The sequence below is a fragment of the Plutella xylostella genome, chromosome 26, assembly GCF_932276165.1.
Source record: "Plutella xylostella chromosome 26, ilPluXylo3.1, whole genome shotgun sequence".
In the NCBI taxonomy this organism is placed as follows: Eukaryota; Metazoa; Arthropoda; class Insecta; order Lepidoptera; family Plutellidae; genus Plutella; species Plutella xylostella.
In genome coordinates, this window is record NC_064006.1 from 3,682,923 (window position 1) to 3,810,681 (window position 127,759).

The window sequence follows — 127,759 nt, forward strand, 5'->3', positions numbered from 1 at the left end:
GGGACCACACCATAGACAAATCCTAATTTAAAAAATGATTTCAATAGATGGCGTGATTTTATGTTGGGTAACTCAGAATAAGAAGTGATGATATCTCAGAATAATAATGGTTAATGGTGCTATTCCGCTGAGCATCGAAACCGGTGGGACGCTAATGAAAAGTGGTCATGGAAATGCACCAGGGTAGACCCTGCTCCTAGAACAAGGCATGAGTTTGTGATTTGTGTGCGTGAAAAGCGAGGATGGAAACTTTGAATATTTTCTTGATTTTTTTTACTATTGATGCAATAACATTTAATTAGTATTATTCTGAGTTACCCAACGAAGTCACCCCGTGGCAGGTTGACTAGATAGGTACTTTTGCAAATCACACCATATATCGTTGTTTTTATTAGTGGCTACTGTCTATAGAAGAAATTCCGTCATTGACAATTTTACGTTACGAATGAATTTAGTAAACCCAGTAAACCTAACTAATCCAGAGGAAACCTAAAATATCTTTCTCCCTCTCTTTGAAAAACATACTTAATAGCCCAAACTCGATTCTATTCTATTCTCTGTGGGGGTGTAAGTACCTGCACCTGGCTCTCTCGAGTGGAACCTTTGTGCATATCCCCAAGGTCTAAACTGCCTTCCTAAGCTTGAACCATTTCCCACCACGCTGGTCCACTGCGGGTTTTCCTTCACCGTTAGAGCGATGGTATACATTGTACTTAAGTTAAAAGAACTCATTGGTACATGTCAGCGCCGTGATTCGAACCCGCATCTCTTGCGTGAGAAGCGGGCGCTTACCCGACTGAGCTACCACCGCGCCCAAACTCGATGCTTTTAGCTATTAAATCTTTGAAATAAAATTCAGTCACCTCCGTGTTACTGCCCTCATCAGATCCTCACGAGACCATGCCTCAACCAGCACCATGAGACTGTGTTTTTGAATCCTAACCTAATCTTCCTACGTATTGTCATCACTAAGATCCATTCACTATATTCCTGCTCCTCATCCCAGGGCCGTGGGGACCGGAGGCACGTCAGCTTTTTAAAGACATCAGCAGCAGACTAATAGAAGTCTCAAGGGACCCTAGGGCTGGCACTTACCGGCTTGGCGTCTTGGGTACCCTACCCGACAGTGGCAGCGATCTGGCCAGCATCTTCTTTTTAGTTTAATTTTAATTTTATATTAGTTAGTTTTAGTTAGGCATTAATAATTATAATTTAATCAAGAAGTACCATGGACTTACGAGTAACTAATAAAAAACATTATCATTTAATTTATTGAATATAGTATAAGAATTATGCTTCCTCAATTTCAAATCAAATTATGTTGGTGTCATAAAAGTTGAAAAAGTGCAATGACAACCAATGTGCAGTGATTTTGTGTCTGTACACAATTAGATCGCGAGCTGTCAGTGCCGCCTAAACCGACGTGACCCTTCTTTGGAGGCCACCGGCCGACTGAGTCAAACGTCGCTTGTGTTTATGATTTTATAACACAGAAAGCCGCCATAGATATTTGTATGCAGATTTGAGGGAAAAAAATTGCTCAAGTTTGGGATTAATTTACACAAAATAGGTGTGTGTTTATTAAAAAACAAGGTATTTAGCGCCTAGTCCAAGCATTTATCTTTATAATTTGATAAGAATCATATGAAAATTCTTGATAATTACGACACAGTTGTTACAATACGGGAGTGTGATTTACTGGTTTTTCGTAATTAATTTACAGTTATCCATAAGCATTTACTTAAATTCGAATGATTCAGCACCTAGCTAGACTCTTCGGCTACCTGTGTGATTTTTTTCAAGGCTGTAGAGCATCATTTACTACATAATTCTATGACAATGCCAACCCTCGATTGCCTATTGCCGACCCTTAATATGTTACAATTGAATTTCAGTGCATATCTAACCATAAATCAATGAAAATAATAGTAAGCAGAAACTTTCATCTTATTGGAGGGCAGTAAATAATGTAATTTACCGAACCTAAGGGATCTGTTGGTAGGTACACATGTCCCAGAATTGCCACGCAAGAATATTTTGGACATAGTATTTATTACTTTACTTAAAATAATTGATTTGGATACAGTCTGCTGTGTGCATCATAGGTTGTAGTGGTGGAGCTAAAGAGTTAAAGTTAAACTGAAGAAAAACGTTATGTATATTTCTGAACATTATAATAAATCACGCATTTTTCTGTAACTTTTAACTACCTATTTGGTGAAACGTATTAGAAATGTGTATATTTTCTATCTGTGTTATTCGAATTAATTACGTTGTATTGTTCTATCGGGATTCTATAAACATGATTTTGTGGATGTTAGGGGATCTAATACGACTATTTGGTTCGGAGCCAAACGTATCCAGAAAGGGAGGAAATACGAATTGAATGGGTATTGCTTCACAATAAGAGAATCTCTTTGAATTCCCTCGTTATTAGAAGGAGACGCTTTTATCGATTATTTCACTTTAATCCAAGTAGAATGTTGTATTTCGTACGCTGGATAAATTAAGTGTAGGTACGACTGTGTTTTAAAACAAAAAATCGAAAAATATAAATCAATTATCATCATCTACTTCTAGGATTTATATATATATATAATAATCGTCATCAGCCAGTAGTCGTCCACAGCTGGATACCGCAGTAGGAGGTTTGTAGGAGAGCAACAAAACCTCGGTTCTCGGCCGTCCTCATCTAGCCACTTCCTATCTAAAGTCATCGGTCCAAAGTGATGGCTTCTAAAGGTAAGCGTCCACGGTCCACGGTATCGTACGTATCGCACTAAACGGATTGTCATAATCATCATGAATGGAGAAACGGCGTCGGCAATGCTGATGAAGTGGTCACATTTGGTTGAATTTCTATACAAAGAATACTGAGTGTGATGCGTCCATTGCGTAAGATACCAATAGGCGGACGTTTAACTTTACGCTACAAAAAAACAAAAAAAAAACACGCACTCACGCCTTCATCACTCACTTCACTCATTCACCCACTTTTCGCCAGAGTGTTATGTTAGTCCCAATGTAATAGGGGGCGGGCCTATTGCCCTTTTACGGGCACATCCAAGACCCGAGAACAAATATCTGTGTTTAAATTATATTTCGACGGGCCTATTATATTTCGACGACTGTAAGCTTGCCTGTTCGTTGTCTCCACTTGTGTACTCGTTTACTCCACTGGTCCAGTTTTTCGGCATACGTGTCACACTGCTACTTCAGCTTGCAGATTTTAAGACTATTCTGTCGGTTCCTTTAGTTCTCCTACTTACGAAGTTACCGTATTTCTGATACCTCAATAATAATGATAATGATAATAATAATGTCCTCCTAGCCGAATTTCGACCACGGCGGCCAATCTCAATTGAGATCAGCCATCTACGCAGGAGTAGATTATAGTGCCCAAGTGTGTGCGCAGTACACAGGAGCACTCTCTGTTCTAGCTCTCTCCAGTCGTGTCGGTCAATCCGTCCCATTGGGTTATGAGAGTGATGGAACAGATACCTCAAAGATACTAACCCAAGCATATCCCTTTAAAGAGTCCGTAATTTTCTGCCCTTAATCGTATACTTAAGCTGCGTACAGACCGCGCCAACGAACGCCCAACGAACGCCCGACGGTGGATATTTATCATACCTACATAATATAGGGCAGATTGCAGCAACGATGCTCAACGAAACCCGTTCGTTGGCGTTCGTTGGCCCGGTCTGTACGCAGCTTTACAGGTAGTTGCAAAAGTGGTATACCTACAAGTAGGTAGTAAGTTTACTAAGCCAAAAGAAAAGGAGTTGACTTAGAACCAAAGATGTGTGCAGGTAGCCGCCCTGAGCAGCCCGCTTTCCTCTTAGCATACCAATTTTGCAACAGATTTTGCCTGTAGATTTAGATAAAATAACGAACTTGCAAACATAGGTAAGTCCGTACCCATTGTAAGCACCTATAACCCCTTTCCTCCAGTCACCCGGGTGACTATAATTGTCTCGTGATCCTTATGTTTTATTCAGCATCCGTTTCCTGCACAAACGACAAACAACGTACTCTTTATACGAGCTGAATGTACAAGTATTAGGTAATAGAGGCTGATCATTTTACTCCCACCCGATTGAAGAGGTAGACCTTTGGGGGACGTTTTGATGGGAAATTGAGAAGGGTGGGACTTCGTATCATCAGCTAGCCAAATCACAATACATGTCGCTTAGGTTTCACTAGGTAAAATATGTAGAATAGAATGAAAAATTTTATTACAAAATGACAACTTTTATACATTAAATAGTACAAAAGGCAACCTTATTGCTTAAAGCAATCTCAATTAGAAAACCTGTGGACGCAAGTTTAGGTAATAAGTATGTACTTTATTGGTTAAAAAACCAGTATACATACCTACACGTTAAGTATAAGCACATACACTGTCTGAAACTATGATTATTATCGTATGGCAAACTAAGAATAAGAACATTAACTGATTTGATTCTAAAGAAACTAAATTTAAATTATCTTATTTGAAATTACTAACATTGATGCGTTACTTTTTTGGTTTATATTTATAGGCAATAAATTTAAATGTGGATGCCTAGAATCTCTCCCATCGAATGACCTATTTTATCAGTATTTTTTCTTAGAGACTTTGTTTCATAATATTATTATGCAAATGCGTGTTCAGGATTACGTACCAAAATTGAATCACGCAACATTTCTTTTAAGGAATCGCTTTGGCGTACGAGATATACGGAATTCTTAGAACACAGGAAGATGTGGGAGAATTGAAACTGAAGTCTAAAGGTCGGCCGACTGGTGTAGTGGTCAGTGACCCTGACTGCTGAGCCGAAGGGGGGTTCGATTCCCGGCTGGGGCAGATATTTGTTTAAATACAAATATTAATATGTATCTATCTATGTATTTGTGTACATATATCAGCTGTCCGATACCCATAACACAGGCTCTGCCTAGCTTGGGGTCGGATGGCCGTGTGTAAGATGTCACCACATATTAAAATAATAAAAAATAAAAAGGTAAGCCTCCAGCTATCAGTATCAAACGCAACAGACGCATCGCGTTGAGTATTCTTTGCATAGAAATTCACACAAGTGCGTCCACTTCATCGACATTGCCAACGCCGTGCCGTTGCTCGATCCTAACTTCCTAACTAATATTATAAATGCGAAAGTAACTGTGTCTGTCTGTCTGTCTGTTACTCTTTCACGCCAAAACTACTGAACGGATTTGAATGAAATTTGGTATACATATGATCTAGACCTTGGGAAAGAAAATAGGCTACTTTTTATCCCGGAATTCCCACGGGAAAACTTTTTAAGGCGAAGCGAAGCGCGCGGGAACTGCTAGTATATATTTATGTATTGTATACATTTATGACAATACCAATAGGTGGACGCTTACAGAATGTGTTGATTCCCATTAATAAAAAATTACAAAGTAATAATATGATTTTACAAGTCATTAAATTTGTTTCCGCGTCTGTTTTTATTTTAACATCTGTGTATATATAGTTTTGAATACTTTCGGCCATAATATCTACTTGTAAACAATACAAAATCCTTTCGTATGGGTCCAAAATAGCTTCGCTTCGTCAGGCTACGTAACCTAAGCAGGCACACAACAGAAAAAAAACATAATATCTCAGGCTGATGGACAGCAAATACTTACAGAAACAGCTATTTTAAATTACACTTCTTCTGATTTTCATATTCTAAGAATGCCTGCTTTGGAATTATCATACAATTTTGGGTAAAAGAATTTCAGTGTTCCTTAATATTAATGTTTTTTTTGGTATGTTGTATTTGATGCAGTTATACGACAGGGTATTTTAATATATTTTATAAAAGAAAATACTTAAGTTCACGTTGTACTTACTTGTAATGTATGACTTGATGAGTGTTCTTTCAAAATGTGAAATGAATAAATATCTACCTCATTAAAATTCTCATTCGAAGAAATAATTCGTTCGGTGTAGGTATTATTCCTATATTTGACTTAATATCCTTGTCAAAATCTTCAGCCCATGAACATACTTACATAATGATGTGGTTCAATCTGGCTTGGCTGGAAGAAAGTGCTCTTTGGCAATAAGACCGCCTTTGTATGCAAATTGTTTATGTTTCTGAAACCTGTGTTGTAAACAAAAAGTTTGTTACTTGTGTGTAAAGCGTAAGTACCTACATGTTGGGTAGTTTGTACGTACTTACTTTTCTGAAATAAGCAACGTTCAATACAAAAAGTCAAGGGTAATAACCGTTTCTGCTAAACTGCAAAAGATTCGTGAAAGGAAAATAACATAAAACTCTGTTCTCTGGTACAAAACTCTCTCATGCGATTCCGAGCACTTGAACATGCAACTGACATGCGACTGAGGTGGTTGCCTTCTTGCTACTTTTGTAGCATGACTGAGTTTCGTTTATTAGTGCGCGCGGAACTAGCTGGCCGCGCCTTAGGTATGTGAGCGGTGGGACGGGGAGGCGGGGGCGCTTGGACTTAGTAGTAACTGACATTGACAACAAGCGCCCCCGCCTCCCCGTCTCACCGCTCACATACCTAAGGCGCGGCCAGTTAGTTCCGCGCGCACTATAGTGCCAATTTCTCCATTGTCGGTTATCTAACCGACAGGGATTGATTTATAAATTAAACGTCATCTCCATATAAAATTCATGACAGATGTGTCAAAAGTTAACCACTACCCCCCGTTATGCTCTAAACGAGAATGGATAAATTGGCACTTAGTTCTCTAGCTGTTATCCGCGAGCTTTGCTTTAGCAGGATTTCCCGTGAAAAACTCATGTCCCACAGTGGTTTTATGTCGCTGGCTGCCAAATGAATGCTGTAGAAATACCTACAGAGGAACAAGTTGTGACGGTGCGAAACGCCATGTCGTCCGCTACCAATTTGCACCCTTAGGCAGTATCCTGACACATGTATACCTAGCACGGGCCGCAAGACGCGCAAAACAAGAAGTGACAAAAGTTTTGCGTCACGCTTGCTCTGTCGCGAATCATTAAACTATTTATATGAGTAAACGCGAATATCTGAACTGTTAATAACCGTGATTAGTACAAACATACTAATCACGGTGACGAACTGAATATGGGATATATCATAAACATAATAGTTACTTAATATCACGCACACGTGATGACCGATGAGTCTAATAACCTGATCGTCTGAATGTCCAGGATAATCCTGATGTTCTTTGGGGTTTCACCCCAGTGGCCTCCAACCTCCCCTATAGCCACCCCGTGCCTCGCTAGCAGGGTTGTTCCCTGGGACTGATCACATGGGATTGTTTCCCTAGCTTCTTACACTGATCACATGGGATTGTTTCCCTAGCTTCTTACACTGATCACATGGGATTGTTTCCCTAGCTTCTTACACTGATCACATGGGATTGTTTCCCCTGGCGCACTGAATATCTAATCTATCTATTATCACACGGTACGGGTACGGTATGTACTCGTACCTCCTTTAAACCTTACATTACCTCCTTAGTTTTCTTACTCATTATAAACACAATTGGTACATCAAGAAATCAAGTGTATAACTTATCAATCATAAACGAGAGATAAACGGTAAGTAGAAAGGTCACTTAGCTGCGCACTTGCTGTAACTGGCTGTTGTCTGAACCGGGCCATCACGCCCGCCTCGGCTCCCCGAGCCTGGGCGCCTCGGCTCCGCTCCGCCGGGTCCTCTCACGCACCCAAGACACTGATAACTCCCTCACTCTCCGTCTGCTCACCGTGGCTGCTCACAAAAAGTGAAAAGCGCTCCCGCGCTGCTCGCTTACGTGGATATTATCCTACCCTCAACTCGCCGATATTAATATTAAGGCTCGTCTACACTCAGAATAATTATCTTGATTATTCTGTGAGTCGAAATCGGTACAATTCCCGATAATTCGGGACATGCTCTCAAGGCGATGTGAGAGATCGCGGCACAAGATTTTTGTCACGTCTTGTTTAGCGCGTTTTAAGCCGAGGTTATATTAGAGCCACGCAACGTGTCGCAACGCGTAGGGCTGCAATCGGTTACATACATTTAAGGCACAACTCGGTGACACGCGGGGTGAGCTAAATGTAACCACGTTCATACGACACGCGCCGTGGCTCTAATACATTGGTACTCAACCTTTTTTATATAAGGGCCACAAACACGTTTAAGTCATGGTGTCGCGGGCCGCAAGCATTTTTTTTTAACTATTATAAACTATCGAATAATAATATAAAAACACACATGCATAATTATACTACTCTGTGTAAAAAGTATCGGGATTAGATCAATAAAAAAAATGATTGTTATTCATCCAAATTTATTTTATCACCTTCCAAGTACGCTCCTTCAGAAACGATACACATACGCCAACGAATTAGCATCACAAAATTTTTTTAAACGCTGTTTCCAGAGTTGTGTTTAGTACTGCGAATTTTTTCCTTTTTGTCTTCTATCGATTGTTAGTTAAAGTCATGTTGACTGTTTTCTTTGACTATCGTGGTGTTGTGCACTCGGAATTCTTGCCAGAAAGTCAAACGGCAGGAAAATAACATTATTTACGGGTTATGTAGAATTTAATACAGCAAATTCGACGAAGGCCAGATTTGTGGAAAAAAATCGAGAAAAGATTTTGCTCCACGATTCGCGCCTTTCGCACAAGGATCATCATTTTGAATTGGCATCCACCATATTAACCAGATATGGCTGCAGCTCACGACTCTAGCTTCTTTTTTCCTAAACTCAAATTATCACTTCGTGGCACTATTTTCAATCGATAGAAGACAATAAGAAAAAATCGCCGCGAGTTTTTAACAACTCTGAAAACATCGTTTAAAAAAATGTTGTGATGATTGGATAATTCGTTGGCGTATGTGTATGGTTTCTGAAGAAGCAAACTTTGAAGGTGATAAAATAAATTTGGATGAATAACAATCATTTTTTGTTTTAAGGATATAATCCCGATACTTTTTACATAGAATGTATAATTCTCTATTATCTCTCATGGCACGCGGGCCACTGATAAAGGCCCGGCGGGCCACATGCGGCCCGCGGGCCGCAATTTGAGTATAGCTGCTCTAATATATACAGGGTGTTGCAAAAAGGGAGTGTGTAGTATAGTATGGAAAATTATAAAAAAAACGCGAATTTTGAAATTCTGATTTCATTTTCAGGCTTAGATATACTATGCTGCATACATGTAGGTTTCGGCTTAGTATACCCTTTTTGCAACACCCTGTATAACCCTGGCTTTAGCCCCCGACCCCGTGCTACGTATGCAGACTGCTGCCGTTGCTCTGTTAACGTAGGCGTAGCGTGGTGGAAGTAAACTGTCCTCCATAAAGAGCAATTGTTGTCATTAAAGTAATTTGTAAAAAACTTACAATCTCTGACCCTCTTTGGTAGCGGCAGAAAAAATAATTAGCTTTTTGTTAAGAAAAATATGTAAGCACTTAAGTTATTAAGCAATTTGTGATCTTAATTGCGTAAAATCGATTTTTTATTCAAAATTAGGTTCGGCATAGCAATAAAAATGCCGATTTATTTAGGTTTTGTAAATGTTTATTCGTTATTGGTTGGTAAACAGAATTAATTACTTAAAATATGTGTGTAGGTTTTCAGTTATAAATATTACAGTAAGAATGTTTAAATATATTAGTATTTTTAGTATAAGTTATAGTCATAGGCATTAAACAATTAATATTATGTGAAGTTTGTAACTTTCCTTATATTTTTCCAATCTTTTAACAAAACATATGTTGGGGTTGATTGATGCCCACAACAACGGGGTTGATAGTTAATGATAATTGATAGTTTGATAGGGTGAGTGCCGAACCGCCGCGTGACGTATGATAATGAAAAGACGTCGTATTGTGTGAACGGTATATTGAACACTGAAATATGATTATGTAGGTACAATTGTCGCTAAGTCTAAGTAGGTCGCACGTTTAAGTAAATGCAAACTAATGCTTAGATGTTAACTCTAACATCTTCCCCACTCAGAGAAGAGAGAAAATGATATTAAAACGAAATGATCTGAAATTGATACATTTCTTAAATAGAAGTTATTCCAAAAATTATAATATTTAATAGAATGAATCTAAAATTAACAGAATGTAAATAGAATCTAATGATATTTAGAAAATGATTTTGTCCAATCACATTGATCGATTGTACTTATTTTTACGCGCACATACTACTGGTATTTTATGACCACTATCACTGCACTCATAAGAGAGATTTTGCAATCGAATGTTGTCACTACACAACACACTGGAGTGGCCCACCAGGACCGGAGAGCCCGGGCGGGGGGCCGCTGGGCGGGCTGCCGGGGCCGCCGGCGCCCGGGCGCGCTGCCTGCCGCCGCACGCTCGCCGCCACGCCACCGCCGCGCCGACGATCGCCAGGGTCGCTACTATCCTGTACACCGCCACGTAGTGATGAATGTCATGATTGCTCATACTGCTTGATACCAGAGGCACTCTCTGCTTCATGTCATCCAGTTGTCTCTGAACTTCTGATAATTGTTGCTGGTGCTCTTGGTCTGATATTGATCCCGTAGTGATATTCTCTAATGGCAGCGTTATATTAAACATGTGATTAATAGCAGCCATTTTTGGTAGTTCTATTTCTGAGTGCAGTACTAATTTGTTGGATTTCTGATTGTGTGAATATAATGTAAACTCTTTTGATTTTATAGCACAATCGGTTCCGACAGCAAACATGCCAGCTGATTGTAATTGTAATGATGTAATCTGATCTGGGCATAATAATTTAATCGGGCATTTATCGCAACAGAAATAAAAGTATGTATTTATTTGACTCAGCTCTATCCATTCATTGTCGCATAGCTGGACAGCTGTTTTACATAGACTTGACCCATTTTTCTTCTGACACACATCTTCATCACTTTTGATTGAATATACTGGAGACCTTAAGTTGCAAATGATTGATGACTGATCCCTCTCCATACATAACTGTAATTCATTTTGAGACACTCGAATCATCGTATCCTTTCTTAGGTTGATAGCAATGTAATTTGATACTGGAACTATGCTGACTTTATGATTTTGTATTTGATGGGGAATTGGTATTATTTTTAAAATCTCGTAGTAGTCTCTGGTGACTAAGGGTATGGTTATTTCAATGATGATATAGTTTTTTGATAGTTTTGCTCTAGTTTTTAATAGATGATAAATTTTCGCTAAGTTTGAGTCTTCACCCGGCAGTGTAAGGTCCTTGGTAAGATGAGATGAGATGATATTGAGCTCGTGTTGTAGTTGTTCAGGTGTTATTAGATGTAAGTTTATTTTCCCGTGATAGATGTTGGTAATGGTATCGAGTAGGTCATTTTGCATAGATTTGATTTGAGAAATTAGATTACTGGTTATAGCAGCAGACATCGTGAAGTCATTGATTAATGATATGCTGTTCAAGTCTTTCTGAATATTATTCTGATTCTGTTCTAAATTTAACAGTCTCTTGTTGATCGCCTTATGATGTTTATCCATAATATCCTCAGATCTTTTGATAAAGTTAAACTCTGCTTCAACTATCGATGTCTGGTTTTTCCACAACATAGCAAAATGATTTTGATTTTGCTTGATGAGGTTGATGTCATTCTCATATTTTTCTGCAAACTGGCTGTCTAGTACACCAAATAAGGTATTAGCTACGTTTCCCACGAGGTTGACTAAGCCTCGTCTGCGCCGGCGCCTCACCGTCTGTTGATTTGATAGTACACCATCGTAGTGCTTTATTTCTCCGAACTCGTGTCGAAGTTGTAACATGATCTCTTCACAGTGTGACTGACTTCTTATCTTGGTACATACTTTGTTTATGTAATATAAGTACTCTGTAATTGTCGACAAGCCGTCTCGGTATGGGTTCATGTCATAATAAACGATAAGCCGCCACTCATCTCTTATTAATTGTGCGTTTGATATTTTGTCAAAATAGACTGATTGATTGTTTTTGAACGTTGTATAGTTGTAGGCACATTCGGAGTTTGATATTAGGCTGAAGAAGAACAATAATGCTGATACGAGTAATGATAGGTTGAATGGTTTCTTCTTTTTAATTGTTCTTTTTGGCCTTTTGTTTTGTTCAGTGGGAGGCAAGTTGCGTTGAGCGTTTGATGAGTCATCGTTTTCTGCTGCTTGGTTGTTGATAGTTTGATAATTTTGCTCTACAGGCAGTATTGATAATTTAACGATAGGACGTTTTATTATGCCGTTTTTCGTTTTGACAGTTACCACCCTCACGTATCCGTCCTTTTCCGGATGGACCTCTAAGATTCGGCCCATTGGCCACTTCCCAGCCGGCAAATTCGCGTCATTTATGATAACTATATCTCCGACCTTGAAGTTTGGTTGAGGGCTACGCCATTTACCCTTGATGGATAACTGCGTGAGATATTCATTTCTCCATCGCCTCCAGATGTCGTTGAATATTTTTTGAGTATGATACCATCTACTTCTATGATCTTCTTCCGTTTCAATCACGTTTAGAGAAGGACCGCTTGCCAAAAAGTGCGAAGGTGTTAAACAATCTAGCTCATTCGGGTCTTCTGTGATTGGGCACAGGGGCCTACTGTTCAAACAGGCTTCTAGCTGAGCGAGTAACGTGGAGTACTCCTCAAATGTCAGTTTTTGATCGCCGACAACCCTCTTTAGGTGATGTTTCAGTTGTTTGACCTGACTCTCCCACAAACCTCCTGCTGACGGCCATGATGGTCCTTGGAAATGCCATTCGATATTCATATCAGCTATCTCGCTCATGAACTCTGTACCGAATGTTTCTTTGATCTGTTCGTATTCTTCTTTCAGTTTTCGGTCAGCGCCAATGAAGCAGGATCCAAAATCGCTGTACAGGTGCCCAGGTGTCCCTCTTTTTGCTGATAGGCGTTTTAGGGCTGCGAGCATCGCTGATGTTGATAAATCCGAAACTAATTCGAGATGCACGGCTTTTGTGACCATACATACAAATACCGCAACATATCCTTTTGATGTTTTGGTGCCTCGACCTTTACTAGCTTTGACATAAAGATGGCCGGTGTAATCGACACCTGTATGATAAAACGGTCGAGCGGTGTTGATTCTTGGCTCCGGTAGGTCGCCCATTAGTTGTTGATGTTTTGATGGTGAGTGCTTTCTGCACTTAACACACAATCTTATTTGCTTTTTTACAACACGGTAACCACCAATAATCCAGTACTTTTGTCTGATTACTCCTGTAGTCATTTTAGGTCCACCGTGGAATGTGAGTTTATGTGTTTGATCTATGATAAGTTCCGATAATCTGCACTTTTCTGGTATGATGATCGGGTGCTTCATATCGGGGTGCATGTTAGCGTGTTTCAATCTACCCCCTACCCTGAGGATACCTTCCTCGTCTAAAAGGGGCGTAAGACACAGCAGTTTGCTCTTTCCGCTGATACTCTGGCCTGATTGTAATTTATCTATCTCCTTGCCATACTCAGCCTGCTGTGTGTGTTTTATTATTATGATTTTGCTGATTCTGAGTTCGCTGATGGACAGATAAGGTTTCCAAATTTGCTGTTTTTTGTGATGTTTGTTTGATAAATATTGCACGAAACGCTTCAACCATGCGATTGACCGTACAACTTTTTTCAGGGAGCTGAAATGCTTGATGACCTTATTGATGACGTCATTGTTGTCTTGCTGCGTCACGTTTACTTGTTTTATCTTTTTGATTTCTTGATCGGTTTGATATGTTTCCTTTTGAGCGGTTGTTTTTTCGAACTCTCGAAGCCATTCCGGCCCGCACCACCAGAGGGCGTTGTTCTTGAGTTCTGTGGCTGATTGTCCTCGGCTAGCACAGTCTGCCGGATTATCTGCTGATGCCACATATCTCCATGAGTCTGATGGGATGGTCTTCACCACCTTTGATACTCTATTGGCCACGAAAGTTTTCCAACGTGCTGGCTCACCCTGCAGCCATCCTAGCACTATTTTACTATCGCACCATCCGTAAACTGATATTTTATAGTCTTCTGATAGACATTGTATGACTTTCTCCATAACAACTGATAGTAGAAGAGAGCCACATAGCTCTAATCTAGGTAATGATACCTTTTCTTCTTTGGTGCTGCTAGCTGGAACTAGTCTTGCCTTTCCAGTTACTTGGTTGATTGATACATGGTCTCCTCTCTTGATTTTACAGTAGATGACGCACGCATAAGCTTTCAGAGACGCGTCGCAGAAGCCGTGCAACTCAATCTCGTCGCCGTTTACAGTGCCAAGCCATCGTTGTATTTGATAATAGTTTATATTTATGATGTCCTCTCTAAGCACCATCCATTCTGTGGTTAAATCTTTTGGTAGTTGATCGTCCCATCCAATCTGTGACATGAATACTTGCTGGAACATAATTTTTAATTTTGTAGTTAGTGGGGAGAGCCATCCGATGGGATCGAAGATCTTCGAAAGGTCTGATAGGAATGATCTCTTTGTCACCACTTCTGATGATATTTCAATTTTTGATTGGAATGTGAAACAGTCTTGAATGGGGTTCCAACTTAACCCTAAAGTTTTTGATGTTTCTGCTTGCTTAAAGTCAAATTCTGTTTGTTCTGATTCTGATGTGGTTGATATAGGTAAGTGATTTGATTTCCACTTGCGCAGGTTAAATCCTCCACTCTGGAGCACCGACATAAGGTTTTCTTTCAGTTCTTCAGCTTCTTCTGCTGTATGACAGCCATGCACGAGATCGTCCATGTAAAAGCAGGACTCAATGACATCTGCTGCAATGCTGTTTGGGTTGATTTCTTTTTCATCTGCCGCTAGTCTCCGCAGTGTCATCATCGCAAGGAACGGTGATGAGCGGAGTCCATAGGTGACACATCTTAGTTGATATTCCTGGAGTACATGCTCTGGTGAATCTCTCCATATGATCTTTTGAAGGTTCTGATCTTCTTCATGCACCCAGATTTGCCTATACATTTTTTCTATGTCGGCTGTGAACGCGATTTGATATTGCCTCCATTTAATGATAAGCGTTTGAAGGTCTTGTTGAAGATTGGGCCCGCATTCCATAAGGTCATTAAGGCTATGTCCTGTTGAGGTAGGTGCTGACCCATTAAATACTACTCTAGTCTTAGTAGTTGTTGATTCTTCGCGTGTGACACAATGATGCGGCAAAAAGAAGGTAGGTTTCATATTGCCGTCATATGTTGATAGTTTCATGTGACCGAGCGATAGGTACTCATGAATGAATGCTTTGTAATCAGATTCCATTTGTTTATTTTTGCAGAATTTTCGCTCTAATTGACGGAATTGAGCAACAGCTTTATTTTTGGAGGTCCCGAGTTTGTCCTCGAAGTTTTCCTTCATTGGTATCCTCACTGAATACCTGCCGTCCTCTAATCTCCGGGTTGTTTTTTGATAAAAATTGATAACTTGCTCTTCTGATGATGATAGTTGCGATTTGTCGGTGATATCTTCTATTTCCCAAAACCTTTTTATTTCGTCAATATCGCATAATGTTACGTTGCATTGTAATGTTTTAACATGACCACACAAAATCCAACCCAGCTGTGTTTGCTGGGCTATAGGTACGTTCTCATGTTGCTTGCATATTCCTTCCAACAAAATGATAGAGTATATATCAGCGCCGAGCAGTAAATCGACTGGCCGACTTATATAAAACTGTGGATCAGCAAGTTTGATATTGTTTAAAAATGACCATTCTGGTTCATTAAATGAGACACTGGGTAAATTTTTGATAAGAGATTTCATGATAAGCACCTCGGTCTCGAATTGATAATTGTTGTCCATTGATGAGCAACAGATTTTGGTGATACCTTTACAAGTACTTTCCTTAGTACCTACTCCTGATATGATACCGTGGAATTTGCTTCTCGATAGTCTCAATGCCTGCGCTGCCTTTTCTGTGATTAATGATGTTTGTGATCCTTGATCTATAAGTGCCCTTAATGTATGATATGTACCATCCGCTGATTTTACTTTTAGCATAGCTGTGGCCAACAGTACTTCGGGTGGAACATCACGTTGTAGTGACACGTGAGTATTTTTATTCCTATTTGGCTCAAACTTGATGTTCGATGATGGCGGTCGCGATGCTGTTTGGCCATATTGATGGCCTTGCGAAAATGCGTCATGTAAGATGGTGTTATGATCTGAATTGCATTTTTGACAGCGTTTTTCTGATATACACGGCTTTCCAAAGTGACAATACAGACAATTTTTGCATAACTCATGCTTATTGATGATGTTTAATTTTGATTTATTGTCCATTTCTAAGAATTGAGGGCAATAGAATAACGCGTGTTCGAATGTGTCGCAAATCGGGCATCTTTTTGCGAAGTTGTTGTTTTTATTGTAGACCGGACGTGCGCTACTTTTATTCAATGACGTAAATGATTGCTGGTAATTTTTGTTGAAATTTTTTGGCTTGATAAATGATATTTTAGATTTTTGTGGGGTGATATTTTCCTCGATCTTAGTTTTTCCGGAGGCTGACTCCATTTTCCTGAATTTGCCTTCCAGAAATGATAAAAATTCCGCAAGGGTGGGTAACTCAAACGGTTTTTGGAGAGAATCGATGTATGCCTCATTTGTACTCGCATCTAGCTTTTGCGACAAAATGTGGACTAGTAATGGGTCCCAAGTGGCAGTGTCGATTCCTAGATTTTTGACTGCGTTCAGGCACTCGATGGTGACGTCATGAAGTCGCTTGATCTGGTTGATAGAAGCTTGATTTTGCATCGATGGTAGATTTAACATGATATTGATATGAGCTGAGAAGATGAGCTTCCGGTTATTATATCTATTGTTAAGTATTTCCCAGCACGCTCCGTAGTTATCGCTGCTTACTTTGAGGTGTTGTATAAGGCGCTCCGCCTCACCTTTAACTTTAGATTTCAGGAACTGCATCTTCTGCGCATTAGAGAGCGATGAGTTGTTATGTATGGCCTCCATGAAGAGATCTTTGAATGAGGTCCATAAGTGATAATTTCCGTGGAATTGAGGAATGTCCAGAACTGGTGTAGACTTCTCCCGATGCTGCGTGCTCCACATTTTCTTATTGATAGCTCTTTTCATCTCATTGTAACACTGCTCGTACTCAGAAAATGCTTCTTCATACTCCAGATTCTGGCCGTTCAATTCTCCATCCAACTCCCAATGAAGAGAATCAATAGCTCGCCACCTGATTTGCAGCGTTTTAAGACAATCTTCCAATTCCCATCTCTCTGATAAATCGTCTAAATTAATGCTTGATAATGTTCTGTTTAAAGCTCGAAAATTGCTATTTTGTTTGATAAGTTTCTCAGAGCATCTCTCAGGCTGCATCTGTTCTGAGGGATCGTCATCGGCGTCGTGTGAACTAGTCTTCACTTTGAATTTGATAGGTGCCGGGGTCAATGTTGAAGTGTCTCGAGGTACGGCTCCTGACTCTTTCATGTTCATGCTGTCAACAGGTACCGAATCCGTCGCCCGACTAGTTCCAGGTGCTGCTGAGGCCGGCTGCTGCATCCTTGACGCCTCATCGACGTGCTCAAGCTGTTGTGCTGTTCCCGTTCCCAATTTTAGGACGGGTGGTTTCATAAAAGGTGCTGATAATGATGATTTTGATTCCTTAATTTGATTCATGATATATTCGTAACGAACGCGTACTGCCTCAAAGACGTTGTTGACGAAATATTCGTGCGATTTGTCGTCAAATCCACATAATTTAATATGATTACTTTGAAATTCGCCCCAATAACTATTGAGCACATCTTATTTCCGCTTGAAATAATCAGTTTTTGATTTACGATCCTTGGGGTCTTTTTTAAAGTTGATATAGAGACTTTCCATAGCATCAATGATTTGCTGTTGCGTAGCTAGGATGTCTTCCATCTTGACTTCCATTTTTTAAGTTGAGAGCAAGCAAAAAAAAGGAAAGATCTTACTTGATAAAGCTGGCTGAAGATGATAGTTTGATGGTTCCCTGACTCCACAGGTCTCCAAATGATAAATCCTTGCAAAACAATAGGTAAACCACTCGCGAAGCACAAATGCTAAGATTCACGACACTCGCGACTGATCCCGCCTGTTCCGAAGGCTCGAAGGACCAAAACGATGTTGGGGTTGATTGATGCCCACAACAACGGGGTTGATAGTTATTGATAATTGATAGTTTGATAGGTTGAGTGCCGAACCGCCGCGTGACGTATGATAATGAAAAGACGTCGTAATGTGTGAACGGTATATTGAACACTGAAATATGATTATGTAGGTACAATTGTCGCTAAGTCTAAGTAGGTCGCACGTTTAAGTAAAATGCAAACTAATGCCTAGATGTTAACTCTAACAACATACTCGAACAATACTTAAGTTAGGTACTAACAATTTTTTAAATTGTAAAATATAACACATAAAAATTATATACTATCGTAAATGCATGAAATTAAAGATAATTCCAATATAAGAATTCTAACAAGTCTCTTTAGTAATTACCTCAGCACATGAATAATGCTATGTTACACACACATTCATTCATATAAATGTCAAACTTAAGTATAAAAAGAGCTTAAAATCCACGAATCTCTTTTAGAGATTGTATTTATTTGGCTCAAAGCCAATCGCACCGATATTATAATGTAAGAAACTTGGTGGTTTAAGGTCTACCTACCGGTATCGTACTTATCAACGCAAACGGATTGTCATAAATCTATGGAGAAACGACGCCGGCTATGCCGATGGATGAAGTGGATGTACTTGTGTGAATTTCTATACAAAGAATACTGAATGCGATGCGTCCGTTGCATACGATGCCGAAAGGTGGACGTTTACCTTTAAGGAAGCCGATTGGAAGTCGTTCAAACATTCTGAGCATCTTATGTGTCTCCAGTGAGGATCATCCCCAAGTGGTCTACACAGGTACATATTTATATAGGGTGGGATTTAATCAGAGACTTTGTTGTTGTTGATCTCATATAGTGCAAGAAATTTTAATTATGAATTCAATTGCCTGGGAGTATCACTGATAAAATTCTATTCTGTATACATCCGGTAAACTGGAATATGAACCACTTTAAAATGCAGGTTGTATGATAGTATCCGATGCCAATACTTAGTATTTTGGTTATCACTTTGAAAGAAAATGTAAAAATTACAGCATATTATGTAAAAAAAAACACTTCTAAAATAATACTATCACTGACAGTCATTAAAACATAATGAAGAAAGGAACCGACTAGTATGATTTCCTGTATTATAATTAATTAGATGTAAGTTTTTTTTATTAATTAAATTAAATTAAGTAAGTACGTAACTGTAGTTAAAAGTTATTGGTAACTTAAATATGTAGTTTCTTTGGGTAAATAACGAAAATTAAAAAAGGATATAAGACAAGTACTTACCTACGTTAAATTTTATGTCAACATTCTAAATATTACTTATAGACTCTCTTACAAACTTATCACAAATGGTTACATGTTGATTGATAAGTAAATTACACAAAACTTTCCTTACTTTTAAAGTCGTATACAAATATATTTTTACTTTCCTTGTCTGTGACAGGGACACATACAAATCTATTCTTACCTTCGCTATTTTCACTTACATCTAACGTTATAGAATATACATTATTTGTTTTAACATCTAAGTTCAATATTTGTATTTGTTTATTGTTCTCAGTGGCAGTGTCTGTTTCTTCATTATTTTCACTTAAAACTACTTCGTCATGTTGGCAGTGGTTGTCATGGACATCTACTTCTATAGGTACATCGAAATTATCGTCTATAGCTGATATAAACTTCATACTATTACGTCTAGTGTTTTCAACATTTACAATTTCACCTACTTTTATTTTTTGCACCAGCGGTTCGATGAGAGCTTCCTTTACTTTCTTGCCGTCTTTGTTCAAGACTATTTTTTGTGAGCTCGTTCTATTGCTGTACCGTCTCCAGAACGACTCTGAAGTATTCTGACTGCTCGAGAACCCAGTGGAAGTTGTCGTATTAAACGTGTCTCGTCTTTGCATATTCTCTCTCAAGGTCCTACTGCACCTCATCAGCTTATTTATCCTGAGTAGCTTCACAAACCCCTCCCTAAACTTGGACGACATCAAATTATACAGAATCGGATTGACTGCCGAATTCAAATACAACATCACCCTACAAAAATACAACAGTATATAATAACCATCTATACCTAACGACATTATTGTCTCTGGCGGGAACACTATGATCCACAGCGTGAGTGCCTTGAACGGCAGCAAGCAAACGAAAAACGACAGAACCACCGTCCCAAGCATTAGGATCACCTGTTTCCTATACCTAAGAACATTTCCTCCATTGGCGGTGCTTTTGGTGTTTTGGGAGATGATGACGGGGTTCTCCATGAGGTTCTTGGCGATGATGCTGTACAGCACGAGCAGGATGCCGAGCGGGATGATGAAGAAGACGGCGATGGTGAGGATGAAGAAGAGGGCGGACCAGAAGGTGTCGGCCTGCGTGAGGCAGACGGGCGCGAGGCTGCCGTCGTCGTACTCTTCGTAGGAGAAGTGAGCGACGCCGAGGATGGGGCTGTGGATGGAAACAATGAATTAGAAGATAAAGGACAACTGTTTCATTGATAGAGATCTCTTGGAAATACATACTTTAGAAATCGCTATTTAAGATCAAATAAAATTTTGCGAACTTAGTTCATAACAAACCTTGCAGGGTTGGCTCAGGTAAAGGAAAAATATTGATAAACGATTAAACATAGATGGAAAAGCCACAGCAAGCCATCGGTTAACAGCAGACACCGTCGCAAGTCTTGTCTGTAGTAGCCTTCACTGCTGTATTCAGAGACATTCACTAGCAAAAAAAACACTTATGTCAATACAAATTTAATAAGACCTCAGTTAAAATTTATGAAAATTTACGTAAAGTTTCGGATAAGGCTTAAAAAGAATAGAAATACCTTCCTCTATATACCTACATCGACTTACAAATCACCCTGTATAACTATAGATACCTACATAGCCGTAAACACGTACCGCAAATCATATCCCATCTATCAATTTGCAGATAGAACTTCAACAATCGAAGACTCATTGTGAATTCCCGGATATTCCGCTAACAATTTAAATCGTCGACTGAATGTGCTCTGGGAGACAATGTTGACGGTAAATGCGAGTGCAAGCTTGTGCCTAGGCTTTCTAGGTCCTATCGGGGAATTTGCCAGAGATCTAACTTTAAGCCTAGATCCGTTTATTGTGAAAGATATTGTGTTGAAAGCGGGACAGCATGGATTTCCTCAATGGGGTATATAGAGACATGGTTGAATCATTACGGACAAGTGAAAGAGAAATAGTAAGGTTCTTATTTCCCTTTGATTAGGATTGTAAATGGTCGAAGTTATTTCCATATGGCAAGTTTGCATCAATCATAGAAAATGTGGGGTTGATGTGATGATAGACAAATTAAAGCAACAACCTATTAAAGCTTGATCTTAACACTAAGGGTGGGTTGCACCATTTAACTTTAACTATTACAAACGTCAAATCCCTTGACGAGAGAGATCAATCTTCAAGAGATTTGACGTTTGTAATAGTTAAAGTTAAATGGTGCAACTCACTCTAAGCCTTGTCGCTGCTATTTTACCTTGTTTTTGCATTTCTTCGAAGTCTTGTCACCCGGCGGATATTATGAAGCGTGAACCATGCATGGAATCAGAAAGTCCCAACCACAATACTAGTAGGTTACCTAGTTACTACCATAAAACATACTTACTTCGACTGATCGAGATCCTCGTGCCTACAACTTACCTACATAATAATATATAGTTGTAAGATCTATGCATTTTCGCAACAATGTCCAAACTACTATTCATTGCTATAACTTGCTACCTTAGATTAACAATATACGAATAAGATGGTGCGTGTCACATACAAAAAACTGTATGCATTCTGTTTACTATGAAATAGTTTTCATAATTATCATCATTTTCAGCCCGTATCTGCCCACTGCTGGGTATAAGCCTCGTTTTAAGTTCAACCTAACGACAACCATTGTACCAAAGAATAAGGTCACAAATCTTCTTACCGAACTAATTAAAAATAAGAACTGACAATGGTAGAAGTGAGGTGTTATTTATCGACATGTTTCTCTTGCCCCGACACTCCATCTGGTTCATATATTTTTAATCTAAGTACACTACGTAACCTGCATTGTCCAGGTAAGAATAGATTGGAAACCGTCGCAAAAACAAAAGAATAACAGATGAGTAGAGTCAGACAGCGGCCCATTCTGAGGCATCGGTTATTGATGAAAAGGGACATAAAATAAAAGGTTATTAATGGAATTATCGAAAAGAACGCTTGCATTCTTTGAATATATGTCTTAGTAGGGTAAAACTGCCAGTTATTGGCCATCGTTAGTTACTGGCCACTATAAACTTAAAACTCATAAAATAAGGAATGAGGCATCACCTGCCATCTGTGTTTTTTAATAGAACTTTGTTATCTAACTGACTTTGATTTTAGTACAATTTTTTGCCACTATGAAAAAAAGCGCCATACTATGCCGCATTTTTCTGACAGTTGGCGGTCGGACTTCCGCGTGTACGCTTCAGAGTAACGTATTTCTTAACGAAACACATTTCTTCAAAATTGACATTATTGGTGATTGAAAGCAATTTAAGTGATTTCTTTAGCATATTTATATGGTGTTCATGGTAAGTTTTATTAATATATGATAGTTTCATGCAATTACCTTTGGGAAGGTGAGTTTATGGAGGTGGCCAATAATTGAATCAATATATTGCAAATTTTCTGTTACTGGCCCCCTATGCCAATAACTAAATAAAAATGCAAGTACTCTATTTAGATGAAAATCGACTGTTTTCACAATATTTATAAGTTGTAGTATCGTGTGGCAAAATTTCACGCACTTTTATCAATTAAATTCAGTTACTGGCATAGGTGGCCAGTATTTAACGGTGAAGTGGCCAATATCCGACCGATGTATTTTGTTACAGTGCGCAAACCATCAGCAACGGGATGCCACCTAAACGAAGACAGGTGACTTAAATAAAGCCTTCAAATTCATAAAAGACAAGACAAGACATAGACAATAGAAAATAGTTTTCAGAAATTCAACAATATTGTATTGAAGGATATCGATCGACGAACCGTCTTGCCCAAAAGCTCGACGAGTTTCAGCCCCCAGAGCAAGCTTGGTTTCGAAAAGACTTTAGTACAATAGATCTACATAGTAAGGCAGATTGTACAGAAGACCGAAGAGTAATCAGTCTCTGTGTCTAGCCTTTGAGGACTATGAGAAAGCCTTCGTCTCCATTGAGACGGGCAGTTTTGGACTCCTTGGAGTGATGCTAAATCGACTGTCGCTATATCGGGGTGTTGAGGTGTCTATACAATGCTGCTACTATGACTGTCCAAGTACAGGACCACAAGAAAAAGACCTATACAAAGGCAACGAGGAATGAGACAGGGAAATGTGATTACTCAGAAACTGAAGACCGATGCATTAGAAGATGTCTTTAAGACGTTGGACTGGAACGGGCACATGTCACACCTCCGCTGCACAGACGACATCGTCAATATGGCAGAATGTCTCCCGGAACTCAACTGGATGCTAAGTGGCCTAAATGCTGCTTCCCAACCTGTAGGCATCCCTCAAAGCCTGAAGACAAAAGTCTAGTCAACCACTGCATCCTGCACAGTGATAACGTATGGTGCAGACTGGTGCACCGATTTAAAGTGTGCAGAGAGCTATATGCTTGGGGTTGCTCTGATAGATCGTATCAGAAATAGGGTTATCTGTCAAAGAACTAAGGTTACCGACATATAGCTGTCAAAATGTGCTTAAATAAAATGGCAGTCATATCTCCCGATTCTGCCGAAGAACCGATAACCGTTGGGTTAGACGAGCTCTCGTATAGAGACCACGAACAGGCAAAAGCAAAGTGGGACGCCCTCCTGCCCGCTGGACCGACGATCTTAGGCGGGTAGCTGGTAGTGGCTGGATGAGGAAGGCCGAGGACGAGGACCGAGTGTGATGTTTGGGAGAGGCCTATGTCCAGCAGTGGATGAGTATTGGCTGATGATGATTCTATGACGATGAATAAAATACGCACGTACAGCGTCGGTAGATCTTTGCTTGATTGGTTGTATGTAAAGTACGCAGGAACGGTGTTTATTAAGTAATTATATAATTATGTATACAAAAAACATGTAATTGTAAATGTTATATTCCTCGTTTTTTATTCTTAGAAAGTTGATTGTTTTTTTTGTTTTTGAAGTTTAGCCGTGGTTAATATTATTCTGCAACTGATTTTAATAAAGTTTTTATTAAAGGAGACAACTTTTTAGAGGTTTAAAGCTTTTTTATAAAATTATTTTCTGTGGCCAATAACCAGCCTATAGATGGCCGGTAAGTGATTTTTTTGGCCAATAACTGCAATTTTACACAGATTTGCAATAACATATATTTTTTTATCGGTTACAGTTTTCTAAATAAATTATTGATTTACTGCGAGGCAAAAGTAGCTTTTCTAGATTACATTCATACACCATCTGTCAATTTTGGTTTAATCTGTATGAAATAATTCAGCTATGAAGTGGCCAATCCGCTTAGTTGGCCAATAACTGGCAGTTTTACCCTATATGTACCTATGTATTTTTTGAAGATCATAACTTAATAAATGGGGCATTTATCCAACATTGAACGATTGTTGTCTGATTATTTCATCTATAAATAATACTGCGTAAGTAAATTTTGTCATAATATATTTTTTTCGATGAATATTGACCTGTAAATGGCTACCTCACTGATAAATTCCACCCTGTTCATAGTAGCCATGGCCCATAGCGTATATGAAAGACCGTAGAGTCGCAGTAATCATCCAAAGCCGATAAAGCAAATGTGAAGAAAAAACTTTTCCCCTTTCCGTAGAGACAAATAGGCCGACAGTTGGTACTACAAGATATTTTATGGAAACATCACGAGGGGCAAATGCGTAAATTATGCAACAATCATATCCCTTATTATTACGATCATATTTTCGTGTCATTCCCAGTTGGGATGCGGACATGAGATGAGTTCGGAAAATTTCCACTAGATTTGGCTTATTCATAAACCTATTCTGTATACTATTCGAATACGTATTTTATTGTTAAAGAATATTAAGTATTCAATTTGTTATAGACAAAAAGGCCTTTGGTCATTTAAAAGTATTTCAACAACCAAATCACCAACAAAAAAGAGATTCTATAAAAGACTTACTTTAAGAAGGTAGTGCGGCTCTAAAGTGAGTGAAAATGTAGCGGCATCAAGAATCACCATATTATTATATTATTATTGACCTATACAGTTGATGTATTAGTAACGCAATTTTCCGTCACCGCTAAAATCTTTATATAGCTTAGGTACTTACCCATCTTTTTTTGATAATTATAAGTATTTGAAGGGCATCATTTTTGGAATAATTTTGGTTGGGAATGTTGGGATACTAACATAGATAACAACCGAACCGCGAGCCCTTCAAACTTATTTACCTTCACCTACTAATTACCTATCCGGGTAACTTTCCTGTCAATTTAAGTTTACACGAGGATGGTACGTCCTTGCCCGTTTTGTGAGTCCCGTGGGGCTGGTCGTTTCTGCCCTAGGGCGGTTACAACATGGTTCACCTCTCCGGAAGGTCCAAGGTCGTAAACCATTCAGATAATTGGTACTTTAGCAATGAAGCAGATCGAAAAAAAAGTGCAAGCAAATTTTAAATCTTAATATTGAAAAAAATATGTAATGTAAGTGATATTAATCAAAGTACATAATATTTTGTAATATAAGTATTTCCAGAATCTTTGAAAGTTTTGATAAAGGGTTAGTTTTAAATATACAGGTTGTTGCAAAAAGGGTATACTAAGCCGAAAGCTACATGTTCATCATTGTATATCTAAGCCCGAAACTGATATCAGAATTTCAAAATTCATGAAAATAAATATTCATTTTACATAGAAACTTAGTTGGTCACGTGACTTTTTACTATGGCGAATGAATATTTTTTCTCGTGAATTTTAAAATTCTGATTTCAGTTTTGGGCTTAGATATACCATGCTGCACATGCTGGTTTCGGCTTAGTATACCCTTTTTGCAACACCCTGTATATTATTTTTACAATATAGATACAAATCACCAAATACAAATCGTTTAAGTATTATATTTATAATATATAAAGCTTTTTATTATATATCTATACAACAAAGTCGTGGTGGGCGCCGTAAAGCCTTATTTAGGTATTGAAATTAGGAGCAAGGAATGCTTTATATTAGAAACAAATTGTATATTTATGAAACGGTCCCTTCACCGAATAGTTCCAAAAATATATGTAGCGGGATCGGACCAGTTTTATTATATATCTTCTGAAAAAAATATTACCCTTAGTGGCTAGAAGATGCATTTTCCTAAATAAATATCATCGTATACGGGATTTATATAAAGGGTTTGTCCTAAATATTTACTTTTTCCTCTGGAATTTTCATATTGTGAAACTAAGTAACTGTTAAGGCTGTAAGTACTCAGAATAGTTTTTGGTATTATTATTAAGTATTTTTTCTTTGTATTTTATGATGCCTAAAAAGGAAAGGTTAAATAAATATACAAATTTCAATTCTAAATATATTTAACTCTGCATTATATTATCTTAACATGTAAATAAGTTTTTTTTAATATAATAACGTTACAATAACAAGTTTAAATATCTATACAGTTATTTAAATATCAACATTCTTGAACACTGTCAACCTGTAAGGTACAAGGCATTATCACTTTTACACAGTTACAGTTAAACATGGTGTAGGTACTAGTATGAACTGATAATTTTTTTTAATAATATATTTTTTAAATAATTTACGTAATTATTGGTCTAATCTTCATCGTCTATTTTTACTTTAGGCGGGTCCCGGCCTCGACTTACGGAATCAAAGTTAACGGCGTCACAGAGTACGTCTAAGATAATAATAATAACCATTATCATTTCTTTAAGGCGTCAAATAATTATTTACAGGGTATCAGAGGACAATCCCAAAAACTTATAAAATAAGTAAGTAGGTACCTTAAATACTTATTGTGGATCTTAATTTTAAAAACTTAAAAACAAATTAAATTGATGACATAGTTGTTTGTCTGACATGAACACGTTAAATAATTTTTTTTATGTAATTTTACTGGACCGTCGGAAATGTTATTTTGTGATAACATCGAATAGTTTTTGATCATCTGCGATTGAATTTCATGGTGTATATTCCCACACTTATAACTACAAAAAGACGTACCTTAGGTAGGTACGTATTGTCCATTTATCAAACAAAACTCTCCGGAAAATGGTACTGCTCCACGCTCCTTCCCTTAAACGCTATAATACGATCTACGCTAAGTTTTTGGTACGTAACATGCTTCTTACTCTCATCCATACTTTTAGCCTTAGCACTATTTACAAGGATGCTCCTTCGCAACGAACCACTATTTCGGGGTAAATCAATGTCAATATCTGAACTCTTATTTTCGGAATGTCGTAAAAATCTCTGTGAATCTGAGCTGGTCGGCTGGTCCACATAGGCGGGCACTTCGAACACATCTCCCTCGGAGTGCATGCGGCTTATTTTATTAGTCAACTTGGTACTCGAGCAGACGGGAGCTGACTGCTGACGAATGAACTTGTTCTTCACGAAACGGTTAAAGAAGCCACTATTGGCCGCGTCTTCTGTCCTCACGTTGGTCTCAACGGAGTCTACCTCACTTCTCGTGGCGGTTCGGTCGAGACTGCTTCTGTGGAACAGCTTCTTCAAGCTATTAGTGGTTCTGGAGAAGCTGCTACTAGTCGTTGAAGCGTTCGTGATAGTATTTGCCCGACCCGTGCTCGTGCTCTGGACACCTTCGAAAGAGTTCTTGTAGCAATCGCAAATCTTACAGAAACCGATCCGGAATTTTGACGACATCAAGTTGTAGAGTATCGGGTTGATGGCCGAGTTGATGTACAGCATGATTCTGGAGAAGTAGAGCAAGTTGTACCACTTCTCCGGACTCATGTCCTCAACGAACTCAGAGGGAGTGACGATTATCAACAAGGCGAGGATCCTGTAAGGCATGAGACAGAGAAAGAAACACAAAACCACGGTCCCGAGCATCAAGATGACCTGCTTCCTAGCTCTAACATTATACGGGTCGACAGTTTTGTTCATGACGACTTTAGAGGCGGCCGAGATGAGGTTTTTGGCGATGACACTGTAGAGGACGATGAGGATGATGAGCGGGAGCACGTAGAGGAGGATGATGACCATGACGAAGAAGGCGATCTGCCAGAAGGTGGCGGCCTGCGTGAGGCACTGCGGGTAGTAGGTGCCGTCCTCGCGACCGGACATCCGGTGTTCTGCGATGGCCAGGACGGGGCTGCAAAAGAAAAAAACGGGTGAGACATAGAGGTTGAAGTAAGCGTTCGTCTAACACTTAACATGCAACTGTTGGAAATGTCTTAACGTGGTATGTGAATTCACGTTTCAAGTGATGTTTATGTTGAATTTATTGCATTTTATGGTAATTAAGTAAGTACGTAATTTAAAGTATTTAGATAAACATTGAAAAGTCACGTTAAGACACTTAGATATGTGTATAAAGATAAAGAAAAATACAGATTGTGATAAATTTCTATGTGCTAGGCCGAATACGAAAACAATCTTATTTAGATTAAATATAATTATTTAGGTAAGTATTTTGCTAACAGTGAGAAATTTTGTGTAACTGCTAAGTATATTATAAACATTTAAAAATATTTTTACTAAGTAATACGATAATTTTCATGCAAGTAAGTGACATTTACTTAAACATAAATTCAATGTGGATTTTAAAATAAAAATAACTGAAAAACCTATAATTTATAAATAACATAAACTATTCACAAAATAACGAGAGATCGCATAATTTGACATAATTAAACGAAACTAAATTCAGAGTGCAATTTTATCAATGTCATTATCCTCAACACTTTAATGCACCCGAAATTACTGAACTACTTTCATTAGGGGACCAAATATGTTTATCCGATCTCTGACAAAGACACTGAAATGCGAGAACTTTATCGCCATTTTTATAAGACATCCTGTATTGCTGGAAAGGCTCTCACAAGGCTGTGACAAGGGCTAAAATAGCGCCAATTGAAATAAATCTTCTTTTCAAGGGTTTTCCTAAAAAAAGTGATGAGACAATCCAATTCGATTCCAGTGTTTTTATCGATTATAAAATTAACAACTAAAATAGGAGTCTAAAAAACTATCAAGTATAATTTAGTGTGGAGTACTATGGAGACATAAAAAAATATGTACGAATATATATTATACATATATACAATTTGTTTAACACTTATACAGACAGACAGACAACATCAAAAGCTATGTGCTATGTAGCTGACACATTCATAACTTTATAAAGCATTTTTTCCACGAACCTTGTTTTTTGAAGGTTTTCGTTTTCACAATATATTTTGAAGTATTTTTCTGACGTGTTTCTTCGTATCATTGGCCTTGGTACCACAGCATAAAATTTTGAAAAACGCATTATATTATAAAAATATGGTTATTGACAACTATAGCTCAAAAATATGATAATATACACTTCTATCTATTAATTACAATAACTGTAAAGAGTATTATATGAAGAATAGCATATATTTTGACGCATTATTAAGTGACAAGTAAAATAACACCCTATAGTTAGTAAAAGGAAATTAATAGATAATTTAAGAAATTTCATAGTTAAATGGCCTTCTTTTGATCTATTGATAGCAGAAAAAAAACAGAACGATTGAAAAAGCCTCCAATTCATTAACTTGTTGAACTTCATTTGATTAAATTTGGGCTTTCAAATAGAATAATATTTTACCACATAGATTTATTAAGAACTGTTTAAAGACGATATATTTATACCCATGCAACAGTATGGTTTTTTAAAAAGGAGAAATTTATGGTGCCTACATGGTATTTAAAGGGTTCGTTTCTACTTATACCGACGTAATCGGACGATCTGAGGGGTTACTCTAATTTTACAAAAAAAAGAACGAGCTCGATGCAATCGGTACCTGCATGCAATAGGATAGAGTTAGAGGTTACCGCATCAGCGTGCTTTGAAACTTATTTTTGTTTTAAAGAAATACACAATTTATTTGACACACTGAGACAGAATAATAAGACAGAAAAAGAAACAACAACAAAATAAAGAGAATACTTAATACATTATACAGAACAAACAGATAAAGGTGGCTGTCCATAGTGTCAAAACGTAACATATTTTTCGTAAGCTAGAGTGATCTCCCCGAAACTGCGCAGTAAAGAGTCACAATCACTGTGCCTCCACAATTGTATCTGATCTCCAATTTAAAGTTTATAATATTCTTTAGCCCAAAAGAGTGCCGATTGTAACCAAATAAAGGTGCTCCTTACAATAATAAGGCCACCGAAAGCGTCAGTTTTGTTTGTTTATTATATTTTACTGAATAACCAAGAGTTGGTAGCTTCAGTAGCCAATATATAACGTATTTTTTGGTCCTTTGTACATGGTAGAATGTTATCAGTCTACTTCCTTAAGGCAGTTCGATGTATAATAATATTAATAATGTATATCAAACATTGTATGGGAGTAGATCCATGATAAAGTTTATTTCCAACGGTATGTTTCTAGTGAAAATTTATATCACTTTGACCTTCATCTTAACTATTATTGTGGCTTAATTTATTGAGAGCATTCATGATAAATTTAACACCCTGTAAATTTCACAAAGAAAACAACGGTGTCCATTGTGGATCCTAACATACAACGTCTATAATTTGAAGCTAAACCAATAAAGGGTTGACGATGCGAACGACTTTTATATATTGCGTTTCTTTAGAAAACTGCGCTTTTCATAGAGGAGTTAAGGAATTTTATTTTATACGCTCTCTCTATTGTGCTAAGCCGACAATATGGCGGTATATTGAACATATTTGTCTTCAGTTTACTGTCCATGGACCGGGAGACAATTCTGGACCACACGCCATTATTCAAGTCGATAATAGTGCCCACGCATTTAATTTAGTATTCCTTTTCAGGAAAGATTGTGATAAATACATAACAAGTCAAAATTCACAAATTCTCAGGGGTTGTTCAGAAGGGCTAGTACGGGGCGCACATAAGACGTGACAAAAGTTCTGCGTCTCGCTCGCTCTTGAAGCTGCGCGATGTGAGTGAGCGCGATGCAAACTTTTGTCTTAAATGCGCCCCGTGCTACTAGCCCAGAATGACCCCCTGTATAATAACAATCATACTATTTCAGTAAAAAAACACGATGTTTTAATACTTACATAATTATTTACTTTTACGGTAAATTTAATAAAATCCTAGCATCTGTTTGAATTAATTCTTCTCGCTTCAACTTCCAGCGGCCGCGCTACAAGAGGGCAATATTTTTACTTTCGAAGGAAACTTTATATCAAAAATTCAATTTCCGTCCGTAACTTAACTTCATGAATGCGATGTTTAACTTTTGATTAATGGCCACTGAAAATTATAAATGATTTCGCGCAGAATTGTAACAACTTTCGACGCAACAAATTACATGAGTAACAAACAAAATTGCCAAATTAAAAATAAATATTTACTTTCTCTTCTTGTACAACGGAGATAAGTACCACCCCGAACCATAGACTTAGTATATACTAGCGTATAGACGAACTGACAGCTCGATAAAACGTGACCAATTTTGATTTTTCAGTGTGTGCATTAGCTAGTGATGTACCTTTCTTTACTTTGGAGGACCATCGATAAGTTATTGAAGTTCGATGTTCGACCCTTGGAGAGTTGTTCCATAGACTGTTGTTGTCCAAATTATAATTTTGACATAGTGTAAAAAAATGCATAAATAAAAATAAAAACACTTTTTTCATCGCTCCTTATTTTATTGACTTTTAAACAGAACAATCTTAGATATATCAGCTGTCTGACTCATATTACAGGCTCTGCCTCGGATGGCCGTGTCTGAGATGTTCCCACATATTTATTTATTTAAATGGTTCATTACAGTTTCGTTTCCTAAATTATGAAGTTTACTTTCATTCTTAAGTCGAATTGCTGCAAATGGTAGAGTTCTTCTTTGGATTCCAACCAACGCGTCCAACTTATTTCATACACTTTCGGCTTATTATAATATCTATAGAGGGAATCTGTTGGACAAATTATAGAAAATAATTAGTTTATGTATTTGTTAAAAGATGTGCCTTGCCCTGACTTATTTTTATAGCTAACATTCAAGATAAAATATCGATAATGATATCGATTAATTTGAGTCAATCCCTAGCGTACATGTAAAATAAATTGATGAAAAATATATCCACTAAAATCTTGTAAATTATTAACAAATGGACTTCCACATACACAAAATATGAAAGTAAACAACAGCATTGGCATTATTTTATATTTAATACAGGATAAAAGACAAGTTTTAACCAAAAATATACGCATCATAGCAGTGATGACGATTTTGGTATTTACCTGTGAAATGTGCAATTTTCAGGATTATTTCTATGATTAACGCCACAATCACTCGCAGAAGATGTTACCATTGTTGAATACAATTAGATTTACTGAAAATAAACCACGATGTACGCAAAAAATCCAAAATACTAAGGTGTTGATTTTCCGCGTGCTGAATTGTGACGCTCTGTCATTCAAAACCAGTCACAGTTTCATTGGATTCGCTATCCTTTTCTATCTTGCCAAATTTCCGTAAGGGATTTTCTTCTCCCTCGCTCGCTTTGTTCGTCTATACGCTAGTATATACTAAGTCTATGACCCCGAACATTAGCAATGCTTGTCTCACAAATCCGACGTAAGCTGTATGGATCTGTCAAATTATCGTTTATTGAAAATGTTGACTACTTAAAGTGCTGATAATTGGGTCTATCACCCTACCTCTCTGATGTTGTGACTCTAGTCGCAAAACCGAACCTACAAACTAGTACTAAAAATAAACATCAAAGGCTATGATTTCATGATGCTCTCCTCTCATAAAATGCACCATATTTTGCATCGACGACTACTACAATAACATACCTATAATAATATAAGTACTTAATAATATTTCGTAGTGAATGAACGAGCCAGACAAGCGCGTGGGCGAGGCCACATCCCTGCTAGGAGGGTTACTCTATAGTCTCTATACTGACAAAAAACGAATGAACGAGAGCTGTCGTGCAATCAGCACGTTTTACATAACGAAATAGAGTCGTGGCTCGCGCAGCAGCGCTCTGAAACTTAGATTTTCGTCTTAGAGAGTGCCCCCACTTATACTTTTGAATTTTCATTCATGTTTGCATCTACTCGTATAAATGGAATTTGCAGCCGCCAGCCAACCCCCTTTACCACAAATAATAGGAACTTGTATTTTCCGTCTTCGTTATGACGCCCTTTGAAACGGGATATTATTATTACTGGAAAGATAATTTATTTTTAAATCAATAGAATTTTGGATGATAAAATGTTCAATAATCTCATGTTTAGGGGACTAACTAAACGAATATTATTATATCCGTTTATTTAACTTTCATACTTCAAATGCAATAATAATAATTATATAAATGTATGTAGTTACTGTATTTAAACTATTTTCTGAAATTATAGACACTATGATTTTCCAGCTAGGACAATGACTGTACTATATATTTATACATATACGGATTGATTGCTAAGTCAATATATTCCTTTAAATGGGTGAAGCCCGATTGAATATAGGGTTCCATCGACTGGAAATACCTTCCTCTACAACCCATTTAAAGCTATACATCGACTTACCAATCACCCTGTATACTGCTTCAGTTTTAACCTAATACTAAATAGCAATATTGTTTATCTAATCCAGACCTGGTTCAAGAGAGTACTCTTTAAGTGTCTACCATTAGCCTTTATCATGAGCTTCGTATACAATCTTCAAAGAAAACGAGGCACCTTAGTGTACTGATTGAATATAATAATTTGTATCACTTAACCTACATTATATGTATAGTACGGTTTTCGAGATTGAACATCCATGGAGTAGTTTATTTTATAAAAAATATCGTATAATGTATAGTATAGTCTTATCCCAGACTTTCGACATTAATGTTCTGACATTAAGATTTGTCGAATGAGCCTACGATGATTTATGGACAATCATCACCAATTTATAAAAGTGGAGATGTTTAATAAATAAATTCTCATAGTTTTTTCAATATTAAGTATGTACTCAGTCACTTTTTTCATCCTTACATAATGGTTTAAGAACCAATTTATCCATAGTCGGTTAGAGCATAACCAGGTATTAGTGGTTGACTTTTGACACATCTGTCAAGAAATTTATATGACGACGAGATGACGTATAATTAATGAACTAATCCCAGTCGGTTAGATAACTGACTATGGAGAAATTGGCACTAAATATGTTACAGGATATCAGCAGTGGGGAAGCCATTTCCCTTTTCTCAATTTCCCGATCACTGTGAATGTGACAAAAGCTGACATTTCTAAAGAGTGTTGGAATTTATTTGACAGCTGCTGTCAGAAAGGCTCTCACCGGATGTTTTTGTAACTTTGATAAACAATGTACAACAAACTAGATGGAGTGTCAGTGCAATAAAGAATCTAGACAAAAATCACCTAATTTTCCAAGTGAATATTTTGAATTAGTTGGGTTTAGAAGATTTGGTACATTATTCATTGGTGCAATGGTTGTCATAAGGTTGAACTTTAAAAAAATATTTCGGTTTGAAAGTAAACAAAAAGCGGACATCATTTAGCTTTGTTTTGTATGTGACACTACATCTTGATCGTATATTGTTTGTCAAAGTTGTGTACAGTAAAAGTTTAGATGAATATGTACAGACATCTTCAGAAATAGCTCTAAACTGTCAAACTCACGACACGCTTAGCTCCAATTTCACAATAGTCGGTTAAATCGTAACCAGGGAAAGGTTGATCAATTATACGTCATCTCCATATTAAATTCTTGACAGATGTGTCAAAAGTCAAGCAATAATCCCTGGTTATGCTCTAAGGGCTCTAACCCACTATGGAGGAATTAGCACTACAGTCATTGATCATTAACGATTGGTTAGTTTGACAAGGTACAAAACTATGATCGTGTGGTGTGTTTGTGATTTGAGTGTGACCGTACCTATTTTTATGTTATGGACAGATATATTTGATGTAATAAGTAAAATTAAGCATAGCAATTCGCACTTAGGGCATTCCAAATGTAAGGTTAGAAAATAAGGTTAGAATTTGTTGGATACCACATTCGATTATGCATCACATAAAATATATAAGACTATAATGATTTCCTTATTTTAATAAGTGTTTTTAAAACATAGTCCATGCATACGTACTTCTGATCTAAGTAAAATACAACGATTAGGTATAAGTACATATATGAAGTGTTTCGTACTATTATACGTAACATTAAAAGCCCAGTTAGTGATGCTCAGTTGTTTCGTTGTTCTTCTGTTGTTTAAAAATACAACTTTAACGTTATGTTTTTTTCGTAAAAGTGGACCGAGACTTGTCATAACATCAATTCCTTTCGTAGAAAACAGCTATTTCTCTTTTGTTCTCGCCATGCGGCATAAGTCATACACCCTCCAGTCTTCAGGAGGATAACATCCAACGGCGGATGCCACAAGCTGTTATAACTAGATATCGCAACGGAATTTAACGCAATTTAGCAACTGAGCAAGTTGAGGTGTAGGGTAACGTAACGTACCTAGGGACATTTTCGACTACCCCAACTTTGAATGAAGCTATCGCAGCGTACAACTAAGATATTAATGTGAAATTTTCTTTATTCGGTAGGATATATAATCTATTATCACTAGTATTTGTGCTGGAGCTTTGGTGTGGCCAGATTTTATTAAATTAAGATAAAAGTAAAAATGCTTGTTTTGACCCAAGGTACGTTACACGTTTGTACCTTGGGACACTGTTTCCTATGGCTTTGTACTATGGAAAATGCAAACTTCTAAATAACGCCTTATATCTCTGTTCTTATTGACTGACTGCATCTCTCTTCTGTCCAGTTTCACTCTGCCACTAATAAAAAGTAATAAGAACAGAGATATAAGGCGTTATTTAGAAGTTTGCATTTTCCATAGTATAAAGCCATAGGAAACAGTGTCCCAAGGTACAAATTTAATCGTGTCCCAAGGTACAAAAAAGCAATATTTAACCAAAATTTAAATATCTTTATTTTTAATTTAGAAATCTTTTAGATAATTGCCATGTCATAAAATTAAATAACTGAAAATTTATACGTGACATCCATGTCTCTATTTTGAGTATGCCTCAATGAGATTACGCAACTCAAAAAACTATACAAAAGCTACTTTTGACTCCAAAATACTTCATATTGTCTTCACCACACACTCGATGCTGGTATGATCACGAGACTCACTAGTTTTGCCAAGCGAGTAAAATACTATGCCTAGGGTAGAATTTTAATGTGTTTATTCAGCCGGTTTTTAAAATACAATCAATGTCCCGAGGTACAAGCGTCCCAAGGTACGTTACGTTACCCTACGGGTAATTAGATTCAGTTTCATAGAAATGAAATAACAAAATCGCTCTAGAACGATTTCCGTATCGCTTTTCCCTTCAGCCTTCAGCGTTCGTAATGAAAGTTTCATAAGTATTAAAAAAACATTGTATCTTGCCCAAATGAACCTTACGCGGGTCACTCCATACCGCGGACCTAAAAACTGTCTTCCGCACATTGTACAAGATACCAGACTTATACCAACCATCATCATCATCAGCGTAAAGCCATCCACTGCTGGACGTAGGCCTCTCCCAAACCATATCACTGGATGCGATCTATAGCGTTTCCATACCGCTGTTGTTACAGTCCTATGGCAACCCGGAGGTGCAGAGGGTCTCCACTAAGGTTCGCCACTTCCGCCTATCTTCGGCTGTACTTTTGACCTTGCTCCAGCCTAGTCTAGCGGCTCGCAGCTCGTTTTCGACGCTTCGGCGACATGTTTGGACAGGGAGTCCACCGGAGCGCTTGCCATTTTCCATTGCCATACTGCTGTTACCTGACCTCATTGTTTTCTTCTCACCTGGTAAACAAAGCAGCGAAGAACCAGGCGAGCGCGCAGATGAGGGTGGCCCGCGTCTTGGTGCACACGTAGCCGGCGCGCAGCGGCTCGCAGATGGCGTAGTAGCGCTCGAAGCTGATGGCCAGGATGGTGAGGACCGACGCGTGCGCCACGGTTAGCTCGACGAAGGGCACTGCTAGACCTGGGGAAGGGTAGGGAAAGTTAAATGGTTTAATCATCATAAAAATGCAAAAAATATATATGACATGGTCAACGTAATATACGCACGGGAAATGAAAAACTTCCAGTCGCATATGGAACGTCAACAGCAGGTGGAACCTTTTCATTGCTCGTGAAAGTATTTTACAAACTCTCTCTTCGTAAAGGGACCTTTGTCTTATCTTATGAGATAAATATATACCTATGTATAAGTATTTAGAAGTACCTATTTCTATACAAAAACTAGAAACAATTCATATAACTAATTAACTAACTTTTATAACATCCTATGTAAATATCATTTATCACAATAATAATAAAAACGAGTTAAATAAATGGCTATCTTATCTTTATATAAAACTATACAGCAGTGGGAGAGTGCTTGATATTTATGGGGTGAAATACGTTTAAAACCGTAATCTTAATCAACTTTGATTAAAAATTAAATGACTATACTTCTATAACCAACCCTCAAATTCAACATTCCATTAAAAGTTGAGATTCGAATTGCGGAAATTCCCCCAAGTTCCCTGATGTAAAGTTGAATTTTCCCGACTCGGTTTAAATCTGACACTGCCCACTCAGTACATACAACTTAGCACACCGATCTTACTGCCCCTTAGGGAGGGAAAACTGGGACAAAATGGCGGCTAAATGTGAAAATATATACCGTCTTGTACAGTTTTTATTTTCGCCAGTCCCCTTCGTTCTAAAGTTGCTTAAATTATGATCTGGATAGGTATTTGCTTTTTATAACTTCATGACTGTTAGAGAGTGCACGAAAAAAGCCTACACCGCGCAACGCCTTTCTGATACAGGTAAGTATGTTTGACAGCGACTGCCGCTAATCTGACTGGCCAATTCTATCACCAGCCACGGCGGAAATACCTATAGCTCTCGTATTTATCACCGACATGATAATTATCATCAAGCCTTAAAACACAATTTAAGAGAACATGTTGTATTGTACTTATTTTCCTATACCTGTCACCACCAGTGGATATTCTTTATTTGAGTAGGTGTATAGCGGAAGAAAATAATAATGATTAAACTAGGTTTATCTCAGCAGATACAGTTTCCACCCACGCAGGCTGCAGCTAAGAAGAATGTTTATAAATGTACTTGGATTTAAGTCACGGAGAGTAAATAAAAACAAAGTTTTCTTGATGTGCGTGGGAGGAAACAGGGTAAAGTTACTTTGATAATAAAATGCAAAATAGTAGAGAATATTCCCTGTTGTACAAATGTGCAAGTTTGAAAGTTATGATTAGTTTAAAATTTCAAGAAAATACATTTAATTTTAAAGCTTTATCCGAGGGAACTGAGAATATAAACTTATTACGTACATGTAAGTATACGAGTTGTATACGAATGTAAATCTTCGATTGAACGATGTTTAACTTATTTCTATGAATACAATAAAAAACACACTTTGTCAATTTTAATAAAGTTGAACATTGGCAGGAATAGGAGGACAGCTAAATTTAGAACGTTGCAAAAACTTTACTAATAACAATTTCTACATTGTTATTAGTAAAGAAAAGAAAGTAAACGTACGGTGGCCTGCGCCTAAAAGTATACAGGCGGAGTTTTTAAAATAGATCCCTGATGATGATGGGACCAGCTACATCTGTTATAAAACCGGGGACGTGTTGTGTGTGATGTATGTAGCAGTGGTGTTTATGTGGATGTGCTTGAGCAGCATGTGAGCTTGAGATCGCTATTTTAAAAACTCCGCCTGTATACTTTTAGGCGCAGGCCACCGTACATAATTATATAAAAGTATATACAAATTACCCCGATGAAAAATATCCTTCGATTCCACTAACTGATAACCTTGCTCCCAAAAACAACTGTAGCAATAGCAACAAACAAACAGTGTAATTACAATACGCCTTTAATCAATGTCAATTAGTAGAAAGGAGCCCATTTTTAACACGGTCACCAGTCTAAAATACGATTAGGTTAGTAGTTAAAGTCGTAATTTCTGCCCGCATTATAACGACTGTTATTTCGAAAAAAACGATGTTTAATTGTTTACACCTACGCAGCATACGTACAACAATAAATGTATTGGAGGTGTGTTATGTTAGGTATGTAGCACTTTACATTATGTATAACTTTCGTCATCTACGAGTGAAGCCATGGAATCTTTGAAATATGTTTATATTATAACTGATACACCAATTTCGAAATAAGAAATCTTAGATTAACAATATGCAAAGAAGATGGTGTGTCACATACAAAAACAAAACAAAAAACAACTGTCTGCGTTTTGTTTACTGTCGATCTGTTTTAAGTTCAACCTTATGACAACCATTGTAAGAAATAATAAGGTCACAGAATCAGAAGATTTCTTCTGACCGCACTAATTCAAAATAAGATTTATTATTATTAAATTCTTTATTGCAATAAGTAAATTGGTACAAAGGCGAACTTAATGCTAGCAGCATTTTCTACCAGTTAACCTTTGGTGATGTTGATAAAGTGATTGGTAGTGCTTAAGGCTTTGAAGAAAGAAGATTTGTTCGTATATTGTTAATCTAAGTGAAAACTCTTTGATTCCGGTAATTTACAAAGCATTTGTAAGTACCTACTACGATGAGGGGTTTATAGTCATCAGCAACAGATAACCCGTCTTGTCGTGGATGGGTGATCGCTCGAGCATCCATCAAGGGCTCATCAGGCAACTCAAGCCACGGTAATCCGATCATCCTGGCTGTTTTAAAAGATTATCGCCTTTTAGCTTTTAAGCAGCACAAAAATGTAGAATGGGAACATACCTAGTTGTATTTTTCTTTTGAAGGATCCTTCTTCAATGAATACGTCCTTCAACCTATTTCTATTTTTCAGAAATTAAGTTTAATAGTCGTTGATACCCACTTGGTATACAGTCATAAAAGTGCTTTGACAAGGTACAGGATAGAGCCGTGGTTCACGCAGCGTTTCGAAGCTTCAGAAAAAGAAAAATGCAGCTTTAATTCTCGTTTGATCGTTCGTCGATTTAGATAGTGACCTTGACCCCCAAAATTGTGTATTACGTGTCTCTATAAGAGATGAGATGACTGTTATGTAGCCACCTGAACGTATTCCGTCACCAATATCGGCAATTATCACACAGCTTTCACTACAACCACGCAAACAATCAGGGTCATTAAGCTTCACCATTCATTAAGCTGAGAGGACCACTGACCCGAAACAATAGTCGCACAACATTTATCCAAATTAGTTTCCTTAAGCCCTGTAAGGGATAGAATGGGGATAAACGTATTCGAATGCGGTTATTTTTTGGCCGATGGTATAAATAGGTATATAACTGTAACTGAACACTAGAATCCTAACTAATATTATAAATGCGAAAGTAACTGTGTCTGTCTGTCTGTCTGTCTGTCTGTCTGTCTGTCTGTCTGTCTGTTACTCTTTCACGCCAAAACTACTGAACGGATTTGAATGAAATTTGGTATACATACGGTCTAGACCCTGGGAAAGAACATAGGCTACTTTTTATCCCGGAATTCCCACGGGAAAACTTTTTAAGGCGAAGCGAAGCTCGCGGGAACAGCTAGTACCATATAATAAAGGATTCTATCCACCTGTGCACAGGGGTGTAAGTTTACTAAAAAATCAAATTCTAAATCAAGATAAATTCTTGACCATTATTTTTTTAAATGCGTCATTTGGTGATGACGTTTTATAAGTGGAACTATTTAATTGCTCATGAGTGTAATTTAATTAATAATTATAGTAAGTAACTGATTCTTCCTTCATTGGAAGGAGACCCGTGCCTCAGCAGTAGGGACGTGGTGATATGATGTGATGAATTGGTTTTTACATTTAGGTAAATACGTATTGTCGATGGCACCAAACTCATTCACCGTCCATAAACTCGCCAACCAAATATCAATACTGAAAGTTGTATGAAAGCATCGCTACATACGATTATATTAAAATTTAATATCCTAGCCGTCATTACAGTGATATGTGGGTCCAATATGGAGGAAACCATTGGAAAATAGACTCTGAAGAGGCACGTTTAGGTTGCATTTGCAACGTAAATTGGATAGCGCCAGCTGTTTCTAACGATACCGCAGATAGCAAGTTTATTAATTTTCCGGAACCGGATGTGAACACTTTTCTTACATTACTATGTACTTATTATTGCTTATGTACAGGCTGTTAAAAGAGGGTGACTCGTTGGTCGCTCTACAAATTTTCAAAATGGAAAAAAGCTGTAAATAGGTAATTTATTTGAAAACAAGTTGTTATATTTTCTATATATGGGTATACGTTTTGTTTTAGAGAAATTATAAAAATATTGATAACGTCACGATTTAGGCCCGATGCTCTATTTTATTTCGTACTAGATGTTCCCGCGCGCTTCGCTTCGCCTTAAAAAGTTTTCCCGTGGGAATTCCGGGATAAAAAGTAGCCTATGTTCTTTCCCAGGGTCTAGACCGTATGTATACCAAATTTCATTCAAATCCGTTCGGTAGTTTTGGCGTGAAAGAGTAACAGACAGACAGACAGACAGACAGACAGACAGACAGACAGACAGACAGACACAGTTACTTTCGCATTTATAATATTAGTTAGGAAGTTAGGATAAGTATAAAAAAAACAACCCTGCCCTGCTGTAATATTTTTCCTATTTTTGATGTAAGCATCTATTTTCGAAACGGATGAACCGCTTTTGATACAGTTTTTATTGTTTGGAAGAAACCGTTAGAGTCGAGAGTGATTTTACATTTTGAATTTGATTGTATCCTAATGAAATTTATTGATTACATTACTTCTTATAATTTAGTTATCTGCAGTGTTTAAACTTCTTTAGTTCGGTTGTTATTTTTAGCCAATCCTATCATATAATCAGCTCACGAATTAACAAAATAAATAAAACAAGTAACTTTGAATAAAAGGAAAACTTTTTAAATACACTTACGAATTCCTCCACAAAGAAATAACCAGCTTTTTATAACTTTATTACGACTGCTAGAGTTATTTTTATTACAAAGTAGGTATTTGCTTGCAAGGCAAAAAATGCTATGAACAGATTTATTTGGTTTAAAATATGTAGGCTTAGGTATGGCGATACGGCACGTAACATAACGCAATATTCCATGTTTCAACAAGGTTCCCTTCATATCCTATAATAGTTTTGGATTGAACAACTGAAGAAATGAGAGACATGAAGAAACTACAAGGGTTCCGTTTTCGATATTCTGCTATGGAACCCTAAAACCTGATAAATGTGCCAAGGGCGTCATCATTTCCCTTTTATCTAATGAAAGCCCTCAAATCTTTACCATTTCTTCAGGGTGCAGGGGCCACTCTTTATATCTCATTTGGACGGTTTTTTTCTTTCTTAAAAGCACATCCTCGCGATTAGTAGTATTATTTACACCAGCTCCAAAAAATACAGCCAAGCAACTCTAAACCAAAGGAGAGAGATCCCGATTTATATCTGGCTCCAAATATATCGCTGAGTGACTAAACCGCCATTTAAAAAACCGGCCAAGTGCGAGTCGGGCTCGCGCACAAAGGGTTCCGTAGCAGCAAATATAATAACCAAAATTACAGTTAAATCAACCTATCTCAAAAACTATAAGAGATACTTTGATCAAACCAAAAATCGTTGAAAGAGTTAATTAGCATGCATCACCTCTATTTTTTTTAGAATTTTATACCCCGTAGTTATAAAAATAGAGGGGGGGGGACATACTTTTTACGACTTTGAGAGCTGATATCTCAAAAACCGTTCACTTTAAGAAAAATGTTTTTTAGAAAACTTTATATCATTTTAAAAGACCTTTCCATTGATACCCCACACGGGTATGTACATCGAAAAAAAAAAATTCATCCCTCAGTTACATGTATGGGGGGCCCCACCCCCAATTCTTTTTTTTACTATTTAGTGTCATATTTTTGTAGCGGTTCATACAACACATATTCCCATCAAATTTCATCACTGTAGTACTTATAGTTTCCGAGTAAATCGGCTGTGACAGACGGACAGACGGACAGACGGACATGACGAAACTATAAGGGTTCCGTTTTTGCCATTTTGGCTACGGAACCCTAAAAAGCATTAGGACATTGTTAATTGAGCCTTTTCGTTTTAAATGTTAATGCAGAACCATAAATATTGAATTTCAACATTTTTGATTTTAGGAAGGTGCGTGGTTTTTTAGCATGTAGGCATAATTCTATACACAATATTTATGTTATTTATGTATTTTTGGTTTAGAATTTATTGAAGTTACATCTGAAGGTTTGACAAACAAGTATTATTATGAGTTTTATTTCGTCATAATATAAAGTTCAGCGTTTCAATTCTTTGTGCGTTTCAAATATTTTTATTTATTTATTATACAATAAGTTTTTCATAGAAGTGAGCTACGATACAATAGGTTAAAGCTTGAATGCTAAATTTTTAATGTCTTTACTCATATACTAACATGATGTAATGATACCAAGTACCAATGATCCAAGTACACCATATTAGTATATGCACTTACTTAAAGGTACTAATTCAACATTTAACTCCATTATAAATCGTACACACCTCTGTAATTTTGCAGTATTCGAATCGTTGTTTTTTAAAGCAAAATGGCGTCATACTCATAACGCGGTAATGGCCAGTAACATTTGTCGAAATTATTCGAACGCAAATTGTTAAGCTGGCAAATTGATATAAAAAGAACATTTCGACTCATCATTATCATAAGAGTTGAACTTTAAAATGCAGTGAGTATAATATTATGAGTATTAAGTATTATGGTTTGTGCTTTCGTATTGGAGGAATGAGGTAAGGCTGGGGTGAATGGACCCTCCGTTTGTGAGTTCAAGCACACAGTCCCAATAAAATACAGAACTGTTTAGGAGTCAACGGCAGTATCTATTCTTCTGACATATATTAGCTGTGGATAGATGCTTGTAGCTTTACTGTTTCAGTTGGAAATACTTTGTGCTTTACCTGTCTCCGTAAATGTATAAATTGATATTGATCGATCCAATTGATATTCTATGACTTAAAATAAACCGTAACTGGGTATTTGAGTCATGGCCCCCTGTGAATGGTTCTCTAATTTTGACCATGGATCAATCGGGATACGTACGTAGGTTCTAAGTTCATAGGCTCGATGAAAGCTGGCTGAAATTATTTTTCCACTGCTTTATAGGTTCAAAAGCTCATAGGCATATTTGTTAGTTCGAAAAAAAATATCACTTCCTAATAGACTCAATGGCCAAAGTACTTCGAACCTACCTACCTACGTATCCCAAAACAATAATTTTAATCAATCTATTTCTATATATTTCAGATTGTGAATAATATACGTTTATACTTACATAGTTCTTTCCCCAGCACCCAGGTCTCCGGCTTCGAGTTGACCTCCACCAGCACCGTCGGAGTGCACACAAGCAACACCATCAGATCAGCAATGCTCAAGTTAACTAGAAAAATATTCGTAGAGTTCCGCATATCCTTCGTTTTGAGGATCACAATTGGCACCATAACATTCCCAATGACTCCCAAACACATGATGACGATGCAAAAAGTCATCGAAGTAGCTTTTATGTAATACGGTATCTCTGCGTATTCTGTAAACGAGTCGTTGGTAAGCGACATTTGGAGTGACGCGTTCGAAAAATTCGTATCATCGAACGTTGCATTTGAATTTTGAAATTCGTCGGTGTCGAAGGGCAGACCGTTGGGCGCATCGGTGATGTCTGCCGCGCTTTCTGTGTCATTTTTGAAAAAGGAACTGTTTATTTGGCTGCTTAAATATGTCGGCTGCGTAGTTATTAGGCTGGTTGTTAGAGACAACATGTGATTTTGCGTCTGTACGTTCACATTGTAGTCAATTTGGCTGATCCAGTTTTGGCACTAGGTTCGTTGTTTCAGGTTCGGTCACGCGGTCGCCATTTTGAATCGAGTTGATGCTCGAGTTACCTGCAAACAAAGAAAGCTGATTTGAATATTTTAAGACTTCGTGTTTATTGTGGGTTTCTTTGTTTCATTAATATGTATTTTTGTCAGGTATAAATAATTCAAAAAAGGTTCTGGTTCTGTATTTTTTGTCATCTAATTTAAAATTAAGTATTTCCAGAAACGAAAAAACTAAAATCTGTCATTGCCTGCCAAGAAATACGATGGTCGATGAATGGTTCATAAACTTTTCCTATAATCATTATCATCAACACATCGTGTTCCAGCTGAAAATACAATAAAATCCTAAATGTACAAATTTATTTTACTATCAAACTAAAGCGTAATTAAATACAGATCAAACACCTGCCCCGCTATTCACGGGTTATTAGGAATATTCCAGATTGATTGAAATTTTATCGCAACGGCCATCAACTAGCCATCAGTCTTCATTTCCCATTATTCAAAGTAAATTAACTTTACACTCCATCTATTTTCCCGCCAAAATTACGAACGCTTCCGCGGAATTATCGGTGAAGCGCGAGGAATTTTGATAGTTTCCTGTGAGAATCAAGATGCGTACAGCATCCATATTAAATGTTATTTGAAAAACGTATTATAGTGATTTGATTTATGGTAATATTTGTAATTAAATAATAACTTGCTAGTTATTTTTGTTGTGATACACTCTAGACTCTGTCGACTACATGTTGCCCCTATACTTTAGAAACCTAGGTTAGTTTCACTCACTGACTGGATACAGGGTGGATTATTTAAAGTGTACGTACGTAAACACAATTCATGTATAGTTAGTTAATACATAATTCCAATAGTAGGTTTTTTTGATGTACCTAAGGCATATTTTTAAAGCGTAAAAGGAGCTACAAAATCAAATTATTTTTGGCTTACCACCAATCTATATAGTTGGCAAAACTTTGTATAGTTTAACCAAAACTCGTTAAGTTCCCTCTGATTAGTGGCGCTAGTGTCGACGTGTTAGTTCATGAGCTTGACGCGAGCACAAGATTTATTTGTTTACCGCAAGGATGCGCGACAGGGGAACTGACTCAGCACATTTACACACATCTTCATAATACGAGTATACCTCTAGTACGATATATTGGTGTGTCTGTGTGTGTTTCTCATTCGGTTATAATAATATCGCCCTGAACTCTGAACAAATCAAAGATAATCGTGTGATAAAAAACACGAGGGTAACATTACGGATCGGTAAATAACCGTAATCTTGTCAGTAAATGTAAGATTATAAGTTACTCCTACATACTTATATTTTTCCCAATGGAAAAATTAGAATAACAAGAGTAGATGGTATTAAAGAAGCATTATTTCCTTTGTTTCTGATTTTTAACCGTTTGTGAGGTTTATGTTTTGGATTGGTTAAATATTCCTAATAACTTTTCAATTCCAACGGATTCAAACGATGCAACTGTTCTTCTTCTTCTTTCGTGTCAGTGAACATGCGAATTTTTATATTTGTCCAGACCAAAAAGAAGCAATTTTGATAGCATTCTGGTTGGCCTGGAGTAAGTCTTCCCGAGTGCAGGTGGAAGGGCACAGGGGACAGGAGAGTAAATGCTCCATAGTCTGGGGGGCGGTACCACAGTCGCATAGGTTGGTACCAACGGTATAGCCGGTATATATAATCGGTATGTATCGATAAAACCCAGATTAATTATAAAATAAAAATAAAAAAAGATAAAAAAATTCTCCCTGTAGAATATATATCCTATCGCCCAACATTCCACAACTAATTTGCCATGATTATCTCCTGCATAACGCCGTCAAAGGTTTTATATTATCCAGCGCCAAATACCGTCCCCAGCCAATCTATGAAGTCAATTAGAAGGATGGACGGCAATTTATTACAGAGGGAGGGTGTTAAATAAGAGTGACCCAGCTGGCCTGTCCTGAATCCTAGTTTGAACGAAGTTCCTTGTGATCCGTCTGTAATTCAATATATTTTCCCGCGAGCTTTGTTTAGCCTTAAAAGGCTTTTTTTGGCGTGAAAAAATAAGTTACGTAAAAATTAGTTTTTAATGAGATTTTTTTTCAAGCTGCCTTTATGCATTTTCACAAGATTTAGTTTCTACCGTAGTCAGGGTGGCCGTAACCGTTTTTCGTACGTTGAGTAGGTATATTAAATTAGTGGTCGTCTTATATGACCAATGTTTCATTGCTACCTGTTGCTATTGGCCTCGGTCTGTTTTTTCTAACACCCTCTATAATAATGTAGGTAAATTATACATTTAATAATAATAAATATCCGGCATGAAAACCACAATCAAAGTTTACTTCACGAAAATTTCAAACTTTTTGTGGTGTTTTTCTGGTCACCGCTTTGCCCCAGATAGTTAGAAAAGTTAGATTGGACGTACATAATTATGTAACTTTTTATACTTCTATTATTTCAGAAAACAGGTGAGGTTTAGTAGCGCTACAAATAGGTACTTCTTCATCATGCTACATCACCATAGGACATGTATATATACGAAATGAAATCCTGATAAGGGTGCACACTACGGCCAATCGGTGACCGTGTTTTTTCTTTATCTGTCCTACAAAAAATCGTTCCTCTGCGTGCACCCTAGTTAAAAATCACCCCCATTATGTAGATAAATATTGTTTTAAACGCAGCACACACCGGACTGTGGTATTTTAATGAAATATCCCGATGGAAAATGGCGGCGTGAACGTATGGAGGCAGAGAGATGGAATGTTTTCAATTACCCCGAGCCTAGCGCGTGAGGGTCACTTTAGCTATACAAAAACAAAAGAATGAGAGGTGTAATGCTATCGGCATGTTAAATGCAACGAGATAGGGTGGTGGTGGTTTGCGCTGCAGCGGTCTGAAAATTCGTATTTCGTAAGCTACAGTGACCTCTCTGGGTGGTTACTACCAAAGTCGAAAAAACAAACGAACGAGACCTTATAGACGCGATATGGTCGTGGTTAGCGCTGTGCTCCGAAGCTTAGCAACAACAAAACTGCTGCGGAAACTACGATTTTATCCCATTGCATTAACCGTATTGATTGCGTGACAATTCTGTTTCGTTTTTTCGTTGATTTAGAGAGTGACTCCGCTTTGCCTAGCTAGCGCCTAGGCAGTAGAGGAACACAGACTATGGGGAACTTGGGGAAGGTAAACTATTTTTGTTAATTAGAACATAGTGACTGTGTTCTAAATTATGTGAATTTCTAGAGAAGTATTTACAAATTCATTAACATAAGGTTGTTTTAGTTAGGTAAGGGGTACAGGGTACTAAAACATCAACAGGTAAAAGGTTTATTCAGACTTCGTGGCTGGCGTAGCATTGCTGCGAAAATTAGTTTTTCGATAGCTGCAGTGACTCCCCTGCTGACCTCGGTCTTTCTTACCTAGCCAATCAATCCGGATGCCTGTCTAACTTCGTGTGTTTGGTACCTATATTTATTAATTATTCTCACTATTTCTATTTTAAACAGCGGGCCCCGCACTAGTAAAAATGTATCACCGGCACCCAGAATACGTGTACGTTTATACAAGTGTACGTTTATACAAACTGAAAACTACCTACTAGACATGAAAACATAAATATGTTATTGTTAGTATGAAGTACGTTTTTTGTTTCATTTGTGTGTGTGTCTAATCGAATCTTACCTAAGGGTACCAAATATCTAGGTACTACATTAAAAATGCTCTAGAATTTCATACAAATCTCTCGTGACACTGATCCCCCAGCTCTCATATTAAATCATACGGAACCCACTCTAATTTCTGACGATACGGCGGGACATCAATTTGATATTATAACCCAAATACCACATGATTATAAAAAGATGAATCTGAAATTGGATCTGGCGTTGAAAATGGGTGCAGCCAACATCAAACGACAAGTTTTTATAAGATTTAATTTTTAAGATTTTATTGTGAAATTTGTGAGACAAAGCATAAGAGTTGTTTATTTTTATAATTTTGAGGAATTCATGGTAAAGTTTACTATTGATCGTATATCTCATATAAAGTTGAAAAAGAACTGTATCATTTGTCCTTTTCATGCATTTTGTTTCATTGGAAAAATAAGTGAATAGAAAGATAAAGCTGAATCTACAACAACTAGATTTCAAAAGCTTTCAAAAACAATAACGGAATACAAGTCAATGTCGAACATTTTGCACTACGTTTCTGTAAAAATATTGCTGTAATGCGAACTGGCCATAACACTCAATCAACACTCCAACAAAACACATATCTGCTGGATGTTCTACGATAAAACAATGTTATATTCTCGGCTACTGATTCTGAGAGACAAAATGCAGTTTCAATACTTAAATTAAAGATTTTTAATAATTTCAAAATGATTGTGTTTTCAGTTTGTTATTAACTTATAAGGTCATAAGTGCCGCTGTATTTTCGTTCACTATCTTTCGAAAAAGACAGCGACTTGATAACTTTAAGGAAAACCTGAATGATTTTAGAGCTGAACCCTTAGCATGAATTTTCATCGTGAACGTGAAGTAGAATTATGAACAGCGCCCCTGGCGGTCAGTAGCAGAACTAAAATTTTCCTACAACATTCATCGAGTAAATTTACTTCACGTTCTCGATGAAAATTCATGCTAAGGGGTCTGGACTAGTGTTTTTCACCGTGGTGAAAGGTATTTATTTATTTATTTATTAAGGTTTATTCACAGATAGTGTATCAGTTACATTCACACATACTTTTAAATAATAGGGCTAGGTAGTTATTAGATAGAAGTAGATATTTTGTGTTATCTGACTATCTAAGGTGCGTCGGATGTACCTATATACTCGAGGAGGCTCCTTTCTTACACCCCATTTACTTAGCTATATGACACCTCGGATTCCTTTGGAAAACAACTTCAGGTGGCCCAGTTCAAAGACACACTTCAAACTTCCCCGTCTTAAGTCTTAAGTAATATCTGCCGAAATAACGATTAAACTAGACCGCAGTCTCTATTGTTATCTGAATCTGGTCTGAAATCTGTCGAAGTGCGGTCTCCAATATCTCAGCTGAGGGTTTGTGGACAGAGCGCCGAGTGTTGGCAAATGTTTGCCGAGATCGTGTGTCCTGCATCCACCAACATGGCATAGTGCATTTCGGTTGACTGTACTCCACATTAGTATACGGTGGTAGTATTAATAGGTTGTACGGGCACGTTTGTCCATTCAGAATAAGTAACAATACAGATAAAAGTATATTTGCAAACAGTTTGAGATCTTGATAGCGCCCCTGCCGGTAACGTATTATTTTTTTTATTATTAAAACGAATACAAGTCCTGGTGGGACGCCTATTGAATAAACTATCGATACGAGATGAAAATGGTATGGGATCTCAGTACAGCTGGGAATCCGAACTGAAAAAACACTCAACCGAAAAATATACATAAAAATATTACGCATCACGAGCAGTGGCGGATTAAGAGCATCGGAGGCCCTAAGCACAAAGCCTTTGTAGGCCCCTAATTTAGAACATTTTTTTCCTTGACAAAGAGTGACAAAACAGGTCCATAGCTAAAACGTCCTATAACTTTTCTATAAAAAAGGATATAAAACATTTAAAAAAAATGCTTGCCTTAAAGCCCTACGACACGCGCAAGTATCATATCACAACATTTACAACTGCGCAGGTACGCCGAGCTATCACATGGCACACAGTTAAGTTGTACGCGCAAGCCTCATTTTTGTCAAAATCGTCGGCGTGGAAACTGGAAACAATGTTTCCTAATGAGGAACTATTTCTTCTACTGGTATATTTTCAATGTTTGCAATTATTTTACTAGAAAAAAGTCTAGTTGCCTGCGATTCCCAAAAATCAAACCGTACACGATCGAAGTGGACAAAAAAATGCTGTAAAATTTAAAAAATGATTCACATTTTAAACTACTTATTTTTACTACTTGATTTAAGAGAAGACTCTAATGAATGGCAAATTATTAAAATTTCAAACTTGTCCAAAAATGTGCAAGTCGCGCTTCGGGGTTGGCGCGGTATAAGGTCAACCGGGGCCATTGCGCCACAATACTTTGACTTTCATATTCATTTGATCATAACAAACAGACTATACGCCCTATTAAGCTATAACTTGTAATACATATTAGGAAATTTTATCTAATTTCATATTTTGATGCAATTTTGTAAAATTTTAAATATCTTCTACGTGTAAACGAGGTTTCTACAAAAAAGAGGCAAAAACCCCTAGTGGGGCTAATGCCTCTTTCACTAGTTTTGTGTGCTTGGAAGAGTTTTTTACAAGTTTAAGTGGATATCATTTATAGAATCACTATTAACGTAGCTAATTATTAGCTTAAAATACAGTATAAAAGCATACAAGGACATATTTTTTCTAATTTGCAATCAAACCACAACTTTAAATTAGTAAGTATACCATTTTTAGAGTCTGACGGAATTTTGCTCTTACAAGGATAATCATGACAAAACTATTCAGAGTTTTAAAAACAAGTGGGATCATTCTGTTAATATGACTATTTTTATTTATTATTTTATATGATTATTTTCTATATAACGTGTTAACAACATCATAATGTCGACACCAAATGACGCCAATTTTTTTAAAACATTTAACTAGTTTAATATATATATTCAAATTATTTACGTTTTAGTTGGATGACCAATCTAAAAATGTTAATTCTGATACGCTGTTTCTTCAATATTGCAGAAGGCGTCATTAACCTTGTATTTTTCGTTTAGGAGTAATTTAGTGCTTTGGAACTTTTTCATTGCTCGTGAGTGTATAAACTACTTTTATTATAACACAAAATGTTTAGAACCTCTGGAAATGGGGCTATTGCACCGCAATAGAGGCAATAACCCCATAAGCCCAGATGCATTTACCCCAAAAAAAAAGCTAAACCAACAAATTTTTTTATTGCATATTGTGTCCGAATCTTACTTTATTTTAATAAAATAATCAAAAAAATATGTAAAGCAACAAAACAATAACAGTATTTACAGTTAGGAAACATAGATTCTTTTAAACAAACACACATTTGGAACGATTCAAAAAAACGTGTCAGGAAACCGGAGGAGGCCAAAAGAGGTGAAAAAATTAAAATGGCAGAATATTTAAGAAAATTTCCCCGGATACGACATCTATTGGTCAGTAGTAAAATTTTGAGTTCCAAAGATAGATAGCAGATGACTCCAGTAGTTCTAAAGTATGTGGTTCGGAAGATAAATGGATTCGAGGCATTAGCCCCGTAGGCGACTTGGCCCCGGTTGACCTTACAGTTTTTCCACCCATTCGCACAGTATTCCATGTACAAGTACAAGCCGGGCTGCGCAGGCAAAACTGTGGTGATACTTACGCGTGTGGTAGGCCCTTTACCAAACTCCCGCACGGTATTCCGTGTTTAAGCCGGCCTGGCCCCTAATTTTAAAAGGCAATGTATTGCGGCAGCCTAGCGTACTCAACATTTAAAAAATCATAACGTCTCTTCAAAATCGATTTTACAAAAAGTAAAAATATGTAAATTTTTATCAAGATAGGGCCTTTTTTTAGAACCTAGCACGAACATATATATTTTAGACTTTGGCTGAAAAAGTCATTTTTGGCCTTTTTGCAAGTTAACTTCTGAATTGTAGTCATAATTGTTTCTAGGTTCTCCAAATAGGCATTAACTAGCTGATCATTTTAGTATTTTTTACTTTTTGGAGAAACGCCTCTGATGAGAAGTTATGATTTTTTAAATGTTGGGAACGCAAGACAGTCGTAATATACATTGCCTTTGATTGCCTTTCAAGAGTGGCACCACTGCGCAGGCAAAACTGTGGTGATACTTACGCGTGTGGTAGGCCCTTTACTAACCACACGCACGGTATTCCGTGTTCAAGCCGGCCTGCGCATGCAAAACTGTGGTGATACTTACGCGTGTGGTAGGCCCTTTAATCAGAGCAAACTCATTACATCGGACATTTTGTGGATGAATAAAATGTAGGTATAAAATGAAACAGCAGCAGAGGATGGGGGCCCCTGGATCCCCGGGGCCCCAAGCACGTGCTTGTTGTGCTTATAGGTTAATCCGCCACTGATCACGAGTATATGTAGGTACATTGTTAATCAAGCTTACTCGTAACTTGCCGGCCTGTGGTTAAATAAAAGTGATTTACACGAAAGCGTGTTGTAAATTGTTGAAACTCATAATACAGTGTTCAACATACCCTTTCGGTAGATGAGTGTAATAAAAACTTGAAATAAACCTATATTTTACTACCAAAATCGTCAGAGCCAGTCCCTTGACAATGATATTTTATTGTTAATCACCAGGATACATACAGCGTAAGGAGACAAGGATTTTAATTAATTATTAGGTAAGTCTATAAGCTACTAAGCTTTTATTTTAATTACCTAATACAATAACACCACCACAAAATCTAGCAATTTTAAACTTCTCTATCTTAAAAACGGTGGTCTACCGTTCTATGCCTTCCATTTAAATTACATAATTTACCGACAAGAAGACATCCCATAGTAAACATGCTTTCCTCGCAACTCTAAACAGCCTAAGTTTACGTTCACCCATATAAGATGTTTATACGCTTCTATTTGATGAAAAACGAAGTGTCAGAGCGCTGCTGCGCGAGCCACGTCTCTATCCCGTTGTATTAAACGTGCCGTTTGCACGACAGCTCTCGTACCTTCGTTTTTCGTTAGTGTAGATAGAGTAACCCCACTGAAGCGTCGAAGCGTGGGTGAAGTATGAGATTCATCTTCATCACGCAGAGAGATCTGTGTACAACTACTGACTACCTGTCTACTAACTACTTAGACTAACAATATACGAACAAGATGGAGTGTCGGTGCAAAAGAAACGTGTCGACAAATAACGCCCCAGCACCTCTGAGCTCTTATTTTTAATCAGCTCTGTTAGGCGGACCCTAGACCTATAATAATATTGTGCAATAAGTTTTTAATCCAATTGACGTTTGCGAAATCTTCAATATTAACATCAGAACATTTGAGACTTTAATTGGTACAATGGTTCTCATTTGGTTGACCTTAAAACGGTTTGACAGTAAACAAAATGCGGATTTTTGTATGTGAGACACAAAGTACTCTGTGGTGGTGAGAAACCATCTTGTTCGTATTTTGTTAATCTAAGAGTCTACGTGAGTCAGAGTCTGCGCCACACGTCACGGAATTACGAAGTATGCAGCTGGCCCGGCTGGACTACAATTTTGTTTAAATGTAGAATAATCTTAGCGTTGATGTGTGAATCTACATCCTAACTATCCTAATAATAACTAATCCTAATCCTAACTATTATTATGAATGCGAAAGTAACTGTATCTGTCTGTCTGTTACTCTTTCACGCCAGAACTACTGATCGGATTTCAATGAAATTTGGTATACAGATGATGGTCTAGACACTGAGAAAGAACATACCTATTTTTTATCGCGGAATCGCCACGGGAAAACTTTTTAAGGCGAAGCGAAGCTCGCGGGAACACCTTGTAATTTATATAATATACAGAGTTGAATTTTAGCAGTGACTCTATTGGATGCATACTCTCTAGAACCAACTCTGAAATCGCAATAAGAACAGTACAAAAAGGCGGCCTTATTGCTTATAGCAATCTCTACCGACAACCTTTGGATGGAAGAGAGTTATATAAAGAGTTATCATATACCACAGGCCATGTATTGTTTAAAACTAGTTTCACAAGTACCTAGGTATATCACATTCGGCTAGGAAGAGCCGAACAATCGCCTGATTGATATCTTGGCAGCCATTCTGAACGCCTGATACCTCGCTGACACCGGCCTAATAGGAAAATGTGGAAATATTCTCGCACTGACGGCTTTTCGGTTCTTTTCCTGTCAAGTTTTTTTTTACGTTGTTCGCATTCTGTTAACTTTATAATTTAGACGTACAAAATATAAATGAAATCATTAGTCCGATTCAATTCTAATAGGATAATACTTTTTAGAATCGTCTGACGTCAAACATTACTAATACGCTTAGGACCGAAATGTCTGAAAATAAATTAATGTTATATTATGCCTTTTATCAGTTATCATAGGGAACAATGTTTTAGCAATATTTGAACTAGAGCAATATAGTATGTTATATATATTATATAATACTGTTTCCTTTATATTTGTTACGAGTACCATTATATTTGTTGAGTTTTTTTGTACCTAATTTTTTTTCTCAACTTATTCTGAAAAGTCTTAGGGAACTCTTATTTCCTCCTACGCAGCATTACTTTACTTCCGTTTTATGTCATTAATGTCACTGAAAAGATGACTGTAGGTGTGTAGTATCTTATCCTAGTCTAGTGGATATGGATGATAGTCATAACTTCTTGTTTTCATTTCCGGGATGGACTAAAATGTGGGTTGGAGATTTTTACCCGCTGCCAATTGACACCTTTAGGCATAGTTTCACCATACTCTGTTAGATCATTAACACTACTGTTACACCATAACAATATATTACCTGTTGACTTTGACACATCTGTCAAGAATTTAAGATGGAAATTGTTTATAATTTTATTTTAGATGACACTTACAATGCAACAGGGTTGTTAATGATCTAACGGACTATGGTGAAACAAGGCTTTAAAAGACGGGCAAAACTCAGCCAATCATGGCACCTCAAACTTTTTTTTTCCACCCGTAGTGCTGGGGCGCGGTGAATTTTTCACTTCATTACTCAAAGACTGTCCGTTATATTCCTCCGGGTAACTTCCCCACTTTATTAAATGTTGCCAGTGAGGAGCGAAATTTGCCGACTTTTATTAAAATGGCCGGCAATACAGATACTTTGAGATATTGGTTTCAATATTGTTGCGCTCTATAAGTACCTACGTTTTGTTAGAAAAATATTTGCTGTTGCTCATTATTGGATAGAAAAGTACACTGGGCCGCAAGTCTGCTAAATATAATGGATGCCTAATATCATGAAGACTGTACCTCGTTTCAGCTAAGGTGATTCCTGTGACGTTATGGAGACGAAATGTTATTTGTAATGAATAAATTCAAAGTATTTTTTTTAAATCTTTAACCATTATAACGTTTAGTCATACTTGAGACAACAATTTAAACATTATCAAGGATTTTTTTATAAAGGCAAATCTTGCGGCAGAAACAGTAGTGAGCATTTCAAATAAGTACCTACTTATACAGATTTTTCTTCACAAAGTTTTCCATTAAAACACTTTTTATACTGTTGTATAACATACCAATGCATCAACACCCAAAATCAGTAGTCAATTGAGGTCAGATTATGTCCACTTCAGTGGGTACTTGATATGGAGAGCCCCCCCCCCCCCCCTCATTACATTATTCACTCTTAACCTCACATAATGAACTAAATAGATAAACGATATTAGCCTGTTTTACCCTTTTTGGGAAAGATAAATAGATTTCGTACGTTGATAAGGATATAGAATACATTTTGTACACTTACTTATGTAGTAAAATAATTATAGTTATTTGGTATGACTCTATATTCTATCAATCTAATGTACTTAACTTTAAAATTTAACACCATTTAACTTTAACTATTACAAACGTCAAATCCCTTGAAGATTGATCTCTCTTGCCAAGGGATTTGACGTTTGTTATTGTTAAAGTTAAATGGTGCAACCCACCCTTAGTGTTCCGTAGTTACGAGTTTATGTGGTATTAACGGACCCTTTACGGATTCACCAGTTTGTATGTCATCAAATTCATCCCCTAAAAAAATTACTAAGTATTTAAACACTAAAACACACACACAAAGTGCTGCGATGTAGCAATTTAATTCAATTCTTTTGAATAACAAGCTATTAGTTACAAAAATATAAATAATATTTTGCCATAACAAGGCAAAGAAAAACTTTAATATCAGTGTGTAACGACATAAATTGTATACTAATCGTAAGGAACGTATTTGGGCAAAGAGCCAACACCGAACCATTCTTATAATCACAAAGACAGAAGAAACGGCCACAAAAAGTACTCTATTTTTATAGTTATACGACTGAAATTCCTATGTAAAAATAGTAGTTTTAATCGTACAATAGTGATAGTTTTAGCAGAATATTGCCTTAGTAAATCTTTGTTTTCGACTCGTGTTTAATATCTTGTTTGTACAATTTTGTTTCGAGAGAAATATGATAGAAACATAATATCGGGGATTTGTATCAATAAGTTTTTGACATTGTCACACGCTGTCTGCTTTTATGAAATAACCACCATTGACCTCAGACCCACTAGTACGGGTTTTGCTATTTATGAAATCGAAAAAGTTTACGTTTTCTCCTATAATCTGCATAGATTATCCGACAAAAGTTTCATGATAGTTTCCATTAGAGGCGCCACTTAGTATGCGAAAAAACGTAAACTTTTAGTTTTAAACCTTAACTTTTAATTTTTAGTGTGGGTTGCACCATTTAACTTTAACTATTACAAACGTCAAATCCCTTGACGAGAGAAATCAATCTTCAAGAGATTTGACGTTTGTAGTAGGAAAAAATCCAACTTCGATAAAGAGGTAGCTCGTAGAATCCAACTCGGATGGGCAGCGTTCGGGAAATTACGACACATCTTCACTGAAAACATACCTCAGTGTCTGAAAACAAAAGTTTTCAATCAGTGCGTGTTGCCAGTGATGACTTACGGAGCCGAGACGTGGTGCTTCACCAAAGGACTTATCCACAAGCTCAGAGTTGCTCAGCGTGCTATGGAAAGGGCTATGTTAGGCGTGTCCCTGCGAGATAGGATTCGTAATGAAGAAATCCGCAGGAGAACTAAAGTTACCGACATAGCCAAAAGGATTAGCACGCTGAAGTGGCAATGGGCTGGCCACGTAGCCCGCAGAGCCGACGACCGCTGGAGTAGAAAGGTTCTGGAGTGGAGACCCCGTGTCGGCAAACGGCGTGTCGGTCGCCCCCCAACCCGTTGGTCTGATGATCTGCGGAAGGTAGCGGGAAGCCGCTGGATGCAGATGGCGGGTGACCGTTTGGGGTGGCGATCGTTAGGAGAGGCCTATGTCCAACAGTGGACTACGGAAGGCTGAGAGAGAGAATAGTTAAAGTTAAATGGTGCAACTCACCCTTAGTGTTCGACAAACTATCAAACCTATGTACTAGACCTGCAGATACCTGTAGGTGACTTTTATCAGTGCTCAAGACAAGTCGAAGTTAATTTTTATATATTTAAAATTATATTTAAAGTGCTTTTTGAAATCAAACCAAAAGGTGCTAATACATAATTACTATTCCGCTATTTCATTATTAATATGTGTGCTGACACGGGATAAATATCTTGTTATAAAAAAAAAACAAGACCGCCCTAACATTGTAAAGCTGTCATCTGTGTCATAAAGTCATTAACAATAGAACCACATTCGTGTCATATTATTATTTATTTGTATAAAATTTAGATTTACCCAGTTGTCGCTGAAACTTGTGTAATATTTTATTTGAATGTTCTTTTATAGTTCATTCAACGTTTCCCGTCATTATCATCTGAATGTATTGCTATGGCAATCACAAACTGGCGTTAAATAATTTACTCTCGCGATGAATAAATAAGTTTCAGACAGTGACATTAGCACCAAAGTACTCATCAAAATTAAAAAGCCGTATATCATAATATGAAGATATTTATATTGAAGTACTTTTAACATGGCATCAGTATACTACCAGCTAAAAACGCAATTATTGTGTGCAAATTTTGAATTCAATGCCTTAAAAAAATTAGGCTATTTGGTCGTATTTTGTAGGTACAGCTTTTTCATTGCTCCCAAGTACCTATATATTCCAAAGACTTTAAATAAAAGTAATATATTGTACATATCTATTATTATTTGCGGTGGATTTTCATGTAAAAACGCTGTAACCGTGGCACTAACCGCCTCTCACTAGACCGCCTCTTGGCACCTCACCAACGCCGGCGAACTCTTTGATGCCCACAGAGATTACTCCTTCTTCCGAGACAGGAGGCCACTCTAGCATGGTAAAAAACTAATTAACTTGATAAAAACTAACTAGACGTAAGTTAGAAAGACGACGATGTATTACACTTATTCCTTTACTTATATTAGTTTCTTTATCTCGACAAAAATGGGTAATTACTGCGTATTGTCTGTACGATATTGGATTTGTGTGGTAAATAAAATAGCTTTGCTAACTGTACGTACTGCCAAAGATAATATACTCACCAGCGATGAAAAAGTTCCAATGACAACAGCACAAAACAGTTTATGTTTAGTGATTTTATTTTCGCATATTTTCAAAAGTCGTACAACAAAGTTCACTCTTTCGGCTTAGTATAATAACATTAATAACACTTTTGCAACATTCTGTATTTACTGTAATAAAAAAAAACATTAAGGTTTGATAAAATAAGTGTTAAGTATATACTATAAAATTCCAATACAAATAGAATTTCCACGCATTTTCTTTTTTCATAAAGAAAAGACCGATCTTCTTCCCTCATCGCAGGGGTCAATGCTCCGACAGAAAATTTAATTACCCTCTATTTCATTAGCTAGGCTCTGTAGGGTTAAGTACAGGGCTGAAAATTTGGTCTGAACAAACGTGGTGGGTATTACGTAAGGGAACAACTATGCTATTATCAACCCACTACAGAAGGGCTAGCACGGGGCGCATTTAAGACGTGACAAGAGTTTTGTATCGCGCTCACTCACATCGCGCAACCCCAAGAGCGAGCGCGACGGAGAACTTTTGTCACGTCTTAATAGCGTCCCGTGCTAGCAGGAGAGGAGTGGGATGATACGTATAGCCCAGTTAACTAAAGCTGGCACGTTCAACACAAACGTGCACAGTGGTTAGTGACTATAGTGACCATGACAACTATGCCGAAGGTCCCGGGTTCAATCCTCTACTGGTTTCAGACAGATATTTGTGCTAGGGTTTTGGGTGTTAGTATGTATACAGGGGGTGGAAAAAAGGAAAAAAAAATAATAAGCCGAAACCTAAGTGTGCAGCATGTTATATCTAAGATAAAATGAAATTAGAATGTCAAAATTAGCGAAAAAGCTTAGGTTTCGGTTAAGATAAAAAGAAATTAAAATGTCAAAATTAGCGAAAAAGCTTAGGTTTTGGTTCGGTTTAGGTTATATACAATTTTTGCAACACCCTGTATTGAATAAATTGACACGTTGCGCTTATGTGGTGACGGTGACTACTGTTTCTACAGCGTGATCATTTTGGTATTCATCCGTTAGTAACAGTTACGTTTGATCGACGCATGTAAAACATACTGTATAGGGTAATTGTAGGTATATGTATGAGTACTGTGAACGTGCCAGCTTTAGTTAACTGGCCTATGCAAAAGTATGTGACTTGGTAAAAAATTGCGTGAACGAAACGTTTTACAAACTTTTTTACCCTATTGTGAATTTATCCAATTTTAGGTGGTGTACTTAATGTAATCCTATCCTAACTAATTTTATAAATGCGAAAGTAACTGTGCCTGTCTGTCTGTTACTCTTTCACGCCAAAACTACTGAACGGGTTTAAATGAAATTTGGTATACATATGTTCTAGACCCTAAGAAGGAACTTTTAACGATGCAGCTGGTTGTTGAGGTGCAAGAATAATAGAACATGGTCTTTTGGTGGTTTTATTTACAATGAATGGGAATGATGGTGTAAAAGTATCTAGCAAAGTCACAATGACATAAACTATAAACAATAAAAGGTTCCAAATTCAATCTATATACATGGGGCCTCATAATAAGGCGTCGTGGCGTCGTCAACAGGAACATAGGCTACTTTTTATAACGGAATTCCCCGGGAAAACTTTTTAAGTCGAAGCGAAACGTGCCTCCAGCTATAATCCTCCAAAATTTAAACTCAATAGAAACTAATTCTGATGATGCCAAAAAATAGTCGTGAAATAGTCATAAATAGTCGTGCTTTCCAAAAAAATAGTCGTGTCATACTTTCGGAGTTAGAGCTATACTTTATGGAGGATTATAGCTGGAGGTCTCCAGCTATAATCCTCCAGCCTCTGCAGAACAAACGGTAAGGCCTATCGACTTGGTTAAGGTCTCAAAAAATAGTCGTGAAATAGTCGTAATGACATGCCAAATTTCAGAAATAGTCGTCAAAAGATAGCAAAGATATAAAGGTACTTTGCTGCAGCCCTGGTGGAGGATTATAGCTGGAGGTTTTGAAAATATCGAATATCTTTGGAACTACTATGACTATCGGTTTGAATTATGTCTCAAAAAATAGTCGTGAAATAGTCGCTTCTATTTATTATAATTTTAAGCTTGATAAAAGCTGTTAAATAATTATATCAAATTCTTCATACAAATCAAAGTGGACGAGAATGCCAAAGCAAGCCAGTACACAAAAATAATGGCACCGTAGCATTAAAGTACTCATGTCGAATTTATCTATAAATCATTTATTTCGTCATACTTTGCATCAATAGTATCTAAACTAATCTTGGGTATGACATTTTATTGCTTTTGCTCTTAGCCTTTACCTTACTGTGTACAGAGAAAACGTATGCCTATACACGCACACATTTATCTCTGTTATCTTGACAAACGATAGCGATGACGACTACGGCGAAGTAGTACCTAGGTCAGTTATTGTCATTCCTTACTATTCCGTGATCAGACAAATATTGCTATCCTTGTCTCCTTTCTAACCGGCATGCATCGCACGCCGGTAAAATCCGATCCACAAAAAGCTAGAGATCTTCTGCAATCGGATCTAAATGCAGTAACCAGATGGTGTCATGATGCTGGATTGGTAATAAATTCTGACAAAACCAAACTCCTACATATCAAGTCTCCATATGTAAAGTATTCGGACCCATTTACTAATATAGTGTCACATAACCATAAATGTCTGCATTCATTAAATAACAACTGAGGCGCGAGCATAGGATTCGATACTATTTTCGAATCTACACGAAGGGTCGCTTTTACCAAACGCTAAACGTATTTAAATGAAATTTTAAATACATTTTGTACTAACTGACAGACGTATGACAGGCTACTAAATACGTTTAGCGTTTGGTGAAATTCTATCTAACATGGAAAAAACAAATGCCACTTTTGGAACTAACAAATTTGCCTTACATTTTGACAGTGACATTTGGCGATACGCAACGTAAACGGAGGTTTCGAATCCTGTGCTCGGGCAACAGATGCAACTGTCCCTTTATCGAAATAGTAAACGCTCAAAAATACCTTGGTATCATTATAGATAGCAAATTTAACTGGAGAAATCATATCGAGCATGTGTGTAATAAGTTAAGACACTTTTTAGCAACAATAATAATTTTAAAAAACAGAATTCCCTACAAAATTAAACTAATGCTGTATCATTCCTTGGCAGATTCGTACATTGAATACGGAATCAGCAGCTACGGGCGCACATATAATACATATCTTAATCAAATTTACAATTTACAAATCAAAATACTAAAAAACATAGTAACAAATAACATACAACACCAATTTTATAATAACGACAAGGGTCTTTTTAGTCACTGTAAAATATTGCCAGTCCACACAAAAGCACAACTAGCAATACTTAAGGAACACTTCTTCAACGATGAATTAAAACGCAAAATTGATCACCCTGTAAATACACGTGCAATGGCCAGAAACAGGTTACAAACAACAAGCGCAAAAAATACGTACGGCGAGCGGACCGCTGAGTACATTGTGCCCCGACTGATAAATAAATTGCCAATCGAGTTGATAAACAATATCACGCCTATGAACTATAAAACTAAACTAAAATCATACTTCATTGAGAACATGCATGCTTAGCGGTGCCTTTCCCGTATTCATATGCCTACTAGGTATATTATACCTACATAGATACTCGTATTGGATTTTTTTTTTTTAATTAAGATTAAAACTAGAATAAATAAAATTGTAATACTTACTTATGTATCTACGAGTATTTACCAAAAGTCATACCTATACCTAAAAATATTATTATTACGTTTGTACCTATATGTAGTAATACTAGTACCTATAACGCATTAACCTCTCTGTGTATTTTTCTAAATTGTTAACGACTGTGTAGCATTAATACTAACCTTAGTGGTTAAAATATGCTAGTAAAATGTATTATAAAACTAAGATTTGTTATGATAAATAAAAAAAAAAAAAAAAAAAAACATGGTATGAACTTAAATATGTAATTATTTCACTATTAAAAAATAATTATTTTCTAGCCCTATATCATAATAAGCTTAAGTTGAAGTAATCACAGATTGTTCATTAGTAGGTTTAGGTAAGTATAATCACGGTTATTGTCATAATTAAATATAACTCATTTAATTACAATCACAGGCCGAAAGTACTTTTATTTATACTTAAGTTATTCATTAAACAATCTTTAGGTAGATTAGGATTTAATTATTTTTATTCTCCATAGTAAAAAGTCACGTGACCAACTAAGTTTTTATGAAAAATGATATATTTTTTTCGCGAATATTTAAATTCTGTTTTCAGTTTCGGGCTTAGATATACCATGCTGCACATTTAGCTTTCAGCTTAGTATACCCTTTTTGCCACACCATGTATAATGGTTTTAATAAATATACCTAAATAACTTCGTAGGTGATTATAGGGTATCTATAATGCCCAGATAACTGAATCCTGTAGGTGTAGAACTTCCAAAAATTATCAACAGCCACTGTAGCTTGCGACGTTATTGGAGAACACACGTAAGCTGCGCTGAAAAAAAAATAAGGCAAATCAACGTCTTATTAATAAAAATAATTGTTTTTTTTTAATATTATAGACATATATATATGATATACGAGTATGTAGATACGAGTAGTAATAACGTTATTTCACCTAGACTATTTGTTTGGTAATTTATTGTCATTTGGAGACCACAGCAAACAGTGGAGTAACATTTCTTATCAGTAACTTATTGCAACAATTACTTGAAACTGCGAACTTTTGTGCGAAAAGGGTAGAGTAGAAATACTGTTCATTAGTGTATTCGCCTTTTTCAATATATATGTCCCATAACCGACCTCTATTGTTTTTGAGCGAAAGAGATAGCTGAGAAAACAATTTGGCTTTTGTCCAAAACCGGTTTGGTCGGACGGTGCGTTTGAAACTTGTATGAAATTTCACAGGGTGTGAATTACTTACATAGGTATTTAGTTCAGAAACACGTTTTTGTCGCTTGTAGCTGATAGGTACAAATGAGTTTTGACAAGTAAATTGGCTGTTATAACTTTATCAACTTCAGCACCACAACACTGTATAGGCCTAGCATAAGCACAATACCATATAAAAATAGTGATAAATTCTTACCCAGGATTTGTTATCTGGTAATCATGTATTCGGAGCCATTGCAGTTTTTAAGCGCATTAAGAGTCATGATAATTTATCGGCGCATTACATCGATAGGCTGTGTTTTCACCTGAAATAATAATGGGTAGGCTTATAGGTAGGTTACACATATTTTTTTTTAATACATATATTTATTTGCCTAGTTTCATTCAGAAATACAAACAATAACGCCTTTTTTTGCTATTGAGGGGTAAATATCCACATTTAACCAAGACTACCATATGTAGGTAATCGATGATACCCACATATTTTCGTATCTACTAAGATATGTACATGAATGCCTTGATTGCATGTATGCACAATTTACTCGCTCAAAGTGTAAAATTGCTAATTTAATAACAATCCCCATACATATTAAGCATAGATATTAAAAAATAATTTGGCTACGTTACTTCAATAAAAAATCATGTTAATAAATAAGCTGAGCATAACAAAATGGGATGGCTTGCTTTGATATTGAGTATTAAAAAGGATACTTACTTGCAATATTCAAACATAGCACTCACTAAACACTCTTATCTGCATCCACTAATATCTTTTAGAATATAACATCTTGAGTATTCATTTGCGTATAGAGCACTCACAATATTTTAACAACCAAAAATAACACCGATCGTGACCATAGTTTGCACTAAACTGTAAACAAATTATCAAACAAAACATGTAAAATACTAACCCCAACTTCACCGGTGGCGGCGCGCGGCGGCGGTCACATAAGGGACGTAATAAATACCGGTTTGCTATAGCTTGTCAAGATGTTATGCGGTCGCTCACGCGTTCTATGCGTGCGATGCATGCCGGTTAGAAAGGAGACAAGGATAGCAATATTTGTCTGATCACGGGATAGTAAGGGATGACAATAACTGACCTAGGTACTACATCGCCGTAGTCGTCATCGCTATCGTTTGTCAAGATAACAGAGATAAATGTGTGCGTGTATAGGCATACGTTTTCTCTGTACACAGTAAGGTAAAGGCTAAGAGCAAAAGCAATAAAATGTCATACCCAAGATTAGTTTAGATACTATTGATGCAAAGTATGACGAAATAAATGATTTATAGATAAATTCGACATGAGTACTTTAATGCTACGGTGCCATTATTTTTGTGTACTGGCTTGCTTTGGCATTCTCGTCCACTTTGATTTGTATGAAGAATTTGATATAATTATTTAACATCTTTTATCAAGCTTAAAATTATAATAAATAGAAGCGACTATTTCACGACTATTTTTTGAGACATAATTCAAACCGATAGTCATAGTAGTTCCAAAGATATTCGATATTTTCAAAACCTCCAGCTATAATCCTCCACCAGGGCTGCAGCAAAGTACCTTTATATCTTTGCTATCTTTTGACGACTATTTCTGAAATTTGGCATGTCATTACGACTATTTCACGACTATTTTTTGAGACCTTAACCAAGTCGATAGGCCTTACCGTTTGTTCTGCAGAGGCTGGAGGATTATAGCTGGAGACCTCCAGCTATAATCCTCCATAAAGTATAGCTCTAACTTCGAAAGTATGATACGACTATTTTTTTGGAAAGCACGACTATTTATGACTATTTCACGACTATTTTTTGGCATCATCAAAAATAGTTTCTATTGAGTTTCAATTTTGGAGGATTATAGCTCGAGGGACGTGAAGCGAAGCTATATAAAGTTGTTCACAATGACAATGACCCCTCCACTTTTGCAATACTTACCCTGTACAGGTGTACAGTAACTAGGTAAGTACATGATACGGTGGTTAAAATGTGGACAAACTTAGAAGACAAAAATTTTGCAACACTCTGTAGATATCTCACTAATAAACGTCTGAACAAAGTTAGTTTTCGCAGCTGCCGCTAGAACCAATAAGTTGCTCTCTGAGCGCCCTTGAAAACTATTCTTGGACCTTTCATCATTTCTCTCAAGTTTAAGCCCGTTCGGTATATATACAGGGTGTCCCAGGTTAAAGAGCTCATCTCAAAAATTGTAACTCAACTTGTCATTATAATAAAAAAAAGTACAACTTATAGAAATTCGTAAAAAAAATATTTACTCCCTTTAGTTAAAACTCACGTGACCAATAAAGTTTCTATGAAGTATTAATAATAAAAAAACGCTTTTCAATTTATAAACCAATAAAATCTGTTGCGCATAATAATATACCGCTTTGAGCGTGAACAATAAAGGTACAATTTTCTTAGTAAACGTCAACAGTAAAATGTTACAGATAAAATGGATGATAAAATTTTTCTGTAGCAAAATAAAAGCTCTACATAACACTATTACTGCAACTAGCACATCTAGATATGTGAACCCACCAACCCGCAGTGAACCAGCGTGGTGGGGAAATGGTTCAAGCTTAGGAAGGCAGTTTAGACCTTGGGGATATGCACAAAGGTTCCATTCGAGAGAGCCAGGTGCAGGTACTTACACACACCCCCACAGAGAATAGAATAGAAGAGAATAGAAAAACTATTACTGCAAGTGTGAAATGGTCCTAAGTCCACGCCGAGTATAATGGAATAGCTGGTAATCCGAGACCGGGTCTTGTATTTTTTATTTTGCATCGCCATTCGCCACTCTTTTAAGTAAAGCGTTTGAGACAATTTTCTAGAAAATCCCTTCAAGTAGGTAGTGAGGTTGCGGAACTATTATGACGGCTAAATGGGGAGATGGTTTGGAATAAAATGACAGAGTAGAATAGAATCCTAACTAATATTATAAAAATGCCAAAGTAAAGTGTCTGTCTGTCTGTCTGTTACTCTTTCACGCCAAAACTACTGAATGGATTTGAAAGAAATTTGGTATATATATGGTCTAGACCCTTAGAAAGAACATGGGCTACTTTTTATCCCGAAATTCCCACGGGAAAACTTTTTAAGGCGAAGCGAAGCTCGCGGGAACAGCTAGTAATATTATAATGTACAAGTGAAGTGTCCGTAGTGAATGTAGCTTCAGTAATTGTATCTGATCATTGATGTGCACGTGCAACACTTGGCACAGTCACTCATTGGATGGGTGACCAATTTCAAGTCGATGTTTTTGGGGCGCTTCCGTGCTTCGAACGGGTCCCTGTTGCTGTTTCGGCAGCAGTCGTTCAGGCTTCAGGCTAGTCAGAAGCCTTCGGGCAACTTGAAAACATCTGGCAGTCGGGTTGCCCACTTACCAACCCAACCCGCACTAGGCCAGCGTGGTGGACTAGGCCTAAAACCATTCCTTCATTGGAAGATGACAAGTGCCCAAGCAATGGGGACGTGATGGGTTGTGATGATGATGATGATAATGTATAAAGTATGCTGAGCAGAGCTATTAGCTAGTTACTAGTTCATTTCCCCCAGTTCAACACAGCAAAACTTTTATATCGTATTATTTTATTCACAACACGTCGAAACAATTAGCCGAGTTGTGCATGGATTGACTTATCAATGAGTTTCACTTTTCATTGCAAAAGTTAGCTAGTTAAATATATTTTTTTGTACAGGTTCAAGTTCAGATACAAAATTTAATACCATAAGTCGCTAGCATATCCATAGTAAGAGATGATTTAATTAAGCCAGAATTGGTCTTTTCCGTTTTTGCGAATCTATTTTAATTACTAGGACCATTAATTAGTCTTAAGCCTTACGAAAACTGGGTGTTCAGTGAAATGAAATAGCTTGTCTGTTCCTAATAGCCAAACCTCGACCCTTCTATTTATACAGCTGGTACAGTCGGGTACAGGAATGATTTCCTAACGTTTCAAAAGTTTTTCTTTCTTTATACAGGTTGGTACAAATTGATATATTATACAATACATCCTACTAATGTTATAAATCCGAAAGTTTGTGAGTATGTGTGTATGTATGTGTGTATGTTTGTTACTTCTTCACGTCAAAACGGCTGAACCGGTTTTAACGAAATTTGGTATGGAGTTGGCTGACTTACTTTTTATCGCAGTATTCCCGCGGGAAACTCTTTTAAGGCTTGTAGGTGTTTAAACAAATATCTGTCCCAGTCGGGAATCGATTACGGGACGTTTGGCATAGCAGTAAGGGGCACTATACACTACACAGTTATTTTAATTTGACATATAGGTACTTATAATGATTTTTTTGTTTATTTAACCCTATTATAGAGTGTTTCCGTAAATAAAATTTTCAATTGCCATTATTTTTAGTTTGACCATAGACTAATACACTGGTTTGACACAGCTAAAATTTAATTTTGTGCCTTCAGAATCGACTTAATTGCGATAAAGAATAAGGGCGTCTTTTGTACTATTTTTATTTTTAATTCAGTAAATAGCTTCAGTGCTTATGCTTTTTTGGTGCAAATATACCTAATTTAGATATTGATGTCGATTTTGAAGGCAGAAATTCAAATTTTAAAGCTTCACCTTACTTTCTTTAACTTTAGCGCCAGCCGCAACACTATCCTGAGCGCATTCGCGGAAAGGTTTGACTGCCAGTACCTAAACCACTGTAGCATGATACACAGGACTGCAGTCAAAATATTATTTTAATATCATTGATTATTTTTAGAAATTTATGTATATGTATTTTATTGTGTTTAAATTTGATTGTGAATATTAATTGTGTTATCTTATGGACTTTGAGTCTGAAATAAATGATTTGAATTTGAATTTAACAAAAATTCGACCCTATGAGTGTTTCCGTTAATGTCATTTTTTGTTAGCAAAATGTATAGTCTGACAGCGTTTAAATTAGAATTTCTGCCTTCAGAATAGCTAACATTGTATAAGTAATTGTGGTGTCGACTGTACGCGCATACCGCCACATGTAAGGATCTATTACCTTCAACCCTGCGCCCCTGCTGAATACTGATAAATCTTGTATTCGTAAAACAAAAGTCTTAACTTTTTTCTTTGCAAATCTAGTAGGTAGATAAAAAGGAAAAGAAATTGCGAGTGTTGGGTTAAAGGTCAGTGGATATCTTACAACCAATACTCAAAGAGTAGTAAAATAAATCTTACTATGTACGATATAGATAATTTTGACGAACTGTTTCAAGGTTAACGATAGTCAAAATACTATTTAAAACCCAAAAAGACAGTGTTAACTTAGTTATTTTATTTATTTATTTATTTATTTGATACTTTATTGCACAAATATCAAATATAAGTGTACAAAAGGTGGACTTAATGCTAAAAGCATTTTCTACCAGCCAACCTACAGGAGGTACAGAAAAACTAGTAGAAAGGTGCAACAAAAAAAAGTAGTTATTAAATTGAAAAAGTAAAAACAAAATAAAGTCACTTGATAATTAACTTAATAGATATACATAAAATATACGTACTATAAATTACTAAGGGGAATTATAAAACGAGCGAACAAAAAAAAACTTTGCGACTGATGATGACATACTGTTTTAATAACTTGAGCGGCATGAATTTGAGTAAGCGAAAAATTAACTAAACTGTCGACGAATATTGATTTATAATAAAATCCAGAACGAGCTTACAAAAAGTGGACTGTGATAAATCCATTTTAGATATTAAAATTTTATCCGAGCGACTTAATTACTAAGTGAGCGACTGGAAATACAGAGAGGGCAACTTCAATATTAAGATATATTCGATTTTTCTAAGTGAGGTTATACTATGCGAACTACTAAAAAGTTCACTTTGAGCAAATTTTTGTATGCTGCTTTATTAATGATTATTGGTTACTGATATTCTATTTGAGGGCTTATGTTTTTTATTTTGATACGCTTTTTAATGAAAACTACAGATTTTTAAATGCACTGGCAAAAAGGATCGTGCGACTGTCCCGAATTTTTCAATAGATAATATGTATGCAAAAACTTTTTGGGGCTAGCAATTCGGCTCAAACTAACAACACCACCACTGGAAGCATAAATGATACCCATTGGACAAAAAAGAAAACGAGGCCGGCCCAATAAGTCCAAGCCCGCACTTATTTACCAGTGACGATCCGTAGTAGGGCTCCTCATACCTATCAATGTTTCTTAGTATTAATAAGAAGTTTTTTTTTAGTTGACTGAAGCGTCTTATTTTAAACATTGTTTTATTTAATTACCCTTATATTTCAATAATAAAATTTCTCAACTAATAGAATAGTGTTTCTTCAAATAGTTATTTCATATTATTTTTATTTTTTAAATGTGAGCTCATTATACTCTGCTCATTAGTGTATTTTTCAAAGTGGTTTTTGTATTCGAAACACTTCATTTAAGATAAAATGCCGCTCAGTATAAAAAATACATTTGCCAAATATTGAAAAAAATGCAGGACGTAACGTTGACACTCAAACAAATATTAGGTCGCTCAAATATTATGAAGCTGCTCATTTTGTATTTTAAGTAACTCAAATTAATGTTTGTAAGTTGCTGTTCTGTTGATTTCTCGTCACTCGCAGTCAGTCGCTCACTTAGTAATTCTATAACCCAAATTAATTAATTTTGACACTTAGAACTGTAATTTACAGTCACTCGTTTTATTGCTACCCAATTACTAATAATACTATAAATTCAATAAATATATATATATATATATATATATATATAATACATACAAAATTATAATATTCAAAGAGGTACAAGAAAATGCTACTTATCTAACTTGCTGAGATAATGAGCACGGGTTAGTCGCTTGAAGACTAACTAACTAACTTGAAGTTATTATTTTATATTGTTTATTATATATTATTGTCGTTTCTAATGAAATTACTTATCATGACCATTTATCTGAAAATTGTTGAAAAATTCATCCTTTTCATCATTCTCTATTACAAATCGATCGTGAACTACGTAAATACATGTATAGTGTTCCTGGGCGTGAAGTTTATATTTCTTATCATTTTAAACTGCAGTGGTGCTGTAGGAGTACATACTTAAGAAGTAACTACCCACATGTACAGTCAGCAAAAGATATATGTATATTATGTTGGGGTGACCTCAACGCAAACAGTTATATCCCGAGCAAAAAATGGTCATCAACACTAATGTGATCGTAAGCATTTAAAATACTGTTGTTGAGTTAGTTCATGCCTACACTGTTACTAAATACTTATTGATGTAAATAGCATTAAGTCAAATAATTTATTAACTTACAAAGGTGACTGCAGCCTAATTAAGGGCCACTTGCAGAAACATATTAAATCTCGATTTAGTATATGGATTGACGTTTCTTAAATCGAGATTTGACACTAAATCTAGATTTAATAATAATAAAAATGTTTGTGAAAGTGGGGCTTAGTGTGTAAACCACAAGGTCATAAAATAGTATAATATTTTAGTTGTACTGTTTTGTCACTATTATATTTATTGATAATAAAGAATTTTGAAAATTAATCAGTTATATCAAAGGTTGTCTGGTAGAGATTGCTATAAGCAATAAGGCCGCCTTTTTGTACTGTTTTTATTTTTAAGTTTTTTTTTTTGTATGTTCTATTTTGGTGCAAATAAAGAGTATTGTATTGTATTGTATTGTATATCCCAAGACTCATGTATGGAAGATAGATGAATCAAATAATACCTATTTTAACAATAATTTATATAAGTTAGGACTCTTCTTTGCCTTCTTTCAGTGTACTAATATATGTGTACGTAGCTGTAAAGCTGGCTAGTAGCTAAAGTTTAATTTAATTTTGTATAATCTTAAAATGTTAAGTTAGGTTTTATAAATCAGTTCCTAGATTGCCTGTAACTTACCTGTAAACATGTAACCTGACCTAACCTTATAATAACCATATAAACAGTTTCTAATTTAAGAAAGTTTGTAACTTATTTTTTTCTTTATTTTTTTTTCTTACAATACAACAATACAATACAATATAACTTTATTGAACAAAACACACAACATACATTAAATTACAAAAAGAGTAAGCACAATAGGCGGCCTTATCGCTAAAAGCGATCTCTTCCAGGCAACCTTTGGGTGAATGAGAGACTTATTGAGTAGAAGAGGAAGATGTACACGTATTGCATTTAAATACTAGTGATATTCTATATCTTTATAGTCTAAATTTGAATGTAAATAACTACACAGTTTGAAACTATCGTAAACTATTTTAAATGTACTTAGTATATGGAAGAGCGGGGTATCCTGGCACCTTTGATTATATACAAACCTAGATTCCCCATAGGAGAAGCAATTGCTGCCATACATAAACTGGGGCACTACTGCCCCTCTACAAATTTCGCTCTAGCAGTGTCTATTGTGTCATCGCCGGTGCTACATATATTTGACAGTTAGCATTAATTTCAGTTTTGTCCTTTTAAAATACGTGTATGTGCTTTAAAAGTGTGCAGAAACTACAAAGGTCGACTAAAAACGCCATACAAGGTCACCTACCATCTGTAAATAATGTATTAATATAAATAATTTAATAAAGTAAATATTGATATAATTTTCGTCGGTGTTGCCAGTTTTTTCTTGAAAATAAATACCAAAAAGTGATGATAATTTATATGAATCGCTTGAAAGTCCTGTCGACACCCGGTCGACATGAAAAGTGTACCATAAATTGTTTCGTGATTGGATTCTTAAAATTGGAATTAGGTACTTACCTTGAATTAATTTTATATAAATTTTCTTTAATGGTGCAAAATAAATAGAATTCTATTCTATTCGGCGACTGGTGTAGTGTAGTGGTTAGTGACCCTGACTCCTATGCCCAAGGTCCCGGGTTCGATTCCCGGCTGGGGCAGATATTTATTTAATGGCAAAATATATTTGTGCTCGGGTCTTGGGTGTTGATATTTATATTTAGTATGTATCTATCTATGTATTTGTGTAAGATATATCAGCTGTTCGACACCCATAACACAGGTTCTGCCTAGCTTGGGGTCGGATGGCCGTGTGTTAGATGTCCCCACATATTTATTTATTTATTATTTAATCTATTCTGTATCGCCTTCAATAATGGATGGAATTTGCAAATCCTACGCATTTATTAAAATATTTTTTTTTCTGCGTTTCTATGGTTGTTGGTTTTGCAATTTACGAAAACGAAAAAAGTTTCGGTATTCTTTTGTCAACTGTATAAGTACCTAGATCATCTGTTAAAATATTCGTGATATTTTCCGCTGAGGTGAAATTGTATTCGAGAAAACGTAAACATTTACACAACAAAATCTAACATAATTTATTATAGGTACAAAAGGTAATTTCATCACTAACAGCTTAAATTCTAATACATACATGTATTATCAGGATACCGAATGATCCTATTATACGAAGCAAATGGATAGAAATAATTAGAAAAAGCAGCGGAGAGGACTACTGGAAACCAGCAACCTCCTTAATAGTTTACCTCAGGATATACGACAAGAGCCTATCTGATAAGACAAGACGACAAGATCTAAATTTAAAACTAATTTAAAATATATATATATATATATATATATATATATTTAACCTACCTATTTGTTGTGATACTACCAATTATGTACAAAAATACCTACTTAAGTATTTTTTTTTTAAAGAGACTCCGATCCCTCCGACCCACCGATTGTATATAAACAGTTTTGTGGAACACATTGTAAAACTACAATTATTATATATGTGAACCTAATAAATAAATAAATTATTTAAATTCCACATTCCAGGCATTATTTTTATTACCAGCGGTAGTAACCCATTCGGGTGAGTCGGATAAATCATAATGTAAACGACTTTAACTAATTTCAATTTCCCTAAAAAATATCACCACATTATTATGAATTTTCCACCAACATAGTAGAATTTTCTTACGTTGCCACACTTTTTCATGTACTCAATGACATGACAGGAGGAAATGACAGTACAGTCACGCACAAAAGTAATAAAATATTGGCCTGTTTTCAATGTAGGCGATGTATGGGATGAGTCCGTCTAGGGTTGTAACTTTGATTATATACAACCCTAGATTCCCCATAGAAGAAGCAATTGCTGCCATACATAAACTGGGGTACTACTGCCCCGCTACAAATTTCGCTCTAGCAGTGTCTATTGTGTCATCGCCGGTGCTACACATATTTGACAGTTAGCATTAATTTATGTTTTGTCCTTTTAAAATGCGTGTATGTGCTTTAAAAGTGTGCAGAAACTACAAAGGTCGACTAAAAACGCCATACAAGGTCACCTACCATCTGTAAATAATGTATTAATATTAATAATTTAATAAAGTAAATATTGATATAATTTTCGTCGGTGTTGCCAGTTTTTTCTTGAAAATAAATACCAAAAAGTGATGATAATTTATATGAACCGCTTGAATGTCCTGTCCACACCCGGTTGACATGAAAAGTGTACCATAACTTGTTTCGTGATTGGATTCTTAAAATTGGAATTAGGTACTTACCTTGAATTCATTTTATATAAATTTTCTTTAATGGTGCAAAATAAATAGTATTCTATTCTATTCGGTGACTGGTGTAGTGTAGTGGTTAGACTGGTTAGTGACCCTGACTGCTATGCCCAAGGTCCCGGGTTCGATTCCCGGCTGGGGCAGATATTTATTTAATGGCAGAATATATTTGTGCTCGGGTCTTGGGTGTTGATATTTATATTTAGTATGTATCTATCTATGTATTTGTGTAAGATATATCAGCTGTTCGACACCCATAACACAGGTTCTGCCTAGCTTGGGGTCGGATGGCCGTGTGTGAGATGTCCCCACATATTTAATTATTTATTATTTATTCTATTCTATATCGCCTTCAATAATGGATCCATCGAATAATGGATGGCAAATCCTACGAATTTATTAAAATAATTTTTTTTCTGCGTTTCTATGGTTGTTGGTTTTGCAATTTACGAAAACGAAAAAAGTTTCGGTATTCTTTTGTCAACTGTATAAGTAGGGTAAACATTGGTGAAATTGGCCACCCCCAATAACTGGCCACACAGCTTTTTATTCGCCTAAAATAAGAAACACGATGACAGCACGCCATCTGTTACGGCTTGACACTAACCATTAGTAAGTTGTCGTTCATTTTAGTTCACACTCATTCCGCTTGAAGGATTGGTCTTCAAAATACCCGCAATTTTCTGACAGTCGGCGACAGTGCGTCTGATAAAATGGTTGTGCGCTAAGAAAACGTTAAGCGAAGACATTATTTCGAGAGGCGATATTTTTTGTCCCCAGCTTCTGTGAGTGACTTTAAATAGTGACAACGATAGATTTTGAGCTAAGCAATCATAATTTGTACTGATTTAATCCTTAATTTGATTTTTTATTGCATTTTTCGTCTTGGCCAGTTACTGGTTCCAGTTTTATAGTATTTTTAGTAACTGGCCCCCCTATGCCAGTTACCCCAATTTGCTACTTGCAAGTAAATTAACTTAAAATACAGCTTATTACCTTGGTTTTAAATAACATTTTCTGTGGTATAAATTTTGTAAAAATCGTTCAATATTTAGTAGTAACTGGCATAGGTATTCTAGTGGCCAGTTACTGAGAACTATTTTATGTTTCAGGATATATGCTAAAATCTCTTCAAGATAATGGTGGCCCAGCCCACAAACAGTCTTCACTATTTGGACTGTATCCTCGTCAATATCCGTAGAGGTTAGCAGCGATTCGAATCGGCTCTGTTGTTCTCTTTGGAAGCTGGTGTTGCCATGCCAACTTCAATTTGGTGCAGCGTGGGACGAAGGGCCTGCTTCATCAGTCGTCTTCTCTCCAGCTTGAAGTTGATATTCAGAGTGCCTCCAAGGAGGCAGTGTCGGTGATCACTCCCAGTTTAAAATCTATTGATCACTGAGGCATCTCTGAATATGTGCCGCTTGTCAGTCATAATTAAGTCGATTTCATTTTTCGTCCTACACCATCGGGGCTTGACCATGTTCACTTCCTCCGGGGATGTTTCTCATAGAAAGAATTCATCAACTACAGCCCATTCTGGTCTGTCTCATTCGAGGAAGTCAACAAGAATTTGCCCTCTCCGATTTCTGCTACTAAAGCCATGGGGTCCTACCCTCAATTCTTTGCATTCTTGTACTCCCACTTTGGCGTTGAAGTCCCCCATCACAATGGTGTATTGGGTCTTAGCAGTACACTTGATAGCCCTAGAGATATCTTCGTAACTATACTGCTTCGACTTCTGTGTCAGAGTGTGTCGAGGTTGGTGCATATACCTGTACGACCTTCAAGGAATCCCTCTCGGTTAGTTTGAGTACAAGGTACGCTACCAGATTCGACACACTACTGATCTCCACTACGTTGCTGACAAGGGTCTTGTTGACAAGAAATCCTACGCCACCTTGGGACAGTTGGTTACCCTCCCGACGGTAGAGCATGTGGCCAGACTTCAGGGCTATCGTGTCCCTCTCTAAGGGTTTCCGATAGCCCTATTCCATTCTATTCTGTGTGGGGGTGTCAGTGCCTGCACCTGGCTCCCTCGAATGGAACCTTTGTGCATATCCCTAAGGTCTAAACTGCCTTTCTAAGCTTGGACCATTTCCCACCATGCTGGCATTCCACTGCGGGTTGGTGGGATCACATATCTAGATGTGCAAAATCTAGACATGCAGGTTTCCTCACGATGTTTTCCTTCACCGTAAGAGTGATGGTATACATTGTACTTAAGTTAAAAGAACTAATTGGTACATGTCAGCACCGGGATTCGAACCCGCATCTCTGGCGTGAGAAGCGGGCGCTTACCCGACTGAGCTACCACCGCTCTCCGATAGCCCTAAGATGTACTTATTTTTTTGCCGAGCTCTACCTCGTGTTACACCATCTTCTCGACCTCTCTCAGTGTCCGTGCGTTGTATGTAGCAAGTTGTATTTTATACAATCTTAAAATTAGTTCAAGAAGAAGCTAAGATTTAAGGATTTGACTTAATATAAACTTGAAATAATTCAATATGATTGTTAATAAAGATTTGCGATGATTTAAAGATAAGAAACTTATTTTTGTCATAATAATATGTGAATTGTGACGTTGTTACACTAATTACATTGAAGGGGTATTGAATTGTAGAAGTATTTTTGTTTTTATATTAAATTTTGTTAGAAAATCCTTCCTTCATTGGAAGGAAACCCGTGCCCCGGCAGGTGGGGACGTAATGATGACGATGAACTGTTTATTTGTTAAGAAATATAAGGTATTTCTCATTATTAAGTGTTAACACATATACTACGTCATAACACAGTAATTATAATAGACCTGTTTTGCATTACAACAAAACAGATATTATGTGTATGAAGAAACACACAGCGTTGAGTGAAGAAGCAATTATTTGATTTCTTAGTATAAATAGGAAAAAATGGGTTTTTACATACCAATCTGCTGTATTTTCCTCTCTTTCACTTAAGCCAGTGGACAGTGCAGTCTAGAATCTGGATTCTACTCTGTGACGCGCTGTCAAATTTCTGACATAGTAGTCTTCAAAACTCACCTGCAAGCCGTTGCTGCAACGCTGTGTGTTTCTTCATACACATAATATCTGTTTTGTTGTAATGCAAAACAGGTCTATTATGTGTTCTTTCGAAACACACAGCGTTGAGTGAAGACTTGTTTGTTATCTGCTGGTGAAAGAGATTAGAAAATCTAAACGCTATGTGATCTCCTTTTTAGGTAAAATATACCTAAAATATAATAAAGATTCCTGTTAGACAACATCATAGTTGTAAAGGAAACATACTTAAAATGTACCTTCATCATAAAGGTACTTGCACCTAAAAGAAAGAAAATTAATTAAAAACAAAATTTATAAGTACATAGGTACTCTAGTTAATGATCAATAGGTGTGTATCCACTACATACCTAGTGTGATACACAACATGTCACATACTTACCTACACTTATGATCTGTAAGTATGTTGCTAATGGGATCATAAATCATACCATTATTAATTTAAGTAAGTATAACATAAATAAGCCAATTTCTTATCAAATTAAAGTTAGAACTAGTAAAGGACCAATCCAGGTGTGAGGAATACCTAATAGCATAGAAACAGACAATAGAAAATATAAAATTTTACATCATTGTCTTTATATAAGTACCTATCAATTTGTATTACATAGGCCCTCTAGGTAATACATAACCATAGGTAATTTGTACATATTAGGTAGTCAAACATATTATTAGGTAGTATTCCTTTTTAGTTGAAGTAAAATTGATCTTTATAAAGCACAGAAATATGGATTGTATTAGACTTATGTCACTGCACCACCCTTGCTAGGTAGTTGAATAGCCTACTGCAATAGGATTACATGACAGCTGTCTATGTGTACACTATGATAATTTTCCTTTTGAGATATGGGTGATGACTAGTCTCTAGGTACACGAAAAAATTTATAGATGTAACTACCAATTTCAATCAAACATGACTAATTTTACCAAGATTTTACAGGACCAACAGTCTTTAAAAAGTCAAGCCTGCATGTAGGTAGCAACCTACTTAAGTAAAGGGCCAGTTAGAATAGAAACAGCTTTTGTACAGCTATTAGGCTTACACCCTTCTCTCAGGTTGAAATATAAAGTTTCAGAACCGCACATGATCTCTATCTATACTTGATAAACAATTTACTACTGTAATATAATCCACCATAAATGCAAGTAAACAGTTTATAGGGACTATTCAATAGCCTAACCAATATGGATAATTGGATAGGTATTTTCACAGCCATCAGTCATAGGCTCCACATGATGTAGGTATATGGTATACATATAAAAATCAATATAATATAGGCACCTTACCAGATAGATCCTTAGAAAGGCTCATAAAGGCCAAATATTAACACAACTTGGTGAACAAAAGTCCAGGACAATAATAGGCACTTAGACTTGTAGCTATCTCATGTTTGTACTCTCCAGAGACTACAAACTTGTGCAATGTGGGTATTAGAAAGCTACCTGGGCAAAATCATTTGACAACCACCTGCCATGTGGGTACACTAGGTCAGGAGTACTCAAATCCGGGCTCAAACAATATCAGCCAACATAGTGGTAAAATATGTGCTGTGGCATACACCTTGTATAGGTGATATTAATGCCAATGTCTACTGAATAAACATTCATTCTGAAGTCAACTTTACTGTTGTAATCACTGAGCTCTTCCTTATGGCAAGCCTGTGTTAGCTATTAAGACCAAATTAAATTCAGAAAAAATATGTATTGTATGCAATATTAAGTATAGGCACAATACAAGAGCTCACCTTTAAGATAGAAGATATGAGATCTCAGGTTATGTCTTTCAAGAAAAGATCCCTGAAAAAGTAAGCAAGTTACAACACAATATATTAGATTGAAAATGTGTAACTCTAGCTGCCAAGGCGCAGACGCTTCAACATCAACCCATCACGTCCCTACTGCTGGGGAACGGGTCTCCTTCCAATGAAGGTAGGGCTTGGGCCTAGAAAGCTGCTTTATCAGCTTTCATTATGTTTGGCCACTGCATATCAATAATCATATGTCCCAATAGCACATGGCCTCCGCGGCAACAATCTTGTCATTATGGGTTTAGCCAGAAACCGTTAAGTGGTGTTATTTGTAAAAATAAATAGGGATGTGATGGTGGTCCCATGCTATCCCCACTGGAAAGGGAGGATCTCCCAACCTGTTTGGACTGTGCTTTGTTCTGGCGGGCAGCTGCTTTGGTAAACAGGAGAAAAAATTGGCAATTCACCTTTTTATGAGTGGATTATGCCTATTATCAGTTTTAAACTGTAAGACTTATGGATGCAATCATTGATTGAGTATTAAGTATTGAAACTCCCATAAATTCTTGCTTAAAAACCCCAAATAGCTACAAAGTCAAGGGTATGACATGAACAACTTTGAAAAAGTTATAATCATGAAAAAATATTACAGATAGAAAGTAAACAGTTAATTATCTTTATGTAATAATAAAATAAGTACAGTTAAGTTCACCAGAGCCCATGGCTTTTCGACTGGTTAAAAGCTATACAAATGGTTGTTAAACATCATAATATTTGCATATATAATTGCAAAAACTTGGTGGCAATGCATTTTAGTTTACCAGAGCCCATGGCTTTTCGACTGGTTAAATGCTATATAAAGCGGTTGTGAACCATCATAAACTTCGCATATATAGGTATCCCATGAACAATGTGTGTGAATAATTGCAGATACCATATAAGATTTTACCTCTCCGCGAGGAAGGTTCCAGCAATTATGCAAATATAATATAATACATTTTACTTCACCAGTGCCATAAACAGCATTTCGACTGGTCAATGTATTACAATGAACTTATAAGTTCAAACCTTCATAAACTTTGCATAAAATCCCCAATAATTAGGTACTTGAAGATGGGTCCGACACCACCAATGTGTGTGTCATCAATAATATTGCAGTTAGTAACTGCTACATTTAACTTTCCGAAAGTTTAATGAAATTATGCAAAGTTAAAATACATTATGAGATGATCCATGAGTTCATCATAGCCAGTGCCTATCAGCATTTAGACTGGCAATGTATTTTGTTGCTCTGTCCATTACACCCGCATGTAAAAGGACATAATATGTATACCTAGGTAATAGGTAAATAGGAATAAAAAGGCCACGAGCCAGTTTAAATCCTGTGGGTGAGCAAAAAACAACATATTTATATGTATACATACATGTTGTAAGAAGTTATTATGGTTAATAACTAAGTCAATATGGTAAATAGGGGCCCCGAGCCAGTTTTAAATGCTATGTGAGCATAAAACAACATGTATACATATAAGTTGTAAGAAGGTATTATGGTAAAAAACCTATAAGACAACAAAAGTTGTAAATATAGGGATAAATATTAGCCAAGAGATTTTATAAATTATAATCTCATCAACCCATCCGCTAGGTCAAACTATGCTACTGGCTTAAGCCATTGGTTGCAAGTCAATATTGTCAACCACAGCACTGCATGTCATATTTAATTTATTTTAAGATGACAGTCTCAATAGTGAAACTGCTAATATAAGTGTAAAGTTCTCTGTATAATATACACACGACTGCAAATCCCCGAAGGGGTAGTCAGAGGTGACCCACATAAGGGCATAAATAGTGACTTATTTTCATTGTGTCACCCTTCATAAACACTTGGTAAATAAATAATGTAATCAACAAATTACAAATATTTTGCGACAACACATCTATGCATGCAGCAATCAAAAGGTTGGTATATTATGTAGATAGGTAGGTACATGTTAACTAATTAATACCAGATGTGAAAATATTTTCAAACTTTTGAAACCAAGTATCAATACCATGTTTACAATTGAAACATTTAAATTCAAAGTAAGCAGTGTAAAGGTTATAAACCCAACAACCAAAGGTCTAACAAGCATCTGTAGCCCATCTGGGAGGCTTCCTAATGCTAGATAACATGGCATTAAATGAATAGGAACAAAATTAAATGTTCTCATATAAGTAAGCATTCTCTTATGAGAATTTTTAGCTTTACCAAATGGAGTTAAACTATGTAAATACAGTATGTAACAACGTAAATACTATTTGAATAAAGAAACACCATTGAACAGAGCTGGTTTCTGGTTTAAAGGTATAAGCACAAAGATAAAATATCATTTGTAAATTGCAATGTTTTTGTACCGAAAGATTCATGCGTGAAATAGTTTTCTGACTTACTCAGTTCAGACTTCGAAGGTAGGTATGAATCCAATTTGCTGGAGAGCATATTTCACACTATCACAGAGATTTATCATAATATCTTCATGTAATCTTGTGATCTTCTCGGTTTTCTGAAAAAAATATTAATACCGGCCCGCGGGCGGGGCGTCGGTAGCGGCGCGAAACTATTTTTTGTACATTGACGAAAAGTACGATGTCTCATACAGAGTTTTTTATACATTAAGTGAATTAACACTTTTATTGATTGTTTTATTCCACAAACACGAATATTATCATGGATTATTAGTAAAAAATCCATTTTCAAAAATATATAAACGCGTTTGATTCAAGAAATCAAAAAGCTATGACAGAAATTTGACAGCGCGTCACAGAGTAGAATCCAGATTCTAGACTGCACTGTCCACTGGCTTAAGAGCCTGTCCAGACGGAGCGTTTTGCGCGCGTAAGCTCTCGCGCGTTTCAATTTATGTTGCGTCCAGATGCTGCGTTTTACGCGCGTTGCTACGCGCGGTGTCTGGCGGACGGATTCAGCCAGTTTTAAAAATGGAGCCTCTCACAGCGGTTGTGTTGTGGCTTGCGTACCGTCGATGGAAACGTCGTAAACGTAGAGAAAGTCGAAGATTTAACGTGCATCCAATTCTACGAGACAGAATGACGCAAAGTATGTTTATAACATTATACCCAAAGCTGAGAGAACACAACGAAAAGTTTTTCAATTACTTCCGGATGTCAGTAACATCGTTCGATGATTTGCTAAAACTTATACAAGATGATTTGACACCCAACAGAATCTATGTGCTAAAGGATACTGTTTCTGCCGAAGAAAAACTCGTGATTACTTTGAGGTAATAATATTTATTATTTTTATACTTTTTTCCCTTAATCAATTTAACAATCTCGGTATAGCTCCATCAATTCACTCTCTTGGGAATCTTGAGTAGACGCCGGTGATGGGTTATTGTAGTTAGACGCCGGTGATGGGTTATTGTAGTTAGACGCCGGTGATGGGTTATTGTAGTTAGACGCCGGTGATGGGTTAGATTGGGAATTGCGTTGTCCAGTGCAATAACGTGAAAACGAAGATGCTGAAGGGTCTGTTTCGTTATATCCTGTATCGTTAAAAAATCCTCTTTGTCCGCGGTGTGTCATTCCTGCTTGGTGATTATATTGTGGTGAAGGTGCAGGTGAAGGAATATAATGTGAAGGTGAATGACATGGGGCTCGTTGAGCTTTTTGGAGCACATTCATTAAATCAATTTTAGCTTGAAGCCTCATTTCTTCAGGTACTTTAATAAGCTCCTTATGCAGTGACAAACAAAATAGTTTATCATCATCAGACTCCGATGTTTGTGGCTGATTTCTAGGTGCTAAATTTTTGCTTATAATGGCAAGAAATTCCTCATCGGCTGCGTTCATTTTTTTTTTCTTTTTCGGCTGGCTAACTGGAGGTCTCATAACATCTTCCCCGTCGCCAGAAATGTCTTGTTCTTCAGGTGCAGCAGGCGAGGAAACGATGTTGCTATCAGTAGTTTTATTGCGTGTCGATCGTTCGAGGAACATCAAACGTTCAAAATATATATATTTATTTTTGCTGGCTTTTGATCCAGACGGTGTGGTTTTTATCCTTTTCATTTCTCTGACAAAGCCATCACGCAATCCTTTCCACTTCTTTTGCAATAACATTCCTGAAATAATAAAAAAAATATTGAAACGACCTTACTAAATATTTATATTTAATAACATTTTTTTTTCAGATATTTGGCTACAGGATGTTATTTTGCGGACTTGCATTATGCCTACAGATTGGGAAAGTCGACAATTATCGAAATAGTACAGAAAACTTGTTACGTCATATGGCTAAAACTGCAAAATATAGTGATGAGAGAACCTACGAAAGCAGAATGGGAAGAGATTTCAAAACAATTCCAAAAGTATACACATTTTCCAAATTGTATCGGCGCCGTAGATGGCAAGCATTTCCGTATCATAAAGCCTGACCATTCTGGGTCTCTTTTCTATAACTATAAGAATTATTTTTCAACTGTTTTATTGGCTGTATGCGATGCAAATTATTGTTTTATTTCTGTAGATATCGGCGCATATGGCAAAAGTAGTGACTCCACAATTTTCAAAGACTCCGTTTTGTATAAAAAACTTGTCGACAAAACTTTAGATATTCCAGACCCAAAGCCAATATCGCAAACAGATACAACTCCCTTGCCACACGTGATTGTAGGTGATGAGGCGTTTGGTCTATCTGAAAACGTAATGCGCCCTTATTGCGGTAAATCTCTAACAACCAAAAAAAGAATTTTCAACTATCGCCTATCCAGAGCCCGGCGTTACATTGAATGTTCCTTTGGTATTTTGGTAAATAAATGGAGAATATTTCATAGACCATTAAATGTTGACATTGAGTTTGCAGAAAACATCATTAAAGCTTGTTGTGTCCTTCATAATTACGTAAGGTTAAGAGATGGTTATAGATATGATGACACTCTGTACGAAACTTCCCTAAATAGTTTGAACTGTGAGGCAGTGAGGCCTAATGCGAGATCTAAGAATATAAGAGACAGATTCGCTGATTATTTTGTAAATGAAGGGAAAATCCCTTGGCAAGACAAGATGGTATAGTAGTTTGTAGTAGCCTACGTAGTTTAAGAAATAATCTTATTAAATAAAGTAATTGTCACTTACCCAACGTTTTTTTCTTTTCGTCGGAATCACCAGCTTCGCAAAAAATTTCGACTATTTCTTCCCAATTCCTACGTTTAATGAGTCTATTTGCGTAATCAGCAGATTCCATATCCCATATGGCTATTCTCTTTTCAACTTCTTCAATTAAAAGTTCGGTGTCGAAGTTATCGCGCTCCATTTCAAATCTAAATACGTCCACTCTCTATGGACACGCGCATACTACTGAACGCTCCAATGCCGCCAGAGTATCTCGACTCGCGCGGCGCTCGCGCGTAAAACGAGCGAGTCGAGAGTCGGGCGCATGACACGCGTTTTACGCGCGAGTTTTGAAACGCGCGAGAGCATCTGGACGGAGTGCTTGTAGCTCTAGTGCCTCGGGAACGCGCGAGTGTCTACGCGCGTAAGCTTACGCGCGCAAAACGCTCCGTCTGGACAGGCTCTAAGTGAAAGAGAGGAAAATACAGCAGATTGGTATGTAAAAACCCATTTTTTCCTATTTATACTAAGAAATCAAATAATTGCTTCTTCACTCAACGCTGTGTGTTTCGAAAGAACACATAATAGGTTTTTTATAATGTTTGCAGTAGTTATAAGGTTAAAACTTGTCATTTTAGTTAATTATATTAGGTGGCCAGTTACTGCAAAATAAGGGGGCCAGTTACTAAAATTTGTGGCCAGTTACTACACAAAAGTGATAGTTTTCATTTAAATAAAGATATTTAAATAAATAGTTCTTATTGATTATCAAAATGATCAAAAAAACAATCAACAGGATCTAGTGAATCATTAGATATATAAATCACCTAAATCAGATCATGCATTTAGATGGAGCACACACGTAAAGTGGCCAAGGTGCTTAAGTGGCCAGTTACTACCCCTTTTCCCCTACCTTGATCATCTGTTAAAATATTCGTGATAGTTTCCGCTGAGGTGAAATTGTATTCGAGAAAACGTAAACATTTACACAACAAAATCTAACATAATTTATTATAGGTACAAAAGGTAATTATATCACTAACAGCTTAAATTCTAATATACATACATGTATTATCAGGATACCGAATGATCCTATTATACGAAGCAAATCATCATCATCATCAGCCAATAATCATCCACTGCTGGACATAGGCCTCTCCCAAGGAGCGCCACAACACTCGGTCCTCGGCCTTCCTCATCCAACCACTACCCGCCACCCGCCTAAGGTCGTCAGACGAAGCAAATGGATAGAAATAATTAGAAAAAGCCGCGGAGAGGACTACTGGAAACGTATTTTAACTAATTGAAATTTCCTTAAAAAATATCACCACATTAGATAGATAGATAAATCATTTATTTGTTCCACATAAACATAACACATAAGTACAACAAATAAGTACCACATTATTATAGTGTTTCCATTTTCTACCAACTTAGTAACAATTTACTTACGTTGCCACATTTTTTCATGCACTCGTTGACATGACAGGAGGGAATGACAGTACAGTCACGCAAAAAAGTAATAAAATATTGGCCTGTTTACAATGTAGGCGATGTATGAGATGAGTCCGTCTAGGGTTGTAAATGGTCGAAGCCTGGCACAGGTACTTTATACTTAAAAGGATGCCCCATCAACTATTGTACACTTGTCCAAAATTAATAATGCACATGCAGATCTTCACACCTGAATCATTAAATCGTAAGAGCCTTAAAAAAACACTTGCATTTTGCACCTTGTTCGAAAGAAATAGGAGTCAATATCATGTGTCACATAATCGAAAACAACCGATCTGTCAAAGATTTCTATGCGCATTATCAATTTTGGAGCACTGTAACTAGTATGTAAGTTTACGAAATAAATTCTTTTGATTTTTTTTTATTTTTGAATGTGTATGTATACAAAAAAGAAATTAAATAAATAAGAATATTCTATGTCACGTGGCACCCTCAGTGAATCATAAAATTAAAGTATATGCACTGGGGTGGCCTATGTACTCGTATGTATCTCTTCAGCTGACTGTACCAATATGGCTTCGTTTATCGGTAGCAGTATCATGTAAAGTATGGCATACATATCCGCAATTTTCTCTTATCTTCATGGGTACCTATATGAGGTCTTGTCGAATGGGCGTGGAAGAACCTCAATGTCTTATGTCGACCCTGTTACCTGTTTCCTATGAGCATTGGCATGTTTCATTATGTTTTGTTTGCGTCTTTGGCCTTTGAGGTTAAAATGGTTATAATTCTGCTATGTAGGTATTATGTAATATTGCAATGTCAAAATTATGTACAGAGATTTTTTTTCTCCAGTTCTGCCTAAGGACTAGTTATTATTCTGTGCTAAGGGCGGATTTGACCGCCACTGCTACACGCAAATATAAATATTTTTTTAATAATAATGACATAACACTGGCGAAAAGTGGGTGCAGCAATGCACCTCTGCCTACCCCGCAAGGGAGTACAGTACAAGGTGTGAGTGTTTGTTTGTTTTTAATAATAATAAGAAAAAGTTATTATAACAATTTACTCGCAAGCGAGACACCCATTCCTTTTCACTAGTCTAGGTAATATCACGAATGTTGTTCGTGTCTCTAGCCGGTATGTATAGAACAGAGATTAGATTATCTAAAGGCTCAGGCCAAATAAACTACACCCGTTAAACAAAACACAATGACAATACCACTCCCCGGATCCATCTCACCATTATTCCTCCATTTCATTCTTTTGCTTAGAAATAATAAACGTTCAGTAACAAAAGCGATATAAAGCGTGGAAAGAGTATTTCGCGCTACATACAAAGTGATTGTAACGAAATCCTCATAATACAACAATGTGCCCCGGAGACGCAAAGCTACTGACTAGTTCTACTATTTTTCTAACCAGAGCGGCGAGCACAGGATTCGAAACTATTTTCGAATCTACACAAACATGAAAAAACAAATGCCACTTTTGGAACTAACAAATTTGCCTTACATTTTGACAGTGACATTTGACGATACGCAACGTAAACGGAGGTTTCAAATCCTGTGCTCGCGGCTCAGGAAGGATAATACAATGCAGTGGGGTTACCACCACCGAATAATAGCAATTAACAAAGTTAGTGTGACAAGCGAGCGACGCTGTTAAGTATTGCCAGTTGCAAATTTCGGTTGTGGTAACCCCACAGATGTTGAAAAAGGGTATGAAAACGGGGTGACTCTAGGGAGAATCCTGAACCACTAAATTGTTAACTATACCACGTTTACAACATTTTGTATACCTATATAATTGAGAAGATTGCTTTCATTGAATTTACATACTTGCATACATACATAAATACTTTTATGTTATGTTATTTATTTATTTATTAACAAACACATATTGGTACATATAATTAACAGTATACAACACCACATAAGCCTTCAAAGGTTTGTGTGTGATGCGATTTTAATCTACCATACAAGTTATTTTTAGGTAATGATTAACGTAGTCATACAATATAAGTAGGTATAAGCCATATAAGCAAAAGTATTCTAGCACCTTAACATACGATCACAAAAAAAATACAGCGAGCGAGATCGTGCCGGCCGGCAGATAACACTGCACAACATAACGGGAACGTCACTGATAAAATGCCACACTGTGTACATATATTTATATATTTACACAGTATATAAAAAGTAGCCTATGTAAAATGTTCTTTTTCGTGGTCTAGACTATGGTCAATATGTCTATGGTATAATGTATACCAAATTTCATTCAAATCCGTTCAGTAGTTTTGGCGTGAAAGAGTAACAGACAGACAGACAGACACAGTTACTTTCGCATTTATAATATTAGTTAGGATTAATTAGGATAAATTAGTAGAACGGTCCCCTGTAAGAACGCATCGCAGTAGTTATTGCATAGTCGCATCCGGCGTACCGACAGCAAGACAGTCACTGAAGTTCGCGTTTTATTAAAATTCACAAACTGCTGACGCTACCTACATTTCTCCCGTTTCACTGAGCACTTTTAATAAAAACATTTGTTTATTTCATACCATCTCGGTATGAAATAAACAAATGTTTTTATTTAAATTGTTCTACCGACTCTAAAGTTATTGTAATTTTATCTTTGAAAGATTTAGCCCCTGTTTCACAATGTCTGGTTAGTCGCTACCTGTCGGATAAAATACATGCTGTCACTGTCTAAAAAATAATAACAGAGAGTGACAGCATGTATTTTATCCGTCAGGTAGCCACTAACCAGACATTGTGAAATAGACCCTTAAACTATGACATCGTAAAATACAGTTTCAACTGTAAGTGACAGTATGGGACATAAGGACAACACAAATGATTTTTATTATTATCTTCATTCGTTTCAGTATGTTTACAAATTGGTCCATGTTTCGAATCTATGGCATCACAGACATTAGGTAACCACATATTAGTTAAATACATCAAACTTATCTCACCCCGCATTTTTAAAACGAATATTAGACTCAAATTCAACAAGTTCCAAGTATTATCTTAAAGTTTCAGAATTCCTGTGTAGGAACAGTAGGAAGAATATCGAATTTCGTACAAGTTAAATGAGTTTAAGTTTATTTGAGCAATGGGAAGTGGTGATAGGCTTCTGAGAAGAATTTTAGGTTTTGACAGCGGTACTTAAATTAAAATTTAGAGCCTTTATATAGAGTCGCTACTCTTATTATTTTCTTGACAAATAAGTGCTTAAATAACTTGATTGTTTATCATAATTTGTATTCTTAAGACACTAGGTATTTATGCACAATTAGCTATACATCTTACGGTGAAAAAATCCATCGTGAGGAAACTGGACATCTAGATTCTAGATGTGTATCATGTGTAAATGTACTAACTCTCGGCTCTCGGCTCGTGACCTATCACGTAAGTACAATGCAGGTATAGGGAAAAGGTTGCTCGCTTTATAACATAATTATAATAGTAAGTAGATAATTGTTCCAATGAATTTGAGAATCTTTCGAAGTTAAAGTTAGTCAGAGTTATTTTAAGACATAGCTTGTTATAAAATGAATGCTCGAAGAACTACTCAACTATAATAACAACTTCTTGGTAAGGTATTTTAAGATAGCTTAATTTATTAACTCAACTGAATTATAGCCTTCAAGAAAAGGTACACCGGTCGTGAAAATCTGGGAATACCGCAATAAATAAGACTATACTAACTAGACTAGACGGTCGAATGGTGTAGTGGTTAGTGACCCTGACTGCTATGCCAAAGGTCCCGGGTTCGATTCCCGGCCTGGGGCAGATATTTGTTTAAAGATATTTTTACTCGGGTCTTGGGTGATGATATTTATATTTAATATATATCCATATATGTATTTGTGTAGATGTATCAGCTGTCTGATACCCATATTACAGGTTCTGCCTAGTTTGGGGTCGGATCGCCGTGTGTGAGATGTCCCACATAGTATTATTATATTATTAATTTATCATCGCAGCATATCTGTATGTAGGATGGAAAAGCACCCACGATAAGTAAATGGGCAAACTAGATTTTAATATGAAAAAAAAATTCTTTTGGGTGTATTAAACTGAAATTCTCAATTTGAGTTAGGCGCCGTCATAAAGTTGCAGTGTTGCAAACAGTAACTTTTAAATATAATAAAGCCAATTTAAAGTTTTCACATTCATCGCCTAGTGTCGTTTTATTTTATTACGAACTGAAAACTTGAATCGAAGTTACGATGTGCAAAGTGGAGTTGCCCAAAAGTTGCCATTTATTTAAAGGCTTAGAATAGAGTATTAAGTACTGTATTGATCACTGAATTACTAATAATAAAGGTCTAGAGTCTTTGAGATACTTGATAGGTATTTAGTTGGGCTTGCGAAACCACGACTACCAAGAGAGTAGTTTTGGTATTCTAACGATTCCGTGATATGCCCCTATCTGCTGCATTTCGATGATCTAAAATTTCAAGTGATTTAAAAACTGAGAATAATAAAACAAAGATTAATATTTTATGTCACCAACATTCAGTAATCGATGGAAGGTTTTAAACAATGTACATATACATATTTGAAGCGCGAGCTGTAAAGTTACATTAGTAACTTCTCCATAACAAAGTACCAGAGCATAACTACGTACCAGATAATATCATTATATCCTACACATATACATACGAGTAAAATACGTTATTCTGACATAGCCCCTCCCGGATATCCTCTGAAACTTGCTAAGTTCCCGGGATTCCCCGGAACTGCTCTCGAGCAACTGGAGGGTTACTCTATACTGACGAAAAGTGACCGAGAGCAGTTCTACAATCGGCATGTTTGATACAACGAGATAGAGTCGTCTGTCGTGCAGCAGCGCTCTGAAACTTAGTTTTTTGTCATATAGAGTAACCCCCTGAAACTATGTAATTGCTCGCCTAAAGCTGTATGCAGCTTCAGATTTATTGAGAATTTCACGCTAACCGTATTGGAGCGATATTAAACTTGTGGTTTACTACACAATTCTGTTGAGGAATCTCATTGTTAAAATTTAATTTACTTAGCTAACGTGTAAAACGTTTCAGTTGAATTTTGAGTTTGTGGCCATTGTCACGAAGTCAAAACGAAATAAAATTTACGAAGTGTATTTACGATTTTAAACATTTTGGTACCGAAAGCATTGAGTATGAATGGTCACCCGATTCCTCGTTGTTCTATGACTGAAAATTGTTGTCAGAACAATCTAATGTTGTTGAGATTGACGCCCTGTGTAAACTACTGTCTGCGTACCACTTTTGAAACACCGCCTGTATAGTAAATATTATACTCGTATATCCATACCGTATTTATAATAGAAATTTCTACAATGAGTACCGAATGCAGAAAGGAATAGCCTCAGTGCGTCCATTTCCCGCGTCCATTAGAGATCCTCCGATCGCACTAAATAACGAGATTGACAGGCGGACGGACTGCTCGATAGGATAAGTTCTAGAATTCTTTACTGTGAATGTGTGTGAATGTGAAACCATCCTAGAAAAGTATTAGAAAAATACTTACCCAAGGTATTGTAAATACTCGTAGGTGACTCAGAAGGCCAATAATAGAAATCTGAGTCACTCCCTTTCGACTTACTCTTACTATACCAAAATTAGCAAAACACATAGATTTAATCGATAAGTCTCCTATTATGGATATAATTGGTCATTTATTTATTTATTTACACACATTGTCATAGAAAGTTATTAGCGCCATTCAGATATATGCCTAATGTTATTTTAAACATGCCCATAGATAGGCGATGTGTGGGTACACCTTTAAATGCTGCCAAAAGCGGCCAAAAGTTCGTTTAAAAAGTTTGTGTTCGTAAATTGATTAGTTTTATTGGGGGAGTTCAAGCGGTGTCTGTATAGCCCGAGCTAACTTACTTCCAAACTACATAGGACAACGCACGCGAGAAATGTACACTCAGCTGAGCGGTGGCAGCTCAGTCGGGTAAGCGCCTACTTCTCACGCCAGAGATGCGGGTTCGAATCCCGGCGCTGACATGTACCTACCAATGAGTTCTTTCAATTTAATTGCAATGTATACCACTGCTCTTACGCAGAAAGGAAAACATCGTGAGGAAACCTGAATATCTAGATCTAGCATATCTAGATATGTGAACCCACCAAGCCGCAGTGAACCAGCGTGGTGGGAAATGGTCCAAGCTTAGGAAGGCAGTTTAGACCTTGGGGATATGCACAATGGTTCCATTCGAGAGAGCCAGGTGCAGGTACCTACACCCCCACAGAGAATAAAATAGAATATAATTTACACTCGCGAGCAATGAAAAAGTTCCCGTGATATAACTCTAAATTACTCCTAAAATGTGGGAACATCTCACACAGGGCCACCCTACCCCAAGCCAGGCAGAGCTTCAAGAATGGATCAAATATTTACAATCTTTATGATGTGAGTTCATTTCTCCGTCACATATTGTTCTAGAATGAGAACAATGTTGTGGCGATTAATTCTATTTTCTTAGTTCCAGAGACCCCGTTTCAGGAAAACGCCTGAAATTCCATGGAAATTCCCAAGTAAGTATTAGCTGTCAATGTATTCTGTTGACAAATAATACTCTCTTGGGCTTGGGTATAAGTACAGTAAATAAAAAACGATGGTGCCTAAAAACGTTATTATAAACCTTATATTTTACTGAACAACTTTCCCAAAGAAATACAAATTTCATACCTTCTTCCACAATGTTTGGATAATGCAATGGCTACCTGTGGGAAAAAAGACAGCATGACTGTCTTCTACAGTATAAGTAATTTACAGAGAGTGACCAATGACCATCCCAAAGGTAGCCATTATCCAGACCTTGTGAAACAGTCCCTTAGGGTTTGTTTAGTTTGACCTGTATCACAATTATGGTTTATATTTTTGGCAGATAAGGGTCTTAGCACATATAAGCGTCACGTAAAAGGATCGCCTTTTATTTATTTATTTAATTCTTTATTGCACAAATATTTGAAATAAATGTAAAAAGGAGGGCTTAATGCTAAGAGCATTTTCTTCCAGCCAACCTACAGGAGGTACAGGAAAACTATAGTAAAAAGGTGTGCAAAAAAAAATATAATGAAGGACGAAAGAACTAAAAACAAATAACTTTACTGGTTGACAGAAGAAACAGAGGCGATCCCTTTACAGTGCCACAAACTTATCTGTTCCGGTGACAGCTCACGTAAATGTTTAATATTTCTTCATTCTATAAGATTTTAAGTTTGCCGATAGTGGTAATTCGCTCTTGTGGTTTCAATTAACCCATCTAATCTATATCAATATACAATTCATTAGTAAATAATGAGATATGGATCAATTTAGTTCGCTCTCACCGGAACAGATAAGTTTGTCGCACTATACGTTACGCTTACTGTGCAGTGACTTGAAGACGTTTGACACTGTGGTAAAAGGATTCGCCTGTCAGTAGCTGACTGGCTGCCTAAAATAGCATTTTACTGCCTCCTAGAAAATGGAACAATCTAAAAATATAAACGCATAAAATACAATGATAATTTATAGTTACATTATAAATCAATCGCCGAGCACATTCATCGTTACCCATAAATTAATAAGAGATATTTAGAATCGCTATCAAAGTAACCGAAATGTTTAATCGTCCGTTTAATTTGGACTTAACTGCCTTGGTGTTAAAGCTGGAAATCAATTGTAATTACCGTCAGTAGCGTAGGCATAGTAGTCGTAACATGGTAAGGATGTCTTGTGGTAACCATTATATTGCAATAATATAAGTAATCATTTGTTACAAAATAATATTACCCTAGTGATACCTACAATGTAAATATAACTACACTTGTGAGCAATTAGTCCAGTCAATAAATGACTCAAAATGAGGTGTAGAGTGCGTGAGCAGGTAACTAAGCGATTCCTTCAGAAACTTTTATAAAAGTTTTAGATAATTTTAAGAACTCCATTTCATTAGTTGAAAATATTTCTCTCCGATGCACCGTTTTCGAGATATAAGCTAAAAACCAAAAAATCGTACCTTTATCCCCCCCTTCCTTCCCCCCGCTCATCACCTAGGAGTCAGGACTTTTGCTATGTTAACAACCTAAGCCCCCTGAACAAGTTTCTGAAGGAATCGCTTAGTTACCTGCTCACGCACTCTACACCTCATTCCTTGACTGGACTAAATGGATAATTTACATCTGCCATTGATGTTCCATAAGGGTGCTTATATAGAGAATCAGGTTACCGGTACATACCTGTGCCTGTGTAGCCTGATTATGCGAAAGCGCTCATGACATTTAAAAATCCGGGAAATGCTCCGTGAGTGAGCGCTTTTATATTTATTATCGGGTTACCGATGCAGGCCGGTACAGGGGACCCGATTCTCTGTGTAAGCACCCTGATAAAACATGCATGTCAATGGAACGTTTTCATTGCTAAAGCCACATTACAAAATCTGTATAAAAAACTTTATATAAATTGCAAAAAAAATCTCATATTTTCAAAAGTTCATTGTAGCAAAGTACATTATTTTCCAGATTTATTCACGTGGCTAACAAGTCCTGTTTTTCCAACATCTTTTTAAACATCTATCGTAAAGTCGATACATCACTAGTACCTGCAGATGCTCTGATTATTATCAATTTTGAGTTCAATTGAATGGATTTATGGTCTCGAGTGCAATGGGCCGCGTTGCTACACGCCGGAAGTATGTAGGGTAACTATGTAATCAGAATACTTGGAGACTTTTGTGAATAATCACATAAGTCATACTTTTAAAGTGATTTGTTTATTCAAATAGTCTCCAAGTACACAGTATACATCATAAGTCCAAACCACCAGTGTTAGAATTTATGGAAAAATGACCATTGACCACGGACTATCAAAGAATATGATAAAGGGGAGAATATTTTGTTGTATATAAGACTTTTTGGCAGCAAATTAATCACGTAAGTCAAAGACTAAAAACCACCAGTGTTAATTTGTGGCATAATGACCATTGACCGTGGTTATCAGAGATGAGGAGAATATTAAATTTCTTTGTATGAGTTTTCTTTGCAGTGAAATTTCATCCCAAAAAGTACAGCCGGTAATCGACTCGAAACACTCTAATCCGACCCTCCATCTAACTCTCAACAAATTCTTCGAATCTACAAAGTTACTGCAAAACCCATTTGACACTGAAAAATCATGTCATACGTCTTTAGTTTCAGCTGCGACCTACATTTTTTTTTGTTATTTAAACGAAGCAAATTGTCTTATCTCTTATTGCAAACATTTTGCCACTTTCTGGCAGATAGCAATAGGTTGTATTGTAAAGATGAAGACTGCCAAGAAAAAAATACATGTGAGCTTAAACATAAGATCGTTTACGAAATCTAGTGATCATTATTATTTTACTTATTCCTAATATGGACTGTTTTTAACAGGTTTAGCCACGGAATGAAAATAAGTACAGTTTTTATAGATATACAAGACATACAAAAAATATAACATAGATAGATGTATAAATCAGCAGTAGGTAATAGTAGTAATAGGTCAAAGTTAGTAAAGTCTCGGCTCTCATTCTTGAAGGTGTGGGTTCGAATCCTGCCGTAAAACAATATTTTGTAATTTCATTTGTTTCAAATTTTTAGTCCACTACTGTACCAGTTGTGTTTGCAGTTTGCTTATCACCATTTTTACTTATCTTCTAGGAAGCTATTTAGCAAGCAAAAACGTATATGCGAATGTTTGTGAAAGTAAATTCCTATTCTTCCGTATATGTATTAGATTGATATACTTAAGTATTTACGTCTGTGTATGACCATAAAATTCACTATTTATGAAAATAAAGTATTATGTAGCTACATTATAAAGTTATAATTTAGTGGATCATGCACCTATTCGAGAATCTATATTAGAAACATGTTTTGAGATAAAGATTGTAGGTATAGTTAAAAACTCTAAAAATTTATTTCTACCTTAATAATTTCAAATCCGACCAATGCATCATGATATGAAAGCATTAACACCCCAAAAAAATACATTTTTATAATTTAATACCCACGAAAAGGCAACTGAATGAGCTCATATTAGCGGTGTTCACTCGCGGTGATTTGTTCACTGTTGCGAGCATACGCTGTGACGTTTATTAATGCAATCATTACTCAGATACAGAGTAGGGACGCATACAGTGGGACCACTCGTCAAGTGCAGGTTAGGCAATTTGATTATAGGACAAACGGACAACCTATGAGATTGTAGAAATAGTTTTTTTTGTATTTTCATCAACAAAAAATAATAATTAGGAATGTTTTACAAATTACGTTTTTTTTCATTACACGATGATTAGAAACTTGTGTAATTTATAAGCATTTTAATCAAACGCGTGTCATCTTTATGCACTTACTCTGGACCGAATTAAGTATGTAATTTGTCTAATTATTCTATACTTACTCATTTACCGCCAATAAATGTACATTTCACTTTTTAACCCACTTTTTAAAAGAAATTCATTAGAATTATTATTTCAAATCCACTTTTAAAGTGAAAGTTGATTTAATAGACATACCTACCTTAAATGGTGATTCAATCTGACGTTATCTATGAATCCTCTGTATTTGGTTTGCAACTGACTCAGAGTGGCTTATAACAAAATTAATTTATTGACCAGCCAAAAATGGAGACAAAAGTGTATTTAAATGCTAAGTATTCATCAAAATATTGTGGCCTCCGATTGAATGACGTCATAGATACATCGATTTATTTATAAAAGGAATCTTTACTTACGTGTAGCCCAGCTGTAAAACAGAAATACTTAAGTATGCATGTTGTCTTTCACAATATGTGTCCTACTAAAATATGTCTAGATAAATCAACTCTGTACGTATTTTTTTTTAAAATCACCTAAGTAAGTAGGTACCTACCTATATATAATTATGCTAATAATGTTAAAAGACAAATATAGCAAAAAAGAAAAATAGCAGATGATTACCAAGATCTACATTAGTCGGTTTGACTATGTAAATTTTTATGAGCAATAAAATTCATTTTTTTCTCTAGTTATGTTAACCTCATAGCATTCTTACACGCGTAGTAATGCGTACATCAAAGCTTAAAACAATTTGCTCGCCCGTTGAAAACGAAGCATAAAATCTAGAATTTGCTTTTTCTTAGTTTCCACTATAAACTATGCCTAATAATCTCCTGACCTACAAAACCCGATAACATCTCTAGCTATAAAATATGAGACTTGATATACTAACACATAATTTACGGAGGTACCTACCTATACATGAAACTTTATACGCGTGTGACATATTATTATATTTTTTTTACGTAAACCGAGTCGAGTTGAGTTGAGTTGAATTCAAAAAGAGTTCTAACCAAATAAAATAAGAGTTCCCAAAGGAAACTTTTATTTTATTTGGTTAGAACTTTAATAGCGGGCCAATGTCTTCCTGGTCGTAATGTGTGTGAGTGAGAACACCCATGTTTACAACGAGTGCACTTATGTTTTACAACGATAAAGTACCTACCTGTATAATAAATTATAATCTTACTTTAATTATATTATTTTAAAAATATATAAATAATAAATAAATAAATATGTGGGGACATCTCACACACGGCCATCCGACCCCAAGCTAGGTAGAACCTGTGTTATGGGTATCGGACAGCTGATATATCTACACAAATATATAGATATATACATATTGAATATATAAACGACAACCAGACACAAGGCAAACACAAATGCTCATCACACAAATGTTTGCCCTGGGCGGGATTCGAACCCGCGGCCCTCAGCTTCGGAAGCAGCTTCACTACCGCCTTAGCTACAGTGCCGTCTATAGGTATATACAGCTATATAGGTATGATGTCTTGGTATTGCATCGTTACATGGTCACCCTACTCTTTCATAGTAAGATTGTAGGATTGTTCTATAATGAAGACACACTAGGGTCCCAAACGTTACAGGCGAAAGGATACTTTCTGGCCATTTATAGACTTACTACTAAGTCAGTGTCGACAGTCAACGATGTTTTAATACGGACTAGATGGAGTGTCAGTGCCAAAGAAAGGTCTCGTTAATTAAGACCCCATTTCTACCACTGAGCTGTTATGATGAATGAGTTAGGTCAGAAGATTTGTGACTGTATCCATTGGTATAGTAGTTTGCAATAGAATCCAACAATCATGTAAACAAACCAAATTGTCACGATTACTCCGTAATCACATACATTTTCGATCAATTTATGAACATAGTCTGATTTCAACGAACGCACCATTGTTTTCACATTATCTTCAACACGATTTAACTTGTATTTATAAGTTAAATTTGTTAAAACATTTGCAACGTAAAAATTTCGAAGTATTTGACAAGCTGTCATCTTAGTTTTTTACTCATCGAACTCTATAAGTCATTGAAAAGTTAGTGTTGTTCGTAATCTGAAGTTATCTTTTATTTTTAATTTAATAAATTATTTTAATTTAATATTATTTGAATACAATAAAAATTTTTTTTCAAGAGCCTAATATAATTAACCAAAACGAAAAAAGGAAGAGGAAGAAATGAAAAAGCTCGACGGCATTTTAGACACGGCAAGCGATGACACAGTGGTTCCATTTATAATTACGGTCACCGGCGACACTTCTGATAGTGATGATGACGAAGACGAAGATTTAAATTTGTTTTAATAAACACTTTTTTATATATAATCAGTTTTATTTTATAGTCTATGGCTTATATATTTAATCAAATTAGAACACTATGACATCACTATGGGCATAAACAATACGCTGTCAATGTCAGCCCGCCATATTTGTTTACATGATTGTTGGATTCTATTGCAAACTACTATATAATGGTTGTCATTAGGTTAAACTTGAAACGGTTTGACATTAAGGCCCTGTCCACACAGCGAATATTCCACCGCGCAATTCTGTAACACATTGAATAGTATAGGAGTATCCGCACTTGCAGAAAAAAAATTACACGTCTCAGTCGGAATCTGCATAGAAGTTACAAAAATCGCGAGAAATTTTATTCGCGTTGTGAACAGGCGAACTTTGAGCGCGGAATATAATTCGTGCGAATTAATTCGCCCAGAGAAAAATATTCGCTGTACGGACAGGGCTTACACACAATGCGGACTGTTTTGCTATGTTTTTGTAAGTAACACACCATCTGTTTCGTATATTCTTAATCTAAGACAGTAGTCGACACCGTATAAATCACGATAATAAGGAAAAGGTAAGATAAACGTAATAGATTTTTATTTCGTCTAGATTTACTGTAAAACCCAAGAAGGTTTGATTCTTATTGAAATTAATTGCACAGAATATAAAAGCAAGTGTGATATTTTTACTACGATTACGTAGTATAGTGCCACAAACTTATCTGTTCCGGTGACAGCTCAAATAAATCTTTAATATTTCTTAATTCTATAAGATTTTAAGTTTGCTCGTATTGTTATTTCACTCTTGCGGTGTTAATAAACCCATCTAATGTTTTAAAATATACAATTCATTAGTAAGTAATGAGATATGGATCAATTTAGTTCGCTGTCACCGGAACAGATAAGTTTGTGGCACTATAACGTATTTAGTAATCTGTGACTATGCGAAGATTCTCATACATGTGAGAATCGACGAAATAAATTAATATTGTATTAAAAAAAATCAACAGATCCACGAAAGTTTTTTTTCACGTCTAATACAAAGAAAAATCTTTTCGGGAAACTTCCTACTAATATTTGTGTGGAAAAGTTTTGATGAACAAAAGCTCATTGAGATTTGAGTGACAGACACACACTAAAAAACTCCAGTCTTCAAGCTAATCTTCCAATTCTTGCACTTTAAACTGAGACATACTTATTCTATTTAGAACAAATAAGTACAGGGTAGGAAGGTAATTTTAATTCTTAAAAAACAAAGTGAGTGTAAGCCGAAATGAGGCTATTCCAATTTTGCAAAGTGCTTGCTGTTATTTATTTAAATTATAAACACTTTATTGTACACAAAATACATACCTAGCTACAGGAAAAAAAAATATGAAGAGATTTAATTTAACTAGTAAGTATACAAAAGCATACTTATCGCCTAAATAAGCCTAAAAAAACCGATCTCTTCCAGTCAACCAACGCTATTTTGTTTTTTTTATTTTCCATTTTCCAGGCATAACTGGCTATGTGATACCTATAAATTTAATGGGTAGGTATACATACAGAAACAGAACGCTATTCTAGTTTGGAGAGTTGCGTCCCTCTAGTCAGTTTCTCAAGAAATCATAACGTAAGGTTCTAAGTCTAACAATGGATGTTTGTGTTTGTATAAAAAATAAGATGCTCGTACAAAGTGACCCTTTAAGGGTCTGAAAGATAAGGTTTAGTCCCTTTTCTATTCAAATATTGACAGGGCTGGATTCGTCAGGCATTTTTTTAATACTTAGATAAATGTTGCAACTACGAATAAACTATTAATTTCTCAAATAAAAAAATGTAAGTACAGTAAGGTGCAGATAAACCTGACCCTCCTCAGAAGCATTGTTAGTATGAGAGGGGGGTCAGGTTTCTTTGCACCTGACCGTACCTACCTATCTACTTACCTTAATCTCAATCCAAAATACCTACCCAATAATTTTCTACTTGTTATGTGGTTTAAGGGCGAGTTCCCATTTTTTCATTTTATTTGGTTCCTGTTACCTACTTTAATTAAATGGAAAAGTGTCACTATTTGAATAAGGAAATGAAAATGACGATATGGATGGAATTCATAGATGAAGACTTCTTAATATTCGCGATAAAAATATAGAAATTTTAATTAATTACCTATGTCCATAGAGAAAAACAAACAGAATTAAAAGTTTTGGGCAAATTACAATAGTTTTGCGACTTTTACTGGTGCCAATGTGTGTTTTATTCAGAGTCCTTGAAATCATGCGGACGGATAAATAAACGATCTACGATGTTTTTTATGCTCCCATAAAAGCCAATAAAGAACCCCATAATTTCCTGAAATGTCGGCACCAGCCGCCTGAAAGTTACAGCCAATTATCAGTTTGACAGACACGCGGAAAACCGGTCCAAGTATTTTTTTATATATTTTTTTTTCGCTAACCCAATATGTTGTTGTCACACAAACTACATGACACTTGGCATACATATTCATTCAGAATCTCTTACTAACATTATTTATATCAATAGCCCACTTCACCGGCCGAAATCACAATTACGCGCAGAGTGTAAAAATAAATAAAAAAAAGTTCAAAGAAATGTACTTACGCCAAATCTGGTCGAGTAAATTTAACAATGTTCACAAGAAACACTAAAGAAACTCACTGTTGTAATTAAAATTTCAATTATTGCGTACACGGTCGTAAAATTATAAAAAAATTGTCACAGTTTTTTTATTTGACGCGTAAAGTTGGCGCGTAACTTTTGTCGCAGGGACTAAGCTCTATGGTACAACCGCTCTGTGCGCTGGCCGCGCGGACACTGGCTGGCAGAACTGAAAATTTTCACACGAGATGAGTCGTGGATCTCTTCGCGTTTGAAAATGGAATTCCTAGAGAGACTATGTCTGTGGGCTTTCCCGGAGCATTTACCTCAATGGAAAAGTATGAGTACTTCTAAACATAGTGAAAAAATATCTGATGGTCATGGGATAACTAATATTTGAGGTCAAAATTAACAGGGAACGAAAGTGATATAATACAGCGTGTGATCACTACAATCATAATAAAAATACTGAAGCGGTGATTCCGGAATAATCAGTCGTACTCGAGTGGTATGGTATGGTACTATACCTCTAACGGGCCGTCTTATTGCAAAAGCGAACTCTTCCAGACAACCTTTAGGTCTGTGTGAGTAAACGAAATTTCAAAACACCTAATGACTAACCACGCCCAAAAATAAAGGCACGCTCTTAAAACTTTAAAAGCGATTGTTCTTATTTCCAAAACGGTAATGTTTTCTTATCTCTCAAAATGCATTAAACTGGATGTGTGTTTGAAAGTATTTCCATTCCGTGTTTTGTTTACGGCTCGTGTGGCGTCCAATAGTACATTGTTACCCAAGGGGTTCCGCCGCGGTAACACTTTTCGTTACAATAAAAATATGAATGACAAAAAAAAAAATTTTTTCTCTTTATGTTATGCGTATACATACGTTACGATATACGTATCAAACAACAAAACGATTGCCTCGCTTCTTTACAAGCTAAATATTATATCTTCGAGTGCGTTTAATAGTGTACTTGAATTTCATAATCATCGCACTTAAGTTAGGTAGATATGCAAGAAAGCTATTTTACCCGGCCACGAAAAGCCCTATTTTTATGCCTGTTTTCTGGAAATTCTCAGAATGAATGATAAAAAAACATTGTTTGTTGAAAAGTTGGTGGTCCATGTAGGATTGTGTCGTAACTCGTATTGATAGAATGTTTAAAGTGGCGTGTAAGTGCTGTTATGAGCGAAATTCGTGTCCAAACTTATTGACAATGCTTACACTTATGTCGTTACGTAGTGTTACGGAGTTAGGTTATATCTTACTAAGTTACACCTACTCACAATTAGTAATAATATACCTACCTAGTTAATATGTTCAAATGGCCTTACAGATCTGATCACGATGTAAGCCTGTAAGGGCTGCAAGGGATTGGAAACATAAAAACTAAACTCAAATAAACCAGACGTTAATAAAATAGGTCTATTGTATTCTATTTCTATTCTATTCTGGGTGGGCGTGTAAGTACCTGCACCTGGCTCTCTCGAGTGGAACCTTTGTGCATATCCTCAAGGTCCAAAACTGCCTTCCTAAGCTTGGACCATTTCCCCACCACGCTGGTCCACTGCGGGTTGGTGGGTTCACATATCTAAATGTGCTAAATCTAGATATGCAGGTTTCCTCACGATGTTTTCCTTCACCGTAAGATCTATGGTACCTATACATTGTACTTAAATTCAAAGAACTCATTGGTACATGTCAGCGCCGGGATTCGAACCCGCACATCTGGCGTGAGAAGCGGGCGCATACCCGACTGAGCTACCTACCACATAAATATAATATAATATAATATAATATGTGGGGACATCTCACACACGGCCATCCGACCCCAAGCTAGGCAGAGCCTGTGTTATGGGTATCGGACAGCTGATATATCTACACAAATACATAGATAGATAGATATTAAATATAAATATCAACACCCAAGACCCGAGTACAAATATTTGTCTTTAAACAAATATCTGCCCCAGCCGGGAATCGAACCCGGGACCTTCGGCATAGCAGTCAGGGCCACTAACCACTACGCCATTCGACCGTATAAATACTGTTAAACTGCACAGCGTACCAACTACCTAGTGTACGGCAATGCTAACTTTGCAACAGAAATAAATGCCAACACCAAAAAAAGTTTAATAGGGCAATAATGAAATTTTTAGTGATTTCTGACAATGACGTGGTTCGTATCTTCGTATATTTAGGGCTACCCTACGATAACGAAAAGTACTTTAGCACTGACACTCCATTTAGTTCGTATATTGTTGATCTTATACAGTTCAAGCTACTTTCTATTTACGTTTTTCATTGAATGATCGATGGCATTAATTAAGTAAGTAGATTGCATATTCTCCTAGTTTGTGAGATCAATCATTTTATTTGTCACTTTTTTATTATTTGTCAACAATGTCCGTTTATGGACGGGGGAAAATCCGATCCGTCTTTTATATTTATGTTAAGCTTGGCTATTAGAATGACCCGACGATCAGGCAGTGTATTGGCCACAGCTGGCTCTGTTGCCGATGGTTTGGGTTTAAATCCCGACCGAGCAGATATTTGTTCAGTAAGTTTCTATCGTGTCGTGTGGTCTTCTAATTAAGTGTTTATAAAGTGATTCAGTGTTCTTAAGGACTCTACTTTCATAAAATATTTACTTGTAGATGTTCTGACAGCGATGTGTAGACGCCTACTTATATATACAAAGGTGTACTTATGCATATGCAGTTATCTCTAAGCTATCCAGCTTTAACCATTCGCTCTCAAGTTGCAATTACCCTGGCACCTATCGCAACTTTTCAAAAGTTGTACTTACCCTTTTTTGACGAAATACCGCCAAGACCATTGCTATCAAGTAGTCACTGCAAAAGCTTCGGGGTACGATATACAAGAAGAAACATATAGACACCTTCATTTAGGTTAGACTAGTAATAAACGGTTATGAAAATAATTACTAGGCATGCTGATCTGGAATCCCGAGATTAAATTAAATAAACATTGAAATTAAAATGTTACGTCCTCAAAATCTTATCTAAACAACATGTCGAACATGTCAATAAAATTTATATGATCACATCTACTAATAATTTAATATCATGTTCATAAAACTAGCAAGCTGTGAACACTCGCCGCTAAATCAGTCGACAGTGAACAGTTGGCCCACTGTGAAAGCAGCCTTATAGCATGGATACTATGGATAGTTGCGTACAGTGCGGGACACGTTCAGTGTAGTAAAGTTTATGCATCGTAACGGTTTAATATTTAAACTTCAATTGTCCAATACCCTCCTTCAATCTGCCGCTAAATTTGGTTGTACTTTTATTATAGTACGGTAGAGATAAATCTATTTAAATCTATTCAAAAGAAAACTAATAAAACAGCGATTAAGAGAATAAATTTTAAGGCCATTTTTCGCGTATTGTCAAAAAGACAGACCCAAGAGGCAAAAGAGCCATTCTTCATTCGCCATAGTTTATCGAGCTGTCGCATGCAGGTGAAATATAGTCCACGGGAAATTTACTTATCTCTCTTGGTTTTTTCGGTTAAAAAACTATGTCGGTACGTATAAATATATATTTATGTGTAAGTATTGTATTTATATAACGAAAACTTGATTAATAATATTTTAAACCATGCGTAATAATATAATAATAACTAGTATACTTGTGTGTTAGAGTAAAAGTTAAGTACCTGAATAAAAAAATATTTTTCTCTCTTAAAATATAACACAGTCAAGAAATAATGAAACATTTTCCTTCATCTCAATGTTTGTACACCGAAAATCCCGAACTTTTTCTTCATAAGTTCATTCATATTCTCATTCGGCCTTGCGATGAGTCATTCAATAAGCATAATATTGAATGAATCACATATTCATAATGTTGTGATAACAGTGAACTTCAGAACAGTACATTTTAATTAAATCACGAGGAAAATGTCAATGGCACTCAATAATGCTTCGATAGTTTGGGTGAGTATATTTCTATTAATTTATTCTTCGCTATTCCTTGTATTCTCAGAGGTAAAAGATTAAAAAGGTGGAAATCAAAGATATAGTTAATTTTACCATTTCACTCATAATAAAATTAATGTTATGGCCACTTAATTATGACGCATAGCATTGTATAATCAGGAAATCGACTTAAGGCTGTCACTAAAGCTGGAAGAAAATCAGAATCTGTCAAATCTAGTGAGGGGGGGTTGAGGTATGCGGGGCGTTCTACGGACAATGACATGAAATTTTAACATAGTACTCGAAAACATAAAAGTGAAGACATGCCACTTTGTTAAAAATATACTAAGTAAGTAATATTGTTTTGTGATACGAAAATATTTATTTTTATTTGAAAGTATTTTTAATATTTAATAATTAATTATATATATATATAAAGTCGTACCCGTGCCGATATTTATACAGGTTGTTGCAAAAAGGGTTTAATACTATGCCGAAACCTACGTGTGCAGCATGTTATTGATGTTATTTCTAAGCCAGGAAATGAAATCAGAATGTAAAAAAATCGCGAAAATATTATCAGAGTTTAATAGTTCAGGGTGTTGTATTAAACTCTGCCCCCGTGTAATAAAAAAAGTACAGTTAGCCGAAAGGGCGTTACTCAGGCGTTACTCAGGCGTCACTCTGAAAAACTTTTATCCTACGTAATTTTTTATATTCATGAAAAAAACGCTTCTTCATATAATTTTTTTTTGGTCACGTGACCTTTTAGTTAGACGACCTGTTTTTTTTTGGTGTTTCAAAAGCAGAACAGTAGTTTGCAGAACTCTGCATATACAGGGTGTCACAAAAGGTTACGTAGCTGGCAAAGGGATATGGGGAGGTCACCAGAAAAATAATAACATGTAAGTAACCCCGCAAGGGAGTACATTAGTACAAGGCGAGAGTGTGTATTTTTTAGTACTTATGTGTATTTGGGATATGATAGAAATAATATTTTTGTTTCTTAAAAACCAAAAAATTTACACCTTGCTGCGCTCTTTTGCTCACTGTAAGTACACCTACAAATATTGCTGTATTAAAAAAACGGTTTTGTTATAACGATTATAAAAAAAAAGTTATTTTCATGTCAAGGAGTCATTTACCTAATTACGATTTCACTCAACAGCAGGTGAACTGAAAAAATAAGTTCTAGTTCTATCATCACTTTAGATCGCAAACATTGTAACTCCACTTTTCTCGGCGAAAAGTACTCTTTGGTGTCAATAGAAACGTTTTTTGAATTCACATGTTTTCCTCTTTATTCGAAAAAAAAAAAACTGTATTCTGCATTTTACCATTTGTTTTCCTCTAAACCCCAAACCGTGATTTTTAAACAAGAAAACTTAGTAATTATACCCTTTATTCTCATATACAACGTGCGATGTAGGCGAACGTGAACGAAAACTATGCAATAAGCCTTTGTTTTTATTAGTACTTTAGTAAATTACAATAACATACTCAACAATGTTAATTTTTTTTTGCAATGTTATGTTGTTAAATTAAGATCTAATATTTTATTAACATGAAGTTACTTTCAACTTTTTTTTGCATCTATGCGTCGAATCACAGCATGACGGCTGCTGCAGCTTCCTGCTGTCCTGTTCTCCAACCAATCCCACCAGTACTGCAGGTTGCGTCGAATACGAGCCATTCTCTTCGACTTGACAAGACAGGTGCTCCCGGAAGGATCATAGATCGCACGGAACCCGTACCGTATAGAGGCAACGGACTCCTTTGCAACAGCCCCCCAGATTCGGAAGTAGCCCATGCACTGCATGGCGAGCACAGCTGCAGCAATTTTTTCGTAATGAATCATTGGGATGTCATCCCCGAAGGAGGCTCTCAGCCTACCTCACGACCTGTGTGACATTAGAAAAATGCACTGTGCTAACGCCGTTTGCGAGCTTGATTTGCAGGACCGCGTTGTATGCCAAGTTCCACAGCAGAGGGGTCCAAGACCTACCGCTGTGGAACTCCGCAACTGAACTTCTTCAGTGAAAACAAACCCTCTCTTTTCGCATCCTTAATGTACTTGTTAGACACGTATGACCTCTGTCAATTTTCTGCAGATAAGAAGACAAGTGATGGTATACAAGAGCCGCCCTAAAGGTTCGCCCTCTAGGGGATAGAGTTGAACGCGGTTACTATTTTTAAGCAAACAGCCAGCGCAACAACTCGCCCGTGGTTCTTATCCTGCTCCGACAGTGAACGAACGCAAAGTATTGTACCCACTATTCGAATCCGCATTTCGGATGCCAAACTGACTGTCCGAAAGGTCGAAACCGTACCACCACAGAGGTATGACTCGTTCGAAGAGCTTATCAGCCCCCGTATTTTGTAACTTTTTGAGAGTTAGCAACCGGTGATAATTGGTATCAACTTAGAGACTTATTAACCGAAAACACCAAAAATCTTAGTGAAAGAAATATCTAAGAAGCCTATCAATATATCCTTACATTCAACATAAACGTTTGTAAAATCAGATAAGTCAGTAAAAAGTTATTAATTAATAATGCTCTAAGTTGACAGCCATTTTATACCAACCAGCCCCACTCGGAGTTACATAATACGGGGGCAGGCTCTTACAGCAATCAGATGTGTCGGTACACTGAAAGATAATCTACAGGCCTGCTTTATTTATTTAGGAGCACTAATGGCCTCCTTTCAGTCATTGAGTCACTGGCACTCAGGCTGCGGTTGAACAGGAAGATAGACTGTCTAAACAAATCATTTTTAGGCTAGTTAAAAAAAACTTTAGGTGGGTAGTATGCCAACTAGAACTACAAATAAAACAGTATTTTTGTCTCCTCTAAAATTTGGTCACGAGGAGTTACGATGATTACGATCTAAGGTGACGCTGACGATATTTTATACAAGGTATTGAAAAAAGGGTATAAAGCTTAGCCAAAAGTGGATGTAGGTGCCATTCTGATCCACTTTTCTTCTACAATTTTGAAAATTCACGTAACAAAACCTTTTACATAGAAACTTATTCGATCACGTGACTTTTTACTATAGAGACCGAATTTATTTTTCGAGAATTTCCAAAACTTGGAGAACAAAAGTTGTTCAGAATAACCCCTGAGTCAAACCCTTTCGGCACAGTATACCCTTTTTGCAACATCCTGTATAGGTAATATCAGGTTTATAAAAGACCCTGGGCCTGTAGAGTGAGACTCGGCATGGGGAGTCATAATTTATGGATCTTTTAGGTTGCAGTGGCGAATGGGCACTGGTAGCCCTGCCCTTTTCTATAACTATAACTATAGGTAATTTTATGGCAATTTAAAAACATTTATCTATTTGAAAAAATCATTAAAAATATACATTACCTATCACCCTAATTTAAAAAAAAAATTCAGCCCTTACTTTTAACTTATAACACCCCTCTATTTCCTTCAGGGGTTAAAAAACCTGTGTATTTAATATTTTCTTATGAGTTTTTTTTTTAAACTAGGCTCTTACATAGTTGTACATAATATTATGCTTATGTTATGCGGTATTTTATTCCACTTGTAACGCATAAAATTCATAGCTACAGTAAACATTTCATTTTTTTCATGGCGAGATACAGTCGCACTTAACCGCTTTTTTGCAAAGCTTGTTAAATAGATTTAAAAAATTATGTAAATTTTAGATCTTCAATTTTTAAAAATACTTACTTATTTTTAACAACCTGTAGTGTACAGACTACAGACTACCACATCTTAAAATATATAACGAAGCAGGAGGGGGCCCGAGCGTTCGTTATCATCATCATCAGACATGGCACGTGGTGTACGAGTAGGTGGACACATAAAACACAGCGGTAGTTCACAATTAAGATTTAATCAAAATCACAATTAACAAAACATCAAAGTGAAATCAATTTAACGGCACAGATCAACTAAACTAACACTTCACATGTACAGCACTTCACAAATACCACTCTTTCCAAGAAACGCACGATCAGTTCCCAACACGTCTACTCGGTAGCTTGCCTCCAGCACAAAGTGAGTGACCCACCGTCCCGGTCTTCATAAGGTAAACGGTTGGACTCTGACAAAGCGCGCCAACGGCACACTTCGCGTCTCTTCCGGTGTGATGTCGGTAAAGCAGGTCGTTTCCACGATTACTAGGTATCATGACATGAACAATCTAACATCTAGTACAATGACATTTGCAGCAACTAGATATCATGACAGTTTCACGACATCCGCCACAACCAGGTATCATGACAGTACCATGACATCGACCACTAGTATCATGACATCTCCGACACGGCCATCCTGCTAGCACACGTCCTCGTGTGTCGAATCTGCAACAAAACATACACCAACAGTTTTGGTCCGACTCGGCCATATCCTGACCATCATTTTTATGAGGCACTCTTAAATTTGTATCTCTGTAGGGTTACCAAACTCTATCTCATAATTCATCCATTACTTTACTGAATACGACAAAACAATTAAATCAATAACATGAACAATAAGGAGCAAGTAAAGCCATGTACCATTACTCTCATAATTATCCCCTTTGATCTCAACAAAAACCACAATATCTCGCGACTGTCTTGACTGACTTGAGTGCTTTGAGTGTTCATCTGTCTACAACAGTATCTGCCGCGATTTACATCGCTCATATCTCTACGATTCCTCATTAACCGTCTTATGCATCAGTCATGGAGCCACCACTGATCTCTACTAGACCACCGGCCACCATGCACCGACTACACGCTCACCACGACGTCCGTCAACGCCACATACTCCGCACCCGCACCGTATAGAACCATTATCTGGGTAACCAACCAAGACTACGGGCTGCGACAACGTACTATAGCTACTACTGCAGTAACCATGGTTTACTTGACCTACCGAACGGCCCATACAATATTGCTCAAAATTCAACAATGTTTCTGTTTCACCAACTTAATTCATTGATCATTATTTTACATCAACTCTGGTACATAACCCACTGACCTCTTCATTGTATTTGTACTAACATATCTGCAATAAATCTTTAAAAACTCAACCATCTATTTCATTAATTTTAAAATCTTAATCTTATTTGAACTGCTCAGTCTGTTTTACCCTAATTCCAATAAAATAACCATCTGATATCACTCATGTGGCAATTTTACACTCCATTAAATTTACTATGTACTAAGTTATTAGCCTGTCACCTCTTTTATCATTGCAATGTATTTTGTGTGAGGGTAAACACAAAACAGACTTTAGAAACAGCATAGTCAAATAACTAATTCCCTTGTAAAATCTCAAACGTACTTATCACACATAGTTAATCCATTGTAATTGTAACCAATTAATTACCACAAGTACTTCCAATTTCATAAGTTTTCAAGATAATTTTATCGTTTACTATTAATCCATGATCTGCTCTATCATGATGAATATAGGTGGTAGTTAGCCACAGTCATCGTAAAAAGTAGTTAACTTATTAGAAACTAATTCGGGTAATCATTGACCAATAAACAAAACAATACAACCTTGTATTCCAATGTCTCGCCCGATGACTTCGTACAGAGAAATCACTTTACAAGTTGTTCTCTGTCCACATGACGTGCTGTCGTCGACTCGGACATTCTGGCATGCACACATTGTATCCACGTGTGATAACTTTATCTGTAACAATAAAGAAGCAGCACAGTATTTTCTTTATAACTCGGCCTATTCTGACCAAAAAGTCTACGTTTCTCATCACAAATCTTCCATGGTCTAACTATTATCGCATTTCTAACCAAACAACTTCTAAAACTCTGTTAAAACTAGAAGGTACATCGACTGTACTATGCGGTACTATGAGTCTATGACTACAACGTTATTTAAAAGCCATTAAAATAAAAATCTGAATTGAATCCTGTCTTCATGCATTCGCACCTCACTTCGCTCACAATAAAATCATCCCTGTGACATACAAATCATAACGAATCATCTCTGTGACCCATAGTTTAATATCATCCCTGTGATATTAAATAAACATCAGTCAGCCCTGTGACTTTACTAAGATTAATATCATCCCAGTGATATTCAACCGTCATCAGTCATCCCTGTGACTCCATTTGTCATCCCAGTGACTCCACTTGTCATCCCTGTGACCCTTCTTAGATTAATATCATCCCTGTGATACTCAATCGTCATTAGTCATCCCTGTGACTCCATTTGTCATCCCAGTGACTTCACTTGTCATCCCTGTGACTACACTTGTCATCCCTGTGACCCTTCTTAGATTAATATCATCGCTGTGATATTCAATCGTCATTAGTCATCCCTGTGACTACACTTGTCATCCCTGTGACCACTCTTATCATCAGACATATCTGTCTACCTATGTAAGTAATGCAAAAGCGATTGAAGTGAGTTACAGAAACAATAAAGCCAGGGTATCAATAGCAGAAATCTATATCGTTAGTTAAATCTGTAATATTTGGAATCTTTCAGAATATACATACTAGCACACTTTAGACAATCTCTTTTCTGCAGCTTATAATATGACAGTCTCCCTTTTATTCTACTTAACGGTGGCGTTTTATTTACCCACCATAAAACTCAATTGAGTTAGCTATATCTCAACTAACTGAGAATCGAACTCAGTCGCTGAAACTGAAACCAATCCACTATACTAGAGTAAACATAATTGCCAGTAGCAATTACATCGTTCATATGATCTAGCAATGAAACTTCCATTTAATCATCTGAATCAAAATTCTTAGAATCAAAAACGATGCTCACTCGGTTATTGTACTGTCCTGAGGTCAGGGTGATGCAAGCTGCACGTGTGTATCCATCCGGTGCACTGTGTACGCAGGTCGGCTGCCGGCACAGTCTGGACGAGCCACGTGTCTCGACGTGCCACAACAGGCTCGTGCGCAGGCTGCCGGCTGCTCGGTCCCGGCGCGCTGCTCATGCTTAGGACCCAAGTCACTGCAACTGCAACACTTTAAAGGACGTTGAATGAATAGTTTTACACTTTACGGGTCTGGGGATTCACGGTTATTTTGTACACTGTATGATTTCCGCTTTAAATAAGAAAAGCCTTTGAGTCTAAGCTAATGACGTGACTGCATTCCATTTGTAAAGCAAGGCGTTGAAGCCTGGGGTCAAATTGCACTGTGTGGGCAAGCACTATGGAAACTGCTACATTATTTAATTTTGTTCCACACTGGTGTTATTTAATTTTCTCATTAGGGAACTGATTAATTAGATAGGCATTCATTTTTCTCAGGTTTACTGATTAGCAAATTAATCACGGAAGCTGCCTTTATTTCCACACAAGCAAATCTACCATTGACACCACTTTAAACTGGGGCCAAGTAATATCATGAAACGATACTTGCAAAATCCAAGTGAATGCCTTGAGTGCTCAGCTAAGAGCGAGCACGAGCTCTCCTCCCCGCAGGCCCTGCAGCGGCTGCTCGGTGCGGCGCGCGGCACACGGCTCGGCGCACGGCACACGGCGAGGCGCACGGCACACGGCGAGGCGCACGGCACACGGCGCGGTGCGCGGCACACGGCCCGGCCGCGGCGCACCACGAGCGCGCGTCCAGCTCCACCACGTCGGGGTTGAACCTCGGCAGGGTTACGCCAACACGAGAGGCAGGCGACTTAAGCGTCGCGTTCATGACTGCCATACCTCAATTTCGAATTACGAAAAGTAACCGCCATCTTGAGGCGTTGTTTTCACCGCCGTTATGTGTCCCATTTACTCGCTTGGATCCCACTTCTGATAACGAAGCAGGAGGGGGCCCGAGCGTTCGTTATCATCATCATCAGACATGGCACGTGGTGTACGAGTAGGTGGACACATAAAACACAGCGGTAGTTCACAATTAAGATTTAATCAAAATCACAATTAACAAAACATCAAAGTGAAATCAATTTAACGGCACAGATCAACTAAACTAACACTTCACATGTACAGCACTTCACAAATACCACTCTTTCCAAGAAACGCACGATCAGTTCCCAACACGTCTACTCGGTAGCTTGCCTCCAGCACAAAGTGAGTGACCCACCGTCCCGGTCTTCATAAGGTAAACGGTTGGACTCTGACAAAGCGCGCCAACGGCACACTTCGCGTCTCTTCCGGTGTGATGTCGGTAAAGCAGGTCGTTTCCACGATTACTAGGTATCATGACATGAACAATCTAACATCTAGTACAATGACATTTGCAGCAACTAGATATCATGACAGTTTCACGACATCCGCCACAACCAGGTATCATGACAGTACCATGACATCGACCACTAGTATCATGACATCTCCGACATATATATATTTTTAATTAACTACGGTTTTTGGTTTCAAATAAAACAAATTATGAACTTACTTTTCAACACCCTGTATATTGTGTAGCTTACCTAGCATACACAACCGTTAAAATAAAATAAATTACCCCTCAGAATATAAACAGGCTCGCGCTTTGGCATACTGCATTGACCGTATAGTTCTTATTCGGAGAATCTAATAAGTGTCATTATGTGCAATGTTTACCTTTATCTATGCATCTGTAACTCTATAGTAAAAAATGTAAACAAATCGAAAAGGCGAAATGTTTTCTAAGAATTTTCGGCTTTTCTGCATCTAAAATGATTAGAAAATTAACTTTCCATAGCAAATGCATATGTATAATAATACTTGTAGTCATAATTTGTTGATTTAATCAGTTTTTGTGAAATATTTGATAAAAAATAAAATGGCGTGGGTATCGCTCCTAACAGGCCGCCACCAGGGCGACGACTGAAGAAATCTGAAATCTGTCACGGTGTCATCATTTTTAAACCGGAATTTATTAGTTTTTTGCAAAAAAAGTTGACTTCTGGTCCATTAAATCCAACTCTTTAAGGTAACTTTGTTAAGAATTTAATTACCTACACATACATATAAGATTCCATGAAAATGGGCCCTCTGATTTCGAGGGTTTTTTCATAATAAGTCAAAAAATGGCAAAAGACATGGTGTGTTTGCAATTTTTTTTAACATACTTATTATAATCCTGCACCAATTTATAAGCAACTAACATGTTCAGTATACCCTCTGCTACAAAATATATTTTTATCAATGTGATAGAAGCCACCGTTTTTCCAATCTAATCAAGTATATCAAGCCGACTTTAGCATTTTAGCTTTAGGGATCCCCTTAAGTATTTACCACTGTTTTGCACAACTTTGATATTGGACAAGATTCTAAAATCATCATTTTTTTGCACACCCTATAAAGTCAATGATATTGGTGATATGACACAAAATGTGATTCATTTGTTTTGATATCATAAAAAATAAGTCATGATTACGATATCTGCATTCACTGCGGTTACAGACCATCTATAAAGTCATGAAAACGGAAATGCATCCTAACTAATTATTGAAGCCAGTACACAATCGACATTAGCTTTATTTGATTATTAGTCATTATTGTCATTACAATGTCTTTACCCGTGGAATGGCGTATTTATATAATAATGTTTAGCCCCACAGTTGTCGGTTCATCGGCATATATATATATATACTTTCCATGCTATGCCATCGGGTCAAACTATCGCAAGTTCGACTTATTAATATGTATTAAGTTCTTGGAAGTTCCACTTGACAAAGAGGGTTGGTAGCTTTTAATTCATAGCATGTTTTCTTGGCTTTTACTGCAGACGTGGTTTCAGCATTCAGATGCTACGTAGCTATGTTATATTTTTGCTGTAGACTGAAAAATTTAGGGGTTTTCCCCGACTACAGCGAATCAAAAAGAAGGGTTGTTTAAAGTTTTGGGGAATAAACAGAGGACAGGCCAAATTGCGTGATATGACCCACAAAACCTAAGTAGTTTAAAAAGAATATGGTTCTGAAGAAGAATTATAAAATCTGGGACGAAATCCGCTAAATTTTAGGTATATACCTCGAAGTCATGCGATATTAACTTCATTTCGGTGTTTCATACAAAGAGTCAATAATAAAACCAACGTGCCTACTTCCATACGAACGAAGCAATCTCCAGTAAAATACAAAATCTGGTTAATTAAAACTGTTGAACTGGTAAACGGCTCGTATATTGTACAAAACAATGCCATACATTACACTCATACATCAAGCTAGCACGCGACGAGAGACCATTTTCTAAGAACAAATACGATAAATTAGACGAAACCAGAGCACCTACTGCGCTGCGGCGAATGACGTGATAAGATTCGGGTTAAATACATTCGCGGGCAATGAAAGAGTTCCAGTGACACTAGCGCCAAATTAAAACGGAAATACTCGTAACTAAATAATTGAAAAGAAGAATTTAATGACGCCGCCGCCGATTGCAATATTAAAGTAAATTTAACAGCGCATCAGAATATTACCAACTAAAAACCTAAATATTTTGGTCAAATTCTAAATTAAATAATTATGTAAAAAATTGGGGTCATTTAGTGTCGGCATTTTGTAATTGAAACTTTTTCATTGCTTGTGAGGGTATACTTTTGTTCTAGAAGCTTTTATATTTTTTGAATTGATTCCTGTGCGAATTGAAATTATTGTAATTATTTATCTTGCCACCTTGCTTTAAGATCGGTTTCAGACTAGCATATTTATACACATACAGCACACGTAAAACAGACAGTCAAAATCATACTCTTGTCAACTTGAGTTTCAATCATGGAAGTAAGTACGTACGGTGGCCTGCGCCTAAAAGTATACAGGCGGAGTTTTTAAAATAGCGATCTCAAGCTCACATGCTGCTCAAGCACATCCATATAAACACCACTGCTACACACATCACACACAACACGTCCCCGGATTTATAACAGATGTACCTGGTCCCTTCATCATCAGGGATCGCTATTTTAAAAACTCCGCCTGTATACTTTTAGGCGCAGGCCACCGTACGTACGTAAGTACTTATTACTTCCGTGGTTTCTATCCAAAGCTAGTTTAAGGTAGTTATGCGTAAGTTTAGAGTAGCGCCCTTTAGAAGTAATTCTTGTAATTTAACTAAATGTAGCTCTACCCGTTGCGTGTGACGTAAATAAATACTAGCGCTCACCGATGGGTTAGTGTCGTGAAGTAACGTTTTCCATTTCGGCACTTTATTGATGATGTCTTATAAAAAATTAATATCTACCCCGGCCAGGGATTGAACCCGGGATTTGTATTCCTGTCTTGGGTGTTATATGTAAATAATATGTACTTCTCTATCTATGTATCTGTGCTGAAATATCAGCGGTCCGATACCTAAACTACAGGCTCAGCCAAGCTTGGGGTCGGATGGCTGTGTGTGAGATATACAGGATGTTGCAACAGTCCACTCTAAACAACATTTGTTTTTCAGTTTTTAAAATACGCGAGTTTGGAAATCCTGAGTCACCCTCTTTCGGCATAGTAAACTTTCCCTTTTTGCAACACCCTGTAAAATGTATATGCCCCCAAATATACAGATATTAATGTTATAAAAAAAAGTCTGAAGCGTACAGAGCCCTCAACAACATACGAGAGATGTTCGTCTGCCACGTCATTAATAATAATTACAAATGACACAAACTCGAGACGAAATCTACGCGTCAATGCATTTGGCCAACACGTATGCAACTGTACTACTTATTATAAAACGAAGACTAAAGAAAGATAGTTCTGGTTTAGAACCGGTTATAGTGCAGAGATTTCAGTAGCCTAAAGCAAAGCCAGGTTTAAACTAGAACTATCTTTAGTCTTCGTTTTATAGTAAGGGGTAGCACGTTCAAACCCGATGGAAAAGGAGGGGTGTTATAAGCTTAACATGTTTGTGTATCTGTGTGTGTGTAACTGTATGTGGTAGTGTTGCTTCCATACGGATAACCGATTCCCTGCAGATCTTCTCATTTAAGGGCCGATTTTTCAATGCCAGGATAAAAGGTCAAATAACTATCTAACGAATAATTTTATTTGGCTGTTTATCGGCCTGGTAGTTGCTAAACCATTTTTCAATTGTGATTTATTCCATAGATAACTATCTTACCGATTTTTCTATTTGAACTCAGGAGAGATGAAACAAGTATATGCAGACCATGGAAGTAATAATACAACAGGAATGCGCACTCACCAAAATGATGCAAACAAAAATAGACCTAACGAATTCACCTTAAGATTTATATTTGAAGTGAAAGAGGCCGCGAGCCGATAGAGAGGGTTACCACAGAGCCCTTCCTCTCTTTCTAACAATTGCCAGGATTTAGTTGTGTAAACTTTAGTAGATTTTGTACGAAGAGAGCTATGCAAAAAAAATATTAAATTAACTCATAGACTACTGTATATCATATCATTTTCAAAAACAAATTTATAATAAATCATTATAAACATGTAATTTTAATGAAATATTTGGTATTTGTATGAATAATAATTTCATAAAAAATATTGGTAGTTTTTCTAAATACTTTACGACAAGACCGAAGTTGTCAAGATAAAGGATGACGTTTATACTGTTGTGAGAGACGTTATGGTTAGGGTGACCATTCATTCGTACTTTTGAATCACTTTCCATTAATTAGGACCTGTTTCATTCAACTTTTTGTTTTATTTTATACCTAAGTATCATTAGGTATTATTGTGGCTGTTATCTTATAAGACTGGTAAAGAGTTATGAGCGGTTGATTTTTTTGGTGATAGATATGAGTATTATAAGATAATTTATCAAGCTTAAAACCGGCGGAAGCACTTAGATTGAGATATTTTTTTTGAAATCTTATGATTTTCATCAACTAGACTAGACTATGTAAACGGAACACCCACAGAGTAAACACGTTTTAGGTACATAGTTGCGTTTAATGTTAACCTGTTTTGACACTTTCTTGTCAACACTACACCCAATTTAATTTTATTTAAAATTATATTTTCCCAAATTTCAGCTTTCCTTCCAATGAAGAAACATAGCAAAGTTGATTCCAAGTAATTCCCACAATTTTTCATCATTTTAAACCCGATGATAAATCCCGATTTATCGTAAGTGTTTATTATCGTTACAGTCGAACTATAAAGTCCATCTTAGTAGATTTGGGTAAAAAGACAGATTGTTGTTGCTAGTTCAAACCTTGGGAATATCTAATTGATATGGAAAAAAACATATCAATATTACATTGCGGTTTGCGCTGCAACAACACATCTATATAAATTTTACCTTCACCCTATTTGTTTACTCAATTGTCATATCACCAAAATACATTCGTACCTACATTGCAATCGAATTATTCGAATAATAGGTGAGTTTTAGACCATCGACACCTATTCGCGACATGATACATTAGAAGTGATGTCTCATGAATTACCTAAAATTATGGTCACCAAAAATAGAAAGAGATGGAGGGCTCCGTGCTGACTATCTCTGTCGGCTCGTTTTTTTGGTGCAGTGCGCATTCCTGTTGTATTATTACTTCCATGATGCAGACACTATAGTGCTAAAGCAGGACAGAATACTATTTCAATTGTCAGTGTCAACTATCACTGTCAAGCAAAGAGCAATCAAGCCACAAGCCTCACTGACCATAGAGAAAAGAACACTACGAAGTCACTGACTGTTTGGTTTGGTTGTTTTGATTTTGGTATTTAAATCATAGAGAAAAGAACACTACGTTTTAAGAGATGGGAGTACAAGGGAAAAAAAAGAAAAAAAATACTTGTATTACACGCGTACTCACACAAGGTACCAACAAAACAAAAATTATGACGTACAAAACTGCCAACATAGCCCCGCTGAAATAGTGATGTGCTTCTTATGAATATTTTTTATCGATACCTAGTAAAAAAAAAAGTGCGAGTGTATGTATTACTTTAATTTCAGTCTTACACAATAAGATTTCAGTGTTACACATTGACACCAACGTTAAGTCTCGGTTCAACGTTATGTTATGTTCCTATTTGAACACAAAAATATAATCCATAAAATAAACTCGAGATTTTCCGTTGACGTAAGTGCTATGATATAATGTTGAAATAAAATAAAAGTGGAAAAACATAATTATATTAATTTATTATAAAATAAAGTGTCTGCAGTAAATCCCACACATGCAATTTTTTTTTCAATCATCTAAAGAAAAATGCAGTGCTGTTGAGTATGAACTTATCTATAATCTATGGTTGTTTGTCTATGGTTCAAAACCTCCCATTGTGTTCTTAAAATGTTGTGGTAGAAAATGATTGCCACAAATTCGTTTAAGTTGATGTAGCTTTTCAATAGGCACATAAACCAGATCCTCCTTACCGGTCATCTTAACCCACTGTTTACATCTACAAACAACATTTTTATCATTATTATTAAACAATTAAATATTATTTAAGTAACCTGTAATAAAAGTCACTGGTAATTTTTGTATGGAGATCCGAATTTATATTTTCGCTAAATTCCAAAACTAGTAGACAAAGTTGTTCTGATTGATGAGTTGTGCGAACTAATGGTAAATAAAAATATCGATATCGATAAAAAAAATCATTCATGCACTATTGTTGGTTGTGCTGACCCTATTTTATTAGACTTTACCTTTATCAATAATATCAAGCAACACTAATAGTTAGGTACCTCCACACAAACACTGCACTTATCCACAGTAATAATAATATATAAATAACTGTTAAATCCTAATTTATTTATGATTTAAAATTATATTTCAAACTAAACGATTGACTTACTGACACTGACAAATGACAAAAGCCAAAGATGTCTATGATAGCGTACAAAGTACTCTGTGAGCGGTGCTCGCCATTATTTTTCGTACGCGTTCCATACTTCATTTTTTCCAGACTGTCTTTCGCCAGACTGTTTAAATTTGTTATTTTTGTATCACAATGGTTTCACAAAAAAGAGAGCGTTTAGCGAATTTTAATAATGCTGAAGTTACTGTGTAGTGAGTTTGGCAGATAAATTCAAACATGTCATAGAAAATAAAAAGACCGATGCTGCAACAAATAAAGATAAGGAGACTGCATGGAAGAAAATTGAGTTTTCTTTTAACTCCAGTGGTATAACCACAAGTGTCCGCTCATGGAAAACCCTTAAGTTAAAGTACGACGGCATCAAAAAAACAATGAAGAAGAAGTCTTCCCTGCAAAGGCAGGAGATGTACAAAACTGGAGGTGGGCCCTCAAATGCACCTCCATTTATCGATGTAGAAGAAAAGGTGTTAGGCATTTGCTCCAACATTACCATTCAACATATCCTTAATTTAGAATTAACAAATAAAAACTGAAAGAAATAATTATAACACCTATATATGTTTTATTATCAAGTACTGGATGGTTTCTCTCTTTTCTCCTCAGCCTATAGCAGTCCAATACTGGACATTGAAGATCATCCCGCCTAGCCGGAGGGATGTCTTAGATACTTTATATATAGCATAGTATAGGTTACCTACCTATTAATGATTGAAAATAAATCAACATAATGTTTCTAGTCTGGTGCCTTTCGGCGATGAAATTCTTTTGCATCCCACATGCTGTAATGATCAGGCCTCGTTTTCACGACTCTGACTTTCCTTTCTACTGGATTAATATACTCGTTCATTACTGCCTCTTCTTCGATCGCCAAATCATCAATATCATCGAAAATAAACATTGAAAATGATGATTATTCTCACTTTCTTAATAACCTCAAATGTCAAACAATGTCAAATTATCAATCGAATAAGCACTATCTGGCGGCCCAAGCAGCAGATAGATTTATTCTCCTGGTAACTGAGTTATTGGACGAATAAGTTCTATCTGACGATTGAAAAATTGAATATTTCGCTATCTGTCGAATAAACGCTATCTGTCTGTCTATCTGAGCATTGAAAAATCGGCCCTAAATAGTCAAAACGTAAAAAGCTGTCATAAGTCAGACTGAAAATGTTAGCCGAAGTTTCCACATAGTTTTCAGACTAAACGCGTTGGTAAAAAGCGTTAGATTTGTTTGTGTTGTAACAATCCTAACTATCCAAAGTAATCCTAACTATCCTAACTAAAACTAATATTATTATATTAATATTATTATTATATAATAACTGTGTCTATCTGTCTGTTACTCTTTCACGTCAAAACTACCGAACGGATTTGAATGAAATTTGGTAGGTATAAGTACTGATAGTCTAGACCCTAAGAAAGAACATGGGCTACTTTTTATTGCGGTTTTCTCACGTGAAAACTTTTTAAGGCGCAGTGAAGCTCGCGGGATCAGCTAGTAATTAATAGTTTAGATGACTCAGTTGTTTTGATTTACGTTAACGTTACAATGAGTTATAGTTTGGATGTAATTGTGTTGCACCATCGCCCCGGTGGCAACACCACTCATCACATCACGCCTATTAAACTAGTTGGCAAAGGGAGTGAATGTAAATAATTACTTCGGCTTTTATACATGATGGAACATTTGAATGGTTTTAAAAAATAAATAATTATGTACAAATATACAATAACATACCGTATAGTGAGAGCGTATGAGTGTAAACATAGAACAATGCGGACTCGGGTGTAGTGTAAATAATTGAATTCCATCCTTTAACACACAAAATCTGAGCAAATATCTCGGTATAAAACTGTAATTTCCTAAGGTAACAGGCTAACAGTCATTGGGTTGAGAAATCTATCAACAAATAGATACAAAATAAGTTGCACAATAGATGGAACTCAAAGAGATCTCAATATTAACCTGAAAACCTGTACAAATAAACAATAAATTTACTCCTCATAAGTATCTGAAGAAGCGGAGAGTTCTAATAGATAGGCGTGTTTACAAAACCTTGTCCAATATAATGTGTTTCGTAAGATGCTTCCTTCAAGAGGGAGATGACTTATTCTGGCTTCTTCAGTAGGACATTTTGAACTGTTTTTTGTTGTACATTTGTAATTTTTTCTAGAATATTGGGTAGATTACGCGCATATTAGATTCAGCAGCATGCATGTTCGAAAATTTGTATGAAGTAGGTAAGAGATGGTATAATCATGTTCCTATGTTAAAGAATGATAAGTAAGATGTGTAAGTATTTGAAGCTACGAGTTATTAACCCATAATCTGGGGAAATAAAGCTTATTTACCGAATAATAAAAGATGATAAAGCTATGTTTTTGTTTGGCTTGGGTCATAACAATGTCCTTTTGTTTGGTCAGTCCCTCGTAAAAAAACGTTAATAAAATTCAAATAGGCATTTTATTATCTCGTAAAAAACGTTATTTTCTAAACGATTTGCAAAATAATTGTCGAAATCAGACTTTGTAACTGTGCGTAGGTTATTTGCCTTACATTGTTTAATTGGTGTGGGATGACCTCCGGATTTCTTTAGCCACCTGCAAAAAGTAGCTGGCATGGGATTGTATATATTAGAAGAAATTGTATCCAGTGTTGTGTTTTGGGGAAGGCGTTTATTACAACTTATTTATACATCTAGATACATGATAGTAATGCAAGCACAAAGTTACGTGAAAGTCGCAACGAGGAAAAAGCTACTTACAACATAACTAGTAATGTTTTAATCCAAGAAATGAACCAGAATAGCTCCCCTATACCGCATCTCATTTCAAAGGATCGGACACTGTCAATATTGCCAAATTCGATACAAATATAATATTGACACACTTTATTCTCGATCAAAACATCAGTTGGCTTTAATAGATTTTTGATTGATTTATATTTTATGCAGATACGGGAGTCAAGGTCAAAGCTGAAGCTGTAACAACATAATCATATTTTTATTTCGACATTAATGGCTGTAGTTAAATACATAAAAAATACAGTTCTATATTATTTCGAAACGAGTCCAACGTAATGAATAACATTTATTCAAAGTTATGGGTGTTACGATTATGATATGACTAACTACTCTACCTAAAATCTAATGAAAATAAATACTTATAATTAAGTTACCTATTTTCTTTAATTTTGCAGTACCTTGGTATCTACATGGACAGCAACCTAACTTGGGCTCCGCAAATGGCTGTGAAGTGTGTATGTAACCTACGTATCTTAGTGTGTGTATTACTCATAGCCTAAGCTCTATGTCTACCCTTATTTGGACACTTAATAAACGTCACTCGTAGAATTCGGTTGTTTCACTGATATCCTAAAGGGCCCCACTTCATGGCGACCTTGCCGAAAGTAAAATATAAAAATAAAGTCAAAAGTGAACTAAAGTGAATTTTACGTAAACTCTTCGAACTTTAACCATGGGGAAGACAATGTCCAAGGAGGAAATTATCATCGCACAAAATGCAGCTGGCGGAGGAAATAGTGCGTCAATCGAACAAATTAAACTACACCTAAGTGCCATGACCATCATATTCACGGTCATCATGTGCGTGTTGCTACTTGCTGGATGCTACTTTCTGCTGAAAATGTACAAAAAATGCCACGTCCAATGGATCCAGAGAGAGATGAACGCTCATGCTATGCAGCATTGGGCCCCCCCGCGCCGTCGTGACGAGAAAATAGAAGTGTAAAAGTGTTAGTGAAATGCGTTTATAAAAAGTGCAAATTAAAAAATACACTAGACTTTATTACGCGATAATTAAAATCGGCTATAATCAGTGCTCGAACTCATCCGAACATAATACGCCGCGACGTATAAGGAAAGTTTACGAATTCCGGAGCTCGCCCGACGCTCGACATGTCTTGTATGGACGAGGACAATTCTAGTAAATTGTGTCTTAACTGCTAATTATGTTATGTTTATGCCTTAATATTTAATTCATTTAATATGTTACAAAGGTTATGGAAGATTTAAAGGTATACTATGAGAAATTAGTGGATATACGAAAATATTTAATTAAAAAAGGTCAAAGTAGGTATAAAGGTAATGTGATTGAAAATAAATTAGGAGAATCGAGACAAATAATATTAGAGTGTGAATCTATTTTAAAGAGGCTTGAAAAACAATTAAAATCTAATGATTTTATTCTAGTTACTAGAACCTATGATAAAATTGGCAAAAACGTTGTCATTCGATATGATAAGATAATTACATTGAGCAAAAGAGACCAAAGAAACACAACAGGAAACGAAAATAAAGAGATAAGAACCCAAAAAAGGAATCTATCAGAGTCACCTGAGTCTAAAAGTCAGAAAACCCCAAATCCAGACAAAAATATAAAACAAATACCCAAGAAAAATAAAACAAACAATATTACATCATACATAACTAATTCAAGATCTACAAAACCTCCAAATCAAACACAACAATGCAACAAAGATGATGTACATCAAAAAAACGTATAACTATAGTCCCTCCAACTCCTCCAAGCCGGCTGGTCACCGTGGAGGAGGACGACCAAAACCCCCCTAAAACAAATTACTCTGAAAAAAGTAAAGAAGAAAACAAAAATGATAATTATCTCTATATTGCAAGTTTAAATGTTCGGACATTATTAAAAGATAGAAGATTATTAGAACTAAACCATGCCATAAGCGAAATAAAATGGGACATCATTGGCCTATGTGAAACAAGGAGAGAAAACGAAAAAATTGAAGAATTCGAAAATTTTATTCTCTATCACACAACTGGAACGAAGGGAAAAAATGGCGTTGGATTTCTTATAAAAAAGTCACTTAAAAACTCTATAATCAGCTTCAAATCTTACTCGGACAGAATAGCTGCAATCGAAATTCGAATATCTGATAAAGAGATATGGACGATTGTTCAAGTCTATGTACCCACTGAAAGCTATAGCATGGATGATATGGAAATTTTCTATCACACTTTGGATACTGTGTTGGACTCTATTCATACAAAAAATCTAATGTTAATGGGAGATTTCAACGCACAGATTGGTGAGAAACAACAAGGGGAACAATCAATTTTTGGTAACTACTCTCACGGGCAACGAAGCAAACATGGTCAAAGGCTGGTAGAGTTTGCACTTGAAAAGAATTTATTTTTCATAAATAGCATGTTCAAAATCAAACCGCATCAGAAATGGACATGGAAATCACCAGATGGATTATACAAAAATGAAATTGACTACATACTAACTAACCACCCAAAACGCACACACCATTTTAATATTATACACAATTTGAATTTTGCAACAGATCACCGAATGATAAGGTGTAAATTAAAGCTAAATGAAAAAAGAAACAGAACATTTATCAAGAAAACAAATACCATGTCAAGAGACCTACCAAAGTTGACTGGAACAAGTAGCAAATATTGGGAAGAAAAATTTATAGAGTCCGTCACCAAATCGCAAGACATACAGGAACAATACGAAAACTTTGAATTAGTGATGAAAGAACTGATAGAGCAAATTCCAAAACAGAGAAATAAAGAGAAGCAACCACTTAACACCTACACTCTACAACTTCTAAACGACAGGAAAAAATTATACCAAGAAAAAGGATCTAAGGAAATTAGACAGCAAATTACAACAATTAGTAAGGAAATAAACAGACACATATCAAAACACCAAAAGAATGAGAGACAAAGATTATTCGAAACATATATAGAGAAAACTGGAGCCATAAAAAAAGCATTTAAAGAGCTAAGATGTAAGAGTGAATGGACAGCAAATGTGAAAAACAAAAAAGGTAAAAAGCTCTACAAAAGACCGGATATAATAAACGAGGCCACCAACTTCTACGAAAACCTCTACACATCAAATGACTCATCAGAACTACCTATATATTCGCCTTGTGACTCTACCCTACCCGGATGTATACTAAAAGCTGAAATCGAATGTGCAATAAACTCACAAAAAAACGACAAGGCACCGGGGGAAGACCACGTTACTCTAACGAACTGCTGAAATCATTGTCAGAAACATTGCAAGGTCCACTTCAATTATTGTTTAATAACATCCTCCAATCGGGAAAAACACCTAAGCAGTGGTCAAAATCTACAATTATACTGATCCACAAAACAGGCGATCGAAGTGACTTGGACAAGGTATCGGCCTATAAGCCTCATGTCAAACATATATAAAATATTTTCAAAAATACTACTGAATAGAGTGACAAAAATTTTGGACGAAAACCAGCCGCGCGAGCAAGCCGGTTTCCGCAAAAGTTTCTCCACAATGGATCACATTCATGTTGTATCACAAATAATAGAGAAAACAAATGAATATAATAGAACTCTATACATGTGTTTCATCGATTTCACTAAAGCCTTTGACTCACTGAACTATAGGGAAATCTGGCAATCTCTAAGGCAACAAGGTGTTGAAGAAAGATATATAGCTCTACTTTATAACATATACAGCAATAATTCAGCAAAAGTTAAACTAGAAAGAGAAGGTAGAGAGTTCCCAATTAGGAAAGGAGTCCGTCAAGGCGACCCGATATCACCAAAAATATTCTCAGCGGTATTGGAGTCTATTTTTCGTAACTTGAAATGGGATAAAAGAGGACTAAAAATTGATGGCGAATACTTGAGTCACCTACGCTTTGCAGACGACATTGTCGTTTTCTCGGAAAATCCACAAGACATCCAACAGATGCTGAACGATTTGGCAAGAAATAGTAAAAAGGTAGGTCTGTCTCTAAACCCGACTAAAACCAAAATAATGACTAATGGCAGTAGAGAAGATGTTATAGTGGAAGGCAGAAATATAGAGTTCGTGGATGAATACATCTACCTGGGGCAGCGGGTATCTTTCAAAAACCGAACTGAAAATGAAATTAAGAGACGCATAGCCATTGCATGGAGTAAGTACTGGAGTTTCAAAGAAATCATGAAAAACAAACAGATAAACATTAAAACAAAAAAGAAATTATACGAAACTGCTATTATGCCAAGTTTAATGTATGGATGTCAGAGCTGGTCCTTAAGGAAAGAAGACGAGGATAGACTGGCAATATGTCAAAGAAAAATGGAAAGAAGTATGCTGAATATCAAACTACAAGACAGAATAAAGAACATTGATATAAGAAGAAAAACAAAGATCTGCGACATACTAAGTAGAATTAAGAAATTGAAATGGCAATGGGCGGGACATATCTGCCGAATGGAAAACTCCAGATGGACAAAGCGTGTCACCGAATGGATACCACGAGAAGGAAAAAGAAGTAAAGGACGCCAAAGAAAGAGGTGGGCAGACATTTTCCTACAAACATGTGGACCAAACTGGATGACCAAAGCTAGAGACAGAAGCTTGTGGAAATCATTGGGGGAGGCCTACGCCGTGGAGGCGACTACTACACAAGAATGTTTTTAAATAAAATCAAACATAATTATAATTAGGTATAATAAATTCAAAATTAATCTATTTATATGAAATCAATCAATTATTTAGTTATGTTTTTATTTAGAATTTTATTAATATTATGAACGCTATATATC

At 36.4% G+C, this 127,759-nt stretch overlaps 3 protein-coding genes and 2 long non-coding RNA genes across 6 annotated transcripts; 1 reads left to right on the top strand and 4 right to left on the bottom strand.

Annotated features, from left to right (window-relative positions):
- Nucleotides 1–18,345: 18,345 nt before the first annotated feature.
- On the bottom strand, nt 18,346–101,770 carry LOC105388260 (thyrotropin-releasing hormone receptor). Of its 2 annotated transcripts, none has more exons than XM_038111503.2 (4): nt 101,535–101,770; nt 44,677–45,280; nt 37,132–37,312; nt 18,346–20,542 (listed from the first exon to the last, which is right to left on the bottom strand). In XM_038111503.2, exons 2-4 carry the CDS (start codon nt 45,155–45,157, stop codon nt 19,468–19,470), a joined length of 1,737 nt encoding a protein of 578 aa, XP_037967431.2. In that variant the 5' UTR covers nt 45,158–45,280; nt 101,535–101,770; the 3' UTR covers nt 18,346–19,467. The 2 variants fall into 2 exon arrangements, with proteins under 2 accessions (XP_037967431.2, XP_037967430.2); XM_038111502.2 differs by lacking the exon at nt 18,346–20,542 and adding an exon at nt 26,625–28,414 and having other exon boundaries at nt 101,535–101,759.
- On the bottom strand, nt 31,688–32,833 carry LOC125490693. The gene is made up of 2 exons (XR_007267843.1): nt 32,540–32,833; nt 31,688–32,211 (listed from the first exon to the last, which is right to left on the bottom strand). It is a non-coding gene; the product is annotated as an uncharacterized LOC125490693 (long non-coding RNA).
- Nucleotides 82,545–84,837, top strand: LOC125490691 (protein ALP1-like). The gene is made up of 2 exons (XM_048630704.1): nt 82,545–82,986; nt 83,896–84,837. Exons 1-2 carry the CDS (start codon nt 82,685–82,687, stop codon nt 84,773–84,775), a joined length of 1,182 nt encoding a protein of 393 aa, XP_048486661.1. The 5' UTR covers nt 82,545–82,684; the 3' UTR covers nt 84,776–84,837.
- On the bottom strand, nt 82,981–85,284 carry LOC125490692. Its single transcript, XM_048630705.1, has 2 exons — nt 84,839–85,284; nt 82,981–83,826 (listed from the first exon to the last, which is right to left on the bottom strand). The coding sequence occupies exons 1-2, from the start codon at nt 85,014–85,016 to the stop codon at nt 83,030–83,032; spliced, it is 975 nt and encodes a 324-aa protein (XP_048486662.1). The 5' UTR covers nt 85,017–85,284; the 3' UTR covers nt 82,981–83,029.
- Nucleotides 101,771–119,624: 17,854 nt separating the features above from the next.
- Nucleotides 119,625–120,268, bottom strand: LOC125490696. The gene is made up of 2 exons (XR_007267846.1): nt 119,998–120,268; nt 119,625–119,747 (listed from the first exon to the last, which is right to left on the bottom strand). It is a non-coding gene; the product is annotated as an uncharacterized LOC125490696 (long non-coding RNA).
- Nucleotides 120,269–127,759: the final 7,491 nt, after the last annotated feature.

Bases quoted from the DNA above. Each gene is read 5' to 3' on its own strand.
- LOC125490692 (XM_048630705.1), bottom strand. From the start codon at position 85,016: ATGGAGCGCGATAACTTCGACACCGAACTTTTAATTGAAGAAGTTGAA. The intron at 83,827-84,838 runs GTAAGTGACAAT...TTATTATTTCAG, and splicing joins CGAAAAGAAAAAAACGTTGG to GAATGTTATTGCAAAAGAAG.
- LOC105388260 (XM_038111502.2), bottom strand. From the start codon at position 45,157: ATGTTGTCTCTAACAACCAGCCTAATAACTACGCAGCCGACATATTTA. The intron at 37,313-44,676 runs GTAAGTATAAAC...ACCCTTCCCCAG, and splicing joins GGTGCTGGGGAAAGAACTAT to GTCTAGCAGTGCCCTTCGTC. The intron at 28,415-37,131 runs GTGAGAAGAAAA...TTTCTTTTGCAG, and splicing joins TTCGCTGCTTTGTTTACCAG to CCCCGTCCTGGCCATCGCAG.
- LOC125490691 (XM_048630704.1), top strand. From the start codon at position 82,685: ATGGAGCCTCTCACAGCGGTTGTGTTGTGGCTTGCGTACCGTCGATGG. The intron at 82,987-83,895 runs GTAATAATATTT...TTTTTTTTTCAG, and splicing joins AAACTCGTGATTACTTTGAG to ATATTTGGCTACAGGATGTT.